At 37.6% G+C, this 144179-nt stretch overlaps 1 protein-coding gene across 2 annotated transcripts; it reads left to right on the forward strand.

Annotated features, from left to right (window-relative positions):
* The first annotated feature begins 19430 nt into the window (after positions 1 to 19430).
* Positions 19431 to 103758, forward strand: LOC131029910 (uncharacterized). Of its 2 annotated transcripts, none has more exons than XM_057960586.2 (5): positions 19431 to 19657; positions 19734 to 19785; positions 102943 to 103016; positions 103144 to 103236; positions 103423 to 103758. In XM_057960586.2, exons 1-5 carry the CDS (start codon positions 19527 to 19529, stop codon positions 103433 to 103435), a joined length of 363 nt encoding a protein of 120 aa, XP_057816569.1. In that variant the 5' UTR covers positions 19431 to 19526; the 3' UTR covers positions 103436 to 103758. The 2 variants fall into 2 exon arrangements, with proteins under 2 accessions (XP_057816569.1, XP_057816568.1); XM_057960585.2 differs by having other exon boundaries at positions 103428 to 103758.
* The last annotated feature ends 40421 nt before the right edge of the window (positions 103759 to 144179 follow it).

Below are 144179 nucleotides of genomic sequence, written 5' to 3' on the forward strand. Positions count from 1 at the left end.
TAGATTAAGAAGAGAGATCAGAGAGTTGATGAATCTATCTCTACACCAGTAGAACAGAGTAACCCTCCACCAGTAGGAGATTTTTCATCTAACTAAGGAATAATCCTTAAGGGGTATGGCAGCAAGTTGAAAATCATGCATTCTACCCTCGATTGATGGTAAGAAGACACATTTCTTCTTTACCGGCAGATGTGTTAAGATTTCACTTAACCGGCAAGCATTAAATGCGGTTTTTGAAGAAATTTTTGGTTATAAAGCATTAGAAAACCCTCATTTTTAATCCACCAAGCATTCAAGCATTCAAAGAGTGTGAAATTGAGCAAAGGCATTCTAAGGCGAAGCAACAAGGTGTTTTTCAAGCATTCAAGGATTTCAAGCAAGAGCTATTTATCTTTCAAAATGGCATCTTCATCTTCTACACCTGAGTTTATTGCAAACCCTACCGTGGTAGAAAACATTAAGCGCCCTAGGCCCGTGTTTAAGATCGTCTCTAAAATTGCCAAGCAAGATGATTCTATTGGAGCTTTTTCCAAAATTCTGAAGGGAGTCGCTTTTGCCGAAGACCCTAGAATCTACATTCACTGCAACATAGAAAATTTAGGGACTGGTGATTTGAAAAACATGTACAATGATGTTATTACTGATGAGCAAGGTTTGGTTAAACCGGAGCACAAGATTGTAGGAGACCTAGGATTTGTTGAAATACTAAATATACCTGAATTTCTGAAGGAGGTAGTTCATCTTGTACTGAGCAGAGTTCATGGAGAATTTATGTGGCTTGATTTGGTTTTTAAAATCTCAAAGGAAGCAATCAAGGTAGTTACTAGTTTACCCTCAACCAGTAGTAGGCCTGACAAAACTAAGAAGATACCTAACAAGGGTGTTATGGATTTAACCAGAGCTACATCTGACAACATATCTCTTAGGGTTAATGACATTACTGATGCAAATGAGAGATATGTGAGCATGGTACTTGGATATAGAGTAACTCATACAAATAGATTAAACTTTGTTTCCAGCTTATGTATTCATAGTGCATATGAGATGGTCAAAAACAATGCTAGGATTGATATATGTGAATGGCTTAAGGATGAACTGATTGATAACTCGAAGAAGATTAAGGGTGACAAGAAGGGGACATTTCGTTTTGGCAGCCTACTTGCGTGTTTGATGCTTTACTTCACCAAAGAGATACCCGACATTGGTCATAAGGACTTTGGTTATGACATCCCGGTAGGTAAGCAAATCATGGAAGCTATCACCGGTATGGGCTCTAACAGTGACAACATTATAGCAGACTACTTCAAAAAATTCCAAACTAAGATGAAAGCTAGAGAAAGGTTACCACATAGCATAGTAGATAAGTATGATAAGCAAATCTGCTTTGTAATCAAACGCAATGAAACATGGATGGAAGTTGTTACTCCTAGAACTATTTGGATAACATAAATGGGATATGAAGTTGACCTGAATATTCTTGAAGCATATGCCAAAACACTTCTCGATGCACCTAAAGAACCATCTGAATAAATTTTTGGTAATGTTGAGACCATTGAGAGTGTTGTTTCGATGCAGAAGCAGAGAAAAAGAAGAGAAAAGTTTATCAGAGATGCATCCAAGATGGATAAGGACATTAAGGAAAATGTAATGAACTTGAGTGGTATATCTGCTAATGAACTGGAAGAACTGAAACCGAAATCTCATGTTTCACCATTTGTCACTTCTTCGGATACAGACAATGGAAAAGTAGCTGAGTTCAAAAGAGTAGAGAGGAAGAAGAGAAAACCCTCACCGGTACCTTCTCCTTCACCTAAAAAGGCTAGAAATTTAAGGAAAAAGCAACAGGTTGTAAGGGAGCCCAAGAAGAAGTTAACACCAAAGAAGAAACAACAAACTAAGACACTAGATGCCCTTACAGCGGAGGAACTGGTAAATGAGATAACACAAGATGGTAATCTTTGCAATGTAAATAAATTGTATCATTCATTCAAATATTCTGACAAGGACATTATAGAGGCTAGTATAATTTTGCATTTAGACATCTATAAGAAGGTTTTGATTGAAGTTGTAGATGATCTGCCGAATGACTTGTATTTAAGGTTAGAAGCTAAAAGAATGTCATTAATGGAATTAGATAAAAAGTTAAAGGTTGAAGCATTATTGGCAGTACATCCTGTAAATTCTAAAGAGGAAATTTATGAACTAATTTCTGAAGCAAACCGGTTAGTTTTTGTAAGTGGACACCAGTAGGTTAGCCTGATGGCTGGGAGAGTGAAAAAGATTGCTGATGAAATTGTGAACAAATGGGACATATTTTTTGTTGAAAAAGAAAAGAAAGAGGAAAGGGAGAGACAAAAAATGGACAAATCTTTTGCTAAGGTATACCAAAAGGAAAAAGGTAAAAGAAAAATTGGCAGTATACCTGTTATAAAGGTCACAAATAACATTCCTCCACTAGCACAAGATACTCCACCATTAACTTTAGATACACCGGTACATACAAACAATCAAACGGATAAGGCAACTGAAGAAGTTACACATGATGACACTAACCCTGATTCTGAAATTCTTTTCACCATGAATGTAGATACACAAGATATTAACATTGTTGTGGATAAAGAGACTACAGAGGTTAAGGCAGATGATGATAAGATCAGTGAGATCTTTGAGTCACCGGCACACACTGTTGACTCTCAAAACACTGAGATGCCGACACAAGCTAAGCAACCGGAGACTGAGAAACCAACAGAGGATAAGGTAACTAACACTGAGAAACCGGAGTCAGAGAAACCGATAGTTGCAGAGGTACTTACACAGACTAAAAAACCAAAAGAAGCAAAGGTAATAACACAGACAGAGAAACCAGTTGAAAATGTAAATAAGGAGGAGGCAATTGATGGAAATAAGGAAGAAATAGTGAAGGTAATTGGGCAAGTATCTGTTGAAAGGAAATCTACTGGAGAATTCAGACCCACTAATGTAACAGATGTTCTATTGGATTCTATTAAGAGGATAACAGATTGCAATGCCTTAGCATTTAAGGCTATTGATGACACGTTACCTATCTTAAAGATGATTGCACCAACCTATAAGATAGATCATATTGAGGATTCATTGGGTAAATTGGACACATTGTCCAAATTTATTGTTGAGAACATTAGATAAGGTAAATGAGGATACTATAAAGGAAAGAGTAGATAAAGAGAAAGTTGAATTCTTTGAGAAAACTATCAAAGACTGTACTAAGCACATGGATTCACTATTACTGGTACTTAACTCAACAATTTTGGAATATAAGGAGGTGTATAGAGAAGCTTGCAAGCCTCACCACCTGATTGAAGATATTGATGAGGAAATTAAGAAGACACGAAAGGAGATAGATGACGTTATGGATAATATGATAGGTTCTTCGGGACTTATCTCAATTTTTGAGCAGGAAATGGCAGTTTTTGAGGAAAAGTTAGAAAAACTCGGGAAAGAGAAAGCAAGAATAAGGTTAAAGGCCTGGGAACTAAAAAGCAAACTTGGTCCAAGATTGGACAGTCTTATCACTCAGCGAGTTGAGCTATCAAAGGCAACAATTCAAGGAGAACAATCACCGGAGCAACAGATGCACTATCTGACCAACATGATCGAACAAATAGAAACCATTCTTTCTGACAATAACAAATTCATGCAGAGACTGAATCTAATTTTAGTAGACATTTTTCAACTTGTACATAACCGGTTATAGGCTATGAGGTAGCATTTTTGTATTCTTTGATTCTTTTTGACATAATTTGCCATTGATGTCAAAGGGGGAGTAGTATGGAGAAAAATAATGCACATAGGAGATCACTTGCTCAAGAGGAGCACACTCTTTTTGGGATCAGATTTTGGACTTCATTTTTGGATAACATTTTTGGATTTTTCTCATGAGTGTTGCCATCAATGCCAAAGGGGGAGATTGTTGGCATTATACACTCAATGAGAATATGGTTGATGTTGTCATTGATGGAAACCAACCGATAATAGGTTTCTACACAGGCACCGACAGGCACATTCACGACATCCAGATTACACTGGCAATGAAGTATACTGGCTCTCAGACCAACATGAGACAAAGTTTTGTTTATATGAATTGTATTGTAAATGTAATTATTTATTTGTAAGATGACATGATGTATTGTAAAGACTCATATATGTATGAGATCTTATAGATCATTTTGTAAAAATAGAAGGATAGGTGATGATTATTATTGGTATATGTAAAGACAAGGAAAGGGTTTTGGTTAAGGTATCTGACTGAGCTTAAACCGGTACTGAACCAAGCATTAGAGATGCTATTTTGAGCAGTACATTGTCTTGGATTTAATTATCAATTTTGTAATCAGTGAGACTCTTCTATTGAGCAGTGAGCTCTAGGTTGTTGGCCTTCCTGCATGTCCATGCCCATTTTGTAAGTAATATTTATTCATATTGGCCAGTGAGTAAATATTGTGGGTCACAAATCCCATTGATTTTTTTCCCACACCGGGTTTCCTCACCAATTTTTGTTGTGTTATGGTGTGCATTTATGTTGTCTCTATTATTTCTCTTTACTGCATTATTTCTCGTTTACCGGTACATTAATTTAAGTTGCAAAGTTGTAAATAAGTTCAAATATTCCATTAACCGGTTAGACACTAATTCACCCCCCCCCCCACTTCTCAGTGTCTTTGGGATTGTCATTGTATCTAACAAACTGATTGTTGAACACATTGAAAGCTTTAGCCTTACCGATGTTCCTGATGATTTGGAGGAAGACAGTGATATCTTGGATCCTATGTATGAGAAGAACAAAGTTTCTTCTACTCCTTTTCCTCTCATCCAATGGTCGCAAAAGGATGTACTTCTATTAAGGAATGATTTCAAATTAATCTTACAAATACTAATATTTGGTTATCTTTGCATGGTGTTCCCATGAAACCTTTCTCTTTTGGTATTGATGATGACACTACTGGTCCAATGGGAAGAAGATTAGAGATTAGAACTAAGAACAAGCAAGATCCTTCCACTCCAGCAAAGGCTCCTAAGTTGAATTTCATGGTTGGGTCTAATAAAGGAAAAGCTCAAGTAGAACCCTCAAGTTCTAATGTTCAAGAGATATCAGAGTTAGAAGTACCAAATGAACAAGAGGATGGTGAGCATCCTAATGAAGAGTTGATTTCTAGACAAGAAGGTGATCAAGAACAAAATGATTTTGATGAAGAATAAATGCCACAAGCAGATGAATCCTTACTTCAAGTATCTTCTCCTTCATTTATGTTACAAGTTCCTATTTCTACTTCTAAGCCCAAGCCTCCAATGGTCACATGTATTTCTCCTTAAAGTGTTATCCATGTATCTTCCACTAGTGCTAGTGAGTTCGCTTTAGACACGCTACATGACAATATTGCGAATGTATTTTTTGTTTTTCCCTCATTGTCTGAAGTGTATGCAACCATGATGGATGATTTTAAAGCAATCCCTAGATCCAATGAATCATCCCTTGAGAATCCTCCCAATGTCATTACTATGACCTCTCCTATAGTAACCACTACCATTCAGGATTCTATCAATCCCTCCCAGGATGTGGTAGCAGGTGAGACTGATGATTTTACTTTACCACCTTGGTCGATGTCTAATGCGCCAAAGAGAAAGAAGTATGTTGTCTCTCCTTAATATTTTGATTTCAGCCAACTTGATCCTATCGAACCCAAGACCGTTAAGAAAGCTAAAACTTTGTCAAGGGTAAAGGTTGACAAGAATAGGAATAAATATGTTGAGGTTGTTGTTCCTCCTCTAGATGTAGTTATTGGTCAAGTCCAAGATTTAGACTATGTCATTCAAAGGATTGAGTTGGGAAAACAAACTCATGATTCTGATTCAAGTGATGCCATATAAGCTTTGGAAGCTCTTTTTGCAAGGTACGATGAAGATAAGGTCAAGAAAGATCAACTTAAAGCACAAATTGAGCAACTCGCCTCAATTCTTATTAAAGTGACAAAGTATTCAAAAGTTGTTGAACCAGTGGCTTCATCCTTGGACGAACAGGTTGTTAAAAGGGATGAGAAAGAAGCATCATGAAGCAGAGCTATAGGAGAATGGATGGATCGAATGTTGATTCAAGTCACACGACTCATAAGTCCAACTTGTACTATTGTCAACAATCTTGATGCAGTGAAGACACAAGTAGATAGCACCATAAAGGTCTTCTCTCAGGAGCTTGAAATACAAGAAAAGGATTTTGAAGTTTGGCTGAAGTTTGAAGATTATTATCCTAATGACCTCATCCAAAATGATGTCATTCCTTCTCGTCGCATGTACATTGAGCAACAAGAGGCCTTGGAACACTGGATGAATATTCTTGAGCGCCTAGTCAAGGATATGAGGAAGGCTCTAAAAGAATGTGTGGCTAAGAAGAAAGAGATCGCAACAAAAATCTCAGAGATTCCATGTTCATTTGTTGATGGAAATGAGAAGGTACTCAAAGTAGACATAATCATCAAAGAATTCAACTTACTCGTGACTACTGAGGTTGATAGGGAGGATTTATCTTTATCCTCAATTGATAAATTGGTTGATCTCTAGTTCGTTTTGGATTTTTTGGATACTATTTTGAGGAAGCACAAGAAGTGTTGCACTGACTTGGAAGATTCCACCACTAAGGTCAAAGTCATCACAATTAATACCAAGGGACTTGATGGAATTCAAATAAAGAAAGCTTTTCAGAAGTTCGAGGAGTTCCAGAAGCGAGATTCAACTTAAGGTCATGTTTTTCTAATGGCTTTTCATTTTACCCATTGACACTCCAGGTGTCTTTTTGTATTTGCTCTTGTGCACCTGTTGAGTGCACAAGTCCTAAGTCAATTTGAACTCTACTTTTGACTTAGTCTTATAATTAGCTATAATTTCCTATTTTCATGTTGCACCCCTCTTCTATATATGCGAGGGTTATTATTGTAATGAGGATCTTTTTTCCATCTTTGTTTATGCAACAAAACTCTACCAAAGTAAAGAGCAAATTGAGACTTGGTGTTCATTTTGTAAATTTGCAATTTAATTAAGAAATAGAAGAGCTTGGCATTCAAACTTTGTTTTGAGTTCAATATTTTATGTGGTATGATTGTTCTTATGTCATTGATATCATATGATCTTGAATGATTAAAGTTGGTTATAGTTATTGGTGTTGAATATTGAAGAACTTTTGAGTGTTTACAAGTAATCTTTGAGTTACTTTGAAAATTCAGAAATTGGGAATTAGCTGAGAAGAAATTGCTTTAAGTCTTTGAGCTTATACAAGTCATCTCAAAAAGTTGTATTTGAAGGATAGAAAGTAGATTCTTTGTGCTATACAGACTATCTGGCTAGAGTATAATATCTTTTAATATATTTATGAGTCTTTGAACTGACAATATATTTGGGTTACAGTGGTTGATAGGAATCTTCGTATATAGAAAGAATCTTTGAGTTCTAAAGTGTGGAAATTCCCGTCTATAGGTCATTTTTAGAAAAAGAAAGTAACAAAAGACTTTGTTCTTTCATAGACTTTACTTTCCAAATTAGTTAGTATAATATCACTACAAGTTTTCAAAGTTATTTGAGTTAAGGGAAAGTTTATTCTTAAAAGAGAATTAGATATAACTAGTTTTGAAAGAAGAGAACCAAGATGTTATTGTAACCTGGATTAGTGTAAAGTTACCAGGTAGGAAAAATAGAAAATAGTTGTAGTAGCAAGGGGGATCCTTCCCTTATAATTAGGAGAAATTTTATCTTGCCTTCTGAGAGATATCATTCCATGTGCTATCGTAAAAAACACATTTTGTGAACCTTCATTAGTTTACAAAATTTTCACCCAATGGGTACTCACCATGTGCCGCTTGTGCCCTCTGGATGCTAATAGGACCTGACCTGCTTGGACAAGTGTCGTTGTGCTCCAATACTTGCCATCACGCTCAAATTTCTCACAATATGCTCTAAATTTTCTTTGGATGCTTAGAACTCAATGAATGCAAATGACATAATTGAACCTTGGATTTTCTATTTATAAGCAAAATTAGGGCTTTTCCCTCCAAAATGGTCAATAGTCCCTGTCAACATTGAAGCACTTGTAGGTCAGTCAAATGAGCTTGAAACTTCGCGAAACTAGAAACTAGCAATCATGATAATATTATCATTAAATTTATCTCAATTTCCAAAAAATTTGACCAATTTTCCGAGGGGGCATAATTACAACCTACCATCGCCAAGACATGCGGGGGCAAGAATTTTTTTCATATTCTTTGAAACAATATTGTTTCAACATTGTCTCAAAGAGGGGCAAAATGTAGACACTTAAAAATGTCTAATTACTAACACGCTAATTATTCATCTTAACTAATTAAATATTTTTTTAACTATTTAATTAATCTAATTTTTATTCTTCCAAACTAATTTAATCATCATATTTCATCATTTCTAATTATTCAATTTCTTTCTAAATTATTTAATCATGCAACTTCCCCTTCTTTAAATTAATTGAATGATTTATTATTTAATTAATTTTAAATTTATCAACTTTAATTAAATAATCTTTATTATTTAATTAAATTCAATTTCTAGTTTCCCACAATTAAATAATTTCTTTAAATTATTTAATTATCTAACTCATGCTTTTCTAATTTAAAAATTCAAAATTTGAATTCCCCAAATTCTAATTTCTATTAATTACAAATTAATGTGCATATCATTTATGATTTCAAAAATCAAAATTTAAATTAAATTCAAATTTCATGCTAATTTCCTATAGAACATGCTTAATTCTTAACTGGCATTGACTCTCAATTCAACTATCAATCATCTTTTTTGACTAGGCAATTAAATCAGTTAACTTACTAGTTAACTCGGTTAACTCTCCCAATCACTTTTTAAACTCCTCAATCAGCTTTTTCGAACAAACTCATCTAAGCAGTTATCTCCCCAAACAATTCAGTTTAACTCTCAATCAATTCTGTATCAATTAATCTCAACCGTTAATCAATTTAGTTTGCATATTAACTCGACCATTCAATTTTATCTCCAATATCTATAAATTTAGCATCAATTCATTCATTTTCAAGGATCACGATCTTCAAATTCTTATTGTCTTAATGCAGGCTAGCAGTGCAACTCTAAGAGCCAACATTATGCAGGATTGAGAAGGACAATGGAAGTGACATGCATGAGGGAGTTTTCATTTGATTAATTCATTGTTTTGCACACTTTCATTGATGCATGTTTGAATTAATTAATTAGGTAGAGCTTTCATGATTCCCCTTTTAATTCTAATTGACTTGATTCTATGATGATTTCGGGCATAATACAAGAAGTATGTATTGATGTGTGTCTAGGACAATGCTCTGCATTCCTCTTCATTTGTAGATATGGTCTTGCAGACTTGGATACAATATTAAGGCTATGTGGACATTGCATTCCTATCTTTTTAGGTCCTTGGTGTTGCAACTAATATGGTTAGTAATTGTTGTTGGTTGACAATATGGTTCTCTGTCAGAAGTGGTCCAGGAAATGCTCTGCATTTCTCCACAATGATGTTTTTGCTGTTGCGTCTTGGAGGACATGTTTACAAAATTTGTGGTATGTCTCAATTCAATCACTAGATGATGGTATGGTCTACAAGTAATGATATTATATTACGCAGTTGACTGATTCTCCAGAGTGAAGTTTTTAGTATTGGTTATATTGTGCCAATATGATCCTGATATGAAGGAGTGAAGGAAGAATTTGAGAATGTTTTTGGATGTTCATGGAACATCTTGGTGTGCTCTTAATAATGTTAGATGGTCTATTTGATGATTCATGGTGATTGGAATATGTGTTTGAGGGCAATTGCTTTGGTTTGGCCAATTAGAGTTGCTCCTTGGCTTGCAACGAATCCTTGGATGTCTCCGCTTTCTTAGATTTTTGTGTTGCAGTGATTTTACGTCCAACCTTGGTGTGTGGGGATCCACATTAGATTTTTCTATTTTTGAAAATATGTTTTGGGCTGACTTATGGCGTGTTGTTTAGTGTATCTACACATTGTTGACCTTTGGAGATGATTGACAACATGTAGATTAGTCGTACTTACTTGGAAAGAAGTGTTAAGATGTTTTAGGTCCTTTCTATTTCCTAGATTGGACCACTTTCACCACAATTATGTTTTGGTGGTTGACTTAATAGGACCTATGTTTTTTCTCTATTTTGGCTAACCTAATTGATGTTTGAAATGAAGAAGATGACATATATAGAAGATCAAATTGATGTTGAAGTGTGAGTGATTATAGATGTGTGTGTTGCATCTACATGATTATATCATTTGCAAAAGTCTGTTGTGACAAAGTTATTGTGTGGTGATTGTTGTGGAGTTGGCTGCTTGAGATAGATACTCAATGACAACTTTATGTTTGGAGATTATCGAAGGTAGTATAGTTGAAGGCCCACTTATTACTGATTTATTACATATCCCACTCTAGAGAAGCGATCTTCAAATTGAAAGCTTTGTATATTCCCTTAGGGCTATGCACTTTAGCTTGCAAGTCCTTCAAGGAGCAATGTGCTTCTTTGGTAGTGAGCCTAAAACTATATTGTAATCAAATCATATATTGTGAGTTGACTCTCACTGTGGTTTTTCCTTGTTTGGGCTTTGCAAATAAATTTGGCATTCTCTTGTGCATCGTGTTTCATTATTATTGCTATTGATAAGAATAAGGTTAAAGAGTTTGTGGATTAAGTAATATAGTTTAAGTATTAGGTCTGGATTGATTCACTCCCCACCCTCCCCCCTCTTAGTCCTAAGGTGTGTTCAACTTCATAATTTTGGTGGTGCTTTATAGTTGTAAATTGTTGGCTAGTAACACATAAAAAATTAAATGAAGACAAATAGAGAGGATTCAAAAGTGTCTGATCACAAGCAAATTCAAAATCTCTAATTCCTTATGAGGTTCTTCTAGCAAAATATGCACCTTCTTGATTGAGACAATTGCTAGGATTTGTCTTAAAGGATATTTAAAAAAAAAGAAAGTGAATAAAGAAAAATATATGGCTTAATATTATCACCGAAGAAGTCTTGAATGAGAGAAATAAGACTTGGATGAAACAAATCAATAAATTGATGGAAAAATGGAAATACATTTGTCATGAATAATTTTTGCAAGACAATGTGACAATAGATGTTAGGGAGAAAGGAAAAAGATTATCTTGATGAATTCCATTCAACACATGATCTTCAACAAAAATAATATTAAAGGGGCAAATATCACTTGGAAACCATAGATCTTCATAGTTTGATTAAGGAATAACTCACATAATATTTGATGTGAAACAACTAAATAGAAAATACCAAGAAAAAAATGAGAAGAAAGTGTATTTATTAGTTCCTGCCCATGGCAGGAATACTTATGCATTCATCTTGGTATTAAATAGTTATTAGTTATTGTCCTTGACAGCCAATGACTCTTTTAAATTTTTGAAATTAAAATAAATTTTTGCTTTTTCAAAAGTTAACATGCATATTTTTTAACAAAACATATTTGCAAACATGATTTATTTATCATCTAATTGGTCTACACTAATTTTAGTAGGCATAAAATTTAATTTTTATCAACAAAAATTTATAGAATTTCCCTATATAATTATTACTACTGACAAACATAATAAATGGTGTCTTGTCCACTTGGAAAATGTGCATGCCATTTTTAAAAAAAATTGCGGGCAACAAGTTTATAAATGGGGCCCACGCTGGCTCGCCAGCATTTTGGCGGGCGTAGGGGAAGGTGGAGGCACTTTCACTTTACGTGCCTTTTACTTAACTTTATAATAATAAAAACATGTATATTTAAAGGAATACTAAAATGATTCCCTCACAAAGTGGAATATAAATTATATTCTATATATTATTTATTTATTTATATTTGTTTTATATATAAAATATTTAATATAATAACATTTATTAATAAATTATTAGATATATTTCATAATAGAATATCTTAAAATTTAATTTTTTATTAGAATATTTATATATTGTTTATTAGTAATACATTTATTTTATATATAAAATATTGATTATAGTTATATTTATTATTTAATATAATATTTGTTTTATATATAAATATTTAATACAATAATATTTATTAATAAATTATTAGATATATTTAATAATAGAATATCATAAAATTTAATTTTTTATTAAATATTTATATATTGTTTGTTAGTTATATGTTTATTTTATATATAAAATATAGATTAAAGTTATATTTATTATTTTATATAATATAATATTTAATTAATCTATATAATTATGGCTTTTCTTACCTACTTGTATTGCAAGTGGTATTGAAAACCGTATTGATAATTTGAAAGATAGTGTTAAAGTGCAAATAAGAAATTGAATGATGAATAAAAGCGGCATGCTAAAAAATATCTACAAAATATATTTTGACGATATAGTTTTGTAAATTTAAAATAAAAAATTTAGTATAAAAATTTGATAAGTAAAATTCATTTATTTATTTTTATTTCTAGTAGTATAATTCTATTTATTTATATTTCTAGTAGTATAATTCTATTTATTTATGGTTAAAAAAAATAAATTAAACATATAATAACTAATTTTTGCTTTAATTACATTTATGGACCTATGATTTTGTTAAAAACAATAAAAATATTTTTTATTAGAGTAAAATTTGAATTTTAAACATGAAATTCAAATTCACCCACAAAATTTGAGTCAAGATTAAAAATATTAATCTAAGAGTTGCAAATTCTTTAATCATGAGATATGTTTTGTTTTTTAAATAAATTGAGAATTAAGATTACTACATGTATCAAACAAATCAAAATATTCAAAAAAAAAATTAATAATTAATATTTCTAAAACTAATTACTTATATATTGTAATATAATAATTACTAAAATAAATAAATAAATAAATAAATTTAAAATTTTTTAAATATATAATTTATTATTAATATATTATATTTATTATATATTCTTGTATATTAATGATTTGATTTTTTAAAAATATATATATACCAATTTTAAAATTTTGTCTCAATAAAAACTTAAATTTAATAATTATTTATACTTGAAATTTATTATTTTTATATATAATAAATAAAATAAATCTAAAAAATTCAATTTAAATGTTTTAACGTAAAAGGAATTTATTTTTAATATGAACTATTTGTTTTTGACGGTAAGGGTTGCGTGCCCATGTTATGTGCTCATGTTATCAGATTGGGCAAAGCATCTCGATATTTGCAAAATAAACTATGAAGTGAAAATGTGAAAAACATGGAGCCCTCAAGGAACATAGTGAATATTTTTCTTGTTTATACCCCTATCTCTAGTTGAGTCCCTTTCTCTATTTTTTATACCCCTATCTTCGTATCCTTCTATCATAGTGCCACATGTAGCTTTATTTCTCCATCTATATGTAGTTATCTCTTCCTCTTTATTTGTATCCATTACTCTCATTCTTCTAATGGCAGGAACTTGACGCTTTGCGTCCTTGTTTCTATGTAAAATTGAAAAACACTTTATCTTGAAATTTGAAGCTTATAGTGATTTTCAAACACATGCTGAAAAATATCAATTAAAAAAATCACCATCAAAATAAATAGCCAAAAGATAGATTTTAGAAGATCAAAATGCAAAAAGTAAATTGAATGAAGGAATGCATGTATGCTTTTTAATAACATCCATGAGGCCAAGCAACATATGGGACCTATTGCTAAGGTCTCTGATCAAACCTGCTCTCCAAAACCGGTTGTGGATCTTGACTTGGATGAAGAGACCATCCAGACTGGTAGCGGTGATGCTACTTCGGTGGGTGGCACTGCAAAGAGGACCAGGGCTAGTGTCAAGAAAGTTGTGGCTGCTACTGCAAAGGATCCCCCTAATCTCAGGGATAACATCAAAGAGCTACATGAAATTAGCAACACTTTGGCAAAAGCTCTGGAAAAAATCAACTAGTTTTTCTTCCAGACTCTGGATAGCCTGCTGGCTTTGGGGGGCTTTTTCTGGTTTTCTTTGGTTTTCTGCTGGTTTTTCGTTGGTCTGTTCTTTTTTGTTTCTCGTTGCTTATGTTGTTTAAGTTCTTCTTGTAAAGGGTTTCGGGGCCCCTTCAAAACCTTCTTTTACCTTAATCAAAAACATATGGGACCTATGTGTTGACATGTTTTTTTATGACAACCCCTAACACAAAATAAAGTTGCCTAATGATCACTTCACTCTCTCTTGATCAAAGTGAGATTGCATGCTAAGATTGCAGGAAGTTCAAACAATCAACTCCAAGGTTCCTTTATGCTACGAACGTGACTCGACTGATGTGATTGCTGGTAATCCAAGGGGTCTTACATTTGCATCGTTGTTTCACTTCTTTATTGTGGTGTGGAACTTCATCATCGGATATGAAAATTTTGGGATGTTTTTGCACTAAACTGGAACTAACTAAAAATAAAGGGGAAAGGGTTACTAGAATCTAAATCTACTCCTAAGGGCAATGATATCAATGAATAGTGCTTTGGTGGACAAATTCCAGATAAACCAAGCTCTGCTTCACCAAGATCAACTAGAACTCCGCAAGAACTAGTGCAATCTTCTGAGGATGTTAGAGGATTTTCAAATCGAGAAAGTGCATTTGAATACCCAAAACAACGCAATCCAAATGACTATCCACAATTGAACTTAGCACAAATTTAGGGGATCAGACTAACTTTACACCAAAACCTACAACCAGCAAGATGCAAAAAGTATGAACCATGGAAATTCATCGAACACCATCATATTATCCATTGAAATCAAAGCACTATACTACTTCTACTCTAAGTGGGGAAGGTGAAACCATGCAAGCTTTGAAAAATAACTTAAGTGGACACCATCAAAGAACAATGTTTCATTGTTATTATCTCAAAACTTATCGCAACAATTTCATGCAAGTCTCCCTCTTTTTACAAATGAGGGGGGTCACCCCTTTATATAGGCCTCGGGCCATGATTACATGCAAAACCCTAATTAGGGTTTTCCCTAAAATATTCCCCATACATGATGCAACAAGGCATGAATCAACAATTAATAACCCATCATGCTCTTATACAGTTAATTCAAAAGTACCCAAAATAGCATCCATTTGTGCATTAAATGCACCATCTTTACCAAATTTGCCCACATGCACTAAATATTCTACATGCAAAATTTCCATGTTGTCATAAGTGTCCACCTTTCTCACATGCAACGACAACATGCAAAAGATGCTCCACCACCTTGCCATGCATTGACTCAGTCGCCGCTTGGTCAAACATTTCAACAATGAATATGCCACCATGAAACCATAAATTCACCATCATCTCTCGGACGTGACGATCGCATGCAAAAGGAATATGTCATTAATTCAATATATGCTAACCTGGCTGCCACTTGGCGAGAAACCCTTGGAGAGAGAAAACTTTAGGAGAGAGAATCTTTGACTCTGGAAACATTTTCTTGAAGTTTTGAACTTTCCACACCTTAGAGGATATTTACAACACTTTTCCATCATTTCCTATTTTTAGGAATTTTCCTAAAATTTAGGACTCGAGTCCAAGAGAGAGAGAAATCTCTCACTATTCCAAATCTACAATTTTTTTTGAATTTTGATGAGATTTGGTGGCTAAAAATGGAAATTTAAATTTTTTTCCTGAGGGGATTTCTACTTTTCCTTTCCTTTCCTGACCTCCAAATTCCCCTTCGCCTTGGAAATTTCCATCTTGGACTTGGAATTCACAGTGTGAAGGAATTTCCTCATTTCCTTGATTTTCCTTGACTTAGTCATTTCAACATCTTTTCCTTGGCCAGGGCATTGATTCCTTCATGTCAAGGAATTTTGAGTTTCCTCAACCCTTCCATGCTACCCCCTGTTTGGCACCCTATGATTCCCTTGGGTGGAATTTTGCATTAGGCATGTAATTCAACTTCTTTTTTCTTAAATTTTCCTTGGATACTTCTATTTGGCGCCCTTCCTCCATGTTGGGTGCAATTTTCACTTGGAGAGGGAATTTACAATCTTTTCACTTTTCCAAGGTATGGTGGATTTGATGCCATAATCTCACCTTGGGCACTAATTTCCTCTAAGGAAGGAATTTGATGTTTGTTCATTTTCCAAGACCTTGCAATTTTAGCGCCCAACCTTCTCCCCAAGGCACCACTTTCCACGTGTGAAGGAATTTGGAATTCACTCCATTCTCCATGCTATGTCTACTTTGACACCTTAGTTCATTTTCCAGGACCCTTTGGATTTGACATCTTGATTCTTCCTTGGGTGTTGTTTGTGTGTGGTCAAGGAATTCATCATTTGTCTTGCCTTCCATGCCTTCTTCTATTTGGCACCCTTGTCAACCCTTAGGTGCTATTTTGCTCTTAGCAAGGAATTTTGACATTTCAGAGTTTTCCAAGACAACCTTACTTTAGCGCCCTCCTATGTTATTGGGCACATTTTTGATTGTGACATGGAATTTCAACATGCTCAACATTTTCCATGATGATGTGATTTTAGCGTCCTATCCTAGGTATGGGCACAATTTGCCTATGATGGAGGAATTTAACAAGTTCGAGGGTTTTCCATGGCCACCAAGGATTTGCGCCCTGACTTTCTCATGGAATTTTGTGCATTTCCTCCTTTGCACACTCCGTCAAATTGGATGCTTCTAGATTCAGGATGACATCTGTGGATTTGAAGTGATCTTCCAAACTTAGATAATTTTCAAGCTTTCCATTCCTGGACTGCTTCCCACACTTAGCTATTTTTGATTGATCTTGTCTGCTTTCTGACCTTTTAGGTTTAGACAGATTCTTCAGGAATGCTCAGTCTTCATCATCTGTCGTGGGGACCTATCACAAATGAGCTTTCCAAAATAGAGACTTTTCAAAATGTCGGAGTTAGAGCTCAAAACAGGATGCAGGATGACTTACTATAAATAGAAACTTACTAAAAATAGTAAGTTTGATTTTTGGAAAAATGAAGACATTCTGGGACACAGTAAAATCCCTAAAAAATAGGAACTTTCTAAAAATAGAAAGTCTCTCAGAATTGGCTAAAATTTTATTGGGAGGTACCTTGAAGGAAACCTGATTTGAGTTCTACACTCAGTTTTTCCAAAACCTTAAAAGAAACCCCTAAAATCTAGGACTAAAGGTAGAAACCCTAAAATTGACAAAGCGAGTCCTAGACATAACCAAATTCACTCAAACAAAAAGAAGACCTGATCAAACTGTCCCCCAAACACTTGCAAAGCAGAGAGACTGACGAGACTACTGCGAAAAGACCCAAAAAACAAAGCCAAAAAAAACAAAAGGGCCTAAAAAGTAGGGGTCCCCATTTGCAATGGGACGATGTGTGAAAACCTCAGAACACTATAAATAGCTAGTGATATGGATAAACATGAAAGCCCAAACACAAACAGACCACCAACATCATGCCTATTTGATCTTCTTTTCCTTTTGTATCCCGAATCTTTTGTTATGCATCTTGACCAAATATTTGCAACTTCTGTTATCCTTTATTCTTTAAAAAAAGTTACTCAAGGAGCTCATATTTAGAGGCTCAGTGTAATTGGTTTGAATATCCTTGAAAGATAGACATTCCATGATGTAATTCCATTCCATCTCCACCATTTCTAGAGTATAATAACACATTATATTCTCTCACTCTTCACCTTTCAATTTCACAAGTGCCATTAACATTTTTGTTTTCCATTTTATTGTCGCACCTATATAATTATTTTGTACAAAGTCATATGTAGGATTGAAATGCTTGATGTAATATTCTCTTTTCATTCCAAGTTGCCTTGTCCACATGTATTCTTTTACTTTTCCTTGCATGCACTTTTTGATTGCCCCATTGTTATTTATATACTCTTTAACACTAATACACCACTTAGTCATCCACTTATCATTTTATTTCATCCACACACTCTTCCTTCTATCTAAATTCTCTTTTGCTTCCATTTTGGGTCAATGAGGCAACTCCATGTTCTCTAGCCTCTTTAAATAACTTAGCATACAAGTCATAACCGACACCTCCACAAGAAAGGCACCAACATTAGCCAAGACAATCTCATAGGGAACAAACAATTTTATTTTGAGGCTACTTGTGTTTAGATGTTTTTGTAATCTCTTTAAATATCTCCACTTCATTGTTGATGTGTTGCTATTCCAAACTTCACTCTTGTATAGCACCATTGGCACCACTAGTAGCCCAAAGGAGTTTTCTTAATTTTCCAATCCCACAGTTCAACCCTTTGCATCTATTTTGTAATGAATATAAGGCTTTCCATCCTCCTCGTATCCTTTTTGCTCTACATGTCTCCCATTTGAGCTCATTGTAGAAATGAAGGCCATGATATTTATAATTATTATAATCATTAACCACTTGCAAGGGGCTTCCTTCGAGACAAATTTCATATGAACCTTCTTTGTCTTCAAGGTAAAGATCATGACCTTAGTTTTGTTTGTGTTCACTCGCATCTCCACCTCCTGGCAATATTATTCTAGAGTTTTCAAATGTTCTCTCAAATCATGTGTTATTTTGACCATTAAACTAAGAAGCAACTTTATTACATAACTGGTCAAATGAACCCCCACCAAACTTGTCCATCCACTCCTCTAGTTTGTTAATGTACAAACTCAAATAACATAGGAAATCATAGACAACCTTACTTGACCCCAATGCCACTCTCAAAATATTATGATAATCCTTGCTTAATTATAATTTTATCTTGAACTTACATACAACCTTAAACAACCCTATACATTAATGAAATTCCCCATTCTTCCATCTTGCTCCATAATTTGCTTCTACGAACCATGTCATTTACTTTTCTAAAATCAAGGAAACAAACAAAAGACCTTTCCTTCATATTGTATTCCAAACCTTCTCAATCGTCTAATTAAGTTGGATACACAAAAAACTATATAGGAATGGACATAAAATGGAAGGCAAAAATGTTAATTGCTCAAATAAGGACCAACTCACATCAGCTTAGATGCGAAAGGATGATACCCAAAGAGGAATGGGAAGATAGAAGATGTAGATATTGCACTCAAGGGGTTGTGGAGACAGAATGGCATTACATCATGAAGTGTCGAGCCTAAAATGACATTCAGACCAATTATGTTGAGACATTAAATGTAGACACCTTGAGTAATCTATTTGTCGAAGAAAAGATAACAAGAATTGTAGATCTCCTAATCAAGATACATAGAAAAGAACAAAATTGTAGAAGGAAAAAAAGACCTAAGAGTCTCAGTTTTCAATCTAGATTTGTTTTTGACTTCACATGCTTAGCTATCTGTGGTCCCATAGACTGTTCGGAAACATTCCTTCATTCATTGGCCTCGTCAACTTCAAAAATCTTATGGTGTTAATTTAAGTGAACAAATTGTGGCGACGTGGAGCAAAGGTGGCTTTGGAGTTTCGCCCTCTCATTTTGTTATAGTTGGTTTGGAAAAACTACGCAGAGTTGGAAGGGAAGAAAATGGAATCGTGGATATCCTCAGTTGTGGTGGCGAGAATGGCGTTTGTGACAATGGGCTTCATTATGCTCATCACCCTTGTCTACACAATTATCACAGACGGTTCTCCATTCCGTAAAGACCTCCTCACACCGTAAGAATTTTAAGTTTACCCGCAACGTTTTCTTATTTTTGTGGATTACAATCATCACAGCTTAAATCTTTTGCAGATGGATGAATGCAACATTGATTGACTTCTACCTGAATGTTGCCGCCATAGCGGTAAGTCATTTCCCTCAGCTACTCTTTGTTTACATTGTACTCAATCTCTTTAATTTTTGTTATGTTATTACTGCTAAGATATGCTGTTAGAGAAAACCTTAGAGAATTTAAATTTTATTCTTTGTGGCTGTCTATGAAATGACACCATATCTTCTTACAGTTTCATATATTGTAGCCACGTTTGTAAAATGATCCCCAAAATAGAAGGGGAAAAACGTTGGTGTTCTTTCTAACCAAACGTCCTGACTTATGCAGTACATCTACCATATACATTTCTATTTTATTTTTTGATTTAGAGTCAGCTAATGCATTCTCTAAAGTAAGAGGTTTTGATATCGATACCCAAAAAAACACAGATAAATTTTGGTACTATGACCTGTAAGGAAGAAAAAATTCAAAGAAAACTAGAATTTCTATCACCCATTTCTCGTTCACCTGATTAACTTTTAGAGGGGGTGGTAGCGACACAATTATCAGATTAGGTTTAGGCTTTGCTTTTACTTCAGGGTCTTGCCATGCTAGGAGGGAAGTTGCTTTCATAAGAGATGGGGTATCTGGGGAGAGGATCCGGTACGTGTGGAAACTTTTAAAGAGGTTTCAAGACATGTCAAGCGACTAGTAATCAATTTGTGACACCCTACAATCAAAAAAATTGACATGTGCGGAAGGTAAGAATTTTGTTTCACACCTTCAAGTGATTTGAATGTTGTGTATTGGAGCCATGAATTTTGTCTCTTTCAAGTCAGTAGAAACCTTGTTGTTTAGTCTGCATGTTGTTAAAAAGTTAACAATAGAGTGTAAGGTTATAACCGCAAGGTTTATGGATTAGTAAATTCATCAGTATCCCAGAAGGAATCACAAAGACAACAATCACAAGGCACATGAATTCATTAAACAATAACAAAATGGAGATTCTCACCCTGATGCTTGCTTCTGCCAATAAAGATTATAGTGTATGGCATTCCTGATGAAGAGACATGATGCACTGCACTTACGACCATGAGATCTACTGAAACCTTAGAATTGAAAACACAATTATCTTTTATGTTTCAAGAGGGAATGGATTGTTTTGTATGCATATTTTATTGGATCCCTATAGAGTCAGGGTATAATGTTTTGGGTCATTTATCAAGGGAATTCAAAGTAAACCAACATACAGGTGAGATGCTATGAGTTTTAGATCTACTGCAAACATCATGTAGAAGAAAAACATGCAGCCTAGAGAAGTCTCGCTATGTTATAATTGCATGTTTCGGGAGCCAAAATTTAGACAACATTTATATGTCAGTAGTCATTCTAATCCCTATCACTCTAAATATCCATACAAAAAAAAAATATGTTGTTTGATTGACGTAGGGCTTCTAGAAGTGTTCATTGCACTTTTTCCATATAGAGTTTATATGTTTTTGAACCAGTTGGGTATGTTATCAACGCTTTGTAGCCATTATTACAAGTTTACAACTATATTCCTAAATTACTAATCTTGATACTGGTTTGGGTTTGGGTTCGAGGGTTTGGTTCATGGATTTGGTCAAAAAAAAATTTGGGGTTTGGTTGGTCCATACAAAAACATGAAAAAATACAAAAAAGTTATACATATTTGCAGCAATAATTAAGTTCAGAATAACAACATAACATCATATGATAAACTATGTTACTAGTTTTGGGTTGGGGATGCGGCAAAATTGCTTTTTGGGGTTGGGTTTGTTTTTGGGTCTGCCTGTAGGTATATGTGCGTAATATAATATTATATTTCATTTCTCATTTTTCGTTATATCTTAGAATCATCTATTTTTAAATTAAAATAGTAAACCTATGTTACCCCGAGTTTCCGGGACAGGGAGACGGGGAAATGGGTTTCTGGGATGTTTTTTTTTCCCGGAGCAGGGGACGACAGGGGTATATATATTTGGGGAAATCTGAAATTTATATAACATTGTAATATAGTAAACATTCATCATAGCAACATAATAAATTATAACACTTATAAATCAGAATCTAGATTCTAAATCTAAAATCAATGAATCAATGATCATTTATCGAATATCATATGAAGTTTCATCATTCTGTTCAAGATCATATTCTGACTGTCATAATAGAATTAAAACCACAAAAATATAAGCTGCACTTATATTATGGCAGAAAAAAACAGAGAACAATAGTGAAAAGCTATTATGTGACTCATAATGATAATGGTGGAAGAGTCTTTCTCTAGCTATGATGCTGGAAACCTCACTTATATTATGGCAGAAAAAAGCAGATAACAATAGTGAAAAGATATTATGTGACCCATAACGATAATGATGGAACAGTCTTTCTCTAGCTATGATGCTGGAAACCTCAACACACATACATTTAAATTGATTACCTTCATATGTACTTTTGAGTATTGCAGAAGAATTCTAGGAAGAATAAAAGCTGCTACCATTAGAAAAAGTCTTATTGAAAGACTTTGAATATTGTGATGATTTGCTAATTGGTATGAATTTCAAAATCCGATAAATGGAGGAAATGTTTTAATACATAGCTTCATCAAATCTAAGTGTGGAAGAATAAAAGCTGTTACCATTAGAAAAAGTCTTATTGAAAGACTTTGAATATTGTGATGATTTGCTAATTGATATGAATTTCAAAATCCGATAATTGGAGGAAATGTTGTAATACATAGCTTCATCAAATCTAAGTGTCCACATGTTTGTTTAACTTTATTGTAATATCTCACACCACTGTTGCAGAATTCAGAGTAGATAAAAGAAAAAAAACAAATAACAGCTGATATTTCAGTTATTTGTTTGATCTTGTGTGAATAAATTCCATTTATGTTTTGTAATTTGTTGTAATGCAGATAATGAAGAGAACGCAACTAGTTTTTAATTATTGTTTACTCCATTGTGTATGACGCAGGCTGTAATGTTTCATCGCACCCTTCAAAATCAAATGACCCCAAAATGTAAAAACATGGTAAATTATATCCAGTTTCTGTAATAGGAAGAAAAAAAAACCCACCATCAATATTATAGACAATTAAGCCATAGGAAAAAATGATCAATTGCCTCACCATCCACACAAACATCAGATTTTATTGCTAAAACAGTGGTTTAAAATATTACAATGTCTTGCTGAACTTGTACCAGTTGAGTTGCTATCAGCAGAAAATGCCTTCCACTTACTTAAAATAAATATAGGTCCATGTGAAACAAGAAATGCATCAGATGCACACCGATTAGGAATCTTTTGTATTCAAATTGCTGTCTTCCCAAACATGTTCAAGGATTCCAGGAGCTAGCGATATGTTGATGGAAACCTAAACTAATAACTCCTTTGAAACCATGATCATGCTTATATCCTTGTGGTTTAATTCTATTATGACAGTCAGAGTATGATCTTGAAGAGGATGATGAAACTTCATATGATATTGCTATCGCTTTCGCTTAATGAAGTTTATGATCATATGAAGTTTCATTAAATTTTTAAAATAAAAAATTTGCAGATATCTTATATCTATTTCAACGATATTTATCATTAAATTTATCACTATGACTATTGCTTTCATTAAAATAAAAAATTTAATAATAAATATTGCTGCAATAAAAAATATATTATATAAAAAAAATTGTTTTTAAATGCCTCTACCGCTGGAAATGGCCGTCTGTCCCAAGGACAGTCAGGGGATGGCTTGGCTGTCCACAGCCGTCTTGGGATGGGCAACGGTTTCTGATAAAATCGTTGACCATTTCTGAGTTTCTGGGACGGTTTCTGAAAATTTTACTAGATTGGGGATGGCTTGGAAACGTTTTCGGCTGTCCCCCCGTCCCCGAAACTGTTTCCGTTTCTGGAATGTGTGCCTTTAGGGTGGAAACGCTTTTCTGGGTAACACTGATTAACATCATTCTAAGAGATTAGCTTCAATGTCATCTACACAATTATTGACATGAAATAGATGGTAAAGGCAACTCTATAATATCTTCATTTGACACCCTACTTGTAGTGTGGATATTAAGAACAAGGATAGATAAATATAGGAGTACTTATGTCAAAGTTGTTCTTCTAGTGTTTGATTCAAGAGTACCTCGTGACAATTAATGATGAACAACTCATTTAGACTTTAAGGTAGGGGACATAGATTAATGTATCATTTCAAGGGAAAACTCCAACGCCATGATTCATGATCTTGGTCATTATCATACATATTTGGATATTTTTGTCTTATTAAGTAGTTTTCTATTATTGACCACAAGGAGTTGAGAATAAATTAGTACATTATTTGCTGAAAAATAATAAGTGTGGCTAGAGTTAGGTTGGAAGTGATATAGAGGATACAATGAGCTAGGACCTTACTTTATTTAAATATTCATCATAATTCCATAAGTCAACATCTGGGATGAACCAATTGAACCTAATATGATACATGTGGCCATAGCTAATAATTTTTTCTTTAAAACCCACTTTAGGTCACATTGAGTTGATTCACCTTCTAGGAAGATAAAAAACCTAATGGCAAAGATAGAGGGATGACATTGGCTCTATTAAATGTACTTAAGCACTAGGGTTAAAATTTCATTGAAGCTTTTGATCCATTATTACTTCCATTGAATTGCAAGGATCTTGTCAAAGATGCATAATTAGAGATTTTTTAATTACTAATTAATAGGCATAGTTTCACTATTAAACATCATATAGGAAGAAAAACTTCTCAACTTAATCGATACATGTGTTGGTTAAAGGATTATTCATTACAAGTGTATGGTTTTTTAGAAAATCATTAATTGATATTATAGAAGGTGAATATAAATTTAAACATGGATATTTATATGTTCATATGTATAATTTAATGAAATAGTAGTGATCTAGGAGTTCCTTTGTCATGTTGAGAGCAATTGGGACAAATGAAAATGTGTGTAATGGAAATCAAATGTGATTGATCTCTTAGCATATGTTTACTAATTGAATCACTATGTGTTACATCCTCTTCCATATTATAGTTTTGGTAAATTAGTATCTTAGAATGTAGATACACTATGTCGCACTAAATTCCATCACCCTACCAGTTTCAAGTTGCTAGACGACCTCGTGCAGGGTCGGCGGTTCTTCGTATCATGAAGAACTCCGAGGAATCACAATTGTTTCGTGGTTGGGCGGAAAAACGCTTTGGCAATGTTCTCGCTCGTGGTGTGCTCGCGGGAGATAGATGTTGGAATCTCCTATTAGGATTATCATCAGCTATGTACATTATGTATTATTGACATCAACCTTATAAATGGAATAATTTCCTTATGTTTTATCTCTTGGCTCATTTACTTTGACAATATGTCAAAAAATAATATTTTGTCTCAATTCATAATATATATTTGAGCAAGTCGTGTTAATGTGTTCTTAATTATGTGTGAGATTGTGTAATTATGTAATTTAATATTTTAACTAAATGGAGGTTCTTACACTTGTCTTGGTTTATTAACAAGTACCGTTCTTTATAATGAATTTTCTGCCTTCATGATCGTTGGATATGTCTTGGGTTGCGTGTAATATTCTGCTGCTAATATTCATCAAGTGTTGTCATGGTTGTATGGGAGTCAAAATTAATAAGTTTAAATATTTAATTTAAACTTCAATGTCTCCAATCATATCTCTCTTGACTGTAGCATCCTTTGTTTCTTACATTTGAATGTCATTGCTTTCCTTATTCCCTTGTACATAGTGTGCAACATAGTTGATCAGTTCCAATCATAAAGTCATTGTCCATCTTTGGATGAATGTTGTCCATGTGTTGACCCTGTACTTGATCTTAATTACTTGTCCTTCGTTGTATTAGCTTTGAATGCTATTATTGTTTACAAAGATAATACATGGAGCTTTCTCCCCACAAAACTTGTTTGCTGCATGTTAAAATTACTTAAAACATCCCTTATTTTACTATTCTATCTATGTCTAATTATTGTTTTTGTTATTGACTACCATGGAGGTGTCGTAGGCTTGCCATGCCTGGACCTTAAAAAGTTTCTTTTTCTTCATTGGTTTCAGAGATTAGATGGGGATATTATATTTGATGATTGAGAGTGCCTACAAACATACTTTTTGGATTCCATGTTGTGTACATGTTTTGAAAGACATTGGCAAAATAGATTGAGTGAAGGCAGCAGTGGCAGAGGCTAGAGACATACAAATGTTTGTATGTAACCATCACACTTCACTTGCACTGTTCTAATCTTATTCAAAGAAAGAATTTCTCAAACTGGTTGAGACTAGATATGCTAGCTATTTTATTTCGTTGAAGAGGATGTTGGAGGTGCAGGATGCTCTACAATCCATGGTTGTTTGTCTAGATTGGAAAAGGTGGTCTTAATCAAAGACAAATGAAGGGAAGAAGTGAGAGAAAGAGTACTTGATGAGTCTTGGTGGGTCAATATCAAGTAAGAAATCTGAATTCTTTTTTTGTTGAATTTGTTACACTTTGTATTTGAAAAGTTTTAATTTTTAAATGTTGATTGTAGGTATATTTTCTCTATCATATCACTAGTTGTGGGGGTAATGTGCTATGCAGATATAGACTCTCCTAGCCTGGGAGAGATTCATGAGAGTTTTGATAACACGCTTTATCAAATGAAGCAAGTAGTTCGCCAAAAGGTTCTTGAATTGCAGTTCTATGAGGAGCATATTAGGCTTATTGTTACAAAGAGGTGGAACACAAATGATCACCCCTCTTCATATGCTTGCTTATGTTGTTATTCCGAAGTGGTATGTACCTAGACCTAGCCAAGTGCTTCCTTCAGAGGATGTGTTGTGTGTTGCACACGCTCCCTGTCGCTGATAGGGTCCCCCTTCCTTTTTGAGCCTTTCCGTCTTCGCCCCTTTGAGTTCCGCGCAGAGCCTCTCGCGTCCTTTCAAGCGAGCCTGCGTTCAGTCCGTAAGATGATGATGTTGAGCGAAAGAGCCGGCGATTCCATTAGGTCAGTCGAGCCCTCGTGCATGAATTCCAAAAGATTGTTCAAGCTTGTGAAATCGTCTTGAATAGGCGTAGGATGATGGAGACTGGCGAATTCCGCCAATTAAAAGAACAACGTGCCCAAAGGGTTGAACTTCGGACCCCTTAAGTGAAATGTCAAAAGTTAAAAAGCTGGCAAAAATGCCCAAAGGGCCAAATTTCGGACCCAGTGAAGTGTCAAAAGTCCGAAATTTGGCAAAATTGTCAAAGGGTCCAAAATTAGCAAAACCCTCTAGAATGCCGAAGATTGCCTTGCTAGGCATAAATACGAAAAGTTTAAAGTTTCAAACTCCTCCCAATCACCGAAAGTCGCAATTCGGAGGAAAGGCGTGGGGAAAGTAAAGATCGAAGTTGGCAAAACCCTTTAGAATGCCGAAATTGGCAAAGACTCATCATTCTCCGAAATTAGAGCAGTAAGGGATAAAACACGAAAGCACCAAAGTTCGCGATTTGGAGGATGAAAATGCGAAGTTTAAGAAATCTTCAAAAACCCTCATAGCGCCGAAAATCACATTTTAGGGTGAAAGTGCGAAGTGTTTAAATTGGCAAAATCCCCCATTCCTTCGAAGATCACGTTTAAGAGAAAGTGCAGAGATTGAAGTTTGCGAACCACATCAAGGCACCGAAGTTTGCGATTTGGAGGATGAAATGCGAAGTGTTTGAAGTTTTTAAAATTCCCTCATTCCGTCGAAGTTAGGGTAAAATCGCGTGAAAGAGGATCGCGTAAGGTTTGGAGGGTGGAGCCAGAGAGCACAATTTGCATCAAAGCCGCGAAAATTTGAATTAGAAAGTTGACCGTTGAAATTCAAAATTGCAGAGGCCTCCCATTCCAATTTGCAGATCGTGCAAATTCTCGCCATTCATTTTCGCTAGGTAAGTACGCTTTACCTCTCTCGATCTTTTGAAGTATTTACAAATTGGATAGATGTGTGTGCAGAAAATTGATTAAAATGCTTAAATCTTGAGAATCGCATCTTTCCGTTTATAAGGCGTCATGCAAAGCAATCGAAATCAGAATTTATTCCTAAGATTTAACCCAAAAATTGCATTTTCACATTTAGGAAAATTTCTCAAGCTTTGTCCATTTTGAAAATTGATCCTGAAAATGCTTAGTGTAAATCCACAATCGAAAGCTTCATAACTATTCAGGTTTAAATCAATCAAGCTTTTAACTAACAAGATCATGTTGTTCTTCCAATACAATTTTTGAATTAATCCTTGAATGCTGGCATATTCTTTATCTAATCCGCTTTGCTTCCTTTTATCGCCTCGTAATCCGCATCCGGCTATGCAAGATAAATGCCTAAATCAGCGGTAGAATCATCAAAGACGCCTGCTATAGTCGATACATCGCGAGCATCCAAATCAGATATCCCTCGCCAAGTCGAAAGGATGAAGTACCAGTATCAAAGAGGGGGATTAAGGGAGTCAAAAGTTCAGAGTGTCTGGGACAATGTTGGTGATACTGACTTGGGCCATATTGATATCCAAGATTTCAGGAATCGAGTCTTCTCCCCTAATGCCTATGGTAGACCTAGACAGATGATGGAAAGTGGCATCGCCCAAGCGGCGGGATTTCCTCCAGCAGTGCAAACCTATGAGTTAGTAGTAGAAGCCGCCCGACATTACCAGCCAGGTTCCAGATTGGTGCTCCTCGAGAACATGACCCTCGCTAACTTCACTCTTGAGGCCATTGGCGATGCATTTGACATTCCCTTCCCAAACAACCCTATAGCAACAACTATAGATGAGGCGCAGGGGGCGTATGATATGAATCCTGCCAGATGCAAAACATTGATCAATGAAGAGTGGTACAAGGAGAGAAGACCTCCAAGCGTTAGAATTGGGAAAAAGACCCCAAGAAGTGACTTTCACAATGAGCATGGGGACATGGTCACATTGCTTTGCAGGGTTATGGGACTTCCCAAATCCAACTACTTTGAAGAGTGGATGTTTTATTTCACAGAGCAAGTCTTCGCTGGGAAGTCCAAGTTTGACTGGGCCCAGATCATAAGTGACAACATCCACACCCAGCTAATCGAACTCGAGACAAAGAAGTACTTTACTATGACCGCTTATTTGGTCTACATGTTCGCCAGGAACCAACCACTGCCAGGTTTAATAATGAAACGTGAAATTGGGATTGGACCTGATCAGGTAAAGGTATACGATTGTTACCCACAGCTTCACTATCAGGATATAGCTCAGAGAGAAAAGAATAGTCCGGCTTATGCAGTTGGCCAGTATGAGTGCGTCAATGACGCCTTCACAATGTGCTTGGTGAGGCTTATGCAGGGAGGATTACACATAAGGCTCTCGGAGCAAGCTACTATTCTAGTACAGAGATATGGAGCCTGATTCATCCAGTTCCCAAGGTTCTCCTATATCCGGATAGCTGGCTTTGATGGTGCCCCTCTCCGGCTTCCACGGTACCCAACCAACAAGATAGTTCTTATGGAGGTCGCAAGGCAGCCACGTCCGACCGACATCTTACTCAGAGACAGCAAGCAGGCTGGATTCGCGTTCCCCATGATTATAGCAACCAGGATGTCCATCTAAAGACCCCCACCCAAGCAGAGGAATCCTTCACAGAGCTGGCCTCCTATGGCCTACAGGAGCATTTTCCAAGGAAATGCTTTGATCATGACAATCTGGCAAAGAGAGCCTATGGCAGGCGGTATAGAGCAAAGGAGTCAGTTGAAGATTATTGGAAAAACTGCTCTGATGACTATGAGGTCCGAAGGCGTGAATATTCTAGGTTGAGTGTGCAGCAAATGTGACTCTATGAATATCGTCGGGTCGCAGATCAACTCACAGATTCAGGAAATTGTCTGCAGGTCTGGGAATTTGAGGCAGTAAGGCATCTTCTGCCGGGTGTTGATTGGTCGCAGGACCCGATCACTGATTTTGAGGCAGTCATGGCAGCCCCAGCAAGATATACAGACCAATGGTTGCATCGGCAGATTGAGCGACTAATTCATGAAGGAGTCCGGTTCACTTGCCACTTAATGGGTAGCCTTGATTCTCAGTCCTCCGAAGATGAGGGAACTTCCAGTGCACCTAGGGAAGAAACTGAAAAGCCTGAGAAAAGGAAGAAGGCTAAAGCCAGCAGAGGAACTCGGACATCCAAGAGAACAAGAAGGTAGAAGATTCCCATTAGGAGGCCAGAGGTCACTTCATCGTCAAAGGACCCTAGTTCTTCCGACGATGTAGTAGAATTGGATTATATACCTGCTCCTCCTTCCTAGAGTGACATCGATGCATTTGGAGCTGATGATCCTCCCGCACCCGACATGCTAGATGTCGAGCTAAGAGTCATTGAATCAGTCGAGCCGGGTAACCAAATTGAGGAAGGAGAGATTCCATCCATTCAGGAGATCAAAGTACATGAACCCACCCAACATAGTCGCCATGAACTGCTGCTCCATAACACTGCCAAGGATGACTCTACCGTTGAAGGAGAGCAAAAGACAAAGGAGACCTGCGAGCTTGAAAAGATTGAAGAGCTACCATCACATGAAGGCACCAGACAATTGTTCAGTGAAGTAGGAGAAAACTTTGCTGCAAGCAAAGAGCTTGACACCTCCTCTACTCCTCCCGTAACCGAGCAGCTACAAATTTGTGGTGAGACGGCTGAAAACATCAAAGAACAGAGTGCAAATTTAACCATAGCATCGGCCCAGACTGTACCTCAGGAATGGTTAATTGCTCGAGCTCAGCGCAAAGCTGCCACAAAGCCACCCATTGATTTGGAGGACATCTTCTCACGTATAGATCAAGCTAAAGCCAAGGGGAAGAAAAAGCCCAAGGCATATTCCAGGATGACCAAAGATGAGCAAAGGAACCACACTCTTCACATCGCCACCCCCGCCTGTAGATAAGCTAGCAGATCAGATCACACTGGCAGATTATAGCATCACGACTGTCCCCATCAGATGAGCCACCAAGGAATAGGAAAAGGAGGAATTCAAGGATTCAGTACAGAACATGCTCAGGCAACTTGAAGAGATAACCGCTGAAAAGGACATGTATTGAGCTCGTGTCGAGCAGGCCGAGGGATACATCGATCAACTCCTGAGACCATTGCACAATGCTTCCGAATCCCACATTCCCTTGACGGCCTTGGCACAGAGGACCACAACTGAATTTGAAGGAGTATGGGATACTGCGAGGGCCGTCAGAGAATGGATACAAGGCATCAAAGGGAGGGGAGAACGAATCCTCGAAGAAGTCAAAGAGATGGCTCACCATCGAGAGGCCACCCTGGTCTGGCTATTAGAGGTAAAGAGGGAATCCCTAAGAATGCATGAAGTGGCTGCCACTACTCTTCCCCTCATGAGAGCTCTCTTCTGGACCCACGCACAGATTCCTGCATTGTCCACCATCTTAGATCCTTATAACATCAGCACTCTTAAGGAATGGTACTGGACTATCACCATGAAGAATGACACAAGAGAAATCATTGATAAAGAAAACGATGCATGCGAGACAATTCTAAACACCATGCAAGAACTCGGCAAAATGATCCTCCGATCAATGGTCTCGAGATGGCAAAATGCCCTGTCCGATGAAGTGATACAGCCGGACTGGGAGGAAAGACCAGGGATGGATAGGATCACCTATTCCGCTAAGGACCTAAGTTAAGATTGTTTCAAGTTTCCTTGTGGGTGCATGGTCTCCATCTTCATTAATTTAGAATTTTCAGTTATGTTTCTTTCCTTTATACAACAATTTCAAAGTAAACATCCGATAGAATCCTCGCTATTCATACCATTAGGGAATGGCTGATTGTCTTTCCTTCTGTATGGTTAATCTGAACCTCTCATATACTTAGTTCGGTTGTTGAATGCTCACTGAATGAATGTCAAAGTTCTGATGTTGTATTTAATAGCATGAAAATTCAATTTTCCCTTGAAGATCGCACTAGATTGATGCAAGTATTGTGCTTAAATGGCTGGTAATGCTTAATTTAGTTATTTGGAGGTGTCTGTCTGTCTGTTTACTAAATCTGCTATCTTAGTTAAAACTTATATTTTCTGTAGCTCTCTCTCTCTCTCTCTCTCTCTCTCTATCCCTCCTTTTCTCCTTTTTTTTTAACCAAGAAAATCTGCAGTCCTGCTGAAAACATCATCGACCCGACTTAAACCATTTGATAAGCAAGACCATTAAAGTTTCGGGGAACTCATTAAGCAATTGCCCATTTCACCGTAAGTCCCCCTTGTGTTTCCAGCAAAAACACATCAAACCACTGAGCAATCCCGCAGTCAAGACCTGACAAACGAAACCTTGAGGTTATCCCCTTTGATCAAACGTAGAAAATAGCACTAGGGATTTCCTTATCTCAAGAGAGGATAGGATACTCAGCAGGTTTATTCTATTCTGCGTTGGCCGTATGGAGTTTGCAGCAATGCGACTTTAGACTCGTCAAAAGGATGGAGAGGTGATAGAGGAGCTTACAATAGCCCTTGCTAAAATGTATAGCAACGACCAAGCAACCCTTCTTCAAGGGCAGTGGCTTAAGTTCGTTGATATTTAGTGTCGTACATTCAACAAATCAGAGGCTAGGATGGATAGGGCCACCATTGCACAACAAAACTCCATTGGATGGTGGAAGTTTCATGGGAGGGACACACCAAAATTGAAATAGCTTGCCATTCGTTTGTTTTATCAGATTGCTAGTTCCTCTGCTACAAAGAGGAATTGGTCCACCTATGGCTTCATCTACTCCATTAAGAGAAACAAGCTTACTTCAAAACGAGTTGAAAAACTAGTTGCAGTTCATAGTGTCTTGAGACTTCAGGAACAATAGACTTGTAATGTCCTTGCTAGTTAGAGATTAGTGTCCTGCAAAACAGATTGTTAGAATACAACATAAAAATATATATATAAACCAAGTGCCACATAATAGAAAAAATGGCTCTGCATGCGAAAAGCAGATACAAGGCATCGCCATTTCTTCGTGAGCATCCTTATCTACTGCGAGATATTCACAGAGGTTATGAAAATCGGTTCGCTGTTTTGGCTAATCTAACTGGGTCAGAGGAACTTAGCAGGGCAAAATCTCGAACCCTCGAGCAGGAAGCTTTCTTTGCAAAAACAAAATACTATCTGGTTGATTTGGCTAGGGCTCGCCCTCCTTCGTTCAATAATTGGGATCGAAACAGGTACGTGTGTAGAAACAATAAGGCAGTAGGGCTTTCTAATAGTCGCCCGCGAAATCCCAATCTCGGTTGGAAGGAGGGTTCTGTAAAACCTAACCGATCAAACAGCTTCGCGGCTCCCCTTCACTTTCCTCGAAAATCTAACAGGCTGGTCATTGAAATGGATACCGAAACTCTGGCTAGGTATCAAATGCATTTTAACAATAGAATGATTTTTGCACTATGGAAAGGATGGGGGTTCTCGCCTAAACAAATTGCTAACTGGATGGTGTCTTCTCTCAATAGCCAGGTAAAGATCGACATCCTTCCGGATCATTTCTTAGCTATTGAATGCGGTAATAAAAATATGAGAAACTCCTTGCTAAATGGGGGCCTACCAATGCTCAAGGGCATAGGGTTTGATTGCTGGGGATGGCAATCCCTCTTTCAACCATCTCAATTAAATTCATGTATGGTAAATAGAGCTATTTCTCTCGAAAAACTTCTTGTAGAATTACGAAACAATGATTTTTTAAGAATCATAGGTAACAAAATTGGGAAATTTGTAGAAGTTAAGAAATCAGCCCTTAACTTCTTTAACCAACTTTTGATTGTTAACATGGATATTAACATTGAAACTATAGAGCCCTTAATACTAAAATGCGATAATCTATGTCTAACCCTTGAACTACCCTTCTATAATGGCCCGTTCGAAGTTAATATGCCAAGGAAGATTCCCCTCAATAATTCTTTCCCTAAATCATTTTCTGAGTCTAGAATCGTTCCAATCAGTTTTGTGGAAGGAGGGGGTTTCATCCTTGAGGGTTTTAATAATATTAGCACTAATCCAACCACGGTACTGTGTCCTCAGAGATCCCCTCTAAAGACCTTATGCTCTCCTTCCCAACCACCGTCCTCTATTAACCCCCCTATAGTTGACTCCTCCTTCAAGGGCCGAGACTTGGAAGAAGGAGAAATCAGTGAGTGGCTCCCCCAGACAGAGCAGCCTGGTAAGACAAAGATGTTACCATCCTGCTCTCCTTCCCTACCAGAGAGAGAGAGTCCCTTGAGCCCTCCCCCCTCTCCAGGATCTTTCCTTCTCAGCGCAATCAAAAGAGATAGACAATCCTCTCCAGGATCCAGCAATGGCTTCTATGCAGGACCAACCCATCCCTCAAGTCTCAGGGATGAAGGCCTTGGTGAAGATAGGAGCGTGCCCTCCACCTCTGAGAAATGACCCTATTACAGTTGTAGAATCTGAGAGTGACCGCGTTACTAGGGAAGTTAACATCATTGCCAATTTTATAGGGGAAGAAGTAGTAAATGACCTTATGGATCAATTGATTGATGAAATTTGTGATGATGAGGAATTGGTAAGACAAAGGGATTTCCTTGTCAATAATTTAGTAAATATTACCAGAGTTGACTTAGAGACAGATGAACTCTTTATAGCATTAGACAACTTGGAAAATCATGATCCTAATACCCTAGGTATTCTTTGCTCAAACAAAAGCAAAGATTCTCCTGATTGTGCTAGAATGAGTAAAAGAAGGGGCAGAAGATCCCTCGCTGAACTGAGATTAAGGGATGGAGAAGCTAGGGGTCAGTCTAAAATATCTACTCTTTTTAATGCAGGGGAGGGGAAGTTCCTCCCCACAAAGCCATGAAAATCATAACTTGGAATGTTAGGGGATTTAATGCCCCTAACAAACAACGCATCTTAAAGCGTTGTATCTCTGACTCTAAACTAGACTTATTGCTAATTCAAGAAACAAAAATGAACTCCTATGAGATTTCCCTTTTCGAGCAAAAACTAGGTGCTAGACAACTTGTGTGGGAGAAAAAGTGACACTAAGCAAACATGCCCTAATCTCACTTTCAACCACACACTTGTGGAATACGAAAGAGCCTAGAGGTATCACACAATTGGCTACTTCTTCTTGTGGAAGAGAGAGCCACGGGCTACCTATTAGGATTTCTATTCCTTTGTTGTAATAGAAAGATGAAATGATGCAAGTTCAATTCCTAACCCCAAAGTGCAAGTATGAACTAATAACAAGATTGCAGAATTGAACTTAAACAATGAAAAGCTGTAAACACAAGGACAAGGCAAGAATGCAAATGCGTACCCGGTGTTAAAATATGAATGAAAATGTTCGGGACGGGGGCGCGGGCGCCACTGTCCTGATTCTGCCCGTGAAACTGCTCCGAAAACTGTTGTTTTGCACTCTGGAAAAGCTGTCAAAAATGCTGAAAATGCTGTCTGTCAGGAGGACCAGGGCGCCCAGCGCCCCTGTCCTGGCAGGACCAGGGCGCCCCACGCCCCTGTCCTGGTCTTTTGCTCTGAAATTTGGTGTGTTGTTTGGTCTCCGTCTGCTTCTTCCGGATCTATAACTTGCGGCGTCGTCCGAGTCCCGAAACCTGCACTTATATCTGAAAAGGTGTTTGGGCGGCTATATAGGGTTTTGCCTTAGTCAAACCCCCGCTTCGGTGATTTCCACCTCCACGAATAGCCAAGTTGTATTGTAAAATGTATTGTGTGTGCAGACCTAGTGTGTGTGCAAGGTCCTTAAATGCAAGAAAGCAAACTAGAGCAACCTAGAAAGTAAACCCTAATTGCTTGTAAATGATAATATAAAGGCTCTAAATCAAGATGCAAAGTGATCTAAAGCATGAATAAAGGATATATTGAAGCTTATGCAAAGACATGAAAACAACATGAAATCATACCCAACCCTCAAGGGAGGAGTACAAGCCAATCTTCAGTCGGTAATCTCCTATTGTTCTTCAATGTCTTCCAAGCCCTAAATGGATGAATGAAATTGATAAATGCTTGATAGAAGGATGTTGAATGTTGTTGAAGTCTTCAAAGATCTGCTCTTTCGCTGCATAGAAGGTCCCTCCAAACCAAAAATCGGATCCTTTCAAATGAAGAAAGAGAGCTCTTATGTATGAAACCCTAGGTCTTAATTTCAACTTTAGGCCGACTTAGAGATTGAATCTCCCGCCAATTTCTTGGGGTTAAGCTTTATTTTATGATTGGATCGCGCTCCTAAAATTTCGGGAAAAATGTCCGGGACCATGTTGCACTCCGGGCGCCATGGTCCCGACAACTTTTCACCAAATTTTCAGGGCCGTCGGATATGATGATTTTAGAGAGAATCCCAAAGTTACAGCTGATTTCGAGATGTTTTGACCCCCGAAATCAAGCCCCCAAGTTCAAAATAGGACCTAATTAGGGTTTTTGATTAAATGATGTATTGGAGGAATAAAATGAAAGGGGCACACTTTGATGAAAGGGCCCAACTTTATGATGTGGAAGATGATGAAATAAGACCTTAGACCTAATTAATTTGATTAATTAAGTGCTAAAGGGGAAAGGCAATGCAAAATGCAAAATGCGCCAAGGCGGGTGCTAAACTAGGTGTGAAATTGTACCACCCTAGCAAGTGCGTACAATTTACGACGCTACATTTAGCCCCCACTTTAGCGGTCATATGAACACTACGTGCATATGCAAGCTAAAGTACAGAAAAGTAAACATTATTTGAAAAAGGATATATCCATAAGTCTGTCGAACGAAGCCCCCAGCGGTATCTGCAGTACACAGTTAGGAACCGCACCCTACAAAACACACGTTAGATCACAAAATCACCTAATGCTTACTAAGGAAGGTGATGAAAATTCGAGGGTAGCTATATGCCCCCCCCTGTTTCGGCTTGCTAATTTTAGTGAGTTGAAACAGGGTATCATGTTTACCACTTCGAATTGTTAAAGAATATTGATGACAAATGCTCACAAGAAGATTTGATATGAGATCAAAAACTAATGGAGAATCATTTGGTAAGAAAGAGGACTAAATCTCAATTCCAACACAACAAAGAGTGTGAGGATTTGAGAGCTCTCTAACACAAGATGAAGGATGTAAATAGAAACAAAATGCAAAGAGAAGAAAAGAAAGGAAAAAGCATGAATACACACATTGGTGATCCATGAGAAGAGAGAGAAAAACATGGACTTCTTGCCCCTAGATCTTGTCTAGGTGATCCATGGGAAAAAGGACATGGAAAACTAGCCCCTAGAGTCTGTCTAGGTGATCCATGTAAGGGAGGAGAGTGAGAAAGTCTAGCCTTATGCCGCTAGTTCCACTCAACCTCGTGCATGTGTGTGTAAGTGAGGTTAGAAGCATCTCATAGGAGTCTATGCCCGAGTATGCTACAACCTGTATATGTATAGTACAAAAGCGTGACATCTCACTCTAAGAGTCTGTGCTCTGGTTCCGAGAATAATCACCTTGCATAAAAGAAAAATGGAGACATCTCGCTCTAAGAGTCTGTGCTCTGGTTCTGAGAATGACCCATTGCTCAAAAAGTGTAATGTTTATGTCATAAGCAAAGTAGAACAAGGATACCTACCTTCATCACAAAAGAAGATACCCCAAAAAATGCAACAATGTCATAGATCCAAGCAAGGGAGTTTTTGCACTCTTTAAGCAAGGATAAGATAGTTGAAAAGGGATATCTTGTAGTATGTGTAAAGGAGATCCTTAGAGGAGAAGAGACCTTTGTACAAAAGACACCTATCCCAAAGAGGAATTGTCTTAGACAAATATAACATCTTCTAGAATAAGACAAAGAAGAGAATAAGAATGCAATACTTCCTTCTTTTGCGAGGTGAAAGTGATTCTTAATGAAGGATGATGCTCTTTTTAACCCAATTGGGAGAGTGAATTCATTATGGATGTAGTTTACCAAGTGCAAAAGAGGTTGTAGTCAAGGACTTACACCTCTTGTAAGAGAGAATCCTTGAACAAACAACAACAAATGCATAGAAGGAATAACATCATGTAATAAATTTCACACCATCCACGAAATAGGAAAAAGTGGATCCTTAGATAAAAATAAGGAAAGATCATTGCCTCAATGAGGACTTACACAATCTTCTAGGAAGAGATTTGGACATAAGAAAAAGAAGAGATGTATGAAATCACTCTTGTCCCCATAGGAACAAGAAAATTAGGCTATTATGTTGCTTCAAAAATATGATTGCACTTGAAATTGTACCATCATGAATGACAATGAGCCCCCAGTAAATGAGCTACCAATGTCACATAATGATGAGCAACATAATAGCCATTAATGTTATTTAAAGACATGATGGATTGAATGAGGTATTTGAATATGACATGCTAAATGCTCAACTATAAGTGAGATCAAAAACATGTGTAAAATGATAAAAATTGAACAAGAAAAGTCACAAGAAATCTTAGGAGAGGGATGAGTGTAATTTATTAGAGCCTTATCCTTGGAGGAAAGGACTTTATGATGAATAGGAAATAAAGATTCATAAGTGGATTTAGAAATTTGAGGGGAGTCATAAAGAGATTTGTTCATCGCCAAGATTTCCTTATGAGGGGAATGAGAGTTGATAGAAGTAGAAGATGATTTAGTTGAAGTGAGATCACCATCACTACTAAATATAGCATTCACATTGAGAGATGGTCTTTTAGATGCTTTGGTGGGCTTAGAAAGATTATATCCAAGTCCACATGAATATTCATGCATGTTATGTTCTAAAGGAACTTTAATTCCTTGTTCATTTGCGCCACAACCATTTCCACTATAGCCACTCTTAGCCAAAATATGGAAACCACGACCATAACGATTAGCCATTTCAGAAAGAAAAGGTGGTTTTTCATAAGACAAGGAATCAAATCCTTCAGAATTAGAGGTGTGAGGAGAAGAAGTTTGAGAAGCGGCCACAAAATTATTGCTCATAGGTTCAAGTAAGACTGATTGATCTCTAGTTTCTTCCTTATTTTTAACTTTAAACTCTCTAGGAGGAACCCTATACTCACCTACAAAGGTGGGATTAAAATCAAGAGATCCCCAATCGTCTTCTGCGAGAACCTTCTCAGGATCAAAAGCCTTTTCATGTGTAGATTCAAGTTGAGAAGAATCTTCTTCAGGAACTTCAGACTCATCCAAAGAATTTTGATTATCAGAGGATGATGATTTGGCCATAGGTAAAGAGTCATCACTAGAAGAGGAAGATTTAGAAGAACTCCCTTTGGAAGTAGATGTTTGCAAACAAGCTTGAAAATTAGTATCACCTATCAAGGTATATGTCTTATTGTTATAAATGAATTTAACTTGTCTATGCAATGTAGAGGGGACAGCTTGCATACCGTGAATCCAAGGTCTCCCTAATAACAAGTTGTATGTTAGATTTCCCGACATAACATGGATAGGAGTAGGCAAAGTAATAGGTCCCACTGTGATGGGTAAGGTGATAATACCTAATGAAGACTTAGCCACATTATCAAAGCCTCGAATGGGACGAGAGTCAGGCTCAATAAGGGATGTATCCACATTCATCTTATGCAATAGATTAATGCTACACACATTAAGGCCAGAGCCATTATCCACCAGTGTTCGTCTTATAGCAGTGTCATTTATGATAACCACAATCATCAAGGGATCATATTGTTGTTGAATTTCACTAGTAGGCAACTCATCTTGGGTAAACACAATTTGAGCTTTAGGATTCATCACAGAGTTAACCAAAGACACTATATTACTAGATGTATTAGGTGGAGGAATATTCAAATCTTTCAAGGCATCTTGTAACATTCCATGATGAGCGGAAGAAGTTTGGATCAAATCCCAAAGGGATATCTTAGCAGGGGTAGCTTTAAGTTGTTCTATGAGATCATATTCCTTACCGAGAACTTGTGAAATACGTGGAGCTTGTGGAAGAATAGGTTGGGAAGGAGGAAGCGAAGTGGGGATAACTGGAGGAGGATTAGGTTGCCTATTGTTTCTTGTGTTATAGGTATGGGCAACCGCATGATAACTCTCTCTAGTCAGTTGCTTAGCATACTCATAAGGGCTCTTAGTAGAGTAACCTCCTTGCACAATAATAATAGGTTTCTTAGGAGTGCAAAAAGAATCATTAGCATAACCACCTTGAACCACTAAGATAGGCTTATTTAAAGGTTGAGAATTTTGAGAAGGACAAGCACCTTGGACAGTGAAGAGAGGTTTGTTAGGTGTCTCATTCACATGTATCAAATTGATTGAGGATGGTTTAGAGGAATGAACAAAAGTGTTGGAAGGATTATTGATAGTCTTCTCTTGCACTAAAATTTTATCAATTTTAGGAGAGAGACAAGGGATAGGCATTGATGTTCTAGTAGGAAGAGGAAAGGTCATATCATCCTCTATCATCAAATGACCTACATGGGGAATAAACTCTCTAGGAGAAGGATCAACATTACTCTCTAAAGTCTCACTTTTGAGAGGGAGATCTTTGAAAGAGATGTTAACCATCTTGCTTTGAACTAGGGTATCCTTATGAGTAGAACCAAGTTGAGGAGAGGGAGATGCTTTTTTAGAGGGAGAATAATTGATATTCAAGGAAGGTGAGAAACTATCAAGGGAGAGAGAATAATCTACACCTTCTTCTAATGGTTCATCCCAAATAGTGAGGTTGTTGAAAGGAATGTTTGAAGTATTGTCAATTTCGGGAGAGGAGATAACATTGTTTATTAATTCCTCATCCTTAAGAGGGAGAGCATCAATAGATGTGTTAAACTCATCCTCTTTCCTCAAAATATTTTCAATATGATCTTTATGGGAGAGAGATTTAAGGAAATTGCTTATTATTTCATCTTCCTTCTCTAAGGGATGCTTATGGGTAAGACAGACTTTAGGAGAAGGGTAAGCATTTATCATTAATTCATCATCTCTAGTGGGAATTTTGTTGGAAAAGGAAATGCCATCACTAGGAAATGTAGGGATCATGTCATCTTCTTGCACAAAAGGATCCTCATGAAGGGAGTGTTTTTTAGGAGGAACATGAACATATTTCTCCAAAGATTCATGCTTAGGAAGGAGATCTTTGAAAGAAGTGTTCATAACCTCTTGTTGAACTAACATGCCCCCATTGGAAGGACCAACTTTAGGAGAAAATAAGTCAATGTCCATAAATACCTTTTCACTTAGAGAGGCATCATGTAGGGAAGGTGAAGTAACATTAAGAAAGGCGTTTATGATATCATTCTCTTCCTCTAGGATAGCTAAATAGGAAGGGCACATTTTAGTAGAATTGTCAAGATCACTCTTAAAGTCTTCATCCTTAGAGCATGGGAGAGTCTCAAAGGGATTGGTAGAAACTCTTTTAGGCACTAAAATGTTGTTATAGATGAGGGGAGGTTCTTTAGGAGAAGGAAAAATTGAAACAAGGGAAGCTAACCCATTATCACATCTATGAAATGAATGCATCATGACAACAATTTTCCTCTTTCAAATGATAACACATGCAAAATAGAAGGAAATGTTTAATTTTAACCAATGCAAGCACTTAGAATGTAGATTTAGAAAATGAAATTTATGATTCAAATGAGTTCCTAAATCAGATTTGAAATTATTGATCCCAATTAAGCTATCCACAAGTTCAACTTTGAATTGAAAAAAAATTAGGGTTTTAGCAAAAATTTCCTCTAAATTTTTTGAATTTTGCAAGAAATTAAAACTTGTAAATAGCATAAACACTCAAATTTGAAAAATAAATCAGAATTAGAGAAGATTGGAGTTCACGTCGGGTTCACCAAAATGTGTGGGAGAAAAAGTGACACTAAGCAAACATGCCCTAATCTCACTTTCAACCACACACTTGTGGAATACGAAAGAGCCTAGAGGTATCACACAATTGGCTACTTCTTCTTGTGGAAGAGAGAGCCACGGGCTACCTATTAGGATTTCTATTCCTTTGTTGTAATAGAAAGATGAAATGATGCAAGTTCAATTCCTAACCCCAAAGTGCAAGTATGAACTAATAACAAGATTGCAGAATTGAACTTAAACAATGAAAAGCTGTAAACACAAGGACAAGGCAAGAATGCAAATGCGTACCCGGTGTTAAAATATGAATGAAAATGTTCGGGACGGGGGCGCGGGCGCCACTGTCCTGATTCTGCCCGTGAAACTGCTCCGAAAACTGTTGTTTTGCACTCTGGAAAAGCTGTCAAAAATGCTGAAAATGCTGTCTGTCAGGAGGACCAGGGCGCCCAGCGCCCCTGTCCTGGCAGGACCAGGGCGCCCCACGCCCCTGTCCTGGTCTTTTGCTCTGAAATTTGGTGTGTTGTTTGGTCTCCGTCTGCTTCTTCCGGATCTGTAACTTGCGGCGTTGTCCGAGTCCCGAAACCTGCACTTATATCTGAAAAGGTGTTTGGGCGGCTATATAGGGTTTTGCCTTAGTCAAACCCCCGCTTCGGTGATTTCCACCTCCACGAATAGCCAAGTTGTATTGTAAAATGTATTGTGTGTGCAGACCTAGTGTGTGTGCAAGGTCCTTAAATGCAAGAAAGCAAACTAGAGCAACCTAGAAAGTAAACCCTAATTGCTTGTAAATGATAATATAAAGGCTCTAAATCAAGATGCAAAGTGATCTAAAGCATGAATAAAGGATATATTGAAGCTTATGCAAAGACATGAAAACAACATGAAATCATACCCAACCCTCAAGGGAGGAGTACAAGCCAATCTTCAGTCGGTAATCTCCTATTGTTCTTTAATGTCTTCCAAGCCCTAAATGGATGAATGAAATTGATAAATGCTTGATAGAAGGATGTTGAATGTTGTTGAAGTCTTCAAAGATCTGCTCTTTCGCTGCATAGAAGGTCCCTCCAAACCAAAAATCGGATCCTTTCAAATGAAGAAAGAGAGCTCTTATGTATGAAACCCTAGGTCTTAATTTCAACTTTAGGCCGACTTAGAGATTGAATCTCCCGCCAATTTCTTGGGGTTAAGCTTTATTTTATGATTGGATCGCGCTCCTAAAATTTCGGGAAAAATGTCCGGGACCATGTTGCACTCCGGGCACCATGGTCCCGACAACTTTTCACCAAATTTTCAGGGCCGTCGGATATGATGATTTTAGAGAGAATCTCGAAGTTACAGCTGATTTCGAGATGTTTTGACCCCCGAAATCAAGCCCCCAAGTTCAAAATAGGACCTAATTAGGGTTTTTGATTAAATGATGTATTGGAGGAATAAAATGAAAGGGGCACACTTTGATGAAAGGGCCCAACTTTATGATGTGGAAGATGATGAAATAAGACCTTAGACCTAATTAATTTGATTAATTAAGTGCTAAAGGGGAAAGGCAATGCAAAATGCAAAATGCGCCAAGGCGGGTGCTAAACTAGGTGTGAAATTGTACCACCCTAGCAAGTGCGTACAATTTACGACGCTACACAATTAAAATACTCCCCGGCCACAGGTGCTTTAGGAGGTTTAGCTATCATCTGGGATTCTAGATCCCTTTCGTTTACACCTTTAGAGATTAAGCAAAATTGGATAGGAGGAGTAGTAAGTTATAAAAATAACCTTAGATTCAAACTGATTAACGTTTATGGCCCTATTCAGAATAGGGATAAGGTGAGGGTATGGATGGAACTGGAGTCCTTCCTAAGAAGTTTCCCGAATGAACTAAGCATCATTGGCGGAGATTTCAATGCCATCACCAAGGTTTCAGACAAGAGAGGAGGAAGAGGCAAGCTCCCTCCATCAGCTGTAGATTTCAATCTGTGGATCAACAGGAATTCCCTGTTGGAAATCCAGACGGTAGTGAATGCCTTCACTTGGAACAATAGAAGATTTGGTTTCTGTAACATTGCGGTGAAACTTGATAGGTTTTTTATCCATGGAGGGCTCTCGGAGTTGAATTACTCCCTTAAGGCAGAGCCTCTTCCTTTATCAGGATCTGACCATTTCCCACTCCAATTAAACTTAATATCTAATCACGACCCTAAAAAATGCCCCTTCAAATTTGGGAGCATGTGGTTTAGAGATGATAACTTTCTAAAATTAATTGATAATTGGTGGAACAGCCCTGTTTTCTCAGGCTCAAAGATGTTTATTGTTGTTAGTAAGTTAAATCTTATAAAAAGAAGCTCTTAGAGTGGAATAGGACCAATTTCGGCAACATTTTTGACAAAAAAACCCTAGTAGAGAAAGATCTTAATAAGGTTAACATTGAGGTACTTGAGAATGGGATGGATGAACAACTCTTCCTTAAGGAAAAGGACCTACTCTCTGAATATGAGAAGATACTATCTTATGAAGAGATCTTCTGGAAACAAAAATCTAGGGAAACTTGGCTGAGTGATGGGGACGGGAATACCAAGTTCTTCCACAACAGTACTAAGCAAAGGAGAGGGGTCAACCGAATTTCCAAGATCACGAACTGCCAAGGATCCATCCTATCTGAACCGGAGGAGGTTGCTTCTGAGGCAGTTAGTTTCTTTGAGAAAATCTTAAACAATCGTGAAGGATCCAACCTTAGGGGCCAACTCAATAATATTAAGAATATCCCAAAACTCATTACCGATGACCACAACCATGCCCTATTAAAGAAACTTTCAGAGGAGGAGGTCAAATCTGTCCTTTTCAAGATGAATCCGGATAAGGCTCCGGGTTTGGATGGCTTCCCCACCAGCTTTTTCCAAAAGTGTCGGGGTTTCATGGGGACAGAAATCACAGATGCCTTATAGGGTGTGAGGAATTCCGGTAAGATTCTCAAAGAGGTCAACAATACCTTCCTTGCCCTCATACCAAAAAAGGAGGACCCTGATAGCTTTAATGACTTCCGACCAATTGCTCTTTGCAATACTCTGTATAAACTCTTGACTAAAACCTTAGCAGTCAGACTTCAGAATTTCCTCCCTTTAATTATTAGCAAAGAACAGACTGGCTTCGTAGCTGACAGATCAATCTATGATGGGGTTATTATAGCCCAAGAGGCCATTCATTCGGTTCAGCTCAACAAAACCCCAAGCATGCTAATCAAATTGGACATAAGTAAAGCATATGACAAAGTTGATTGGCGCTTCCTATGTAAATGTATGGAGGCCTTTGGCTTTTCCAAAACTTGGATCAACCTCATCTACGAATGCATTTCTACCCCTAAATTCTCGGTTCTAGTTAATGGTTCTCCGGAAGGTTTCTTTAGTAGCTCGAGAGGACTCAGGCAAGGTGATCCTATGTCCCCCTTCCTCTTCATCATCATGACCGAAGCTCTAGGCAGATCCATCTCCAAGGCCAAAGAGGAGGGAAGGATCCAAGGAATTCCCATCACCAGTGGCCTCCCCCCCTTCACCCACCAGCAATTTGTTGACGACACAATGCTTTTTGGGCAAGGTTGTGTGGAGGAAGCTCGAGCCTTCAAAGGCATCCTCAACTCCTACATGGTAGCCTTAGGTCAAGTGGTAAATTTGACGAAATCTGGAGTTTTTTTGTTCAACATAGATCCCTATTTAGGAAAAGAAATTTGCAATGTCCTGGAAATTAGCCAAGGCACCCTTCCCTGCAAATATCTAGGCATTCCCCTTGACAGGGGTAGAAGATCTTCAAATTTATGGGACAATTTGGTGAACAAAATCAAGTCTAGGATTAGCACTTGGAAGGGGAAATGGCTCTCTTCAGCTGGCAGGGCAACTCTGGTTAGATCGGTCTTATCAGCTATGCCCATTTACCAGCTCTCCTGCCAACATCTGTCCTCCTCCAAACTAGCTGAGCTCAACAAGCATCTTAGGACCTTCTTTTGGCAAGGTGCTAATAGCAGCCACAAAATCTCACTTATCTCTTGGGACAAGATTTGCACACCTAAAGAAGATGGTGGTGTTGGCATCAAAAATCTATAGAATCAAGGTAAAGCTTTGGGTGCCAAGTTGGTGTGGAGATTGTTCAAAACTCCTCACCTCAAATGGGCGAGATTATTAAACCACAAATACCTTAATGGTGATGATCCAATCCAAATTTTCAGAGAGACCAACCCTCCCAGAGGATCTTGCCTGTGGAATTTTATGCTCGATTGCAGGAAGATCATCTCTAATAGGCTAACCTGGAACCTGGGGTAAAGCCCTTTTTTGGTCTGATACTTGGGGTGGGTATAAGGCCATTGAAAATCTCCATGACTTTGGGGCCACCCGGGCTCTTCTTGAATCACATAGAGGTCCCTTTTTAAATAATTATCTCTCCCCTTCAATGGAAGGGGCTGGATGGCAGTGGATCGAAAGGGATGATGAAGCCATCCTGGAGAAGGACAGACATAAACTTATGTCAATTCTCAACTCTAGGAAATTTGTCTTAAGTCATAACGAGGATGAGCTAGTATGGGAGGGCTCCTTAAAAGGGGAATATAATCCCAGGGATGGGTACTCCCATATTTCCAAAGCCCTCTTAAGACCCAAGTTAGAGCTCCCCTTAAATCTCTGTTGGGATAGAAATTGTCTGCCTAAGGCAGGTATCTTCTCCTGGCTGGCGATCCAAAACAAACTCCTAACTGCGGACAAATTCAGGCGTATGGGATATGAGGGCCCTAGCAGATGTCCTCTTTGCGAGGCAGATGAGGAGGACACCAATCATATACTCCTTAACTGTTCCTTTGCTCATCAATGTTGGATATGGTTCACCAATAAACTTGAATGGTCTGCGGCCTTCCCCCACACCATCTCAGGAATGCTCAAAGCTTGGCCTCTCCTGAGGCGTGGTTGTCTCTTTGAAGGTTTATGGATAGCTCTTCCATCATCCATAATATGGGAACTATGGAAGGAGAGAAATAGACGTCTCATTAAAAATGAAAATCTAGATGCCCTTAGAATCATTAATAAGATAGAGTCAGTGGTCATTGAGCTTGTGAACAATAGACTTACCTCAGGCTCATAAAAAAATGCCTTTATATCTTATTGGGATGAAAAGATGAAAAAACGATGGGTAGGCTTATCCTTCCCCCCCTTTGTGGGAGAGGGTCCTACTGCTAGCCTTCGAACAAGAGCGGCATGCAGATGGCAGCCCCCAGGTGAAGGATGGGTGAAGTTAAACTTTGACGGAGCAGCCCGGGGCAACCCTGGGCAAGCTGGGATAGGATGCGTGGTTCATAACTGGGAAGGCAAAGAAATAGCCACCCTGGCTTCTCCGGTCGGCATCAACACAAACAATTGGGCGGAGTTGATGGCCCTGGTGGAAGGTTTGTTCTTATGTAGGAAACTTGAAATTAAATCATTAGACATTGAAGGAGACTCCGCCATAATTGTCAATGCTCTAAGGAAAGGAAGCATGCCCAATTGGAAACTTAATACCTTGCTGTCAAAGGCTCTGGACTTATGCAAGGGTTTTGATAGGTATACAATTAATCATATCTATAGGGAAGGCAATAAAAGGGCGGATGAGTTGGCCAATATGGGAGCTAATGGCATCAAGCTCCTTTTTGTGCCATTCTAAGGCCAGGTCCTCTTCTTCGCCCCAGTATCCGTCTTCAAGTTTCCCCTTATGTTTTCTCACCTTCCCCCGAACCCTGTAGGTCATTGACATTCAGATATACTTTTCATTTAAAGTATTTCCATTTCCTTGTTCTCCCACACCTCAGCTTAGAAGCTAGGCTTAACCCCCTGATTTGTATTATCCTTTATTTTCACAGTCTTTCCCTTCTATCCTCTCCATTCAGCTAGCCCCCCTCCTTCAAGACCGCGAAGAGGCCCCTCGTACAACACCCCTATATTTGTATTGGGTAATTATCATCGATATCTACCTCGAGTTAGTCTTCCATCCTTTTACTCAAGTCATACTTCTGACATACATATGCACATTTATTTCTACATATACAATCAAATTCTCCTATTCTTGCAATCCAAAAATTAGGGCCCTCTTGGAAGGCCTTAATGTATGCATTACCAATAAAATGACCAAGAGCGTCACTGTAGGGGAGTCCTTAGCTATCATTCAGGGATTTGAGAGTAGGAACCTAAACAAATGGGTCCCATACATATCCCGACCCCTCATTGATATGAACTACTAAGAATTTAATCATACATAAAGAGAGGGCAATCGGGTGGCGAATTTTACCGCCATACTTGGAGTTGATGCCCCACTTGGTAATTCCACTTTTGATATACATTCAGTCACAGTACCAGTCCGTGAATCAATCAAAGCTGATCACGCTCAGAAAATTCTATGGTGGGTTTACGTTTTGACGGCGTGCTAGGACACTTTTGCTACGCAGGGTCTGTTGTTGATCAGTAATGACTGCGGATGTTACAGACAAGTGGACCGTGTGCATAGTAGATCTGTAATCTACATTGACACTTTCCGATCTCTCGGTTTACGAGAGATTTTACAATCCTCATTGTGGAAAGTGCTGTCTGGTGGAAGCTCCTAGAAAGGAATGTTTCCTGCTTTTAGGGGATTGTTCTTTGAATATTTCCATACCCGAAGTGTCTTCTCCTGAGTTAGGATTGTTGACAATGGCCTTCTTTGGAGATGTCTCATGTGTTAACTGTGAAGAGGACCTAAGAGGGCAACTACAGAACTTGTTCTTTACAGTGGACACGGCCTATGATGCCATGGAAGGGTTGGTGGGTGTGGTCCTCAATCTTCAAAGGTACTGGTGCGACTCAAAGGTCCTTGAAGCCACGCTTATCCCGATGGTGGATGTTCTGGAGTCAAAAGAAAAAATGGTTGAGTTTTTAGGCGGATTTGTTAAACCGCTCCTGGTGGACGCAGTGGCTAACTGCATTTTAAGTTTACCGTTAGATCAGAGACTAAGTATCCTGAAAGTTTATTTTCAGATGGAAAACTACTTGCCATCTGATAGCTCGGATGACGGCTTGTTTGCAGAGGATGGGGAGGAGTCGGACAACGAAAGGCACGATCGTGCTATGGAAAAATATTTGGCGAAGCTGGAAGAACGGGATAAAATGAGAATCTTCTGCGAAAATGCTTGGGAAGTGTTTCGCTGTGTTGTTATGAACAACAATATGGAACCCTTCAGGCGGATCACCCAAACTGAGGAGTGGTGGCTGTCAGATCAATCAACTAGCAATGTCATCCAGGTTGGAGAATGTGTTTCTGTTATTCTACAAGCCCTACGTGGCATTTAGATGATGTTAGGCCTTCATGGACGGGTTTACGGTTGTTTGATTTGAAACTTTATGTTATCTTTTCATAATTAATAGAGGGCGCTATCCCCATCCTTGATGGCACTTACCCAAAAATATATATACATTCATATATATACATATAAGTTATACATATATATATATATATATATCCTTAAATATAGATATATATATATATATATATATATATATTTATATATATATATATCTACTCATATTTACATATAGATATGTTTGCAGATATTGATATATATATATATACACATGCTCACATGTATATATATATTTGGGCAGGCTTCGTCATATTCACTTAGAAATACAGACTTATATATATATTAATAAATTCTTACATAAATTAATTCATTCCCTCAACTTGAAGCCAATAACAATTATTAGTATCCATTTTCATATTTAAAGCCTACACTGTCAAATCCATAAGCATACCTATAGTACATTTTACCTTAAACTGGAAATTAATTAAATCTTCATCAAGACTTGAGAAGCAGCTTGCCCTTAGGCTTATATGTCCTTCATCTCTCGAATCAGAGGACGATTCTAACTCAGCAGACGAGGGCACTCATATCTAAACACAACAACTCCATAATAATGAACCTCGGATGAGCACTTGAATATCAAAGCATATAGTATCCCCACGTGATCCTGATCATTATGACAAGTCAGGGTTGTGGTGTGTGGCGTACCCATTTGATCATCTGCCAAAATTAATCATGGCTCCTCAATGGGATTTCCTACAAACGGCCAATCATTAAAAGATATGCACCTTTCTTTGCCAATTAGATTTATCCAAAGTGGGTTAGGGCTCGTGTGTATCTTGAAAGAATAAGCAGACTCATTTCTTTCACATCAATAACCCATTCGGCTATTAACCAAGCTTCAGCTAATTCTAAGAAGTTCTGTAATCCATTAGAGAGCCAGAATTAAAGTAAACTGATGATGGACACTCCGATCAAACTACGCAGCACAAAGAGGCAAATGGCTTTTGAAGGGGCTATTACCAGAGATTGCCTAAAGCATATCATACGACTTCCCCATACCTTAGTGATTGATGCGGTTGAGAGCATCTTGGGACCGGACTTTCTCACAAACTCCGACAGAACTAGGGCAAACACGGATGTGGCCGCCATGTTTCTCGCTGTGACGGTTACTTCGTCCAAAAATCGCGAAGATACAAGTGCTCTATGCAAAGAGGTCTTTATTGCCTCTATATTGGGTGATCTGGAACGGGTCTTAGTCAACATTGAAAACGAATGGACTATCCCTCGGCCGCGGCACTATGACATTCTCATTCGAAACAACAGGCCGGTCCCCAGATTCCCTATCATCTCCACGGTTGGTGAGCCTTTCACCAAGGAAAGGATTGAGGCAATCAATAGAAACGTTAACTTTCTGCTCTACTTGTTTCATGTGCGACACCCTCCAATTGTCGCCTGGTTCGAGGACTTCCTCAAGGTTGAAGGCCTGGTTCTGGACGAGGAGAAAGCTTCTACCTCGCCTTCGGGGTCGGAGTGAGTAGGCTTGGCCCTTGTTGTATGCATGAGACCATTTTTGATAGGAAATCAGGGATATCTACAGGGGATAATCTTGTCACTTAATATTAGGATTATACTAGTATTTCAAGTAGATTACTATATCTAGTAAAATAGGGTGTTATCTTCAGTTAACAAAGATTAGGGTATAGATAGTAACTAGTATTAAGCGACCTAAGGGACACTATATTAGTCGGTTTTAACGGTCAATCTTAAAAAGTCACGAAGATTAAATAGGCATGATGGATTATATGTTTATATAGACAGATACTAGCTTTCTGTTTTGGATACCTAGCAATTTGAATATATACTTTAGATTACAAGCATCTGGATGCATGCATTTACTGGTATTTATTCATATTGAGGGTAATTATTTTAGGATGGGTAATACTGGCTTATTTTAGAATACTAATCATCGGCTGAAATACCCTAATGCCATTGGCTGAGTTCTTCTATATTTGATACTCGTATGTCATATCTGAAGACTTTGGATTAAATGTGGCTAACATGCAAAATTTCAGGGCCTGGACAGAGAATTTATCCAGCCTTGATTACTCATAGATTCCATCTTTCTTTTTATAAATCTACAGGGAAGGGAGGAGGAATGATTGAATTTCATTCACCTACTCTTGTTAGTGTAGCCTGGATAACATCCTACACTAAGGACTGCATCCAGGAGTATAAACAAGAGTTGGTAAACTGGAGATTTTTTGTTCTGATGGGTCATGGGTTGATCAAGTTTGGGCTTAAGATAAATGAATCGGGAAACCCAATTCAGTTTAAAGTTTCTAATCTCTATATTCATGATCTGCTAGGATAGGTTTCATAGGATATTTTATTATGGTTACTTTCGAGCTTTACTGATAAAATCTCATTGAGGATATTTTATGGACTGTTTGATACTAACAAATTTGCCAAGTGTTTGAGAAACTAACCATGCAGGCCAAACAGATATATCTCGGCCAATTAAGGGATACTATACACAACAAAGAACAACTTCAGAACTATGCCGCCGGGAGTTGAGGGACAAATGATTATTGAAATTTGTAAACAAGGGCTTGTAAGGGAGGGGTAAAACAGAAATACCCTACCCTCCCTCCTGATCACCCTGGCCCAGGGTGCTAATGTATTAAAAATCTGATACTATTGTATATTGAGATAAGACTAGCTGGACTATGGTCCCGGGCAAGGCCGGAGGTTTTCTCGCCTCCACTCTTTCCTACCGGCGCCCGCACGAGTGGAGTAATGTAAAATTTCAAAATAATTAATAAAATTCCTTGGCCTCGGCCTCTTACCGATCAAAAATATATATATATATATATATATATATATATATATATATATATATATATATTAACCATTTTTAATTGGCAATCTATTTTTAATACTTAATTAACATAATCATAATTCATAATTTTTATCTAATAAAAAGGATATGAATGCCATACGAAAGTATGTCCTTAGGCGGCCATGAAGCTCACCTTCTTGGAACCCCTTGGTCCCAAGCCCTCCAGGAAATCAAAGATGCGTTTGAATCCTGTCTTACCCGAGCCATCCAAGGAAGACCCTTGTCTATTCCTTGTCTTGGGTGATGCCTCCATCATCCAAGTCCTCAGAGGGGACCGGCCAGATCCGTCTCTTCTTGGTTGAGTTTAATCAACCAAGCCATACATATGCATATAGATATTCAGTATATATACTGCCCTAGGGATTATCATAATCCCTCCTTTAGACTAAGGGAGTTTCCCCCCTATAGCCTCCATCATGTAATCACATTTATAGTACATTTTACAATTTATTACTATTTTTCATTCCATAATCTATATTTACATATTCCTAATTTAACATGTATTCGTTAACATATATTCAGAAAATATCCATTAGCCCAAAATTCACATTTATTTATTAACGTATATTCCTAACTATCCATTGATATGTATTCATTAACATCTAAGAACCATTCATTAACATATGTATTAATATGTTCATTACTTATATTTATCAATATATGTATTAAAATATTCATTATTAATATTCATTAATATATGCATTAAAATATTCATTAATATATATATTAAAATATTCATTATTAATATTCGTTAATATATATATATTAAAATATTTATTAACTATATTCATTTAAATTACTAATTCTATATATATATAAATCAATTATATTTCCTATAATATAAATGACTAGCACTACCATTTACCAAAGCATTGATCCTTTATTCTACCTAATAGTTGTGATGGCAGACAAATTTGACATGCGTCAGATCTGGTCTGCCACATTATGTGAATGCCTTTATATTAGTATTACTATATTGTTGTAGACTTATGTTAATACTATAATTTTTAAATTCTGCCTACAACATTATCGGGCTACATATATTAAGCATACCAAATGTTATTGCTGGTTACTTAATAACAGTTCTGATCTGCTCTTATTGGTGCTGCAGATAATACCTTTTTTTTCCTTTCCCCCTCCTTTATGATTTCAATTCCCTTATGTATCCACTACCCTCAAATGGTTACGTCTTGAAAGTCATACCTTTCTCTCCTTTGTACCTCTTCACAAGAGATTGTGGCTCTTCACCATAATTATCGTTCCTAATCCTTATCATCGGTTTGTGCTTTAATATTATTGATGGCTTAACCGTTGCTACTTTACTTCAATCATGCCTCTTTATAAGTTTATTGTTGTACTAATTATATGTTAACTTGTTGGTATTAATGACTAATCCTTCGTAATTGTTAGTGCTTTCTATCAACTAATACTTCTGTGTGTTCCCACACTCGCTGATCATACATTATGTCATTATCGATTTATATTAGTGACAATATTGTTAATTGCTGTTTACTTAGCTTTCTTACTAATTGATAACGATCACCGTCATAGCTGATGACTAGTTGCAGAACTGGTATTCAGAACGTTGTTGATTTGGTAAGGAACAATATTTGATTTTGTTCTTGGAGTATCGATGTCTCCATACTCCCTTGATGACTTGTATGGTCGTCCATTATAAGTTTATCTCAAATTGATATCTTTCATACAATAAATGTCTCGTATTATTCCCCTCTATGCTAACGATATTGAAGATATTTGGATATGATACTTGCAGTAGATTTGTTGAGTGTATGTGGATTTCACTTGGATTACCTTTGTTGAGGCTTATACAATTTTTTGGAATATTATCAGTCATAATTATTAATTAAATGATAATATAAATAAATAAATTTCAAATAATCATTTCTTGATAATTATTATATTATACCATAATTGTTTCATTTAGGATATATGTAGATATAACGATCAAGGAGGGGACATGACAAGACTATTGAGTATCGAAGGACTCCAGCAGTGAGAGGGGATGTTGATCTTAAAGATGTTAGGCAGATTGATGAGGAGAAGGTGTCACTGGGACTAGTCGGGCTGCTGTTGAATAATCCACTTTTGCCAGAGGGTGATAGTGACTCAAATGGTTTTGAGTCTTTGGATATTGATAGCTTGAATGCGGCTTAGTTTCATTGATTGTTCTATTTTGATGCAGGATACTTCTGGATACATGTTTGTGACTTTTGGATATTGATAGACCATGGTATTTTGATGTTTGAGAGTTGAGACTGCTTTAATAATGCTTTATTGAAATCTACTATGCTGTTATACTAATGCTAGCATGATTTATTTACATTTTGATATTGTTGTTATCAATTATTGACATATCTCTCTCTTTTTCCCTCTCTATAATATATTAATATATTTTGAAAAATTTAATTCATATATATATATGTATATTTTAAAAATTTTGTATCCTATTGTCCCTTGCTATTCCCTAAAAATGTCCCTCTAGGAAATGTCCTAGAAACATGCCCCTTGCCGTCCCCTCGTCCTTGTCCTCAAAATGTGGAATGTAGCTTCTTGGTCATGTCAGATACCACTAGAAATTCACTTGGAATTTCATGCAAATTTTAGTGCATTTTAGGAATTCCTTATGCAAAGATGCATGCATTTAGTGGCCAAAATGACACCAAAAGGTATTTGAGGCATTAGCACAGGAATTTGTTTGTATGTGTTTTCACATAGACTATTTGGTAACACTTGTTGGGCAAAATTCAATAGGGTTGGTCCATGGTAGTCAACTTGTGCCACACTACACATGGTCGTTTTGCCATTAATTATTTTCTTTTTTGATAGTAGGGTCCTTTTGACCATTAGATTGTATTAGGTTTTTGATTATCACTTCTCTTTATTGTTTTGCTTCATTGAATATCATAAAGTATTATTAGTATTTAAGAAAAAATGAAAACGATATATGTCTATAATACTATGTGAATGAACCATAGATCCGAGACTTGGACTCAATGTGGACTTGGTGAGGGTGACTCGACTTGGGGCTTGGGACTCAACAAAAAAACGGGCACAAACTTGGCAAAGACTCGACAAAGTGAGTTTCACGCACCCTTTATTAAATAAACCTTAAAGACACAATAACATCATCAAATAGAAGCTAATTGATCAAATACACAAGTATACATTGATCACATAAGTATAAACACATTGTAGTTGAAGGAAATAACACACCTAGATATATAGATATTGTCAAATGTATACAAAACTCATAGAATATAAAATCCATGAGATCAAATGTTCCAAACAAATATCAAACTGATATTACAAGTCTATGGCTCGAAGGAGCTTGCATCCCTCTTACGAAGGTATCTAAGCTAGGTCTTGGATGATGCAACAGCGATAATGTCTGCCTGTGACTCCATGCCACCCTCACCAACATTAGTTGTGCTTGTGTCTTTTTGTGCTCTATCCTCCTCTGCCATGGCTACAACCTCTACCTCTATATCTGCTTAGACAACCCAATTAAGGCCCTTATCACTAAAGATAGGATCCGCAGCCTCAATGATCAACTCAGATTTTGGATAGGCCTCCTCTAGCATGATCGGGGTGGTGTCATGGTCATAAACTTGTCTATGTCTAAGATGAAGGTTATAATGAACATAGACTAGATCATTCATCCTCGCCACAGACAGTCTATTGCGCCTCTTGGTGTGTATGTGCTCAAACATACTCCAATTGCACTCATAACCTAAAGCACTGCATGGTTGGTTCAATATGTGAATGGCAATCCTCTTATGGTTTGGTGCTTTTAGCACCAAACAATGGCCACCATCTATCTAAGATGAGAAAAAGAAAAAAAAAACAATTTCATTTCCAACTTTAAGTTTCAAGTTTCAACATTTAATTATAATATAAAAAGAGGGAAATTATACCCTTAAAAATATTTTAACCTAGCTGCAATGTTGTCCTGCTATCTTTGCACATTTGACGAGAAAAGAGCTTTCCTTGTGCATTAGTAAAGGCCTCTATCTCGTGGATTATATGGCTAGTATCACCAAGCGACATCTGCTCTATCACTGAGTAGAGCCCATTAAGAACCTCCTCATCCACCTTGAAATCAAGGCGGAACTAGAATGCTGGATTGAGGAAGTAAGTGGCTGCTTGGAGGGGCTTGTGAAGTTGGAGGTGCCATCTCTTATCAATGATCTCCCACATGGGACGATACTTACCCTCAACTCCCTCATAAATGGATCTAATGGCCTTCTTGGCCCTATTCATGACCTCATATATGTAGCCCATTGCGGGCTTCTCCCCATTAGCAACTTTAGGTTAACTACCAAGGGCTCGTTGAATTGTAAATATCGTGAAACATCAACTTAACATAAGTGTGAATTGAAATAAGAAAATAAAAGAAAAATATGAATAAAAATTAAAACATATTGTAGAATTAAATTTTACCTTCACAATCTTTGCACAAGGTGTTAAAAAGCCCGGCTCATAAAAAATGCAATTTGCCACATCAATCCCTGTAGTGGTTGTAGCATAGGATGAGGAATTCCACTCCTCACCAACAAACATACACCTCAAAGTTGCCTTCGGCTGAAACAAGGATTGTAATGTGATGAAATTAGTAGCAAATCTAGTTATTCCAAGATGAGCCGACTCCTTCATCCCCATGTATTGCTTCATCCCCATGTATTACCTCATTAGGCTAAGGACCCATTTGTTATTGTATACAAATTTGCAAATGTTTTTGGCCTTATCCACACACGTTTTGATCCATCGAAGCTTGCCAAGATTCTCCAATATGAGGTCAAGGCAATGGGCAGCACATGGAGTCCAAAATATTGTTGGGTGCCTCTCCATCAAAAGTCTACTTGCAACAACATAATTTGCTGCATTACTGGTCACCACTTGAATCACATTCTCCTCGCCCACCTCAAGTAGGACTTCCTCTAAAGCCTCACAAAGGTATTGGGCATTTTTTGCATGCGATGAAGCGCCAATTGACTTAATGAAAATTTTGCCACTTGAAAAAGAAGCAAAATCAATGATTTAATAAATCATAAATTAAAAATATTAATCACTAAATCAAATTCAAATTATTCAAGGCATTGAGGGAAGTACAATGATCAATTACTTGTAGAAGAAACAAGAAAATTCCGTAGCATCCTATTTTTTCTATTGTTCCAACAACCAGTCATGATGGTGCAACCCTTCTTGGTCCATATCAAGTGTTGCTCCTCTAATGTGACTTTTACATTAGCCACTTTTTGTGTCAAAATTGGGCCACTTAAGTCATCTTCAGTAGGGGCTTTATACCCCTCCCAACAAATAGTTATGGTAGCAACCATATTTTGCCAAATAGGAGACCTAACACATGCCACAAATAAATTAAATAAGATAAGTATTATAAGATAGAGAGTTTAACTTTAAATTTGAATTAAATATAAAAATTCATGAGACAAGGAATCGAACTATAAATTTTAAAACAATCAAGCATAAAAGAAATACCTGGCTGCATGGAATGGAATGGTGCAATAGTACAAAAAATCTCTAATTGCATGTCTAGTTGCATCATGTGCCTCATTCCAACCCATGCTCTCAAGCAACGGTTAGGAACCAAGAGTAGTGCGTGGCATAAAAAATGAATCCATCCTAGATTTATGAATTCTAGGACCAAGGCTAACATTCCCACTATCACTAGTACTAGCACTAGCACCAACACCAGCACTAGGACAAAATGGAGGCATGGAAGAAGTCTTGCCAACACCACCAATGCATGCCATCTCCTCCCTTTGCCTCTTTTTCAATTCTTTTTGCATCTCAAATGTCTCTAAATGCACTTGGACGCCATGAGTAACCTCAATAGGTGCCTTATCACATCCCAAAGCATCATGGGCGGATATGTGTGCAAGATGGTGTGTCAATCTATTAACACCTCCATGATAAGCTGTGCAATATGTACATTTCACCTCTCCTCTTTTTTGACCAGGTTCAATATTAGCATGTTTCCAACATGGGTCCCTTCTAACTGGGGTTCTAGACATTGTGAAAAAAATTATTTGAAAAGTTCAAGGTTGCTGCAATAACACATTATTACAAAAAATTGAACATTTAGGAATTGTCATTTATAATTATTAAAGTAATTAATACACAAAAATGTAGGGTTTGTTGATTATTCCAAAACACAATGTAGGGTTTGTAACTTTGTTCCAAAAAAAATGTAGGGTTTGTTCTTTCTTTGAAAGGAAATGAATTGAAATGTTATAAAACAATGCAATATTTGTTTAAAAAACACAAAAAAACCCCCTCCAAAAAAGCTTACCTCTTATTAGATCAAACTTGATATGAAATGAAAGCGCCTTCCAATCATTGGTAGACAGCTCTTGATGTACCTAATGTGAGTATGAAGCTGCCTAAATGCGATTTGATGATGGATTTCTGGTCTACCTCCTTGTTGGTTGCCCTCTTGATGTACAATGCACTCTTATTTTTCCTCACAACACTCTTTTCTCCTCCTATTTTGCCAACAAAATGAAATGAAGTTGCTTTTAGGGTTGTAGAGAAAATATAAATAAAAAAAGCAAGTGAAATCATTTATAATGTTTTTCTTCACTTTTTGCGATTGTTTTTAATCTACGAAACCCGGGGAAGCGTCCCCTACCTGAAAACCCCCGTCCCAGTCCTGGGGACGTTTCGGGGACTTGGGGATGGCCAGGGGACGTCCCCTCCTCCCTGTCCCCAAATTGTCAGAATTTTGAGGGGACATCCCCGAAACGGGGGATGGCTTCCCTAGCTGTGGGGGACGTCCGTATGTCCCGGGGACGGCTGGGGACGGATTGGGGATGTCCCAGCCGTCCCGAGGACGGCTAGACGTCCCCCACATCTAGGGCTAGGGAAAAATATTAAAAAAAAAAGTCGTATTTTCAATTTTTTTAAAATTTTTCTAACATGGGCCCTCTATATTGAAAAAATTTAAAAAACGACTATCAATTTTTTTATTATTGAATTTGAATAGTTATGAAATCAAAATATGACTCTATATTTTATTATTTTTCTAACATTGGCCCTCTATCAAAAATTAAAAGGCAACATTAAATTTATTAATTCATATCAAATATTTATAATTTTAAATTAATTCATATTATAAATTTTAAAATTTATAAATAGAAAATAAATTAAATAATAAATATTATATTTTTCTTTTTAGTATTTACTTAGTACTATTTTGATTTCCATATCGCAATTAACAATGAAACAATATGGCAGCAGTGTGGCCTTTGGGCATTTTGTATGTTATTTCTTTAATATCTATTATGATATGCATATTGACAATGTGAATGAATTGAAATTCTGAATTATGAGTGCATATTGAGTATTGAGTCTATTGATAATGTTGTATGTTCGATGTTTGCATTCTAAAATGTTTTCATAGTATCATACACATGCTATATCCATGTTTTCATATGAACATTTAGAATTTTCCTGTATATTTTAAATTTTCCCTATATTTTATATAGCCATCCCCTTTGCCGTCCCCCTCGTCCCCAAATTTGGCAAAAAATTTGCTGTCCCGGAAACTTGTCCCCCTATCCCCTCGTCCCGGAAACTTGGGGTAACGTAGTTTTTAATAGATGCATCTACCCCACGAGACTCATCTAGACTAGTCTAGGAGCCTTGAGACTTGGTGAGTCTCACCTAGACTTGGCTAAGTCTAGTTCAGGCTCACCCGGCTTGCGACTCGCCGAGTCTGTGCTTGTCGCGAAACTTTGGTATGAACATGCAAGTTACTAATATGATAGTGCAATAAAAATATTGTACGTAAATTGTTGCATGATGTTGAGTCATATTAAAGGGATGGGCATGTTTGGTTATGTATACAAAGGACCATTGGGTCTGTACAATGTTTGTTAAGAGTTTGTATAAAAGAGATTATATTGATGTTTGTTTATGCATACAAAGGACCATAGGGTCGTGTTGGTGTACATTTTATCATATACCGAACATTAGAATAAAATATCCAAGGATACTCTCCTCTCTTGAACAAAATCATTACTTATGCCAAGATTGCGAGAAAGACCACAAGGCGACTCCAAGGTCTATATGTGCGAATGGGTGACTTTATGTGGATAGCTTCTTGGGTAGTGTGTGCTGAAATACAAGGGGGACTTACGCTTGACAACTAGTATCATTCACAAGCTGGACTTAGGTGAATTTATCAATGAATGCTCTTTGTTTTTGGATTTTCTGATTTGGGATTTCAAAAAAGATAAAAAGGATAAGGGTTTAGGAATTCTAACTACTGCTAAGAACTCAAGAGATGGTGTAGACTGGGTGAAACCAATAAACAACACTTTGTTTCGCCACACTTAGGACAACTACGCAAAGCATGTGCAATCTTCTAGGGTTGTGCTCAAGATTTTCACACTTGTGAATAATACCAACAATTGAACAATATTACTCAAAGTAGTAGCTAATCATCCACATCAAAAGCTCTGGCTAACTTTACACATTGAATGAAAATCATCCATCCAAAAAAAGTTTGAGCAAAATTTCACCAATCTAAACTATCAATCTTTCATTCATCTAACAACTTCAAAGCAAATTACTTAAAGCAAATCTATTCTAAGTGTTGAAGAAAATATGCAACCATGCAACCACTTGATAACATTAAGACTTCAAAACAATACTGATAATGAACTTTTTATTATTCAAGTAGCTCTATGTAACAATTTCATAAATCTCTCCACACTGAAATGAAATGAGAGAATGAGTTTATATAGAGTTTCTGAAAACAAATGAATGTCCGAGATCAATCTAAGATTTGTTGGCAATTGACACTCAGAAGGTGACTAAAATTGCATTTTGGGTTGTCTTTGATGGCAACTCATCTTCAAGTGTTGGTTTGTTTATTCTTGTTAATCGGATAGTCTTGGTACCGATAACTCATATTTAGGACATGTTAAGATATTATGGGACCTGGTAAAATCGTTTGTGGAATTGGAGGTATCGTGTAGGATGACATCAAATATGATCATTGGGATAATGCATAATACACTTCATGATCCGGGAGGAAGTCGACAAGTATATTTTCTTTATGAGGCTGACATGATGAACAAGCTACAAGGGTATATAAGGGAGACCATTTAGTGATGGATTTCATTATTATGGTGATGCGAATAAGGCAGAGATTGATGGTGTGCGAATTGGTGTGCGAGTATTAGCATTTGTGTGCAATTACACGCGCACAATCCTAACCGGTAGCAGAACAGAGTATCAGTAACACCGGTTCAGTGGGGTTTCCCAGAGCTTAAACCGGAACTTATCCAGCATGGTCAGATGCACTATTTAAGTTCATTTCTGTTTGAAATCATTATGTAATGTTGTGTAAGTCAGTGAGACTTCCATTTGAGCAGTGAGCTCTAGGCGGTGAGCATGTATGCATGTGCATACCCCTTTATGTAATATTTGTATACCTTGATCAAGTATACAGATATTGTGGGTATCAGCCCCACTGTGGTTTTTCCCTTAAAAATATTGGTGTTATGGTATTGCTTTGTGTGTTGATTTGGTTATGCACTTTAACTTTATATTTTGTCATCCAATTGATCAGTAATAAGTTTAGAAATTCATTTATTGGTAGAACACTGATTCATGCCCCCCCCACCCCCCCCTTCTCAGGGGGGGTTGAATCAGTGTTCTACTGGTTACTACCAGTCTACCGGGGGGGGGTTGAATCAGTGTTCTACCGGTTACTTTATATTTTGTCATCCGATTGATTAGTAATAAGTTTAGAAATTCATTTACCAGTAGAACACTGATTCACCCCCTCCTTCCCTCCCTCTCAGTGTTCTTGGATTCCAACAAGATCAACGGTCGAGATTAAGACAACCTAACCCTAATTAGGGTTTCCCAAAATAAAACTAATATCCAGTGCACGCAAGACAAATGGCACAAGGTGCCATCTTTTAGGATTACATCCCCTTCTCCTGATGAGAGGCAGAAAGTTCAATGAACTTGGACACAATCTGATCAACCTCTTCCATCGTGACATGTGGTAGTATATTGACCCTAATTCCAATCCTTCCAAATCATTTGCACATACAACAAAAGTGATTTCCCAATCTAATTCCAGTTTTTGGAAAGCATCTTTGATGGACAGGAGTTTCGATGCCTTAGCCAGATTTTGCTTCAGGACTGGTCCAGTGGTGAAGATCTCTTGTGTCTTGGTCTTTAGATTTTCCAACTTCATATCCTTCTCTCGGATAGTTTCCTTTTTCAAGTACCTCTGCAGCTACAAGGTAAACCTTGTCTTGAATTTCTTTTATCTGCTCCTCAGCTCTGTCAGCATCTGCCTTTACTTTCTCCAAGACTTCACTGCGTGCAACCAATGTCCAGTGCCAACTGTTGAAGTCATATGCAGCTCCTGCTTCAATTATATTTCCATCAATTAGTTCTTGCTTCGAAACTCCTTTCAATTCTCTAAGGCATGGGACAATTCTATCTTGAATATCTTGGAGATCAGCCCATGCTTTTGCAATGCTTGCAATCTTGGAGAGTAAAGAGGAGGTTTGTCCATATGTTAATGCTAACCTTTCCACAAATGTGGCTGCCTCTTTACTTGTACTTTCCATCCATTCTTTAGTTTCTTTGGCCATTAGTGCTTCTTCCTTAGAATTTCTGGCTGTTTCCTGTGAATTCAAGAGTGGAGGAGCTTTTGGATTTGCTTGATCAAGCGACTTAGTCAAATGCTGAATATAATCCCTTGGGCGCTCAATTTTTTTCTTATATCCCTTCTTCTTTTCTACTTCCTTGTCTAGTCTTTCCTTCATGGAAGTGTTGTGACCTAATCACACATCACCCCATTCAAAACGGGGACCCCTACTTTTTAGACCCTCTTGGTCTTTTGGTTTTCGTTTTTGGGTCTTTTGGTGGCAATCTCTTCGGTCTATCTGCTTTGCAAGTGTTTGGGGATAAATTGATCAAGTCTGCTTTTTGTTTGAGCAAGTTTGGTTGAGTCTAGGGCTCGTTTTTTCAATTTTAGGGTTTTTGCCTTCAACCCTAGATTTTAGGGGTTTCTTCTAGGGTTTTGGAAAACTGAACATAGAATTGGAATCGAGACCCTTCAAGGAACCTCCTAGTAAAATTTGAGCGAATTCTAAGCAACTTTCTAGTTTTAGAAAGTTCCTATTTTTAGGGATTTTACTGTCTCCTGGAATGTCTTCATTTTACCAAAAATCAAACTTACTATTTTTAGTAAGTTTCTTTTTATATTAAGTCATCCTGTGTCCTGTTTTGGGCTCTAACTCTGCCATTTTGAAAAGTTTATATTTTTGGAAAGTTCATTTGTGACAATTCCTCGCAGGTAGATGATGAAGATGGAACATTCACGATTATTTCTAAATCCTGAAGATTTGAAAAGTAGACAAAGTGGGCAAAATTTGGCTATGGGAATCAATCCAGGAATGGAAAGCTTAAAAAATCTCCTAAGTATGGAAAATCCACCTTCGTTCCTCAACGACATCCTGATCTTGAAGGCATCCAAAGATTGATCAAGTCTGAAAGAGGAAATTGTGCCAAAATCCATGGCATAGGGGATTTGGCACCCAAGAAAGAGATAGGGCACTAGAATAAGACACTCATGGAAAATCCAACAAACTCCAATTTCCCTCTCCTGGAGTAAATAGTGCCCTAGAAGAAGGTGGGGCGCTAAAGTTGAGTTGACAAGGAAAATGTAAAAAACCTCAAATTCCATGCCTAATGCAAAATTGCGCCCAAGGAAGTCATAGGGCACCAAATAGGGGGTAGAATGGAAAAATTGAAGATGTTTAAAATTCCTCCTCCATGTGGAATTTCCACCCAAAGAAGATGTAGGGTGCTAAACTGCTTGGGTCATGGAAAAAGTCAAAGGTATGTGAATTCCAAGCCAAATAAGAAGTAGCGCCCAAGGTGAGGCCAAGGCGCCAAACAAAGGAAGGCAAGGAAAATTCATAAAGTTGCAAATTCCTTGCCAACATGAAAATTGCGCCTAGGGAAGGTAGATGGGCACCAAATATACTTTGCCATGGAAACCTCAAGATCACTAAATTTCCTTCTCCAATGGGAAATTGCGCCCTAGACCAAGGCAGGGCGCCAAAGTAGGGGTATCATGGAAAAGCTGAAAATTTGTGAATTCCAAGTCAGGATGGAAATTGCCCTCAAACACTAGGTGGGGCACTAAAGTGGCCAAGTCAAGGAAAATCAAAGAAATGAGGAGATTCCACCACAAAGTGAATTCCACGCCCAAGTTGAAAAATTGAGGAAATTGTCTAAGGCATGAAAATCCAAGGGTCAAGGATGAATGAAAAAGCAAAAATCCCCTCAGTAAAAAATTTGAAAATCTATTTTTAGACACCAAATCTCGTTGGAATTCGAATTTTTTTTGTAGATTTGGACTCGAGATAGATTTCTCTCTCCTGGACTCGGGTCCTAAATTTTAGGAAAGTTCCTAAAAAATAGGAGATGGTGGAAAGCTTTGAAAATTCCTTCCAGAGCAAGAATAGTCAACCCATGTGGACAAATAAGGTGAATCTTGAAAGAATCTTCCAATTTCCCTCCGAAATTTGAAAAAATGGAAAGTAATGAGTTGGTGAGGGAATATTCTAAGAATGACACACAACTTAATGCAATAAAGGAAGGTTCCATTTGCATGGTGTGGTGAAAGGTGAAGTATGACGCGTAATTAATGCAATTGCCAAATTTAATTCCTCCTAATTAACTAGCAAGTTGGGGAAACTCTATATAAGCATGATGTGACAATTCATTTCTCACGTGCAAGTTTCAAGAAAGAAGAGTTGGAGAGGAAGTGAAGAAAGTCATACTTAGAAGTTTTTTCACACTTTTCAAGAAGCTTTTCCAGGATGGCAGAATCAAGCAAGGCGGCTACCATCACCAGACAAGCACATGTAAAAGAAGAGCTGAAGGGATTCCTTCCAGGATCCAAGATGGTGTCAAGATGGAAGGAAATCAATGATACGGATTTGGGAACATTTAACTTGGCAGCTTTCAGTATCAGGATGTTCAGAACAAAAGGGCATAGTCCATCACCCACAGCTGCCAAGATGGTCAGAAGTGGAATTGTTGCGGCAGCCGGTTTTCCTCCTTCAATCCATTGTCCAAACTTGATCATGGAATGTGCAAAACACTACAATCTGGAAAGGAGGACAATTTCAACATCAAGTGGCAAGCTGTTAGCCACTTTGACTTCGGAATCAATTGGTGAAGCCTTTGGAATTCCTTCACATCATTCGATGAATTACTAGACCATGAATGGAGCTAAGGCAATATATGATACAGATCCTGACAGATGTGCAAAGACTATCAACAAGCATTGGTTGCTGAGGCCTAAACCGCACATCTACAAAATGCCAAAGACACTCACTATCTTCGAATTCAAACAGGAATAGGACCTAATAATGATGTTGAGTAGGATAATGGGGTGTCCACATACCATTAATTTTGAGCCATGGATGTTTTTCTACATCGGCGAGGTTTTGAATTCCAATGGGTTAGTGGATTGGGCTAGGTTAGTCAACCACTACATCCGTGAACAACTGAAGGATTTGAAAGAAAAGAAGTCCCAATCCTTCCACATGAGCTCCTATGTAATTTATATGCTTGCGAGGAAGGGTGGCTTTGATTGTTTGCTGGGAAAAAGAGTCATGGGTTGTGGATCGACACAGCTGAAAGCTCATGAGAATTATCCTTAGCTGCACCTCTACAATACTAATTCTTTCAAGCTGGCGAACGACACTTTTGTCATGTACTTGACTAGACTTATGCAGAATGAACTTCATACAAGAGTGTTACCATAGGCCAAGGCTCTAGTGGAGCAATTTGGGGCCATGTTCCCGCAATTTCCAAAATTCACATATATTAGGACACAAGGTTTCGCTCTCCAGCCATATAAACTGCCACGGTATCCATCTGACAAACTGATACAGTTAGAACTTATGAGGCAGTTGACAACTTATGATCAAATTCAAAAGAAGAAAAAGAAGTTGTCTATTAAATTCCCAATCGTCTTTGGGGACTATGTGGAAGTGTCCGAATTTGGCAGCAACTGGGAAGGCAACTGAAGAATTGGCATTTTACCGCTTGGCATATTACACCACCAGGTCTCAATATGATCCATATTGTAAGATCAGAATGGTTGCTGGAGCGAAATTTTTACACAAATTTCACCTAGAAGACTACTGGGAAGATGCAAGGGACGATTTTGATGTCAAAAAGAAGATGTTCTCTAGGTTGCCCTTGCAAGCAATCATGATAGGTGAGGTAATGCACGTGCCGAATCAAGTGAAGGAAGATTTGGACTTGGTGCAAGCAGAATTTGAAAAGGTGAAAGATCAACCTATACAGCTCCCAAATTGGTTAGAACCAAAAGTTGATGATTTGGATGTTTTGGCCAAATCAGTTCTCAAATTTACTAAACATTGGGTTGATTGGCATATAAGAAGGTTGAAGGAAGGAAATGTCCGCTTGAGTTTTCAATTAATGGGAAATCTGGATTCCCATAGCGAGGCTACTGAAGGATCTTCACAGGCTTAGACTGAAGATGGAGAAGTTCGACAGGAAGGAGTTGAGTACAACAAATGGAAAAACGCTCCAAAGAGAAAAATGAGGACAAGGAAGAAGGATGTTTAACAGGAAATCCAGAAAGATGTCCATTAGGAGGTTCATCAGGAAGCTCAACAAGAAGTTCAACAAGAAGTTCAACAAGATGAACCACCACAGATTAGAGCAAGGGTGGAAAGGATGCAATCACCAACCGGCTCTTCTAGTGTGTAGGAGGTAGAAATGTTTATACATGAGAATCTAGTAAGTCTACCTCAAGGCAATCTGCCTAACAATGCTCCATTGCAAGACGTTCTCAGTGTCAGTGCTTCACATAGACCCAATCAGCCAGGAGATCAGAAACAGGAAATTCCTCCTCATCAGGAAGAAACCCGCCAAGATAGTTTCGTAGAAGCCATCCTTGGGGAGATGGATGAAGTATCGCAAGAGCATGAGCAAATGAAAATTCATAGTCACTCCATTCTCGCTCTTGATTGGCTGATGGATAAATTAAGAAGGGAGCTAGAAAAAGAAATTGATCCAACACAAGAGTTAGAAGAGCTACTTAAAAGAATGGATCAGTCGACAGAGAAGAAGGCTCCCCGGAAATTCTCCAAGGTTATGAGGGATGAATCTGGATCCCGAACCTTGCATATAGCTGAGCCTGCAGTAGATAAAGACAAGACTGAGATTAGGCCGAAAGATTATGTAATTAGATAAGTTGATCTAGGTCATGCTTCTACCGAGCAGGTAATAGAAGACTTTGAGGGGTCTTCCTTGGCCATGAGAGAAAAGATGCAAAAAACAAAGGCAAAATGTAAAAGGCTGAAGGAAGAAAACATGGCCTTATGTGAATACATTAGAAGTCTCAAGCGACTGCTTAGAGAAGCAGATCCCTCATTCATTCCTTCTTCCTCTCTCCCTAAAGAAGTTGTTGATGACACAAAAATAATTAGAGAAATGGCCCAAAGTTCTAGGGAATGGGTGGCAAACGTCTTTATTGCAGCTGGGAAGTTCATTGAAGACTTAGTTCGTCTTCATTCTAGATTTGTTGCCCTTCTAAACAGATTGGAGGTAGCGGAAGGTTTGTGGGAAGATGTTCACATCTATCAAGACTTAATCATTCCGCAGCTCAGGGCTCTAATGAAGATTCTGAAGCAAACACTGATTGATGGGAAAGTAATCTGGAGAACGAGGTGTATGACTTTTCCCGATGGTTCTGTGCTGTTTGCTCAAGAAAGAATTCCTTTGAAAAGTTTAGCGCGGAGTCTTTAGCTTTGAAAGTCTCAATTAGAAGGGTGCAAGAAGAAATTATCAGCAAGAGTGAAGCATTGTTCACAAAGAAGCTGAGTGAAGATGGAGTGACTGTGAACTCCCTGAATCCCAACTACACAAATTCTTCTTCGTAGGGTCAGTTTCTAAGGAACATCTTGCAAATGTTTCTTCATTCTCTAGCACGATGAAGAAAACATAGGAAATGATGGTGGAGTGGGAGAACTTTTCCAAGAGCGAAGAAGAAATCACCTTGATGGAGTTCGACATTGAAAGTGTGCCAAGTGTCTCCGTAGGAAAGCTGGAAACCGTCATCACTAAGTTCATCACGTATGCAATTAATGAGCGGGATAATGGTCGTCCATTCTTGGACAAGAATCTTTTGACTGAGTAGTTGTGGCGCATTTATTTGCTGGAATATTTTGACTTAGTGGTGGCCTGGTCAATGCATGTTGAATGCATGAAGAATCTTTTTGCATGCAGCCATCATATTAATGATTTTATGACAGATTCCTTTTGCATGTAGCCGTTGCATGTAGAATGATGGGCATTTATTTCTGCATGGGGAATATTCATTAATTTTGGGCAAATTTGATGTAATGGGGTGCATTTAATGCACAAATGGATGCCATTTTGGGATGATTTGAATTTATTGTATGTAGGCTTAATGGGTATTAATTGCTGATTCCCACCTTGTTGCATCTTGAGTGGAGAATATTTTAGGGTGAAACCCTAATTAGGGTTTGCATGTTTTCATGGCTCAAGGCCTATATAAAGGGGTGCCCCCCCTCATTTGTATGAGAGGAGATATTGTTTTCAGAGATTGTTGCTTAGAGTTTTGAAGCAAACACTTAATACATTGTTCGATTGTTGGTGTATTCTTGTGTTGTTTTGAAGTTTGCATGTTCTCACTCTCTTCATTAGATTAGATTTGCTTTAAGTTGTTAGATGAACGAGATTTGATAGGATTGCTTGTAGAATCTGAGCTCATACCTTTTGTGTGTAGCTGATTGTTGCATGCTTTGTAAGGTTAGTCTGAGCCTGTTTTATGTGTGGACTTAACTTCAATTATTGGATGAATGTTGCTCAAACTGATGGCATTCATTGGTGATTTGAAAACCTTTTACACAACCCCCGAAGATTGCACCACCTTCGTGTAGTTGTGCTATGCTGGCAAATCGAAGTTTGGTTTGATTCTGCTCAAGTGATCCCGTCTCTTTGTTCTTAGGACTAGATTAATCTTACCATAGCTCTCTCAACCCTTACCTCATTTTATTTTCAGTATATTCCAAATCGAAAAAGTCCCGCAAAAACATTGTTTTCAAAGCTAAATCATTTGTATCAAATCCTCGAACTTGCACAAATTTTCTTATCTTCTTCAAGTGAATGCGTAAGGCCCCTTGGGTTAACAACAAACTCATCAACTGATTGAGTCATGTCCAGGCTTAAAGGAACCTTGGAGTTAGCCGTCTGAACTTTTTGCAGTCTTAGCACACGGTATAACTTTGATCAAGAGAGAATAGAGTGACCGTTGGTAAACTTTATTCTGTGTTAGACGTAGTCCTAAAAAACACGTCAACAGGAAGCAACCGAATTATCCAAGTCTTCAACTTTGTTTCTTGGTAGTTGGTCCTAAACTGATTGTAGTGATTTCATATTCATGGGGATCAATATCTCCCTTTGCCTTGTCCACTTTTGGCACAACAATTTGCACTGTCCTGCAATCGACTTCATCTCTCTGGATGGTGGAAAACATTCTGGCTGGCTTCTTTGTGGCAACTTGTTCTAATTTGGCCAAGAAATCTGCCATATCATCCTCTTCTTGAACTTCTATTTCTTGTATTTTTACTTTCTATCTTTCCTTCAACCAATTAGGAACAGTGGGTTGCTCAATGCCTTACACTTCTTGATTGCCTTCTTCACATGTGATACCCCGAAGGGTGGAAATCATTCCTTCTTGAAATTCACCTTCCTCAACATCCATTTCATTGTCCGATTCCAATACTTCTGTGCCAGTATGAGACGAAGGCTGCTCATCTTCTTGATGGATTGACTCTATGTTTTCTTCATGAACTGGGGAAGGAATTTCCATCTTTGCTAATGGCTCATCAATGGCCAATATGTCATTTATGTTTGCTGATGCGATAGAACGCGATTGTTCTAGATTTTGTTTCTTCTGAGCAGGTCCTTCATTCACAACTGCCTTGTCTTTCTTTTTAGCATTTTCAATTGCCTTGGCACTTTGAGATGCCTTTGCATTTGAAGAACATTCTTCTGCTTCACCCATCAAGTCATAAGTCAAGGTTATTTTTATCTGTCTTAATCTATGACTTTGCTGATCCACCCACCACCTAGAATATTTTACAACTGGCCGCATCAAGGTGGTCAAGTCTGCATGTTCTGGTTCTGACCATTTGATAGGATAAAGCGGTGCATGCTCATCAAAGCTAGGCTGAGTATATTTTACATTATCTTCCAGCTGATCCAGCACAAGGAAAGGTTTAGTTGTTCTGATCAAGCTTATTGGTAGTCTGGACCATAGTCTTTTCCGATGTCTAATTCATCTGCAACATTTGCCCAAAAATCCTCTATATACACTCTATATTTGAATCTTTCTCCATTCACTAATCCAATATTGCTGTGAGGATCATAATTAGCTTTGGATCAGTAGAATGTAAAGGGATACAATTATGTTTTTAGCTTGGCACTTTCAGTTGCCTGTGCTGTCAGACAAGACTCCTCCATATTTCCAATAAAAAATGGAAAGGAAATTGCTACCTTTAGTCTTATTCTTTTGAAGCCTTGATATGTTTCTAGTTGTCTGAGAACTTCCATTAAGACCATCCTGTTGGTTGGATAGATCGGAAGTCGGTAAGGATGATTGTCAAACCTTGAACTCTTATGTATGTAAATTTTGAAAACTGGATAAACCAGGATCCATACTTGCTGATTAGACTTTTGGCTTCAGGAGATAACCTTTGGTGAGTTCCTCCTTGTAATGTCTTTGTGATGTACATCAAGAATGCATCATTGACTCGCTTGAAATGGCTCTTCTCCTTAAGCTGCAGCTGTGGGTAATAGTCATAAGACTTGAATTCATTTTCTCCATTGTCAACTACGTCTTTGCAGATCAGTCCAGAATATCTAAAATTTCTAGCCAATGAGTAGATAATGTAGGAGCTCATGTAGAATGATTTTGTTTTCTCCAAATTTATCAACTGTTCATTAAGATTGTTGCTGATTATGCGAGACCAATTGAATATCTTGACTTCCAAGGTAATTTCATCAATGAAATAGTACATCTATGTCTCCAATGGCGCTCCTTGAGGGCTGCCTATTACCCTATTCAGTAGTAGGATGATATCACCATATTCGTCTTTGAAGTATGGGCGCAACAGATTCTTTAGCACTTTCCCTTGGGGTCTTTTCTTTTCCAACCATGACTTGTTAATATTTGGCACACAGAGTTCAGACTGGTTATCATAGATCTTTTTGGTATCTTCTTTAGTCTTGTATGAGGTTTTATTGTAGTTTGGAATTCCAAACGTTTCTTGAATGACTAACTCTGAAAGATTAGCTAAAACCCTTCCATCTGGTGCAATGATCTCTCTTGATTGTGTGTTGTAGTGTAAAGCACACTCAACTATCAGCTCAGCACATTCTTTAGCCGAGTGAAATCCAGCTGCTTGAACGATGCCATTTCTCATCATCCGGCGAGCAATGGGTGTCAGCAAGTATCCATCATGCCCATACATTCTCTTTGTGAATTCTTCAAAATCCACATGTCCAAGGTTAGTGTCTGTGTCATTCTTCGATTTAGATTTGATCTTGGATTTTGGCTGCACTCCTTTACTGGCAAAGTTCATTGGTGCTTTTCTGGAAGGTGCTCCTTTGGTGGTCATTAACTTGCATAACACATGGAATATCAATATTATTTTCAAGACAACTTGCTGATTTTAATTCTGATTTTCAAAGCCTTTTACTTGAAAATTTCACCTTCAGCTTGTCAAAAAGCTAAATTTCTGCGGAAAAGAAGACTGAAAGTGAAATTTGTGCAAGAAATCGATAAATTTGATGAGAAATAAGACAGAAAGGTAGAAGAATTCAGTCAAATTCAGGTTTTGGGTATTCGAAATTGATCTTGTGATTGAAGTTCACCTTCAATTTTGATGATTCTGTCTTAAAATCAGAAAAAAGCATTTTGTTCTTGTGTTTCAACACTTAAAATTTTTTATTCCTTGAAAATTCCTCTTCAAAAAATCAATTTTCACAAAAATCTGAGAGAAAAAACTTCTTCTCAATTGCTCTCCAAATTTTCAACCTGAATAGTGATTTTTTTTTTCTATTAAATATAAGAGTTTCAAATACAAAGTGTCACATAGACCGAGAGTATCTCAAAAAACCCCTAGCAACCCATACATAAACCTCAAAAATATCGCCCAAGTCTCACATTAAAAAAGGTACATAATAATATAGCATGATGTCCAGCTGTACAAAGTATAGAAACTGAGAAATTGAATAGGATTCCTCTAGAAACTAATGTCTCCATGTGGGGAGGTGGAGTCTCCCACTGTCTCAATCCAGGCTGTCCAGCCTAGAGGTCCTTCTTTCCACTTCAACACTCTACCCCATAGGATAGGATCTGCATACGGGTTTACCACAGGTATTGCCACAGGAATGTCAGGAGCTTGCTTGTTTCTGTCCTTCTGGGCTTGCATCTCCCTCATGAAGTTCTCCAAGCCTTCTTCAAATACCGTTCTTTCCATCGAAGTCCTTGTCTAGGAAAAGCCATGTGAAATTTCCCGAGTGAAAACTCTAGCATGCCCATCTTGAAGAAAGTTATCAAACTTTCTTTGTGCTAGTCTCAGAGCCACTGTAACCTGCACACCAATGTCATACACAATGATTCTCCTCAGAGACTTAGTAAGGGATCTATCTCTTCCATTAAATAGATTATCATTCCTGAACTTCCAAATAAGCCATAAAACTTTTGAAGAAAAATTAGACCAAAACAAATTTGCTGCTTTTTTAAGACCCTGGACATTGTTGGTAATCACCTTAGAAATTAAAATATTATTACCAATGCCCAACCAAAAGTATTCCAAACCTCCCTGGCAGAAATACATTCAAAAAAGATATGTGAGGCTGTCTCAAGCAATTTACAACAAGAATAGATGGTAATATCGCCATCAGGCTTCCTAATGGGAAGTCTATTAATTAACAACAGCCAGCAGAAGGACATCTTCTTAGGTTCAATAGGTCTGCTCCAGAGGCTATCAAAGGCTTTTTGCTAGTAGTTATGGTCTTGATTCAAATTTCAACAAGATTCAGCATGAGAGAGAACATCAGGATCATCAGCAAGGACAACATCCACTGCTTTGGCTTTAACATCAGGCAAGGTTGAACCATTAGGCCACTGAAAGGAGAGGAAACTAGAACTTAGAATTGTCAGAATGGCAAGGCTTGGAGAGGTCAAGAGAGGAACAGGCATCTCTGAGTACTGAGTAAGTCTTACGGTGGGAGGGAGGGATGTGGAATTTGTCCATGAAATCACACCAACTGAGGAGTTGCCCATTGTAAATAATGTCCGCAATTGTATTTATACCTTTGGCAGCCCAGGTCTTAGCTGAGCATCCCTGCAGTAGGGCCAAAGGTTTGCCATTATACTGGAGGTTCCACCATTGACCATTCTTCACAAATCTCACCTCCCGAGCCCACAATGCCATTATTAGAGATGTGCCCCCTCACAACCTCCCAAGCCTTCCAAATAGATTTGAACACAATTGATCCTGAAGGCTTACAATCAAAGCTTCCTGCAAGAATGTCACATAGTGGCAAACCCTTCCAAGCTGTGCTTTTCTTAGGAACAACATTAGAAATGTTATGTTTGATTAACACCTTCCACGGTTCATCAACTCTCAGAGACTTGAAGATCCATTTTGTAGCTAGGGAAATACCATGCCATCTTAAATCTCTGAGCCCTAGACCCCCCAACCTCTTGTTCAAGGTGCACCATTGCCATTTGACAACATGCTTTTTCTTGCCCCCTCTGCCATCCGACCATAGAAAACTTCTGATTTGCTTTTGTATGTGACAAAACTGATACTTGCTAAAAAGCCAAGCGAAGCCATAGTATATATTGTAGGAAGATAAGATTTTCTGACAAATCTGAAGCCTCCCAGCCAGTGGAAGAAAATGTTTGTTCCATTTGCCCAACTTCTTCTCAATCTTGTCCCTAATCCAATCCCACATAGCTTTAAGGTCGGGCTCAATGGCAAATGGAATCCCTAGATACCTGACCAAATGCTTAAGGCCTCCCCAAGAAAAGGAGAACTTGTTACAACTTACACCATGGAGGTGGGTGTGATCCCCAACCTAGTAGGACAGACTTAGGCAAGGAAATCTTACTGCTTGAAGCTTTGCAAAAGAGATCAAGTTTGGTCATCAAGATGTCAAGATTGCTTTGATCAAGTTTAGTGAGAATCACTGTATCGTCAGCGAATTGTATGTTTGAGAGGTTTTCTCCATTAGGTAAGTATATACCCTTAAATACTTGAGCATCCGTGCAGTCTCTCATCAGATAGAATAGGGCATCAATGGCAATAGCAAAGATAGCTGGTGCTAGGGGGCACCCTTGCCTAATGGACTTGGATAGTTCAAAGTACTCAGATTTGCTACCATTGATCTCTACACACGCCTTGGCATCCTTCATCAAAATATTAACCATGTGACAAAAGTGCCCCGGAAACCCCAAGCTTTCCATCATCATCCACATGAAGCCCCACTCAATCCTGTCATATGCTTTTTCAAAGTCTAGGAGAAGAAGAGTAGTGTCTTGGTGAGATTCCTTGGCCCAGTACATAGCCTCCCATTAAGTTAGAAGATTCTCCAGTATATATCTGCCTTTCACAAAACCAGTTTGGGTAGGGCTAATAACTTTAGGAAGAATGCTTTCTAGTCTCCGTGCAATGACTTTAGCCAATATCTTATAGGAGACATTCAATAAAGTTATGGGCCTCCAATTTTTGGTTAAGGTCTTGTCACCATCTTTTGGAATCAGTTTGATTAGCCCTTTATTGATCTCCTCTCCTAGAGACCCTCTACAAATGGCCTCTTGGTATAACTGTAACAAGTCTGCTCCAATCCACTCAATGCACTCCTTGTAAAATTCAGCGGGCAACACATCAGGCCTTGGAGCCTTCCCATTACTTAGAGATTTAATAGCAGCATTAATCTCCTCTACAGACAACTCCTTGTTCAATATCTTAGCATCATCTTCATTCACTTTCTTTGGGATAATCTCCTTGATATAATTCCTAGCATTGGCCTTATTCAATTGATTATCTTCAGTTGAGAAGAGGTTTTGATAATATTGAATGAAGGCTCTCAGGATGGAGTCCTGATCTTTGATATTTGAGCCTTCAACCTTGATGCTCTCAATGCCAACCCTAGCTTCTTTGGCTCTGAGCATATGAAAAAAAATACTTGGAGCCTTTGTCCTTATTTTGTAGCCAGTTCACTCTAGCTCTAGTTCTATACCCTTGAATTTTCTTATTCTGAATCTTCCTCACAGAGTCCCTTGCAAGGCATACAATATCCTGGGCTCTTTCATCAAGAGGGTTAGTCTGCATACTAGCTTTAGCCTCTTGCAGATAGTAGTGGGCAAGGGTTTCTTCTCTCCTACTGTCCTTAGCCATCTTTTTCCCCACTATTTGAAACAGGCTATTCCAACTAATCACCTTTTGGGTCCATTCCTCAATAGGATTGTCATGTTTGTCAATAAACCTATTAAATTGTTTGATGATAAAGGCCACTTGCAATAGCTCTTCTTCTTCAAGCAAACAGATGTTGAGTGCAAAGTTCTCCTTCTGATTGCATTTTCTAGGGGGTAACTTGCAAAAGGAAAGATGAGCCTGTATGGGGTGGTGGTCTGAGAGAGTGTAGGGAGTAACTCTCACAAGGATCCTTCAGGGTTGCCGATGATTATGAGGAAATCTCTATTATAATAAAACCTATCAAGCCTGCAAAATATCCTCTTACTGCCTCTCTGAAAATTACACCATGTAAACCAGATTTTTTGCTTGTCTCTAACCTCTGTGGACAGCGGGTCAACTAAACCAAGTTTACCTTTCAACCTGTTCCAAAAGAACTGTTCTTCACCCTTCCATTCAACCCTACAGTCTCCTAATTTATCCTGTGGACTCTCTACCATATTGAAATCTCCACCTAGTAGCCAAGCAACATCTTCCAACTCAGTCAACCATTTCCACAACTCTGTGCACACTCCAAATTCCATATCATTAATCTTAAGAATAACCCACACCACTCTATTGCAAGGGGAGCATCCCCATCTAGAGACACATTTTTCCCACCTATGGTTGAGGAGGATAGAAACACCCCCTTTCACTCTACCGTGGTTGGTGGTGAAATAGACTTCCCTCCAAATGCACTTCATATTAATATCAAGCATGTTCTTATGCAACTTAAGGAATCTCTTAACCACATACTTCCTAATTGATATCTCCAAGCCTCTTACATTCCAAGATGCAACATTCAGATCCATAGAAACAATCTAAAGATTGGGATCCACTGGGGGTTTGAAGCTATTATAGCACTTGGGAAGCCGACCATGAGGGGCTTTCTGGGCTTTAGAGAGGGCAGTAGACCCATTAGGCCTCCCCCTCTTCTTCTTGAATTCAAAAGGTTGATCAGCACCTAAATGAGTATTATCCACTTGCTTTTTAGGGTTTTTATGTTTCTTAGTTTTCTTCTTATAGCCACATTCCTGAGACCAATTTCTTTTATGGCTTCCTCAATTAGGCCTGTCTTGGAGTCTCTGTTGAAGGGAACTATAGCCCACTGAATGGCTTTTTCCTCATCATTTAATTCTGCACTGCCCATGTCCACTTCCATATTCTCATTGAGGGTCTTCTCCATTGAAAGGAGGGGTGTGAGGAGCAATTTGAGGTGAGCCTTTATTGACATCTCCAATCTCATTGGGGATCTTTTGGTTTCCAGAGGTTAGAACAGCCTCAGAGTTAAGCTTGTCCTCAACCTTCTTATTATCCTCTACTACAGCCCCATCCTTCGCAACTCTGGAAGGGGAGTCACTGGGGATGGGAGATTGACCTCCAGGAGGATTGTGTGTAACAACAGGGGAGGGCCCTTGGGGGGCAGGGAACTTCTTTTTCTCTCTTGACACATCCGGGTTCACTATTTTCAGAATTTTATCTCGGGTTTCATTTAGTCTTTTGAATTTATTTAGAATGATTTGTTGTGCATTCAAAGTTCACACCCTAGGAGGGTCTTGTGAAGTTATCCAGAGTAGGACAGTTGGGTGGAGTTGAGCTTCGACTATTATTTACTTTTTAAATTTCTACACTCAGGGCATTGAGTTTCTCCATCAAGGTAGCCTCTTTAGCAGGAGAGGAAGAAGGGGTGGAAGATCTAGGAACAAAATTAGGTAAAGAAGCAACTGGGGGAGAGAGTGGGGTGGCCGAGGGAGGTAGAGTGCTCGGCAGGGAATTAGGGGAGGGTTGCATGAGAGTTGGAGGTTTAGACCCCAAAGATCTAGATTTTTCATTTTTGCTTAGAAGAGGGCAATTCTTCCTAATATGACCCTCCCTTCGACAGAGGAAACAAGCATTGATACCACCCAAGAATTCAGTAGGGCACGAGATGGAATCTGAAATAAGTTCAATTTTGAAATCACTCGGGAGGTCACGACCAGGGTTCAATGAGATTAACAGTCTGGCATTCATGTGAGGCAGCAAGGAGGACATCTCATCCATCCTTATCACCCTCCCCAGTGGATCCAGGATGTTAGGGATGACATTCCAGAGATATGGGGGGAATGTTCTAGACAGTTATCCACCTAGGGTTCGAGAGGGCCAATATTTTGTCTAAATTAGCATTAGGTTCCCAAGAAAGAGCACGAAAACATCCCGGTCCGATGGACCAATATTGTTTTTTTACAACTTCAAGTTGACTGCTCGGGCTATCAAAGAAAATAAGGAATACCTCCTCTGAATCATTTTGCAAAGGAAAAAGAAAACCCTAGCTTTTTTCCCCACACATTGTGCAACCAATCATTCAAATAATTCCTAGATGATAGTTTAGACAAGCCCAGGGCCGCTAGAAAAACAATGGACTTCCTTAATCTATTTTTCTCTGAAACAATAGTACCGGCCATTTGGGCATTAGGAAAGACAACCATGGAACCTACAGAGATACCCTTACCTCATCCTCCATCGCCATGATGCTCGTTGTTGGGGAGGTCCTTTCTCCGCAAAAATTTTGCTCCGTCTGGAAGTGAAAACCCTCCTTCGACAGCCTGTTTGAATGACTTAGTGGTTGAATCCTTCTCCGCGCTTGCACGATTAAGAGCTTCATTGTTGAGAGCCGAGCCCATAAACCACCATAGAGCCGGAGCATTCAATGCTCGACGACTGGACGACCATGGGCCTACGTGAGCTAAGCCTCACACAAGTGCTTCGCCCGCATCGTACCCCCTCGACAATCGAAACCCCAAGTTGCAGAGCGAATCCCTGAATAGTGAATTTTGAAAGTGACTGGTTGAAAATATATAGAGTTTAAGGATTTTAAACTTAGAAGCTTCATCTTTGTGTTTTTTTTGTTTTTTCTAATTTTTAATTTTTTTTTGTGTTTTAATGTTTTAAATTTTTCCAAAATGGAAAGTTTTATTTTCTCTCCAAAATTCCTTAGCAAAGAATCTTCTAGAACTTTCTTCCAAATTCCAAAATTCTTGAATTTTCGAAAATCTAAGTGTTGAAATTATTTTTCCCTTCAAAAATAATTCTAAGTGTTGGAAAAAATTTGATGTGTCAAGTTTATTTTCCAACCCGTTCGTTGAATTACCCTTGATTTCATGTGTTTCTTGGTCGAAATTGTTATTCGTCTAGCCATTTTTCTTCCTTCGCCATGGCAAGTTGGTCATCTTGTCATCTTCATGTCTAATCTTTAAATCACGGGCAAATTCTTCATCTTGTCTTAGGCATCTTCACATATTCCATTTATGCCTAGGTCAAATGTTGAAGGTCTAAGTCTTGCCATCTTGTGTTTGATCAAACTTTCAAGGTATTTGGACAATGGTTTGTCTTTATCATGTCATGTCATCTTCAACTAATCAAGGCGGACTTTGAAGTGTATTGGACATTTTTTTTATGCCTTGATTGTGGACATGTTTTGTGTTTGGCTCTCTTTCATATGCCAAGGTCGAACTTCCAAACCCTTTGGACATGTCTTTTGTGTATTTTAATACTCCTTGCCTTCTAATTTTCCTTCAACTTTCAATGGACTTGGCAAACTTTGCTTTAATTCATGTTTTTCCAAGCTAGGCGGACTTTGAAGTTTTGATGCCAACTTTCTTTATGTGCTTTGGCAAACCTTAAGTCTACTTGTTTTCTTGCTTTGCTTTTCTCCCATCATCTTGGCTTGCTTTCACATGGCAGACTTGGAATGAGTTTGGACATGTTGCCTTGGGCAACCTTGGAAGAAGCTTGGACATGTTGCCTTGGAAGAAGCTTGGACATGTTGCTTTGTGCTTATTCCTTTCCAAGTGCTTTATTTTCCATCCTAAACTCATGCTATCCTTTCTTTATTCCATGCGAACCTTGCTTATGTCTTGACAATGCTTTTCTTTTATATTTTATCTCACGCCATCTTTGCTTTATCAAGACTAAGCTTTATTGTGCCTTGGGCGGAGTTGAGATTGTGTTAGCCAAGGTAGGGCAAAGTTTGAGTGTCTAATGCCAGCTTTCATCTAGCATAGGCAGACTTTGCTTTCCTCTAGATAAGGCAGAGTTTGAGGTTGCTTGGACATTTTGTATGTCATGTCTTAGGCGGACTTTGAAGACACCTTGCCATGCTCCCTTGTGTGCTTGCTTTACTTGAAGTTGATCTTGCCATCCTTTCAACATGTTAGTATGGGTCAGCTTAACCTTTTCCATGAGTTAGTTAACTGAAGGTAGGAGTTTGATGATTGCTTGCCAACTTCTTTCCTTGGCTAGGTGAAGTTGGAAGATGCCTGGACATGAATGCTTGAGCGGAGCTCATCTTTTCTTTGCCATGCCAACTTGGAAGACCTTATACCAAGGCAAACTTTGAAGCTTGTTGGATATGTCCAAGGCGGAGTTTGAGAGTCTCATGCCAAGGCGAACTTGGCTTACTTCACGCCATTCTTGAATGTGCTTATGCTTGGACATGATTCCAATTTGATCAAACCTTCTTTTCTTGTTATGAGCGAATTTTAACCTTTATGCCACTTCTTTCCAAACACACTCATCCAAACTGCCATGTCCATTTTTGACTTGTTATGTTTATACCTAGACTATCTGGAACAAAACCCTAATTAGGGTTTTACCTCGCTTTTTGCACTTAAAGACATAATTTTTCAATTTTGAGGACATGGGTACTAATCATATGGCTTGAGGAATGATCTTCTGGAACAAAACCCTACTTATGGTTTCCACATGCTCTTTACACTTAGAGGCAAAACCTTCAATTTTGACAACATGGGCAATAATGATATGGCCTAAGGATCAAAATCCTAATTCCACAAAAAGTAGAAAAAAACATAACCTTACTTTTTGTACTTGAGGCAAAATTTTTCGAATTTGAAGACATGGGCATTGACCAAATGACTTGAGGAATGAAACCCAGGTTCTACTTTCAAAAAGTAGAAAAAAGCAAAAAGTGAAAAAAGCAAAAAGCAAGCCAAAAAAGCTGCTTCCCGGATTGTGCCCAAAGTGCCAAAAGCAAAACTTTCTAAATTTAGAAAAAAGCAAAAAGCAAAAATTCCTAAAAATAGAAAGTTGTCAGAAATGAACCAAAGCAATTGCGATCCTCATCCTTCAGACCTTCTAAGCACTTTGACAATGTTCAAATGCAATTTTGAGCAAGATTTCACTACTTGGCTCGGGATGATTTCAGAAACTCTGACTCAAAACTCTCAAAGAAAATAGATTTATGAAACCGCAGAGCTAGGACAAAACCCTAAAAAGCAAAAAACAGGGAGTCCCCATCTACGATGGGGCGATGTGTGAAATAGGTCACAAGTCCATGCAATGTTTGTTAAGAGTTTGTACAAAAGAGATTATATTGAACTAGAGCTACAAGATGCCGTAGAGTAATATGTAGGGTCATGATAGGAATGGTTATGCATACAAAGGACCATAGGGTCTATGCAATGTTTGTTAAGAGTTTGTACAGAAGAGATTATATTGGACTAGAGCTACAAGATGCCATAGAGGAATAGGTAGGGTCAAGATAGGAATGGTTCATCCTTTTTTGTAGTCCTTTAAAAATTTTGGAGTAAATATCAATGCTCCTTTGCATACACAGTTGAAGGAGTTGAGGATCATTTGTCTATGGTGAAATCCAACTCTAAAATCAGTTCCATTCGGTATGTATCAGATATAAACTATACATATAAGGATGAACACACAACAAGCATAGGCATCCAAGCTTTGAGTACAAGGGATTGTGATCAAATATTTGCCCCAAGAAGAGAAGGAAAGAAAAGAAAGGAGAAGAGAGAGAAGGAAACAATAGTGCGTGGCCCACCAAAAGTTCAATTGAATGTGTAGGAATAGAGTAAAGAAAGTGGTAAAAGAATCTATGTTGGAAATTGTATTGGACATGTGGTGTGCTCTCAGAATAATTGATTAGTGGAATTTTAAATAAGAATGATGACTTGGCAACGATTGGATGCATATCAGGTATAGCTGGTAGAGAAGTGATGGAAAAGTGACAAAGAGGTACTTTGGGAACTAGAAAAGCAAGATGATGGGACGACAATATCATTGAGAATTGGGTGAAAAGGGGCCTGAGGTAATGGCAAGGATTTCATTTGATATACTCACATGTGCCAAGGACGGGTATTAATAATTACAAGGTGCTATGAAAATCCATAACAGCAATCATTTTTCTTTAAAATCCATTGGATGCCAAAGCTTTTTGCAGAAGTGAAATCTTGCTTCAAATCTTATAGTGCATCTCAAAGCAAAATATTTCATGATAAATGACTTGCTTAAGACTGGTCACTGATGGTTCATAGACTCTGTAGAAGTTAATGCTGATATTTTGCAAACTCTCTTCTCAACACTTGAGCAATCACCTTATGGTGATTCCATGTTGCTTTAGTGCATGGTTTGCCTGTTACAATAAAGAATGTTTCTAGATTGTACTCTCACCTTGACATTGACATGAACAGCTTTAGTTGAAGCTAGAAGAGGTGAACTGAGTAAAAGAAGAATTGGCTAATGCTCAAATAGAACGCTAGGTCACTATGGATCAAACTAATGTTTGGTCATGACAAATAACTAGGAAGGATGCACATTCAGTTACACAAGTGTGCATGATAGAAGCATTGATGCAAATAAAGTAGGAAATCACATAGATAATGTTGTGTGCCATTCAATGCTCGTATAAGCTGCAAGGCAAAGTTATCTTTGTGCTCCTCAATGTGTTGAATGCCAGGAAAATAGTTGGGCCTGAGGAGAGCTTGAAAGGTCTTGTTGGTGCATTTGAAGCATTGGTTAATCCATTGTTGATCCCCATATTAACTCACCAAAATCTTGAAAAGCACCTTAAACACATGGATGAAGAAGATTGATGACTAAATGAGGAACAATTGTGAGTTGCAGAAGAAGCTGAAGCTGCAAAAGAGAGAAAGAAGAGAAGCTGAAGAAGAAATTGCACAATTGCAATAGGAAAGGGAATTGGAATAGGCTAGGAATGATTTTGAAGCAAACACTGAGGTTACTAGAGTTACCATCAATGCCCTTGAGAAGAGGATTTTCCATAGACACTTGTGGTCACATTCAAGTTGTTTCTTGCATCAGCTGATTGGTTTGATTGTTTAGCGATTAGAATTGTGCCTGCAAATGTTAAATTTAGTGCACTCAAAGATGAGCTGATTCATGAGAATCCATGTGTACAATATAGGTATGGTTCAGGACATGGCCTAAATAAATGAAAATTGATAGTGTTGTGCTTACACAAGTAAATGCCAAGTTGCACATAAATGTATAATTGATATCAAATGATTTAGCTACACACAGAAGCAATTAGTCTATTAAAGGTACACAACACTTGATAGCACTAGATTGTGATGGTCTACAAAATATTAGTGTGTTAGTGTTTGAGATTAAGGAGTGCTGGGCATTTATGCTGGCACATTGGCAAAATGAGTTTTTGAACAAAAATTTGACAAAATGGCCAGAGCTTATGCATATATAATATTTGTACTTTTGTGATATATTTTCTTATTTTTATAATTTGTCTCATTCTCTTGGTTTTGATGTTTTTGGTGTTTTGAGGACAGAATTCATGATTGTGTTGGGTGAATGTTGACACCATAATGTAACCATTTCTATTTGCACCACAAATAGTGCCTAGCTATAGATAGAGAGTGCATGGCTTTGTAAGTATGCATGCATATTGTTAAAGGTAATCATGTATAGAGTATATTTAGGGAGTGTAATGTCCCTACTAGTTAGAGATCACTTTCCTACAAAACAGACTGTTAGAATGCAACAAAATATATATTACTAATCTAATTTGCAATTAAACTTCAATTACTTAATTAAAACTAATCTCAATTCTTAGGTAATAAAAAGGATACGAATGAAGTATTGGGATATGTCCTTAGGCGGTTGTAATGCCCGCCTTCTTGGAACCCATCATGGTTCCAAGCCTTATCAGGGAAATCGATGGATAATTCGATTCCCGTCTTGGATGTAGCATCTTACATCCAAGCCTACCAAGGAAGATCGTCATATATATCAATTCCTTGCCTTGGATGATACATCTTATCATCCAAGTCTACCAGAGAGGACCGGCAAGATCCGTCTCTTCTTGGGTGAGCTTCCGACACCCAAGCCTTTAGCATATATGCATATGAGTACTCAGTATATACTGCCTACTAGGGATTATCATAATCCCGAATTAGGCTAAGGGGAATTTCTCCCAATAGCCTCCATCACATAGCCAAATTATTGTTATTCATATAAAGTTTTATATTTCATTATCATTTTAATCTACAATTTATGCTTGCCTCTACATATTTCTTAATTACTATTATTGCTCCTACAAACATACATATATCGTGCATACATACATATATACTACATACCTACATATATATATTGGTACATATACATGAGACAATATTATGCTAAGACTCTAACTCTGTCAAAGAGGTTCGAGATTTATCACATATGATAGATCATTATAAACATATATGTGTGTGTGTGGCACACACGTCCACACATATATATATTCCTAAGGCGTACAACTATTCTCTTACCTTTTCCGCAGTTTGCTGGCGCAGCCTCCCGTTTTCCCTTCCATTTCTTTTCCTTGTAATGTCCCCTACCCGATTAACATAATTAATCTATTTCAATATACTAAAATTGATTGAGAGTAATCATGAAGCCAGTCATTGATATTCTTCAAATTATTAGTTATTAACAAATGCTTATTTATTTTCCTCATTAGACAATTAATTTTGTTATCCCTCTTATTGACTATTTCCTAAGAGTTCTTTAGATTCTTTATTTTAATCTAATATTATTATTTTCCTGATTAAGACATCTTTATATATATATATATATACACCAATTGTTAATGTATCACCCATTATTAACATATTTGCTAATTACCTTTTTTATTAAACATTAATATTACCATTTCTTTTAAAAACAAACCAAAACATTAATTATCAATATATTTAATGGCTGGTAAAAGCAGACAGATCTGATACATGTCAGATCTGGTCTGCCACTATTTGCAGCCAATATTAATATGATTATTAAATTCTGCATTAAACATTCTCGGGCTTCATATATTAAGCATGCATATTAAGCACCAAGAACAAGCAATCCCAATTGGATAAGAAAAATAACAAACAAACTTCTACCTACAGAAATATTATAATGAATAAAGAAATCACTGTGTTAGTTGGCTGGCTCTGACTTGAATATAAATAAAGGAATTAAATTATATTATTAAATATTTATATATTTTCTAATTATCGAATATATATACAATTAACAATAGCACTACTGCCTACAAGCAATAATTATATTTACTGGGGTGTAAGGGCAGACAGATCTGACTCTTGCGTCAGATCTGGTCTGCCATTATATAAGAAATGAATAATTACTGTCATACGTGTTGCAGTCTATATTACTCTTACTATTAAATTCTGCATTCAAACCTTATTAGCCTTCATATGTTAAGCATACGTGTTCAGCCTATCTCCCCACGTAAAATGGAATCGATTCCCACCATACATATATCTTGCAAAATTGAATAGTTACATCTCTTGACCGCCTCTCTTCATCATTCAAACTAATCGGCTTATTATTCGGATCGCACATTTCCATAATTAATTTGTTATTTCTCTTAAATCGCATATGTATGTTAATCGCTGCCTTATAATCGCTGATTATCATTTATTTACTTTATTTGCTAATTAATTGATTTTGACTTCCCTTGGGCAGCGATAATGTATTCACCTATGTTTGATGCTATTTTCCTTTGATTGATATAATCATCTTTGGATAATCGATCCTTGTAATCTCTTCTTAATAATAAGTGATAATTATGGTGGTGGTCATGTGATAACATCAATGTGGTTACGGACTATTTACTTCATGGGTTAACATAGCAATTTATTGCAGATCAATTTGCTTATCAAGATGATGCTTGTTCATACCTTTTTCTCTGTTATTATTTGATGAATATGAAATTAATATTAATATTTAGTAAATATAAAATATATATTAAATCTTGTTTATTATTATTATTAAGAATTTATTCTATTCTTTTTATTTGGTTATATATATATAATCTATATTTTTAGTTGTATTATTATTTATCATTAAATTCTATCATGTCTAGATGGGGACATCACAGGGAGATAATGTATTTTAGCATACATGTGACTTGCAGATTCATTTTCAGCTAGTTTGTGCTATGATTGGATTATGCATGATTCTATATATTGTTTAGGTAGTGTTTGGGGGCAGGTGCCTATATATATCTTGTGATCGTAATACTTTAGTGTGTTCTTTCTAATAATATGGATAGAGATAGCTTTGATATAGATCAATCAACTGATGTTATCAAGAGGCTGATTAATCAGTATAGGCGTGTTTGTGCTTTTTAAGTAAATTTTTGTATGGGTTTATCTTTGAATTAACATTGTGGTGTGTAGGTCACAACAAAGGGTGAAGAGATTAGTGTGCTTTGGATGAGATAGGGAGATACACTAGTATGTTCAAGATCTTAAGTGCTTAGCCATCAACCATCACATGTAGGTAGGAAATATAGACAAGACCCTTGCTCCTTACCTTTGTAACTTATCACTAAGTTGAACATGTTTTCCAAGGTGATTAGGCTCTCAATAATTTTGTTGGAATTGAGTTGAATGATTTGATCATTAGAAACTTCTTCCATCATATTATGTCTTCATCATAGTTGAACATCTGTCAATGCATCATGCTGTAAGATACAGATGGGTGGACAACCAATTTGATATGGAAATGCTCAGCTAACTCCTTGCACTTACTATAAAGGTTCATTGTTTGGTCAAAGCTTGCTTCAATGACTACCATCTAGTCAGCCTTAGCATTTTGCTCTTTTGAAATGGTTTGAATATTGAGGGTATCAAAACACTCCAAAACATCTCACACGTGGTGCCTATAATCTCGAATTGCATTGTGCTTGGTGGAACAAATTGATCTTAGTTGATGCTCTATGTGTTATATATCCTCGAAATAGACAGGTTCTTGATTTTGTGCTTGTTAGCAATTTGGAGACTAAGAATAAGGGCTTTATCATCTATAGTGTTATTGGTATAATTGAATTGAAGTTGATAAGAGTTAAATGTCTTACTCCTCAAGGGAGAAATAAGCACAACTCCAACACCATCTCCCGTTCTACTCTTAGCATTGTTTAATTGAAGCTTGTAGACCTCTTTGGACGAATCTTCTTCTTCTTTAGCCATAACAGGGGGCACAACTTATTCCTCCCCATTAAAATAGGTTTTGAGATTGATTTCTTCAAGCTCATCGAGATCTTCAAATTGTTGTTTTAGCAATTCATCATTTATAACCCTTTTAGTCTTATCTTTATATTGGTCATAATCTTCTGTGACTAGGTCATCCTTAGAATGGAAAGTGTATGGTGCCTTGAGTTTTCAGCAAGAGCTATGGCCTTTGGGTCTTCTCTATCAAGCCTCCAGCATTGTTCAAGATGTTATGTTGTGATAGGTTCTTTATTGATCTGGATTTTGGTACCATACTTGGTGGTTCTGGTCAGGTGCATCCAATCTAGTGCTACATAGCCTTGGATCTTTGCTGTAAAGTCTTCGAAGAGATAGTGAAGAATGCAAAATGTCAAATATGTGCATATCCTGAACCTTGTGATGCACAGGAAGTCATGAAATGCTATTGGGAAAGCTAGTAATGCATGTGGTTTTTACTAGGTTGTTGTCCAATTGAGTGATCCCACAAATCATCAATTCACACACAATTTTGAGGGCATTTGCTATTGTCTCTGGGATCCACTATGTAGTTATGAATGAATTTATCATTTACGATCAAAGTGAGGTAAAAGGGTTTCACTTACCTTAACTTCTCCCGCACTCCCTACATGGAAAATGCAAGGAGATTCTTCCCTTGTGTTCTTTAGGTTGTTCTACTATTTTCTTTTCTATCACTTCGTGGTTTGTTGAAGCAAGTCAATCTTTCTAGTGAGCAACACAACTTTCCACATTAATAATTTTGTTGTTGCCTTCTTCATTAGGTCAACAATATTGAACTACCCGCTAGTCTGGACATGGTTTGGCTTGCTATGAGCTTCTTTTGGATTCTTGAGTTGAATGATGCAAATCCAAACTATCCTTTTTGGGAATCGGAGTAGGCTTAAACAATTTTAGTGGCACTTTTCTCATCATTGAGTGGCCTCAATTGACTCTAAAGGAATTGCAAAACAAATTGTCTTGGGGGATTTGGCAAGTTGGCAGCTATTCCTTAATTTGTATTAAGGGTGATTGTCTCACTGAGCACTAGTTACTTTGAATAGGCAAAATGGTCTTGGGATGGACCACTCAAAATCACCTTTTCTTTTGTGTGTTCTACTTTCAGTAGGAAATTTATTAGAGCCATGTTATCAACCCATGCTAGATAAGTTGTGCACGCCTAGGCAGCATTGGAGTCCTGTACAAACTATGAATAGAAAGATGCATAGAGAACTTGAAAACCCTACTATGCTCTTTGGCTAACATGCAAACCTTTGTGTGGTTGAATGCCTTCAAGAAATCTGCACACACTGAGCCAAAAAGATGTTTGGGGCTGTTTGGGGATTTGCCTCAGTCAAGTCCATGCTTTGGTGTTTCCATCTCCACAACCGCCAAATAGATAGATAGATCAAGAGATAAATAGACACAATGATAAAGGATTTATAGACAAGGGTTTGATAAATCCCAAGATGCTCAAAGACACAAGAGAGGTATTATCAGGAAGGGTTTAGGAAGGCAAGAAAGTTGCAAAGGTTGCTATTGTTGCCGGGAATAATCATTATGTTATGTTGTTATATTATGTTTATGTTGTCGTTGGTAATAATGAGTTATGGCGGTCAGTTAGTTAGCCGACGGGTAGGTAGTTGGAGTCACGACGGTTGTGTTGCACCCCTTCGGGTATTATATATTGTGTACCTTTTCTTCGAGTTGTGGTTTACCCTTGCGTTGACCAACCACACTCTCCCCAGGATGGCGTCATAGCCTTTCTTCTTCGAGGGAATAACCACGAAATCTAACAAGAATGGTTGCGTACCAATTGTCACTTGCTGGGCCATCAACAGGCCAAGTGGCTTAATGCCGTGTTGGTCTGCTCCCACCATGTTGAATGTGGGTGGCCACAGGGTGGGCTTCCCCAGCCGCTTCCATGTTTCTTCTGGTAGTACATTCACCCCAGATCCCCCGTCCATAATGGTGTCCTTCAGAATGGTCCCACGGATACCCATTTCTACCACAGCTGGGTGTCTACAGCTGCTCAAGGCTAGTAACATCGGGTCAGTCAAAGGGCTGACGGAAACCTCCACCTGTGGTGTACTCTTCGAAGCGGTTGCGGGAACCCCTACCTGTGGTGCACTCAACGATGTGGTGGCGGGAACCCGTATTTGTGGTGCACTCGACGATGCGGTGGCGGGAACCCGTACCTGTGGTGCACTCGATAATGCGGTGGCGGGAACCCCTACCTGTGGTGCACTCAACACTGCGGTGCTTTGCACATTGGTGAGGATGGCAGTCCTCAATTGTGGCATAGAGTCTAGAATCTTTTACCTTTATCGGCACCTCTATTTGCAAGATTTGCCCAATGATGTTATTTTCCGCTTCCGTACGGGATGATGTACTCGCCACCTCGTTGTCCCGTCGTTCGGCTCGTCATCTCGCGTTCAATATTGGCCTTTGCCTCCCGTAATCTCTCCTTCTCCGTACGGGGGTTAGGATAAGTGGCTTTTTTCGTCTGGGCGCGGGTGATCGCCAGTACTTCTTTCTCACCAGTCTTCTCAGCCTTCTCAATGTTGAGGAGATTAACCCCTGCCTGTGGGCAATTTGCATCCTCATGGTCACCTGGCCCACACCATCGGCAGAGGTGTTGAGGGGTGGCTTCCTTCGTGCAATCACGGGCGAAGTGCCCCCACTGATTATAGACCCTACATTGGATAATTGGCCGGCCCTTGGCGTCATACTGGATATGGCTTTCGTTATTGTTATTGTTGCTATTCCTTCCACCGCCGCGTCTGTTGTCCCGGTATCCTCCAGATGATGCCGTTGTGTTAGTATGTTGGCCGGTACCCGCTGGTGCGGATGTTGTGGCCTGCTCCGTGAACAACACTTGGTTTATTTGCGTACTTCGGGTTTTCATGTTGTATGGGCACTCCTTGGTGGAGTGTCCCATCACTTGGCAAATCTCGCAGGATGCCTTCTTTTGGCAAGTACCCTTTGTGTGCCCTTCCTCTTTGCACTCAGTGCACCATATGTCCCCTTCGTTCCAACCAGTGCTTCTCATTATTTTGAATTCCTTTCTCATTCGCTCCATGTCTTTCTGGAGCGCTTGCACTCGTTTGCCAGCCTCGTCGTTGCTGCTGCTTTCCTGTGAAGAGTCATCGTCCTCGGATGAGGATTTATTACTTTTCTTCTTCTTTGATGTTTTGTGTTCGCTCTCCAGGTCCATCGCCCTATTATAAGCGTCGTCATATGACGTCGGGGGTACAATTTTCATCTTCCTCCGTAGGGAGGATTTCAACCCTTCAACGAACCATCGTTTCTTCAATCCATCTGCGGGTTGGCTTTCCAGTTTACCCAAGAGTTCTTTCAGCCTCCGACTGTATGCCCGTACTGTCTCCCTGGTACCTTGTTTGGTGCCGTTGCCTAGACGAACTCGGGAACGGAAGACACGGATGGCGCACGGACACAACGGGCCTACCTGTTGGTGAAATTTACCCAGAGGCCGATGACGCGCAAAGGGAACAATCGTCGTGGGACGCAGAGCGTGATGGCAAGAAGCGAAGGGGAAATTGAACCTTGTAATAATCCCGACACACTGCTGATATAAATTGTGGACGAAAGGCAAAATAAAAAATAAAAATAATAAAAGTTTTTTTGTGTACATGGCGTGTGTTTGCTGTGTATGGAAGTGACTTATGCCCAATAGACTAAATAAGGACAAAAATAAAAAGATACAGAGTGACGAATGGGAAGTGGCACAAACCGCGTTGAATCTCAGACAACAGATAGAACGAAGGCGTAGGCTAAGGCAGCTTGCCGAAGGACGACCGGCTGAGGGGTTGCCCGAAGGGAACCCAGGAGGTGTCACGGAGGTTGCGGAGGCAGAGATAGACAGAGAGAACTACACTGTCTACACTGTTGTAGGGCTGCTAGAAGGAGTCATGGAGGGTGCCGAAGGAGAACTCTACAGTTCGCTAGAATACCACCATAGGGTAAGAAGCCGCGAAGAGTTGGTGGAACAAACAAGGCGAAGTCTAAACCTGATCGATGCTACCAGAGACTTGCTAAAGAATTTGTCCATTTCAGAGGACAACCGGAGGGAGACACCGGAAGGTGATGGTACGACCGAAGGTGTCGAGGGAGCACAAGGGTACCGTACGGGAGGCAATTTGTTTGGTTCGGTGTCAGCAACTTTTTCCGGAGGACCCACGAGTGGAGGTTCAGTTGCAGGAGGCGGAGGATCGCCAGGTACAAGCACACAAGGAATTAGAGGAGCGAGACCCAGCGGTGGGATGGCTAGTAAACAAAAATTGCCAAAGTTCACAGGGGAGGGCAAGGAAGACCCCTTACGGCATTGCCGTACATGTGAAACCATTTGGTCCGCCAACGGAGTAACAGACCAGGATGACTGGGTACAGCAGTTCCCAACCACGTTACGAGGAGTTGCCATAGATTGGTACTCCGATGTGGACAAGCAAAAAGTGGCCACGTGGGCCAATCTACAGAAGGAATTCACGGGGGAGTTTCGGTTGCTCCGTGATGACAATGAAATTGTAACGGAGATATACAGTACCAAACAAGGTACCAGGGAGACAGTACGGGCATATAGTCGGAGGCTGAAAGAACTCTTGGGTAAAATGGAAAGCCAACCTGCAAATGGATTGAAGAAACGATGGTTCGTTGAAGGGTTGAAATCCTCCCTACGGAGGAAGATGAAAATTGTACCCCTGACGTCATATGACGACGCTTATAATAGGGCGATGGACCTGGAGAGCGAACACAAAACATCAAAGAAGAAGAAAAGGTACACAATATATAATACCCGAAGGGGTGCGACACAACCGTCGCGACTCCAACTACCTACCCGTCGGCTAACTAACTGATCGCCGTAACTCATTATTACCGACGACAACATAAACATAATATAACAACATAACATAATGATTATTCCCGGCAACATCATCCCCCCCAAGAAAAGAAGTCGACTCCGACGACTTAATACAAAATAGAGATGAACGGCAGGAACTACTGACGCCAGTCGGGCCCGGATCTTATACACTTGCTGCGTCCTCGCCTGAAAACCCTTTTTTGCTACCATCCAATGCTCAAGTGCGGATTTCACCAATATTGTTTCCTTTGCCATCACAGTCCTCCTGTGCCTAACCCAAACTTGTCTGCAAAACACGTTTTTCAGTCTCAGCTTCCAGATGTTGCCGGGAATAATCATTATGTTATGTTGTTATATTATGTTTATGTTGTCGTCGGTAATAATGAGTTACGGCGGTCAGTTAGTTAGCCGACGGGTAGGTAGTTGGAGTCGCGACGGTTGTGTCGCACCCCTTCGGGTATTATATATTGTGTACCTTTTCTTCGAAGTAGGATCATGTTAGTCGTGTCAGATGTAATGTTATAAGCACTTATTGTACATGGACTGTGGAATTAATACGGAGGTTGGTTATTTAATATATTTCCATTATGTTTTGTGCATTTACTTTCTGCATTTAACCGTTTACCCGAGAGGGCAAACATTTGGCGCCGTTGCCTAGATGAACTTGGGAATGGAAGGCACGGGTGGCTATCGAGGACAAATTGGCTAGGGAGACAGTATCAATTGAGTAGCAGTTGGTGGAAGCTGAGACTGAAAAACGTGTTTTGCAGACAAGTTTGGGTTAGGCACAGGAGGACTGTGATGGCAAAGGAAGCAATATTGGTGAAATCCGCACTTGAGCATCGGATGGTAGCAGAAAAGGGTTTTCAAGCGAGGATGCAGCAAGTGTATAAGATCCGGGACCGACTGGCGTCAGTAGTTCCTGCCGTTCATCTCTATTTTGTATTTAGTCGTCGGAGTCGACTTCTTTTCTTGGGGGGGATGATGTTGCCGGGAATAATCATTATGTTATGTTGTTATATTATGTTTATGTTGTCGTCGGTAATAATGAGTTACGGCGGTCAGTTAGTTAGCTGACGGGTAGGTAGTTGGAGTCGCGACGGTTGTGTCGCACCCCTTCGGGTATTATATATTGTGTACCTTTTCTTCGAAGTAGGATCATGTTAGTCGTGTCAGATGTAATGTTATAAGCACTTATTGTACATGGACTGTGGAATTAATACAGAGGCTGGTTATTTAATATATTTCCATTATGTTTTGTGCATTTACTTTCTGCATTTAACCGTTTACCCGAGAGGGCAAACAGCTGTGAGAGATTGTTGTAGCAAGCTATAGAGAGCTATGCAAGCTAAAAAGAGAGAGTTGTGAGAGTCAAGAGAACACCCTAGAGGGACTACATGTAAATGAAAGATGTGTTTGAAAAGAGAGAAAAGGAGGGAAAGAAAAGGTTGTCGAGCTGTTACAAGTCATCTTGAAAGGATTCCATTGACTTGGGTAGGTGACAAGTGGCGAAACGCTCATAAATGACCTTTGAACGACAAAATGTTATGCGACGCTAGTGCATTGTGTGGATGTTCATGCTAGGAAACACTCATAAATGACCTTTGAATGGCATAATGTCATGGGATACTAGTGCGTCGTTTGGGCGTTCATGCTAGGCACTAGTGTCCAGACAAATCATGCTAAAAAATGATGGGAGATGAGAAAAACACATAGTTAACGCAAAACTAACACAAAAGGGGAGCTGTGGAAAAGTGACCTTGAGCATCCTGAGATGGGAAAAGGCTGATGCAAGGGATGAAATGAACCTACATAAATGCTAAGGGAATGGACTCACTAAAGTGGATACAAAAGTGTAGGTGAAATTGTAAGGGTATGCAATTTCTGACTCTACAACTTGATAGGTTTTAAAGGCTATTTTTCCCACATGAATCACACTATTCTTTGATTGTGCGGAACAAGAGAAACATTCACTAGAGTATGTCCACACAACTTGAATCATCATAACTAAGTTTGGTTCAAGGCTTGGAGATAATATAATAAAGTAGTGCCATTAGAGGGTCTAATCTTCATGACAATTTGTTGTCTTACTAAACTAGAAGTTTGAGTGAAATAATGTCTTTTGGGGGTGTGCTTGATGGTAGTGAGCTGCTCCAAGAGAGAGATGCTACCATTGTGTTCTTTGAAACATTATCAAAGTAGCTAGTGCCATTGATCTTGTTCATGAATACTTATAGTGAGAAGTGTTTTGAACCACTCCAAGGACTTACCCTTGAATAGGTTGAGGGTAATGGATAACCAAATAAACTCTTATAATTTGGTGAAGTGCACTTGCATTTGGCACATCATGAATTTTCTTTATTGGAGAGATTGATCCACTGACTAAGAACATGGGCAATGCATTGAGCTTGTAAGGTGGGAGAACCGCCCACCAATTCATATTTATAGGACCTTCGATATTCCAAAGGGCAAAAGGCAAAGTCCTCACCACAACCATTGTGGGAGTTGAAATAGAACTACGTTGAATTGGCACAAGGTGAGGTGACTAAGCTTTCTTGGATGAGTGATGTGGTGATTAGACAAAACTAATACTAAGTTGGTTCTTTGTGTTGATTGTATCTCATAAAAACAAGGACAATTTGTGTGATCTAGAGAGTTGGGAGTTAGCAGGAAAGAGCTTTGGGAAGCAAAACTTTAGGCTTCACAACTACATTAATTGAGTTAAAAGTTAAGACCAATACTATACGAGAATTGCTCATGAGTGATAAGTCTTTAAGAAGGTGAGTACAAATAGACAATGTAACCTCAACCTATTGTGTTAAGCATTTATTTGGTAATACAAAAATGATTGAAAGACTAAGTCGAGTCCCGACAAACACGCGAGACAACTTGTGGGCCACTTAAGTGTGTCAGCCCCCTTGCACATTCTAGGGAGGAGTTTTTGGCTTGTGCATTTGGGAGGAGTGGATAGTGGATGTGAATATGGCTAAGAAGTGGAAGGATTGGATGAGATCCTTGCAATACCAATCACTAGACCTAGTAGAGCCTAATAGTGATGTGTTTGTTCTGTAGCTTTATGTTGGTTTTAGGAATTCCAACAACTTGCCAACTCATCCCACCCAATTGTCTTTACCAAAATGTGGTAGGAATCTCTAAAGAAAGCCAACTCCTTATATAGGCAATGTTGGTTTCCTTTTCCAACTCTATTCTGTGAATGTAAGTGTCAATGACTTCTTTTTGGTGCTAATCTACTCTACTCTAAACATGGTGGGAAGAGAGTTAGGATGATAGGGTTCAGCAAAACAAAAGCAAATGAGGTGACACACTAGAAAATGGATCAATTTGGTTCTCCTTTAGAGTTCAACTTTCCATTTGTATTCATGTATGATATGCGGCTGAGACAGGTTCAACTTAATCCTGCAACTCAACTAATATACTCAAAAGTTAAATGTGTTTCATTAACGAAAATATACAAAATTATAGAGAAGACATTCACATTGCATTAATTAAATTACTTCCATTAGAGGACCTTGAGCTGGAACAAAACACAAAAACACTTGAGTTTGAGGACCCTCTTAGGATGAGATCTCAAGCAACACAAAGTACAGACAATAGATTACTTAATGAATCAAGAGATCTATACATAAGAGACTAGGCTTATATTTATACAACAAGGCAAGCCACAAGATCATGCTACCCATAGTGATTTAAGTTGCAGAAATTTGATACAATGGAAGAAAGAAGAAGGGATAAATGTTAAAGAGGAGGATATGCTAGATGATTAGTCATAGATGTTGATTGTAGTGTTGAAATGGTTGTTGAGGATAATTGGGTGGATTCCTTTTTTTGCAATTATAATAGTTCGATGATTTGGAGGTAATCTGCAAATTGTCTAGAGCGTACCCATGAAATTTGATGAATTGTGACCATTGGATGAGTGCATGAAGGGCCATTGGTGCGAAAGACTATAGCATCAATCGAGATATTGTTTGAGTGCACATGCTAGGCAGTTAGGATCTGAATACCCAATTAGAAGGTGACTTTTTATATGTGGTGGGACTAGTGTGGGCAAGTAGGATTTTGAAAAGTGCATCGAGTAAGAAACAAAATTGGGCAAGTTTGAGGGTACTTGCATGAAGGATGGCCTCTTGGGGTAATCCACTTGATTGGAAACGGAATTGGTGGAGGGTCCCATACAATGATGGGGTCTACTAAGGAACACAAGTCTGCACTATCCAATCAAAGATCAACAGAGAACGAGATTTTCTTTGACATAGGAGCTTGAAACTTCTCAAAAGACCTTGAGGCAACAATTTGCTTGCATGGATTCACCAAGGGCCAAAAAATAACTGTCAGGTATGCAACCTGCTGCTGCGGAACTTGGAACACTTGACTGAGGTGGGGAAGGCACTGTGAAGTTCTGCAGTTAATGATGGTGCTGAAATCACGTGTTAACCAAAGAAGTATGTTTTTTGTAGTGATGAGTATCAGCTTATATTCGTTGTACATTCTATCATGAAGTTCTGGAACTATCTTGTATTCAAGCTCATCTTCTATAGGATTTGAGTTCCTCAAGATCAAAAATATAAACCTTTTCCTTACATTGAAACAAAATTATGAACACTTCATAAATATTCCCTAGAGCTTACTTATGAGCATGTGAAACTTCAATGAAACTAAATTTGTTAAAGTTATGCAATACAATAATTAATTAGTGGTCATAATTGTAATTAGTAAAGGATCTTCAACAAGTTTGTCATCAACTTGTTGATCATCACCAATGAATATACACAGCAGTTTTGCCGTTTCAACTGCAGAGGTATTATATATGCTTTGTAGGTCACAAACATTTCCAAGTAAAACTTATGAGACTGTCACTTGCCAATTATTTTGATCTCAGATGCAGGCTCATCAATATTATAAGCCACCTTGCAGGCTGCAATGCTATGTTGAACCTTTTGAATTCCTCACATTGGCATTTTAGAAGTCTGATTTCTGTTATTTGTTTTGGGTTCTGTTGATGGTGTTTTCACGCACTATCGAACACATTTAAAGTATTGAATACTCTATCCTCTCTTGAACAAAGACTTCTCAAATGCTGAAGATGGCGAAGGATCACTTGAGATGACTCCAAGGTTTATGATGTCAGGTCTTGACGTGTTTAATGGCTTCAATGGTGTGATGTGTTTGCTGTACCTTCAAGGGGACTTACCGCAATTGTTCTTCATCAATTTCAAGCTCAATGAATGTTATTCTCAGAATGATGTTAGAATATCGTTCTTTCTTTCTACTAATGGTCTTTGATTAAAAAAAAATGAAAAAGGAGCAAGGTTTAGGAATGCTATGCTAATGCTAATGCTAAGAATGCAAGACAATGGACAATCTCAAGTGAGCTCAACTAAGCTTTGCTTTGACATGCTATGAACATCTCCACAACGCTACTGCAATCTTCTAAGGGTAGCTTGATGATTTTCAAATCACTACCACAAGCATAGATACTTTCAAGATGAAGCATATCAATGATGAAATAGTAATTGAACTTAAACTTTAGCTAAGATGAGTTTAGTCGACTATGCGAGATACTTCACTATCAATCATGCACATGCATCTTCATTCATCTAAAATACTTAAAGCACATTCTATTTTAATATTTTTTGTCTTTTCAAATATTAAGTTCTCTCATAAAAAAATGAAGAAACAAGCAAATGCTCCAAAACTCAATAAGTCACCAACATTGTAATGATTTTATTAACTTTGCAACATCGAGCAACAATCCTTCAAAACTCTTCTAATCGATCCTTTACAAATGAAATGAGTTGAGTTTATATAGTAATCTCAAATACAATGAATGTCCAAGATTAAATCTGAATCAAGGGCCAAGATTATGCCACGTAAACCTTAATTAGGGTTTGTTACAACAAAAACCTCATCTTAGTACAATTTTTTTAATATTAGCCAATTGGAATGTGACATCCACTTGGCACAAACATTGAGGAAAAATCCTCCAATAAGAAAAATGATGCCACATGGGATCATAACAAATTATCTTCTAGAATCTTATTTCCCTTATCCTTTTCTTTTGTTGCAAATTCAACGAATTTGGACGTCATGAATTCAATCTCAGTTATTCTTTAGCTGTTCTTCCAAGTAACTGACTTCTTCTAAAGTAGAGGCAAAGGTTGTCTCCCATCTTGGCCCATAATCTCTAGTCTTGCTGGCAAGTATTGTGAATGAGTATATCATCCAGCTGTTTCTCAGAAGGTGATCCGTCTGTTCCAAAGAATATAATCTTCACTCTTTTAGCTAGCTGATCGGCATCAATATGAATTCCTGCATTCATTTCCTTCTCAAGAATAATCTCAGCTACCTCCACAATCTTGTCATGTATCAAATTTATTGCTCCATCGACCTTGTTGCATCCACTGCTGATATCTTCGAAAATGACCTTCCTCATTTGGAGCAAGTTACACCATTGTTGGAAATTAGGCGATTGTTCATCTCTCAATACTCCACCATTGACCAAAGTTTGCTTAGATAGTTTCTTCATTGCTTGCAATCTTGTCATAGTATAGTCTCTGGTGAAAATGAAAGTATCATATGCTGCCATGAGGATCTGAGTTCTTTCAAGGACACTTACGGCCTTATCAAATATCTTCTCTAATTCCTTCACAAATGCATTTGCCTTTTTGAAAGTCTTATTTATCCAAGTATCCATCAAGTTTGCTGAAGTTCTCATCTTTTCCAAATTGTTAACTGAGTCTGGAGGAAGCAATGGTGGTGGTGTAGCTGAAGGATCATGCTGCCTCAGTGGTTGCTTGAACTACTGGAAGTAATTCTTCAATGCACTCATTTCTCTTTCCAATTTCTTGTTCTTTTCTACTTCTTGTTTCAACATGTCGTGGACCGTCTTCACTGTGTCATTCATGTCTTCCAATGCTTGCTTCGCGGTGGGAGGACCTAAATCAATAGTCTTCAAGTCATATTCTTCTGTTGTGATTTTGCCTTCAGGCTTATCTACTCTTGGAGTGGGAATTTGTATCTCTCGAGATCCTGTGCTATCCCTTGTCATCTTTGATATCTTAGTCGCTTTCTTCTTCTCAATAGTCTCTTGAGTTATGTTTAGGAAACTACCCAAATCAATAGGATCTTCCTCTGCTACTATTACTTCTTTTGTCAACCTTTCTCTGAGCCATGTTGGGATAGCTGATTTCTCTTCTCCTACTTGCACCTCATTGAGCTACTGATCTTCTCAGGGTGGAGATGTTACTTCTTCATCTTCATTTTCGATGTCTAAATACACATCTTTGCCTATTTTGTCATTGATCTGCTCAAGTGGAACTGAATTGTCCTGACTTGATGGTTGCTTACCTTTCTCTATCTTTTCACACCTGCTGTTCTGAACTGTAGATTCCATGGACTCATTCACTCCAGGATCAATGCTCTCTTTGGGTGGTTGATTTTCCTGGCTAGCTGCTTGATTCATCTCTACTTTGTGCACAAAAGAGGTACTAGTGGAAGGGTGGCGTGAACCCAATTTATGCTTCTTGTTTGGAGGCTCTTCCTTGTGACTTTCTTTTCTCTTCCATCCCTTGGAGTGAGCCGACTGGGTGGCACTTCCACTCATGCTTGCACTTTTTGTATCATCATCGGAAGACTCTATCTCTCCCATCAATTCAAAAGTCAACTAGGTATTCTGGCTCTTCAGTCTGGATTTGGATGTCTACCCATTGTTTTGTATATGCAAAAAATGGCTTCATGAGGTCTTCCAAATTGGTGATCTCCACATCAATCCAATTGACCTTCACCTCCTTGTTTTTCTCTTGCTCATATATCGGTTGGAGGCGTCTTCCACTATCTTGCGCTTGATCTGGAATGTCGAAGACTTTGCACGTCCTAATGATGTCAATAGGTAGCCTTGAGCACATTCTTCTTCTTACGTCTAGATCATCTTGAGCATTCATGAAATGGTCTTCCAATTGTAGCTTGTGTTTGTGCCTTCTTCCACTAGATCTTTTAATACTGTTGTAGGGATCAAAGCTATCTCTAGAAAAGTATGGAATAAGAAGTAGAGATTTCAATTATTCTTCCACTTTCTCTACCGCTTGTAGGGATGGACACACTTCTAACAACTACCCAACTGAAATGGGAAAAGGGGTTCTAGTCTAGTGTCTATTCTTCTATACTTTGTTATATGTTATCAACTGCCTCAGCAACTCAAGCAATACTATCTTTTCAGTAGGATATCTTGGTAGCATGCAGGGTGGACAAGAGCATCCTTGAATCCTTATGTAGGTGAACTTGGGAAATTGGATAAACCAAGCACTGGACTTCTTTATTAGCTCCTTTGCTTGTGGGGATAACCTTTGATGAATGACACCTTGCAAAGTTATTGTTATATGCATCATGAAGGCATTTTTCACTCTCCTGTAATGTGCTCTGCTAGGATAATGCAATTAGTGCATGATTTGCATGCTCTCAATTCTCTAGCTCCCATACCGACTGGACCTCTATAAATTAATCCTGCATATTCATGAGCTTTGGCAAGCGAATATATGAGATATGAACTCATGTAGAATGTTTTGGTTTGTGCAAGTCTCTTGAGTTGTATGTCAAGGTTATTGCTTATAATTCTTGCATAGTTGATCCTCTCCTTTCTAGTCGATATGATCTCCATGAAGTAGAACATCCAACTCTCGAACTGGGATGCTTGAGGAGCTCCCATGATTCGGTTGAGCAAAGTGATTAAGTCACTGAATTCCTCCTTGAAATCAATCCTGTGAAGCTTGGTAGGTAGCTTAGATATGCTAGGCCTGCTCTTTAATAACTAATACTTTTTGATTATGCCGAGGCATTTGTTGAGATGATCATCATAGAATGCCTGTGCTGCTTCCTTGCTTTTGTAAATCATGCCATTGAATTCGGGTATATGGAAAGCTTCATTGATAGCTGTCTCAGATAAGTAGTCAAGTTGTCTACCATCATGTGCTATTATTGTTCTTTTGCTCGTATCATAGTGTTTGGCACACTCAACGATCAATTCATTCCACTGTATAGTTGGAGGGAAGCCTGCTGCTTTCACTATCCTGCTTTTGATCATCTTTGAAATCCGGAAGGCTTGGTGGTATCTAAGGGGCCTTGGAATTTCTTCATGTTAATTTGCCCGAGGTTGGTGTCCCCTACACTGCCCCAAAATGATGTAATTCTGGATTCCAGTGCCTCTTTGAGTCTTCCTTGATGAGAGCCTGCCGTGCACCTGCCCTGGTCTTCGGGGCTGCTGTGCGCTACCTGTGAGAGTTGCCTAAGTTAGGGTTTTGATATGATTATAATGTCAGTTTTGCTAATATGTCTCAAGGTTAGTAATTCCTTCCAAAAAGCTCATAGAATCGTCAAAATCACTGATGAATTACAAAGCCCTAGATGAAGATAAAACCCTAGACTTGTTTTAAATCTAAAAATTACGATCTAAATCAATGAATTACGCTTCTGAAGCATGCTTAGATTATCAAAAAGTAATGAACAAAGCATCCCATAACTAACCGCATGAAAATAATGAACAAGAAGCTGAACCAGTGCTAAATTAGGGTCTGATTTCAATAAAGATGGTCAAATGATGGTCAATTCAGGCCTGCAAACAACTTCTAATGTGGCTGGTAACTTCAAATTGATCGTCTATTTGGCAAAACTGTCCTTATGCTGATGTGCTTTTTGCTATGACAAAGATGTCAAATGCTGATGTTTATCTGGTTATTGATACAAAATCGCTGATCTTGTGTTTGATTGCTGTTCTTTATGTTGAGAAGTCAAGGGTTGCAACAACAAAGTTCACTTTGTGTTTGAACAAGATTGTATTGATTTGAGAAGGAAGTCGCTGATGGCAAATTTGATGATGCTAAGTTTGAACTCGCTGATGTTTGAATGTCAATCACCAAGCAAAATCGTTAAAGTGCTGAAGCTTGATTGAAATCGCCTTGCCAAAATCGCCATCAATGGAGAGGGAATTCGCTGTCCTAACAATGAAGACCTTGGCAATATTTTGCTTGAAGTGGAATCACTGCTTGACTGAATGAATTTGCCTTACCAATTGTATCTTTATAGTGGCTGGAACGGGTGTGATTCCTCATCACAAGGCCGACTTGTGTTTTCATTTAATGGTTTCCAATTTTGATTTTCAAGGAACAAAGCCGACTTGCATCTATCAAATTCAAATTGAACAAAAAATGTTTCTCCTCATTGTGGGGTCCTTTCTCAAGGTGGCACAAAACTTAAATGCTTCTCCCTTCGCCTTGAATGCTAGATTGCACTTTTACTTGGGTGATGGAAGTGTGTGTGTGAGGTTGCACTTTTGGTGCTTGATTGGAAGTCTTAGGTCGCGCTTTGGAGGCCCGACTGGAAGTCTTAGGTCACGCTTTGGAGGCCTGACCGGAAGTCTTAGTTCGCGCTTTCAAGGGAACACTGGAAGTCTTAGAAATGACTCTAATTGACCCATTCAGCTATCTATTGTATCTGCATCTATTTTATCCTCACAAGAACGTCTAAATTCTCTTGAATGCCAGGGGGCACTTGGTCTCCAAATGCTTTACTTGATGATTGCAAGTCTATTGTGTTCCATATCCTTCATCATCATACCTCGTACATATCGTATCTTTTTAGTTATAGTGATGCAGTCTAAGACATATTTTTTCTGATTTTCTTGTGTTGATTTACCATTAATATTTCGTTGAGTATGATTATGAACTTCGAAATCCACATTAATGATTTCTGTAGAATGGTTTGAAAACATGTAGTTATAGGCTGTATAATTTGGGTTACAGCATAGGTGGCCTTGATATCACATTTGACTATGAAGTGCATAAAGACAGAGAAGAAATAAATTATGTTTATGTCCATGAATGATCAAAAACTGGTTAATGGGACTGGAATCTACAACTGTTATAATAGTGAATTATTAGGACAGAAAGGGCCCTAAACTCAAACAAAATAAAGCAAGGAAAAGCAAGAAAATAATGAAATGGACAAATGGAGGTAAACTTAACTCAGTAACCCTGAAGACAAGTACACATACAAATAGCTGTTTGAAGGGAGGACCCCTCAAATGTGGTTGACCAATAACATGGAGTTTACCCAAGTTGGATCAGGAAACTTCAGTTTGGGTTATGAATCATGATGCTCATCAAATTTTAACTTTAAGTTCTTTTGGTTTTCTTACAAATTCTTCGGGATAGATTACATGGTTTGTTTTTGGATTTATTTACTTTGCAGTCTTTTACTGGACTTTAAATGTTTTCTAAATTAATGCTGTTTCTTTAATAAATATAAGACGTCTTTAGAAAGATGAATGATAAATCAATGTATTGATTTTTGGTTATATGCCATTGTTCTCAGACCTGGGTAGTTTACAAGGAGCCCACATGGATAGGTGCATTCATTTGGACAATTTTGTTAATTTGCCTTGGCAGGTATATAAATTCTTTTCATTGTCTGATAGGATGCCCTCTGGAGTCCTAATTATGCAAGCATAACACCTTTCAGTCTGATTTGTAATTACAGATTTTAGACACATAAAGATTTTTATGCCTTGTGCAGCATGGTGACATGCTGGTATATTGCCATTCAGCTATTCAAAATTTCACCTCAAGACCCACTTTATCTAGTCTTATTGAGGGATCGCCATGCTAGGTAATGTAATCAATTGTGTTCTTGTCATTCAAGTCTAGTTTTTAATTTGGTAATTATTACAAGTTCATTTACACATTTATTATGTAAATTCATGAAATTATGTGATGACAATAATTTTAATTGGTTTAATAGTAATACCATTACTTGGATCTCTAAGATGAACCAGACATCTAATTTTTGTGGCAGGAAAGGTGGTTGAGCAGTGGAATCTCAAATGTCAGTGGAACCATATAATTTCACAATCAGGCACAAGTTACGAATCTTATAGCATGGCCGTGTTAATCTAATGCTTATATGATTTTATCCTGGTATATAAATTAACCTTTATGTAAATGCCATTGCTGTATATATATGCAATGCTAAAGGCTCCCATGTTCTAATGCTTGTCTCAAGCTCATGTTGGCAGTGCGAAGTGGTGTAAGTATAAATATGACGTTTTTGTGTGATTATCATAAATAGATACAACTCTATCTTTTGACAATTACTTCTATGTAATGGGCATCTATAATTTCTTTTGGGAAACTTTGCAATGTACATAGTCCAATTTGTTCCTTGTATTTTCGTGAAAATAAACCAATAAACTTGTGTTCAAGATAAGGATTAATTTGACTGGAATCAAAACTTGTGCTTCTATTTATATCAGATCATCTTTTGGTGCCTAAAATTCCCATATGAATAAATTTTGTATTTGTTGCCTGAAATCTTTCGGTGCAGTTCTGTCATGTCCCTTTCCTCTAGCCGACCTTAACACCCCAGTGAAGTGTTTTTCAACACTATATATAAGCCAATTTCAAATCTTGGCACAAATTTTGTCCCATAACCCATTATCTCTACAAGATGCCATCAAGAGAGCATAAAATTAGAAGGATTCGGTGAGTAAGAACAAGTTCTACTCCAAGAGCGCACCATTGGGTCAACATAATAAACCTTTTCATAAGGTTTTCCTTTAACCCAAGACACTGCCTCCTAAACCAAGCAAGATGGAAGAGTACAAAAAATGAACTCCGAAAGGGAAAAAGTTATGCTTTTCTTGTAGAAAGCCTTAGGAGCCAAGATACACTTGGGAAAGGGACAGATGTGCTACATAGAGGTGAATTTCCAATGAGGATTTAGATAATAGAGCCTAAACTTGAGGTTGTCGTTGAGGTAGAACATGAGGGTAAGGGAGAAGGGAAGTCATCAGGAGGTGCACTGACTGCACTTTCAGGGCCACTGAGGTATTATGCCTTTTGAGCAAGAGGAATCTTATTGTCATGCCCCCACCATGATGGCATTTTATATACAAAGGGAGTATTAAAAAATTACGAGCACCTGACGAGTGTATCCAGGCTAGCCAACCTGTTCATATTTAAAACAAATTAAATCTAATTTTGTACAGGGTTGACTCCCTTTGAATGAAGACTAAGGGTGCATATTTAAGAAGTGTGCGATTACCTAAGGGCATCATGAAAAAACAATAATAAGCTGCAGTTACAGAAAACTAGGGTACTGATCTCCTTATTTATAAACAATGCAGCGATTTGAATTAAGGGAAAGAACTGAGTAATTAATTAAGACAGCGATCCATGATGAGGTGCGGACTAATTATGATGACTAGTAATTAGCGATGGGACACCAATGAGGAGATCCGATCCCACCTGAAAGGACAGCCACTCCAAGGCTTGCACATCTGGAGGGAAATGATAGGGTTTAAAGCCATGAGGGGAAGAAGACAGCAAGGGCATCAAAGGAGATAAGACATTCGATCAAGAAGTAACTTTGAGTTTCTTAATTAATAAAACTAGACTGCGGACTTATAATTGTTCAAGTCATTATGATCTGGCTGATTTATCATCTTGTCTTCTATGCATAATAGAGTAGATATGTAAGATATTTAATACTTAAAACAACGAACTAGCCCATTATCGAGGTGAAAATTTACAAATGAGGGATGCAAGAAGCTAAGAATCCATTCAGGTAGAGATACCCAAAGTGGGGCTGGGAGGCCGAATGGCGAGTGTAATCCTAGCTCTTGGTCTTGATGGAACTGCTTGAGGCTCCTTGTATGATCTCCCAAGAGGCTTTATAATGTGGATGGATTGTTAGGGAAAGTATTATTGAATCCCACATGTAGTGATAATTAAGATAATGTTCCTAACCATAGTAGGAAAGATCAATTTTATATCTAACATGATTGTGGGGTCTCAATTAGGATCTAATTGATAAATGATATATCTTTTTTATATCTTACATTACTTGGGTTTGTGATTTTAGGGCAGAAACTAGGGCATTTGGAAAAGGGGACATTACAAATGGTATTAGAACTTTGATCCTGCCATCCTGTAGGGTAAACATGAATCAATGAATCATTCTTGTCATTGAGAAAGAATCTAACAATAACTATATTTGCGCGTGTGCTCTATGTTTGCATATATCCATGTGTATGCTTTGTGTTTGGTTCATATCTGATGTGTTCGTCTACTCCATGATTGTCTATGATATTATAGGCATATTCGTATTATCACAAGATTTATATTTTTGGCTGGTCTAGAATATGAGAATAACTAGAGTGAACCAAAAGAGATTTGAATTTATTTAGGAAAGAACATTGCATTTAAGGTCATAGATGTGTGCCATCTCTTTAATCCTCATCTTAATATATAAGTTCTTGCCTTAACATTAAAAGATATCTACAATATTGGGCAAACATTGGGATAACCTAACCATTTATGAAGTAATTCAAAACAAAGAGCAAGAGAAACTTACAAGTCTTGCCAACTCTAGATTGTATTGTTATGAAATTTGTTCAAAATTGCAACTAGGGTAATATTAGAGTTGTGCAACATAAGCTAATTACATCATAAACTCTAGGGGTTGATTTGGGTTCAATGAGCATTAACTTTTCTTGTGGACAAGCAAATTTCGGGAAGGGCAGAATGTCATGCCCCTGCCATGAGGGCATTTTTATATACAAGGAAGTATTAAAAAATTGCAAGATGCCGACAGAGTGTACCTAGGCTAGCCGACCTATTGATATTTAAAACAAATTAAATCTAATTTTGTATAAGGCCGTCTCCCTTTGAATGAAGACTAAGGGTGTGTATTTAAGAAGGGTGTGATTGCTTAAGGGCATCATGAAAAAAAGAAGAAGCTATGATTACAGAAAACTAGGGCATCAATCTTTTGATTTATAAACAATGCAATGATTTGAATTAAGGAAAAGAACTAAGTAATTAATTAACACAATAATCCATGATGAGGTGCAAACTAATTATGATTATTAGTAATTAGCAATGGGACACCAATGAGGAGATCCAACTCCTCATGAAAGGACAACCACTCCAAGGGTCGCACATCTTGAGGGAAATGTTAGGGTATAAAGCTATGATGGGTAGAAGACAACAAGAGCATCCAAGGAGACAAGACATTCAATCAAGAAGAAACTTTGAGTTTCATAATTAATAAAAGTAGACTGCAGACTTTAATTGTTTAAGTCATTGGTATGATGCATAGTGCATTCTAATCTGGTTGATTTAATATATTGTCTTCCATTTGATAGGAAGTAGGATTGTTATGCAGATATCATATTGCTATTGATATATATTTATGTTGCTATTCTTGCCATTATGATGTCTATGCATAATAGAGTAGATAAAGATTCTTTAATACTTAAAACAACGAACTATCCAGTTATGGAGGAGAGAATGTACATAAGAGGGATGCAAGTAGCTAGGGATCCATTCAAGTAGAGACACCCCAAGTGGGGCTCGAAGGTCGAATGGCAAGTGTCATTTCGTGCTTTTGGGCCTGATGGAACGACTTGAAGCGCCTTGCATGATCTCCCAAGAGGCTCCATAATCTAGATGAATTGTTAGGGAAAGTATTATTGAATCCCACATGCAATGATGATTAACATAATGTTCCTAACCCTAGTAGGAAAGATCTATTTTATATCTAACAAGATTAAGGGGTCTTAATTAGGGTCTAATTGGTTAATGATATTTGTATTTTATTTCTTGCTTTACTTGGGTTTGTGATTTTAGGGCAAAAACTAGGGCATTTGGAAAAGGTGACATTACACTGTTAGGAACACAATGAATTTTGATTGAAGTGGGGCTACTCACTATTTCATTGTTGAGGGTTTGGTGATTAGGATGGGATTGAGGGCATATGATTTTGAGGGATTCAATGTTATAGTGGTTGATGGGCTTAGTATTCTATGCAACAAAAAGATTTAGCATCCTGATTGACCTTAGGGAGACAAAGTGCTTTTTATGTAATTGGCAAATTGGCGAGATGTGGTTTTGGGTGTTGCATTCACTTGACAATTTTTCCCATAACTACTAGACTATAGAGTTGAGGTTCAAATTTAAAGGGGGTGAGGCGGTTCTTCAAAGTCCATCCAATGGGGCTTTGAGGATTTTATCAACTAAAAGAATGTAGAGGTTTTTTTGTAGGGACTAAGTGGTTTGGCAACACAATGTTTGATTACATTCACAAGGTCATCCAATGGTGGGAGATCTTAGCATGTTGACATCCAATCCATCTTGGATTAGCATAGCAAGGTGTTCAATGATATTCCTTCAAGGTTGCCATCAAATATAGGCTTTTAACATGTTATTGAACAAGAGGAAGGATTGAAATTGCTCATGACTAGAATTTATTATCATCTTAGGAGGCACAATGAAGAGATTGAGATGGTGATTAAGGAGTTGTTGGCTATGGGACACACGATTGAGCTCTAGCCCATTTTCCTCTTTCGTGGTATTTGTCAAGAAGGATGGTATCATGAGGATGCACATTGATTATAGAACCCTCAACAAGAAGACAATCAAGAACTCTCTACTCCATTCCCAAGATTGACAAGTTGATAGATCATCTTTATGATGTGATGTAGTCCAAGATTGATCTAAGATTAGGCCATCATCAAATAGGGGTAAGAGATGATGATGTGCACATAATAGCTTTTAGATGCCATTGTGGGTATTATGAATTCTTTGTAATGCCATTTGGGTTAACTAATGCATTAGCCATGTTTTAGTCTTGGATGAATTAATTATTTATTAAACAATTGTTGAAATTTGTGCTAGTTTTCTTTGATGATGCCTTGATTTATAGTAAGACATGGGAGGATCATTAGGTGAGGTGCTTGGTATTCTAGAGCAACAATCATGTGCCAAGGAATCAAAATGTGATTTTGGGTTGACAGATATTATATCTAGGGCATAAAATTAGTACCCAAGGGGTTAGCATGGGCAATGAGAAGATTGAGGCGATCTAATAGATTGGCCTCCACCTAAGAACACAACACATTGAGAAGAATTTTTTGGCCTTCGTAACTATTATAGGGGTTCGTCGAGTGATTTTTGTAGCTAGGCATCTCATTGATGGATTTGATGAAGGGAGATTTCACTTGGGGTGCTTCAACATATAGTGTTTTTGATAAGCTTAAAGAGGTAATGAGCTCATGTCCTTTTATGACTATTTTAGGATTTTCACTTCTTTTTGTTTTAGAGGGATGTTTTAAGAGGGGATTGGAGTGGTTTTGATACAAAAAAAACATCCCTTAGCATTTGAGAGTAGGAAGCTCAAGGAATTAGATGTTTTTTTCTATCTATGCCAAGAAGATGCTAGCCATTATGCATGCACTAGTGAAGTCCATATAGTATTTGGTTTGTGGAAGATTTCTGGTGAAAATATATAGTAATAGCTCAAATTTCTTCCTCAATCAAAAGGATTTGAATGATAGGCAGCAAAATTGGATAAGTTATAGACCTATGATTTTAGCTTATGTTAAGAAGAATAATATTGTGGTTGATGTGTTATATAGGAAGCCCTACTTGTGCTCCATGATTGTTATATTTGTTGATTGGAGAGTTTCTAGAATAGCTAAATATGCCAAGAACACATTTGTTATTGATATTTTAGATGACAAGATGCAACATGATAGGTACATGATGGTTGAGGGCATGTGATGACAATATTAGTGGGGCATCCAAGGTATTACAAAACATACAAGTAGGTGAAAGTTTTTTATGAAAGCGACTCAAAGGTAATGTTTTGAGACATGTGACTTGTTAACAAAACAAAATAGAGTATGCATTTCTAGTTGGGTTGTTGTAGCCTTTACTCATTTGACATAAAAATTGAGATATATCCATATACTTTATCACAAGTATTCCAAGAATACATTGTAAGGATTGTTTTTTTGTGATAGTGGATAAACTCACCAAGTATGCTAATTTTTATGCTATATCTTTGAAGCATAAGGATCCACAAGTGGCTAATTTGTTTTCTAGAGGTGTTTAGACTACATGGGCTGCCAAGAAATATTGTAAGTGATATAGACAATGAGTTCTTTAGCTTATGTTTGCATGAACTTTTTTAATTGATAAGTACATAGTGGACTCCAAGTGTAATGCCCTTCTCATTTGCAACTTTGAGATTTTTCGATCTCAACATTATTTTTTGACTATGTATTAGGTGGTGCTTGTGCTTGTTGCTTTGGGTATTTATTATTGTTTCAACTTCGCCATTTTTGTTGTTAGCCTTGGTTATAGCTTTTGTGTTGCACCTTATTGTGTGTTTGGATCACCTACATGCTTTGAGACGATGCTCCTCAACATGTTGGTTGTTGGTGTTTTGTATGCATTGAGATGCATGCATGGTAGTGTGCCAAGTTCCTTGTGAGGACTTGATATATTTTGTCGATGTGGTAGTTCTTAAGATGCATGTGTGATGCTTATATGCTTGGTTTATCATGACGTTTTATTTAATGAATATGCATATTATTACCCTTCTTGTGAATAAATGTATCCTAATTATATGGCATGTAGATGCATTGGTTTATATTTCATATGGTGTACCTTATTGGGCAATTATGTCGTGATTCAACTATTATATATTGAGCAAGTGTGCTTGACATGTCTGTTGAGTACGTAGAGCTAGATGATTTTTTTTTCACTTGATTATGCACTTTTAAGTTATTTCCTTATGATGTTTATTTCTAAGATGTCATACTAGGCTTTCTTTTCTTATTTCTCAATCACTGGAATCAAGTATGGGATGTGTCATGTTTGACTTGTGTTAACTCGGATTTGAATAATAGGAAATCCCAAAGTTTGTTTATGTTGTGAGTTATATGAATTAAATGATTGCATATGTTGTCTAATGAAATATTTATCTATTCGAAAAAAAATTATATGAAGTTAATTATTTTCAAAACAATTCCTTTAGATTGGAAATATATAAATATTTGATTTAATCTTTTGGTAAAATATAGTGTGTTGATGTGTTTTTCATGCATTATGCAACACATAATAAAATACTAAGTATTCTATCCTCTCTTGAACAAAATCTCCTCCCAAATGCTAAATTGCATGATCAAATGGGATGACTCCAAGGTTCCGAATGTCAGGTCTTGACTTGCTCTTGGATAGACTGAGTGTGTTTGATGTGATATTGTTGGAACCACAAGGTGGACTCACGTTGAATCTTGAATGCATGAATGTCGCTGGAATGTGAAAATTAACTTGATTTGAAAAAATAGAAAAAGGATAAAAGGTTGAGAAAGTTAATCTAATCCTAAGAATGCAAGAGACTATGAATGACTTGGCGAGATTCAACCATGATTTGGTTCACCATGCAATGAACAACTAGGTAAAGCTGGTGTGATCTTCTAATGAGATCGAAATGATGTTCAAATCACTACCAAGGACATAGACACCATCAAGATGATGCATATCAATGAGCAAGTAGTAATTGAAGTTAAGATTATAAAGAGTTCAGTCGACCATGCAAGATATTTCACAATCAATGAAATATTGGTGGTATGAACATAAGAATTCCACCATTGACCATTCACAATAGCTTCCATCCATCTAATTATCACCATCTAACATGAAGATCCAACAAGAAACCATGCAATTATGTAGAAGAAACAACACATTCCACCATATCTTCAATGACATTTTTTTACATGTTTGTTAACAATTTCTGCCTTCTCCCACTCTACTTTTAATTGGTAGTTTCTATCAACTATTAACTTGTCATTCTTGAGTAAAACTGTTGCCAAAGCCGAAGAGATCAGAGATTCCTTCAACCCTAGGTTTGAACAAATTGAGAAGGCCCCGACAGAGATAAAAACCAATGACAATGCTACAAACCAGAGAATGGCAAAAACTGACAACAAATTCAACAAAATTGAAAAATGCCTCAAAAGTATTGCTGAACAAAGCTATAGCATTCTGAAGGCCTCAACCGACAATACCAAAATTCTCATCAGCAAACTGGAGAATGAGAAGGATTCCTTGGAGCTGGAACCTGACATTGAAGGTATGGGAGATGTGCAAGGATCTAGAATGAGGACCAGAGGCAAAAAGAAGGAGAAGAAGCCAAACAAGGATATGGAAGAACTCAAAGTTGCTTCGGCAAACTATGACCAGCTGGTCAATAAGGCGGCTGATCTTCTTAAGTCTTTATAGTTGCTGTTTGTCTTTTTGTCTTTTCTCTGGTTTTTCCGCTTTGCTGTTCCTTTCTTTAGCTGTCCGTTCGGTTTACTGGCCTTTTTGCCAGTCTTTTTGTTAGTCGTTTCAAAGCTGGTTTGGATTCTTTTTGATGAACTATCTTATGTTCCTATGTTAAAGGTTTCGGGTCCTTAAAACCCGTTTTTCATATTAATCAAAACTATTAACCTTTACAAATGAAGTAGAGCCTTATATAGTGCTTTCATCACAATGAGTGCCATGATCAAATCCACATCATTGGCCAAGATTGAAACATGAAAACCCTAATTAGGGCTTGTTACACCCATTACAAAGCATTTAATGCTTGACCAATGACAAATTTACAAAATATAGCACACGTCCTCCATTGAACTATTAACCAATAGATGGCGAGGGTAGGTGCGTCGAACTTTGTGTCTTCATGTGTTAGTTATCCTCCTCGATAGATGAGCTAGGTGCATTGAATCTGAATGCCTTATCTTGAAGTGATGTGTGACGATGCATTGGTAATGACTAGGTGCCACCTTAGCTAGCTGATCCTTGTAACTCATCACAAAGGTAAGTGATTGAGGCATATCTCTTGATACTCAACATTTCCAAGTGCTTGCAGTGAAGAATGGGATGATGGTGGGAGATACTCCCAAATTGCAACATCTTCTCGAATTGATCACCTTTTCCTTGGAGCTTCCATCTTTTGTTATTCTTTCTATACTGGCAATGATTCTTGGATTTTCAGAGGAAATTCAAGATTGTCAAAATTTTCTTCCTTTGATGTTGATCTCTACACTTTCCTTGAAGATGTTGACATATTTTCCTTTATGATGACGAGTCTTTATCTCTCCTTTAAAATATTGATGAATGCTAGGGTGTTTGGGGAATCCTTCACCTCTTCGTGTGACTAGATATCACTTTCTCTTCCTTGTCTTGTCTTCTTGATTTGTACTTGTCATTGTAGATGCCTTCAATTCTTGTAGTTGATCCTCATCATGCATTGCTAAGCTCTTCCACACCTTGAATCTTTCTCTCTAGCTTCACCCTAAGTATGTTGAAGTGTGAATGTTGTTCATTTTCACCTTGTTGTTCTCTTTGTATCTTTGTTCCTTGGGCTTGGACACCATGAGTTGATCTTCTGCATATCCTATCTCCTTCAAGTGATGAAGTTCCTCCTTGCTTGCTTATATAACATGAAAAGAAAACACACCCTGATCAAGACATAGAAGAAAGCAACATTCTTAGAATTTGAAATGAATTCCTGTTTTTTGATTTTTGATTTTCACACTTCAAGGTGTGATCTTGATTTTGCAAGTTTGATTTTACTGACCTTAGGTTTAATACATGCCTTAGTTTTCATTAGTTTTAGGTCTGGGACGTACCCTTCCTCATTAGCTTTCCAAGCTGTAGATTAAAAGTAACTTCCCAAGAAGTTCAGACTTTTCATTGAGCATTGACCGAGAAAGCTCGAAGTTTCAATAGGGCATTGACTGAGGAATTAGGCAGGTGAGAGATCAAAGGGGTCACTGATTGTAATAGTTCAGACTTCTTGGGGAGCACTAACTGTACCTCCAAACTTCTTGATGATCATCCTTAATCTCTCCCATATCATACTTAACGCCTTGAATTGATCTTCCCTTCACTATTGACATGATCATGAACTTAAACATCTTCTTTTATCCTTGGGCGAAGATCTTACCTAGCATTGACAGTCACCCTATGAGGTCATGGATTTGATAGAGCATTGACTGAGAAAGGTTGAGGTTTTGATCCCTCACTGGCTGTGAGCAAAAGATGTTAGCTGTGCTTACTCAAATACCTCATTCTCATCAAACATCAAGCATTCACCTTTAGAAATGTCTATCTTGCTAAGCAAAAGGGTTCTTCATCTAGATCAAACTTTCAGGGGGTCACTGACTGTTCAAGGAGGAGGTTGGACTTTTCACACCCCACTGACTAAGGAGGTCATATTTTTGAGGGGACACTGACTAGAAAAGTTCAGACTTTTGCTACCTCATTGACTGTCAACTAAGGCAAGGCGAGGGTTTCAGGGGGTCACTGACTATGACTCAACCTTGTCAAATCTTGTGAGTAGTAGCACTTACCTTGCCAACTCAAGGAGTCCTTCTTTGTTATCAAAGCCTTCTCATGTAGTTTAAGCCTTCATCTTGCATTTATCATCATCTCAATCTATGATCTCAGAGGCATATGACGTTGATGATCAAATGAAATGATCATCTCGAATCGCTAATCTTTTAAGACCTAAGAGCTAATTGACCTCACTTCAACTCAAAGAGAGAGAGAGAGAGAGATGACTTGACCAACTCTTAACACCCTGAGAGCTACACTACCTAGCAATTTAAGATACTGCACTTCCTCAAGCAAAAGGTTAATATCAAAAGACTAAAACAACTAACCTAAAAAGAAGAAAAATTGGGGGTCCCCATTTGCAATGGTGTGATGTGTGAAATGGTCACAACAATTATATGAAATATTTATTTGTTTGAAAAAAAATTATATGAAGTGAATTATTTTCAAAATAATTCCTTTAGATTGGAAATGTATAAATATGTGATTTAATCTTTTGATAAAATATAGTGCAAATGAAAAAATGTTGTGTTTTATTTATGCTTCAATGAATTTTGGAAAAAAAAGAGAAAAATGAATAAAGTAATATAAAGAGAAGCGAAGAAATAGGAAAGTAAGTCAATGGGGTTGTAAGAAAGAAAACTAAGTCTCTTTGTTACTTTAAGTCCTTTTTGGACGAAAAAGGCTCTCCAAACCCACCTTTTGAAATTTGAATTTAGGGGAGATATTTGCTTATTTTGAATTGTAAAAGTTGGGAGTGGATTGGATTGGGATGGTAAAAGATTGATGTTTGTGGACACAATTTTATCCATTTTGATAAAAATGCAACAAAATCATGTTTTGTATATTTGAAAATGGAGGTAATTCTATCCCTTATCTTTGTTTTTGAATACTTTTTGCACATTGATTCTATGATTACCCTTAAGGGAGTAGGCATTGTATACACCTAAAAATGGTTTGAAGATAATTAATTAAATAAGCAATTATTTAATTAATCCCTCTTCCCAATTTAATTGAATTCACTAGCAATTTGATTAAATTCTCCCATTCACCTGCTTATTAATAAATCCAAGGATTTATTTAATAGGTTCATTTCAATAGTCCCCTTTGATTAATTAATCTGAATGAATTAATCCTCCCCCATTTAATTCATTTCTTCTAATCCCTTAATTAATTAAAACAAATCAACTTATGAGTTGTTGAAAGTTAAGCCTTTTCCTATTATTTGAATTTTTAAATTCAAATTACCCACATGCCTCCTAACTTCTAACCACCTAACCTAACCACCCCCTAACCTAACCCATTCCACCTAACCTTGAGTTTAACTAACCCTATTCTATCTTGCACATCCTAACCTCCTATGGAGTGAATATTCTCCCCTTGAGACACATGGCACTTATGCCACATGTCTCCTCCCTTGGACACTTTCCCTCTTATGAGAAAGGCTCCTTGACACTTGTCACCACAGAGATGACAAGTGTCACTCCCTCAAACCTCTTCTCCAATCTCCTCCAATTTAACCCTTGATATCTTCAGACTCAATCTTGACCGTTGATTCCTGCCACCTCACCCCTGGCCTTGGAAATCCTATAAATATCCCCCATTTTGGAGCGCAAAGGTTCCCATCTCATTTTCATCCTAATCATTGTTATTATAGGTGTATATGGTGAAAATGGATAACAATAATAACAATATTGAAAGGCTAAATGAATCCAACCACAAAAACCCTAGCCTAACAACAACAAAGATCCACCATAACATATGAAGATTACCTAAGACAATGCAAATCACATGAAATCACAAAGGTTATACCATCACATGTCCAATAGGGTTTTGATCTCCATTCTTCCTATCTCCATTGATCTTGCTTGATATATTTGCTCTTAGATTTTATATGCACAAGAGCTCAACAAAGAACAGAATGTGGTTGCAAGTAGGATCCTAGCGTAGTCAAGTCTTCAAGATTGTCCATTAGCCTGAGTCATTAGGGTTTGATAATGAAGAAGGCATCTCCTTAAATAGAAGACACAATATGAAATGGAGGGATAAGATTGAGAGGTGTAAAAGGAGGTCGGCTAAGATTAGAGGGTAGGTAGAAGAAATAATAAAATAATGAAAAAGGTAGGTAGTGTATGAATTAAGAGATGAATGACATGTGTCATGTGTAGAAAAGGCTAATGAATTAATTAAATAAATAAAGATTTATTTAATTAATAGAAGAAGTGAGATCAATTAAATAAATAAGATATTTATTTAATTTAGGAAAATGATAATTTAAATAAATAAATGTATTTATTTAAATGAGAAATAAGGCTAGAAGAGGATAAATGAATTAATTAAATAAATAAAGATTTATTTAATTAATAGAAGAATTAAGCTTAGATAATTAAATAAATAAAATATTTATTTAATTAGACATGACAATTTTAGGTGTCTACAATAGGCATATCATTTCTAGCATTCTAGGTTAGCATTGTTATCATGTTTTGCATCTTAGATCTAGCTTAATTTGATCATATTATAGCACAATCAATCTCTCATTTAGCTTAATCATGCATCTCATTAGATTAATTAGCTTCTTGGATCAATCTAGCATAATCATACACTCATCTAGCTTGCATATCATATCCTTTTAAATCCTCCATCTAGGTGTAGTCAAGTCACTGGGATCGCTCATCTAGCTCTGAGAGCAAAAAATCATACTCACATCTCTTATGAGGCGATAGGTCGCTTTGTCATGGTTTTATCTTTCATTTGATTTTAATTTGCTAACCATGCTTGTAATGTTCTATTAAGTGTTTGTGTTGTAGCTGCAGGTATCATACTTCACACACACGACATTTTGGCGCCCACCATGGGGTCAGAAATCTAATTTCTTGGCCTCTCTCATCATCAAATCTTCCATCTCTTGGGTTTTTGGCCGGGCCTATTTCAGAATCTCGTATGAGTACCTTTATAGTACTGTACAAGTTTCTTTGTGCACTCGTATAGGTATGTGAGAATACTCATATGATCAGGTGATAATACTTGTACGTATTTCTCCTTCTGTGTTTTCAAAACAGTTTGCATTTTAGGGTTTTTTGTGCTTGAAATTCGATATCCCTAATGCTAACCCTTGCCCAATTTTGAGTTTTCTAGCAACCTAACTATTTTTTGCAAGACGATTGTCGAAGATTACGCTTGCCAAAGATTCAATTTCTCAAAACAACATGATTACTAACGTATTTGTTTTGTAGGTTGCCTAAGCGAACTCAACCAAACTTTGTGTCTTCTTAAAGTTTTCTAGGCACACTTAAATTTGCTAATTGTTAATGAACATCTTGTTTTCTATATCTGAGAAGTTGTCTAAAAGGTAGGAGAGTATGCTCTTGTCCATTTGGACAATCAAAAATCCTAACCCTTGAAGCGCTTCTATATTTGAGATTTGAATACCTTTAGCGGCCCTGTCACAGTGGGAAAAAGTAATCACTCTGTGAGAACGACCCAAGTGAGTATAACTAGACCTAAGATTTTCGACTCACTCTAAAAAATAGGCCTCTCGGGATTAAAGTCTTGGAGGATGGGATTATTTGAGTCTTATCTTTTGAGATCTTTCATATCAAACATTTAGTAGGGCCTCGTGGTCTCAATCATACTTGCATGACTATTTCTTTTTTTGGTACCTTGTTGTGCTATAGGCCTCAATTGCGCTTGCACGACTACAAGGGGTAATTCCAAATGAAAATCCCTACTACGAACCCTAAGATAGATGCTACCCGATTCACCTCCGAAAGGTGGATAATCTTTGTGCAAGAGAGACAATAACTCTCCTAAGACACTTTCCATATCGTGCCCCCATTAGCGTTTGGAGTCGGATAATACGACGTTGAGAATCCATTGCGTGAGACTCAGCGACCGTATTCTTATTAGCTATTGGGTGTGTACCTAAATTTGCAATCAAAGGTTTTCTCTCTCAACCAACTTCCTTAGGATTTAGCGTGTTGTTTTCTTGAGGTCACTTATCATATCACATGTTTGTTGTGTTTTCATCCCTGAAACAAAAACTCAAACATCTAAAACTGGAAAATAAAATCAAAACATCAAACATTCTTGGTCAAAAATCTGTCAAAGTAAAATTTTTGTCTCTGTTCTGTCCTCAGTTGTACAAGCTTTCTAGTTTGTCGTACGAAAAAGCTAGTTTATCTTCTGGTTCTGTGGGAATTGTCGTATGAGTCAGATCAATAGAAGATTTTGTGTTATCAGTTGTCGTTTGGTTCTGTGGGAAGTGCCGTATGAGATTCCTAGTTTATCGTATGGGTCTATATGAATTGTCGTTTGGGACTGTATAAATTGTGGTACAAATTTTTGTCTCTGTCAGTCCAGAGCTGTCTTCTTGCATGTCTTTTTCAGATTTGTCATGTTTGCTTGTTCAATTCACAGTGAGCATAAACACCTGATATTTGTCATTTTTGTTCTTAGGTTGTCTTTTTGGTTCACTCGGTTAAGTAATCTTCTGTCAAATCGGATTCTAGAGCTAGACACCTCAGGATCTTCAAGTATTCACCTTAAACAAGTTCAAGATCTAACATCTCAAAGTGCATTATCACCCTCTTTGATAAAATGATCACTCAAAGACATAGTTTTTCATCAGGTTCTATCATCCTCTATCACTAAACTACAACGTTTGGTCAGGATAACCTTGTCCCATATCGTAGGATATATCGTTCCTACTGGACTTGGTTTTATCAAAATCATCATCATTGCACTCCATACTGAGATTAAAAAAACTTGCAAATCTACAAATACTTAAATTATATTTTCGTGTCATAACACTATCATATCTACATTAACAGTTGGTCACTTATTGAAACACCTTTTAGACAATCGAATCCTTGCACAATATTCAACACACGTTTATGCCCGTTTTAACTAGAGCGGTGAGGTGTAAGATCGAAGAAACAAAAATCGAACATTTGAAATAACTGAAGATCATAGAAACATGGAATACCAAAGCAAAATACAAGTAGAAGACATAACATGTCAACATATCAGAGAAATCAAACAAGTCCAAAATCAAAAGCCAACTATGTCAAAATATCGCAAGGATTCAAATACATCTCCAAAGAAAGGTGGCTCTTTTATGTAACTCTTAAAGAGATCCCTAAGGGATTTTGCTAAGGAAGATCAAAATCGTGCACCTATGTCTAGCAATGGCTCATCCCCCCATAAGCAAATTGAATCTCCAAAGACATCTATTCCTACACCTCTTGAAAGTTTGCAAGAACCTTCCATGGCATGCTCACCAAACAATACATCCAAGGATGAAGTTCCCCAAGGGATATCCATAATTGCCATCAAACCTATTTTAGAGGATCCTATTGAAAGCCCATCTCCTTCATGTCCAAGCATTGATTTCTTGCAACATCCCCATAATGCTTCCTTGCAAATTGAAGTCCTCATTCATAGAATGCTCGTTAAATGTGTCCTAATAGATGGGGGAGTTGGTTTAAACATTTTCTCATTGAGTCTTGTTCGTACTCTAGGTTATTCTGAAGATGGAGTGGATCCCCAGAAAAAGATCACATTCAAAGCATATGATGAAGAAGAGTTCTCCTCTAAAGGAATTGTGATATTACTCATCAAAGTGGGACCTTTATAGAAAGAGACAACATGCCAAGTGCTAGACTTGGACTTACCATACAACATACTCTTGGGAAGACTATGGATACATGACATACAGGATATTCCATCAACATACCATCAGTGCTTGAAGTTTCCATACAATGGGCAGGAAATCACGATCTCAGTAGACTCAAATCCATTGCAGTGCTGTAGTAATCTGAAACCAGCCCCAGAGGTTATTTTTCCACATAATAGAGAGGCATCATCTTCAAACACACAATCCAAAGAAAAATCATTTACCTCAATTTTGTCAAGCATGGAAAAACAAATGTAGCTAAGAGATCGAGGCAATGGAGAGAATATTCACTATCATGGAAAAACAAACAAGAGCAACTTGAAATTGAAAGGGAAGAAGAAGATGTAGATGTCAATGTAGTTCATGCATATGTGGGGCAAACGTTAGGAACTAGATCACTTGAATCAGGATCACATTCGGTTAACTTGGACTTAATCGAGGACGATCAGGAGCTACTTGTGAGAGGTCATTCTAATGAGAGTGTCATTTTAGACATTGAAATGCATATTGAAAGCTCTGACATCTCTATCATGACCCCTAATATCTTTGAAACAATTCAACCTGAGGATCCTTTACCCTTAATCCATCCTGAACCTATGGATTGGGAAAACGAAAGACATACCACCATTGATACCTTTCCTAATGACCATGCCATATCCTTATATCTTAATGCAATCAAAGCCACAACAACTTCCACCAGAAATTTCAACAACGCATCTTCTAATCAAGTGGGTGCCAAATCTCCTAGTCGCAAAAATGAAAATAAAGAAAACAATATCAGGTATAATGCTGAAAACCATTTATTGACAACATTAGACTGAGAAAAAGTAAAAAGAAAGGACACATCTAACAATGAAAACCTCCTCGAGGCATTGAAAGATGGGAGATTTGACACCTTACCTGAATACTATCAAGAGAGGTCATCTATCTTGATAGAACCAATCGAGGTAGTTACCATTGACACAATTGATCTACTTCCAACAATCTCTATATTAGAACAAGCAAGGCAAAAATATTTGCAACTCTTCAAAAGATGGCAAATCAATCTTGCTTGGTCATATGCAGACATTCCAGGGTTAGATCCATATCTTACAATACATCACCCAAATATCAGTCCAGGAGCAAGCATCAATAATGGAACACAACATGGATCAGGAGCAAGCATTCTATTCATCACACCACAAGGTCATACAATTCCAAAAGCGTACAAATTAAGCTCTCCATGCACCAACAACACATCAGAATATGAAGCTTTGGTCACAAGAGTCAAGATGGCTATAGAATGGAACATTATACAGCTATAGGTCTTTGAAGACTCTTAGCTTGTCATCAATTAAATCAATGATGATTATCAAACAAAGGATGAAAAGCTAATGCCTTATAAGAAGATGGTTGATGATGTCAAGAAATACTTTGTCGAAATAACTTTTGAGTAGATTCTGAGGAGTGACAACAAATCAACATATGACATGGCAACACTTGTTTCTCTACTTCAGACATAGGAAAATCAAGAGCATTACAAATTATTGGTGGAAGAGTTGTTTTACCTAGCTCATAATTGTCCTGATTCCCAAACTATTTGTCACATTATCGGGCATGATTCCTCCCGTTATGGCCAAATTTATACATACCTGAAAGATAACATCCTCCCTCCTGACTTGTCAAAGAACCAAAAAAGAAACTTTATTCGCCAATCTTCCCATTATACTCTTGTTGCGGATACCCTTTTTAAACGAGGTCTAGACGGTACTCTCTTAAGATGTCTCAAGCAAGAAGAATCTGAGAAGGCCTTAAATGAAGTCCATAATGACATTTGTGGCACTCATTCAAGTGGTCTTACCCTTTCGAAAAAAAACTCATACGCTTGGGCTATTATTGGCCAACTATGGAACAAGATTATTTTCAAATAGTTAAAACATGCAAACAATGTCAGATCCATGGAAATTTAATTCATGCACCAACACAAGAGCTTCATGATTTGGCAACATCTTGGCCATTTTGCCAATGGGGTCTTGATCTAGTAGGAAAGATAAATCCTCCTTTATCCAATGGTCACAAATTCATCCTTGTAGCTACAAAATATTTCACAAAATGGATTGAGGCAGTACCTCTCATGAATATTACAGGAAAAAAAATTGCTGCATTTATCTTGAACTACATCATATGTCGCTATGACATACCCATGACCATTATCATTGATAATGGCCAACCATTCAAGAATCAGGATCTACAAGAGCTATGTGAGAAATTCAAGATCCAACATAGATTTGCCACACCCTACTATCCACACGGGAATGGGCAAGCAGAAACATCAAACAAAACTATTCTGAAAATTCTCAAAAAGACAGTGAATGATGTTGACAGAGATTGGCATATTCAATTGAACCCTGCTCTATGGACCTACCATACCAGTATCCGCACACCAACATGTGCCACACCTTTCTCTCTTGTCTATGGATCAGAAGCAATATTGCCAATAGAAGTAGAGATACCTTCTCTACGAGTATCATTAAAAGGCCTTATCCCAGATGAAGACCAACGAGTATCTAGATTGCAAGAGTTAGAATTGATCCATGAATGAAGACAAAATGCCTTTGATCATTTAAAGGTGTATCAACAAAGAATGTGTCGAAGTTATAATCGCAAGGTCAAACCACGAGCCTTTCAATTTGGACAACTAGTACTAAAGGAAAATCCACGAAACTAGTCAGATCGAGAAAAGAAAGTAAAGTTCGAACCAAACTAGTTAGGTTCGATTGTGGTCACAATAGTGGTTGGGTTAGGAGCATATTAGCTATCAACGTAGGATGGGGATCAGCTCGAGGAACCCATCAAAAGCATGCATTAGAAGAATTTTTATGTCTAAAAAAATAGAAAATCCAAAAACAGTGGAAAAACAGAAAATCCAAAAAACAGTGGAAAACCGAAAAATTCAAAAACAGTGGAAAAATAGAAAAATAAAAATAGTGAAAAAATAGAGAAAATAAAAAAAAAGTGAAAAAGAAAAAAAAGAAAAAACAGTGAAAATAGAGAAAAAAATCAAATATGAGAAAAAGTGCAATAAAAAAAGATGGTGAAAACCTGGCAACAGGCGCTATCTGTCAGCTAGCTCTTCCACCTATTGGTTCATGCACCCTCCCGCTTGCATTCATTTCCAATCAGTGCTATTCATATCCACAAATAAGCCTTTGTACATATGCAGGCATTGCAGCTGATTTCTCACCATGGTTTGGATCATTGGGTATAAATTTGTTGCTAGGCTTGGGGCAAAATCCTGCACCTAGCTGGGGGCAAAATTTTTGATCATTTTTGAGCTTAATCAAACAGGTAGAACAATAGTTAGGCAACTCTTGTCAAGCGAGAACTAAGACACATCCAACGTTGAACACAAGATCAAATTATCAACCATCAAACTATCACAATATCAGTCTAAGCATGACATTTTCGCACTTTAATCAATTATTGTTCAACTTTTATATCTTGATTCTCACTATCATGATTTTTGAGTGACTCTAGGATGTCTTTGACTAGAGGAACAAGGAACATGATATTTTTCTTGTCTGTTGTCTATAAATTAATCATTAATATGTGCAAATTTGTCTCATGACATGATCATCAAAGCATCATCAATGACATTTCCAATTTGCATATAGAAATGGTTAATACTGTCTGTTTTACGCAAGCAACACTCAGGTCATCTTGGTTTGATTATACCTCGATGTTTGTGCTAACTTGCAGTATCAAAATCTAGTAAAGTAGTGCTCAAGTCATCATGGTTCAATTATACCATCGATGTTTGCACTCACTTCCCACATTTTAAAAAAATGATGACAAAAATGCAATAACCCAATGATTGGTCTGATCGCCGAATTACATTTCGTTTGCATTTCATTCTTGCATAGGATCACAAAAACTCATCTTCTCCAAGGCCAAATCTACCGCAAGAATCATCAATGTATCCTCACAGGTGTATACACAATCAGAATGATGACTCATCTCTCTCTAGATATTGTCGACCCAAAGCGAATCTTATGCTTATTCCCTCATATGTACCAACATCAGCATATCTGAATCTTCCTACAACAGGACATCAACAAAATGTAAGTTCTTTATCCAATCAATCTTATCAATTCTATCAATCTGAATCTTATCTGATATATCTTGTCTTATATAGGATGTATCTTTCCTGGAGCCAGTTGTTTTTATCAAGTCTTATATAGGATATATCGTTCCAGAAACCAGACGCTTTGATCATCTTTGTCTTATACAGGAGGTGTGATTCCTGAAACCAGACTAGATATCAATCTCATCAATCTTATCAATCTTATCAATTCAATCAAACTCTATCAATCATCACGTCAAGAAACACATCATGGTAGTTAAAGAACTCACACTTTCATCAATCAACATTGCAGAAATCAAATCATTTCTAATCGGGAAACCAATTTCGCACAGATCCAAACACACCAAAATTCAATTATCTCAATTGATCTCTCGAGGGGGCATCATTGTATCACAATTTATCAATTGATGTCTGGGGCATCCTATCGAACCAATATCACATCAACATCATCAAAATGAGATTATTATTTGAATCAACACATCATCACACCTCGCTTCAAAGAAGGGCAAAATGTATACACCTAAAAAATGGTCCGAAGATAATTAATTAATTAAATGATTATTTAATTAGTCCCCCTTCCCAATTTAATTGAATTCACTAGCAATTTGATTAAATTCTCCCATTCACCTGCTTATTAATAAATATAAGGATTTATTTAATAGGTTCATTTCAATAGTCCCCTTTGATTAATTAATCCTCCCCCATTTAATTCATTTCTTCTAATCCCCTAATTAATTAAAATAAATCAATTTATGAGTTGTTGAAAGTTAATTAGCCTTTTCCTATTATTTGAATTTTTAAATTCAAATTACCCACATGCCTCTTGACTTCTAACCACCTAACCTAACCCATTCCACCTAACCCTGGGTTTAACTAACACTAGTCTATCTTGCACATCCTAACCTCCTTATCCTAACCTCCTATGGGGTGGATATTCTCCCTTTGAGACACATGGCACTTATGCCACATGTCTCCTCCCTTGGACACTTGCCCTCTTATGAGCAAGGCTCCTTGACACTTGTCACCACAGAGATGACAAGTGTCCCTCCCTCCAACCTCCTCTAACTTGACCCTTGATATCTTCAGACTCAATCTTGACCGTTGATTCTTGCCACCTCACCCCTGGCCTTGGAAATCCTATAAATATGCCCCATTTTGGAGCACAAAGGATCCCATCTCATTTTCATCTTAAGCATTGTTATTATAGGCATATCATTTCTAGCATTCTAGTTTAGCATTGTTATCATGTTTTGCATCTTAGATCTAGCTTAATTTGATCATATTCTAGCATAATCAATCTCTCATTTAGCTTAATCATGCATCTCATTAGCTTAATTAGCTTCTTGGATCAATCTAGCATAATCATACACTCATCTAGCTTGCATATCATATCCTTTTAAATCCTCCATCTAGGTGTAGTCAAGTCACTGGGTTTGCTCATCTAGCTCTGAGAGAAAATTCATACTCACATCTCTTAGGAGGCGATAGGCCGCTTTGTCATGGTTTATCTTTCGTTTGATTTCAATTTGATAACCATGCTTGTAATGATCTATTGAGTGTTTGTGTTGCAGCTACATGTATCCTACTTCACACACACGACATGCATCTTCCCTTTTAGCGTGAAATTTGGAAGAATTAGAGTAGCTTAAATTGATGTTTAAATTTTTTTCAAAAATGTCATTTTATGTCTTCACCATGCCATTTTAAAAAAAAATGTTCGTAATTCAAATTTTATTGCATGAATTAGTTCTCCACTTTTGAACCAAAAGGGCATTTTTTATTATTTTAAATTGAGTTTTTGAAAAATGAGAAAAAATAAGCTCCATTAATGAAGTTTGCTTGAATTTGGTGGTTATTACATAAAAATTAATTACTAAAATTTGAATTTTTAAAGTGAAATTGGATGTTTTATAGTGGGTGATTTTGTGTCTACTTCATGGGTTTTTGAGAGGTTCAATTTGAAATTATGTTTAAAATTTTGAATGCCAAGTTTTGTGTATTGTCTTCCATGTGATGCTCAATTATGATGAGGTGTGATGAATTTGGGATGAAAGTACTTGAGAGTTGTAGGGAAATGGATTGTGACATCGACCAAGGCATAAAGGGGCTCAAGGATATGATGGGTGAAGATTTTTCTTAATAAGTGATAACTATGACATTGGGTAATAAAAAATAAACAAGATAATGATGCCAAGGCACTAGTATAGGCTCAACACAAGCATAGAAGGCATGCACACTTGGGGAGTGTTGATTGTGTTTGTTCCCAATGGGAGTATCTTGTCTTTTGCCATTGTTGTTTGTACTCAAAGAGTGTGTTCTCATCCATCATGTAATGTTGATTAAGTGACTCTCACACACTAACACATTTGGGGCCGTTTTGCGACAAACTATTGTCGTAATTCCGACATATTATTGTCATAGATTTGACGAAACGGCAAAAAGTTTTTCGTCGCTAAAATTTTGTTAGGTTATTCGACGAACATATGTTCGTTGGAATTTCGATGTCTTCTTTGTCAGAAGATGATACATAATGTGGCGGTCTAATTCGTTGGAATTCCAACGAAGTCGCCAATCTTTCGATGAACCATGCACTAGGATTTTCGTCAAAATTCCGACAAAAAAGGGAATTATGCTCCGACGAGAATGGTGCACTTGCAACAAAATTTTTCATCGCAGGTGCAACATTCTTGTTGGAGCATAGTGCCCTTTTTTGTCGGAATTCTGACAACAAATGCAAGGAAGCTCCGATGGGAATGGTGCATTTGTAATGAAATTTTTTGTCGCAGGTACAACATTCTTGTCAAAACATAGTGTCCTTTTTTGTCGGAATTCCAACAACAAATGCAAGGAAGCTCAGATGAGAGTGATGTGTCGTCGAGGCCTATGTTGGGCATGTTCGTCAGAATTCCGACGAACAAGCTATATTTAAAAAAAAGAAAAACAATTGCCATTAGGGAATATAGAGCATTGAAAATATGGAATATGATTTGATAAGCTTTCTCAAATATTGAACTAATCCTATATAACTCTTTACCTTAATGACTAACTAACTATGGTAAACTATATATTCTAACAATATACAAAATCAACAATCCCATATATTCTAACAATATACAAACACAACCAAGATGGACTATTTGGGTAATGAAGACCTTGATAAAGCATGGATATGAGAGTGAGGAAAATGATAGAAGTAACATGCAAATCCCTGATGAAGATAGGTAGCCATTATGCATTCGACTACAATACAATGACTAGTTATAGGTCAAAGATGACATACAAGGTCATGAAGGGTTAAAGGATGCATAGATTACAATCATAGCAAAACACTAAGATTATAAAGATCTCAAACCACAAAGTGACCTCTCATAGTCCATAAGAAAAGATGTTCATATACAAGGATTGGATCAAAAAAAAAATGTAGCAAGTTAATGATAGAGAGTAGAAGCAGTTAACAACTTTACCCAAGTAAGGATTTGATTCAATGCCAAAAGGGCCAAAGGTAGTTACAATGATTTAGGGTTAAAGGGGTATAAGGTTTATATGAATGAGAACATGATAGTATCGTAGCAACAATATAAATAAATCTTTGATAGTCCCAAACTCTGATAGACCTACAATACACAGTCAAAATAGTAACATCATTTAAACAAAAGGACAATTCATAGTTATATAGACTATCAAGAGTATCAGTCACAACAAAATGCATCCATTGTCACAAAATGTCAAAGATCAAGCTACATTGATGGTTTAAAGCCTCAATATAGAACCAAGATAAGCATTAAAGTAATTAAGAGGTGTATGAGCAACTATGGTAGTTAGGAAAGAAAAAACACAAGACAATGTATAGCATCACATAATCCAATCATATGATAAAGGCATTAGGGACAAATTTCAACGTCAATGAAGAAAATGCCTTATCAAGGGACAATGATATTCATAATATTGAAAGTAGTCACTAGGATGAAAAGTTGACCCGTGGAGTTACCAACTGAGTTGAACATCTAGTGAACGTGATGGAACTAGTTCCTAAATAAGATAGACTGAAACCTAAGATTGAACCTAATATCACCTTTACCCAAAGTGGTAACTCAAAGCATACACCTGATGGACCAATATACATTACCGCTATAACTAATGACAAACTCACATGTAGGGTGCTTATTGATCCACTACGTATGGTTAATATGAATACAAAAGAATATCTTTTCACATATGCATTATATCGAGACAATTATGATAAATTCAAAGTCTTGATTAAGGTGCATGATGGTTTCACTTGTCCCACCATTGGTTCCATCACCCTCGAGTTAAGGTTGAATTTAAAAGCTTAGATGTTCCTTTTACCGTTATTTCTACCTTAGACCAATTTCATGTGAAGTTAGCTCATTTTTTAAGGCAGTGCCCTATGTAGTCGATTAAAATGTTGAAGTTCTTAGTTCAAGGACAAGTGTAAACTATATTTCATAGTGGGTTCTAGCCCTTGTTTAGACAATTATTTGGTGACTCCTAATTGCTAATCTTTGATCTCAAACTTAGACAACTATTTGGTGACTACCCTTTAAAAAAAATGAATATTTGCCTATGTAATCAACAATATGAATATAAACAACAAAATCTATTTTCTGTAATCATCAATATAAATATAAAAAACAAAGTCTTAATCAAGGACCTTACCTTTGATGGTCTCCACTAAGTAACTTCTTGTGTTGTTGTTCGTGTTGACTTTGTTGGACCCTGCAATTAAGATTCAATACATTATTCTATAAGATTAATAGTGGAGCATAATTAAATATTGAAAAGTGTGTTACCTTATTGATCTTCTCTTTGTTTCAAGAATAGTTTAATATTCTCTACTTAACAGGGCCAACCACGTGAAGGTGGAAGCTCATTTGGCCCTCCCCCCCCTAACATCACTCTAAATTCCCCATTAACATTTAACATTCATTCATTCTTTCATACATTAATAAAATATAACATTGATTAACGCATAACATTCGTTAACATTCATTAACACGTAACATTCATCAACATTCATTAACACATATCACTCATTAACACTCATTAACACATAAAATTCATTGATTAACAAATAATACAATTACAATCATTTATTTATTTATTTTTGTTTTGAAGCTAAGTAAACACTAAGTGGAGCATCGTTTTCTTCATCATTTTTCCCCTCTTCAGTTGTTGTGCCCTTTTCTTGTGATCTTAATGTATGCCTAGTCCTGTACTCACGACGAGGACACTTAGGCAACGAGAGCTCTATTGCAATAAAAAAGAAATGGGTTAAATTCATAAGATTTTTTATTATTGTTACAAGTATTTCATTAATTAAAAGAACATTACAAGGGTGCCCTTTATCTGATGGGGCCACATCATCTTCTTGATCATTTTGTCTAGCCTCATCCTCAACATGCTGAACACCCTCTAAATCCTCTACAGTTGAAACACACACAAAATGTTACATTAATCAATACACCAATTGCAATTAAATTTGTTTAAAGGAATAATGGTGGTCCTCTTTACCTGATGGGGGAACATCATGTTCCTAATGTTGTCTACCTTGATCATGCTCCACTTGTTCACCACGTTCTAAAATAAAACCAAAAAAGGTTACATTAATTACTACACCAATTTCAATTAAATATGTTTAATTGTATTAATAATTACATAAAAATATTTGTATAGCACATGAATACCTCCAGTACCGGGATGCACACCACAACCTTCATCATGTGCAGGTTGTGTTCCACCCTTAGTAGGTTGCATTCCAATGCCATGTGCATTGTTATCATTGTTTGCTTATTTAAAACAAATATAATCACTTTATGTTGGAAATTAACATCAAATAGATTATTGCTCAAGCATTCAATTTTAAATAATTTTCATTTAGCTTATTTACCTGTGTGACAGATGCATTGGAATCTTGTGTTTGCCCACTCAATTCTCTTAGGCGTTCAACCATGACTCCATAGCCTTGCTGGAAGACAATTTTCATGTCATCTTCTGTAGGTGCTCTATTGAATTTAGAGCCCTGCATTTTTTCTTAATATCATGAATTTTGCTTCTATTGTTTGATTTTTTTTTTTTTGTAATTTATTATTTTGATGCAATATTTCATTTATTGATACTTACAATTCATGCGACAACTTTCATATAACCACCAAAGCTAAGTTTGTGTTGCCCGTGCTTTTCTAGTCTTTCCTTAGTTGCCTTCGATGTGTCGGAAAGCCTATGAAAAGTTTGAAATATGTTAGATTATGTAAATATAAAGAGTAATTAGTGCATAATTACATTATTAATAGTATCACATACCTTCCTTCGCCTAGTGGTGTATGTCATTTTCTCTTTTCAGCTTTCTCCTTTCCATCCGAAACCAGGTCCTTCCACTCCCTCTGTGGAATCATGGGGGGATGCTAGTACTTTCTGTTCTTCTCTAAATGTCTCCTATATTGGTCCCTCACATACTTTAGATATGTGCTTGCTTTCTGAAAAACCTTGATTTTGTTGAATGTGTCATTTCCGAACAACACAACCAAACAGTTTATGAGTTCATCTTTTAATTGTTGATTTTGGGCATTCCACCATGTACGTATGGTGGGCCGGAAGATGTCCAATGTAATATCATTTAGATGTTTATTAAAAACATCATTGCCTGCAAAAAAATCATGGGATCATTAGTCCAAAATGAGTGATCAATAAGTAAATTACAATTGGACTATATATAATAATTATTTTAAAGTACCTGGAACCTTCTCTATCTTTATGGTAACAAGATAACCGGTCACCACAAATGTGACCGGAAACGTTCCCGTACTAGTAATACAGGAAGATCCAAGAAATGCTGCTAAAATATCACCACTAGTGGCCTCTGCATCCCCAGGTGCATGTCCTGTTGCATAGGTCAGTGCAATACTCAATGACTGCATGTTGCATGTTGCCGACATTGCAGTCAACAATATAGGTGCCAATGATGAGGTCGGATGAGGTGGTGAATGCACATGAACATGGACAACACCTAAAGATTAATACATTAAATATATAATACATTAAATATATAATACATTAAATATAAAAGCAATAACACATTAACAGAAGGACAAGAACATGTAAAAATATGAATTGGTGTATGCACACAACATGATCATCACCTGAACTACCCAGAGTACCCTGATCATGGCCACTGACTTCATGAGGATGCAAAAATCTTGTAAAAACAACACGTACATATTTTAGTTCATGACATAAAAGAGTATAAAATATAAACCATGAATGAACTTATGATATAACTAAAGATTTCATAACTGCTTACTTGTAAGTTTTTTTCTCTCTTTGTCAATTGTTTCACCCTCTCTTGTATCTCATAAGTTTGAGGGACTATGAATAACAATTTAAGAATTTCTTTATTAATTTTTTTTTGTGTCTTTCTTATCATTTCAGCAGGGTTTGTGGAATATGTGATGTCATTATCTCATAATAGTGAGTCCACCTCTATATCGATGTTCTCAGCTACTACATGTGCCTTTCCTTGAACATCTGTCTGTGAGAAGAATATTAGTAACATTATCAAAATTAATCCAAAACCCTAAAGAAAAGAACTTAATAATATAACATTTTGCTTGTATCTAATTTGTACAATTACAATGAGGTTTTCCTTCTTGGTAGCAGTGCCCAGAGATACATCCCGATCTGTGCTATGTGTTAGATCAATGTTGCGCTGTGACAAAAACTAAATATAAAAAAACATTACCGAAATGAAACCAATAGACTTACAAAAAAAACTTAATAATAAAATGGTATATTGGATTCATTAATTTAAGGTTGGCTTAAATGCTATTTTGGGTAGGGACATGCACTGGTGTGATGGTTTTGTCTATGAGGTGATTCTGTGCCCAATGGTTGACATCCATGATTCCAAGGAAGCATGCATACATATGATCGATGACTTTGTAAGATCGGTCGATGGGCAGGCGGTAGCAAGTGCTATTATGGACATGCATTTGGGCGGGTGGACTAATGTTTTGGGCGTGACTTCAATTTGGAACATTACATACTGGATCCACTAGAGGAAGAGTCTGAGTCGGAGGAAGAGACTGAGTCGGAGGACGAGGATGGTTGGGAGGCTAGGGCTGTGCGAGAAAGGAAGAAGGATTTCATGGAAGAGGCTTGGGAGGTGTCAGAAACTGTGTATGTGGTGGACATTGGCGAAAGGTTCGCTGCAATTTTCCATTATTCAGAATAGTTTTTTTTTTTTTTTCTATTATTGCTACTATGTAGCCTACATATGGGATGTAAGGGAGCTATCCCCTTTTGATAACACTTAATAATAATAAATTTTTTTATGTAAGTGCAATACATGTCTGAGTTCTGATCTTCCACCATGCTTAAGGTTCCTAGTGACAAGACACGTTGGTCGCCTCACACATCACATACAATGTCTTCCCCTAACATTCAATTTACTGTCCATATACAAAAGAAGTACTCGACACAATCCCAACATTCAAAGAAAATACTTCAAAGCCCTCATAAAGTATACAAACCCTTGCAATACCTAGAACAAATCCCTAAAAAACCTTAGAAGATCATTGAAAAGGGAAACGAATAATTCTGATTATGTTTGAAATGCACATAAGATGAAGCTATGTGATTTCTCACCTGTAAATTAATTTCCTTCACCTGCGAATCTCCTCTCTTGCGTGCGAATGAACTCTACATTCACCACCGTCTGCGAATATGATCCTCTCCTGCTTTGCCTTGCGGGAGTGAAGTTTTTTGAAGTCTTTTGCTTAGCCTCGCGGGAATGAAGTTTTTCGAAGTCTTTTTCTTTGTAGAGTAATTTAAAATTCAAATTGACTATGAGATATTATAATTATATGTGAATGAGATATTTCAATTACATAATTAAATGGGATATTATATGCGTAATTATAATTAAATGGGATATTATAATTATATATAAAACTTAAAATTGATCACCTAAGTGTCGACCCCAAGTGACTTGGTCGCACGGAATAATATTTACAAAGAAAGTACCCCTTGTCCCTTATCTTGTTGGGTGTTTCAATGTGATTTTCAATCTCCCGGGATAAGGAAATGATAGTTTCCAAAGAGTGCATCTTATCCCACGACACATTTGCATCAATGATTTGGCACCACGGGATAAGAAGAAAATAATTACAAAGGAATCCTTATCCCACGACAACTGCAAGGTGAGCAAAGATGCAACGCTGGATGAGGAGCAACTAAAAGAAACAAGCAGTAAGGCCTATCCTGCAATGATCCCGGAGCACTGTGAGAGGCCTGTGGGATAAGGGTTGTCTTAGGCACAAAGGGGAAATCTTATCCTACACGCTCTTCAAGTTAGCATAATAGCATTATAGGGCAACACAAGACAAGTCAACAAAGAAGGATACTATGCTTTTCTTATCTCGCGCGTTCCCACGGGGATAAGTAAAGAGTCATGGGATAAGAAAATAACTAAGAAAAGGGTAAAAGGGCTTATCCCACAGGGAGAAGAGCTCCACAACAAAGGTGAATGAAAGATCAATGAGTAAGACTCAAAGGTGCACTCAAAGGTGCACTGCGGGATAATAGTGTTAAAGGAAAGAAGAGGAAGTCTTATCCCGCGATGTGTTCCTCTTGTTCAGAGATGGCCGCGGGATAAGAGTTATAAAGATAGAAATAAGGGAAATCCTATCCCCCGTGTTCCCACGGGGATTATAGGAGTACTGTGGGATAAGACAAAGCTAGTTCAAAGGCTTATCCTATAGACAGTAGGAACAAAAAGGAAAAGGGCTTGCAGGCGGAAGGCTAGGAGCAACACGGGATAAGGCTTCCAAGGTAAAACACATAAAAGGTTATCTCGCAAGGATAGAAGAAGGGGTAAATGACATCGCGGGATAAATAAAACAAGGGAAATCTACAATAGAGGATTATCTCACGGAGATAGCTGAGATGGCCAAAGGAGCTTCAGAGAATATGAATTTCTAAAGTGACAAAGGGGACTTAAGTATTGCTGAAAAAAACCCTGGTCTTAAGTCCTTTATTTCCTAGGAAGACCCCGCGCATAACCACTTAGCCCATGAAGTTTTCCATGTGTTCTAAATGATCACTTAAGTGCTGACCCCAAGTAACTTGGTCGCGCAGGATAAGATTTCAAAAGGAAGCACCCCTGTTCCTTATCCCACAAGTTGTTTCAATGTGAATTTCAACCCCCCGGGATAAGAAGAAAGAAATAATTATAAAGGGGTCCTTATCTCGTGACAACTACAAAGCGAGCAAGGAGAAATGTGGGATAAGGAGCGGTTGAAGAAAACAAGCTGTAAAAGCTTATCCCGCAATGAACCAGGAACACTATGAAATGGCCGCGGGATAAGGGTTGACTTAAATATAAAGGGAGTCTTATCTCGCAGGATTTCCATGCCACTAGAATAGAATTACAAGGTAACATGGAATAAGTCAACAATGAAGGATGTAATGCTTTTCTTATCCCACACGTCTTCATGGGGATAAGAAAATAGTCCTGGGATAACAAAATACTTAAGCAAAAGGTAAAAGGGCTTATCCTGCGGGGCACCAAATATCCATAACAACAATGAAACTCAAAGGTGTGTCGCAGGATAAGAATTATGAAGGGGAAATAAGAGAGAGCCTTATCCCGCACTTCCCCGCAGGGATAAGAAAGATTCTTTGGGATAAGAAAAGGCTAGTTCAAAAGCTTATCCCATGGATGATAAAAAACCCAAAGAAAGGGGATTGCAGGCAAAAGGCAAAAGGAAGGGTTAAGATCAACGCGGGATAAGATCTCCAAAGAAAGCAAATAGAAGCTTATCCTGTGAAGATAGAAGGAATGGCTAGTGACACCATGGGATAAGTAAAACAAAGGAAAATTACAACATAAGCTTATCCCGTAAAGAAAATTAAGATGGTCGAAGAGGCTCCATGGAGTATGAAATCCTAATTTGATATGAGGAACTTTAAGAGAATGCCACGTCATTATTCAGGGAAGGCCAACGAGCAATCCTAATCATCAACTACTAGATCGACAGATGAAATTCAAAATTGGCACCAACGATTACCTCTGTCCAACACGAATGAATTAATAGCGTTGCAATAAATTAAAAATTTAGTGGCATTCTTTCTTACCTTGCATCTAGAGAGATTTCAGAGCAACATAGAGCGAGAAAAAGGCAAATTTCAACATTCTAGCATGCTTCCCAATATTTTCAGTTCAAGAGCAAACTAGTAAGTGCTTTTTTCCCGCTTGTGTGCATTATAAGACAATTACAATAATATCTTGAGCCCATTTGTGTGCCCTAGAAGTCGGTAGATTTTACTCTTGCGTTTGCTTTCCAAGTTTATAATCAGTCTAAATTGTTAAGATGGCATCCCGTGTTGAGCAATCTGCTACCCCTGCTGCCAAGAAAGCCCACATAACTGAGGCAAGCTCCTCAATTCGTATCACTCAGGCTACACCTCTAGATAAGGCTCCCCTCGTGAAAGAAATTGCAGGTGCCCCTTTTGTGCAACCAAGCCCTAGAGCCGCCCCACAAGTATCAGAGGAGACCGAAGCTAGCTTCCCTTCGAAAGAGAAGGCCACAAAGAGAAAAAGAAAAACCGTCTGGAAGACTGTCACTATCATTTCTGATAGTGAATCTTTAGATGAGCCCTCTCCCGCTCCTAAAACAAGGAATCCCACTCCAAAAAAGAGGAAGAGTGCCAAGAAGGATTCAACCGAAGCCACCTCTACTGAAACCCCATCCTCTGCACATGATGCTCCTGCTCGAGTTAATTCATCTGCTAAGGAAGCCTCAATTCCTCAAAAGCCAATCCCACAAGGAGAAATACCTTAGGAGCCAGCCAAAGAGGCTACTCAAACAAAAGAAAAGACCTCCAAGCCTACAAAGCGCTCTAGGAAGCTGTCCAAAGGGGAGTCATGAGCTCAAGTGGAGCAGCTACCAACACAACCTACTGGTCCTCTTTCTCCTACCACAACCCCTGCAGAGTTGCAACAAGAGGTTGAACATAGATTGGAAGAAATCACACTGAGGGCAACCAGACAAACGAGGAGACTATCCCAAGACTTGCTGGAATTATTTGAGGGATCCACAAGGAATGATCATCTGAGGATTGTCTTCAATGACAAAGAGGCAAGGTGCAGGGATGCCTTCACCAAGGAAAGGGGCTGGAACATTTTTCATGCATTCTATGGAAACAACGACAAGGCCATCTCAGTGTGCAACCCCTGGATACTGAACCTTGGCAAATTGGTGGTACCCAATGTTTTTGTAGAGCCTATTCTCGTAAGGGAGCTAGCAAAGGCATATGATGTTCCAAGTTGGACAATTAGGACTACTGAAGGATATGTCCTACTAGACATCTCTCCTGTGGCTATCATTCAATGCTTTGATTTAGATAAGTTAGCCCTCACAATTATAAGTAGGGATAATTTGAAGAGGACCTATGAGAACAAAAAGGACAGGTACATGAAGGATCTTGTTCCTCATTTCATGAGGAAAATTTGCAAAGATTCATGAAATTATATCTTGCCATTTGAAAGGGAGCCCTTCAAGCTTGACTGTTTTGAGGCCTATTTTGTTAAAACCTACTATGCACTAGGGAAGGTCCTTGGAGTTGATTGTGAGATCACCAAATTTTCTATTGATTTTATGATGATGGCCATCAACATTCAACACCTCTCAATAAATGAATTGTATGATTTTGCAAGTGCTATTCATGACAAGATTCATGAGGGATTGGTGAGAGCTGAAAATAAGGATGAAAAATTGGTATTCCTGCACTATTCTTTGGTGTACCACTTAATTCTTTATCAAAACAGAGCATATTGGGGCCCAAAGTTGAGAATAAAGACAAATGATCCCTACACAGGGCTCCCTTGGCTGGTGCAAAGATGGATCTAGGTTTGGGACAAGGGATCTAAGTTTGGTGATTTTTGTGAATTCTTTGACCATTTTGTGATGAACATTTTGACAAGACTTGGGGTAGTAGTGCCGAGGCTGCCTAAAGAGATAATCAAAATATTGAGAATAAGGAGTTGTAGGGCTGATGGACATGTCTACCCTGAGGGTGCATTCACCCACAATTTTGGGGATTTCTTCTTTTATGGAAATTTTACAATAATAATAATTTATGGATGTGAGCAGGGACCCCAATGTATTGCCTATTGTTGTCTCTCCACGGTTAGCATTCCTCAAATTCATCTAGAAAATGATGTGGATGGAGAGGTAGCAAATCAAATTTGATAGAAAGGGGAAATTTCTCCCCAGGGTAACAGTTTTTGATGAATTCAGTGTAGGTTGTGAGAACTTGGAGAAGGTACATAATTTTTTGGTGAATAATTATAGGCTGAGGGTTGCCCAAGCCAGACATTTTGACCTTGAATGCTGTTTAAATGACATTAGAGTAGATAAATTTAAGGAAAAGGGGTATTTTTATTATTTTGTGGAAATAGAATATCTGATTAGGAATGCTCATCCACGTGAGACAGAGCAAAGGAGGAAGAAGTGGGACCTCATGAATAAATTTGAAAGGGAAAGGAAACAAGAGGATTCCAATTTTGTAGGTTCTTTCCGACACTTCAAGGATGATTTTGCTAGAATGTCTTTCATGTTAAGAAAGGAAGATGATATAATAAAGGAGAAGATGCAGAGAAGAGAGGCCAAGGAAAAGGGAGTAGAATACAAAGGAAAACCAATTGATCCATCTCCCAAGGCTCAGATTGAGGAAGCACCTACAGAGTCCTCCAAATGGGGTGTACAAAATGATGCGGGGGTAACAACAGAGCAGGTTAGGAAGATTGAAAGGGGAAAGGCTAAAATATATGACTTTGCAGATATCCAAGAGGTTTTTGATGCCGCCACCTTCTCCTTCAAGGGAAACATTTCAAGATGATGCAAATGCCGAATTTTTCAATAATCTAGGCATGGCTCTCATCCCAAGCACAATCCCTATAGAAGAAGCAGATGATGAGGGGATTATTTCTTCAAAGAACTTTATGGCAGATGACAATTTTGTTAATATTCTTGAGTTTAGATCATTTTGGCTAAGGGAGAAATTGAAGAACATGTTTGATGAAGAAATCAATAATTTTGATAGGAACAATTTTGATTGCACTCCTCAAGAGGGTAGAGAAATGGTAGGGAAAAGCGGAGTACTCCTTGTCTTGGGGTGGAATTTTGAGAGAATTTTCTTGTCAGATTATATCATGCGACAGTAGGACCCCAATTTTTCTAGAGAGTTTGGAGATCATGGATCCGGTGTAAATATAAATTCAAAAGCTTTTGCTTTATGGTCAAAGACCCCTAGCACTAAAAAGCCCATAGTTTTGCAAGTGGTGCAACACAAAACAAGGGATGTTGTTGTAAGGACCTTAGAGGGCACTAGTGCCTCAGAGGCTGTAGCAATTTCCAAGCATGTAGTCCAATTTGCTTAGTTGGTAGTAGAGGATTTAGAGAAAAATCATATACAACTAAAGGATATGCACGTTGTTTTGAATACCAAGTACAATGAATTATTTGTTGAGAACATTTCATTGAAAGAGCAAATAAAGAAGATAGCAGCTGACTCTTCTGGAGGAATTAGACCCAAGGAGCTTGAGAAGATAAACAAAGAAATGCAAAGGGTCAAAGATGAAGCTGTAAGCAATTATTTTAAAATTAGGAAAGATTCAAATTTGAGAATTTCAAATAAAATCATTGATAAATTGGATGAAGTCCACACTTCATATTCTTTGACATCCAAGCTCCCGAGTCAGCTTGATGAATTCATTGCATTATTTCAACCAATCAGAGCTATGTGTATACCAAAGGGTCAAACCTTGAAGGAGGTTATGTTAGCAGTGAAAAATGTGGCTCAACCACCTCAGATTGTATGGGTAACTTGAAAAAATTATAATTTATTGAATAAAGAGTTACCCAACATAGAGGAGGAAAGGAAAGCATTGATGGGAATGATTGAATCTTTACAGGGACTCAAAAAGTGGCATGTCCCTACAATTTTGACAGATGATGGGAAAATTAAGAGCTTATAAGAATGGAAACAGGGTTTTCAGGAAGCAATAAATGTCACCTTGACATCCTTGGAAGGTGATCCAAACCAAGGAGATACATTTCTTAATATTGTTGATAAAATTATGGAAGTAGAGCAAATGAATCATACCTTTTCCCTAGGAGTAGCAGTTGTGCCTACCCACAAAACAAAGGAAGTTATGAATAAATTGCATAGCCTAAAGGGTTTTTCTCGGCCAACTGATGACATTGAGGCGCTACATAAAAAATACCGCTACTTGGAAGAAGAGCAACCCAAAGAGGAGGACTAGTCACATTCTTTCCATTTTTTCTACTCCTAAAAGTTTTGTGCAGGATGTTCATTTTGGGAAAATGATTAGAACATTCAATCGACAAGGAGTAGTCTCCAAGACACCTACCACCGTATGACAAATTGCATTTTTTGATCCTGATAGAAGCATATATGAAGTACAGATGTGAGAACATCTGTTGTAGACCCACAACTCGAGCTTCCAGGATGATGCCTTTTCGGCTGCCATCATTCAATGTAGGTTGCACACAAAGATCAAGGTATTAGTCTTTAGGTCTTTTTTGTAGTGCAATTAGATTTTGACATGTGTCTTATTTGGCTTGAGGTTTGTTTTGCTCCCTTGTGTTACAAAAGGAAATTCACGGCCAAGAAGAAGGATTCCAGACTCTTGATTTGTATGCATTAGAGAAACCTTAATATAAAAACAAAGAGTCTTCTAGCAGTTTTGGTGACTCGTTGTAATATTTTCATGAATATATCAATTTTCTATTGAAAATCAATAAAGAAAACATTCATTTTTGGCTCATATCTTTTGTGCTATGTTGTATGAATTGTTGTGTTAATGACATATGCAATTTGTCTTCTCTGAGGGGGAATGTGTATTTTTGGATGGGTTTCATTTTAAGCTAAATGAACTAAAATTTTTCTTGAATACTGCAACAAATTCTGAGAGAGTGTGAGGAGGTTGTGAATGCATTCTCAATTTGAACATTTTAAGAAAGTCTTAACTGTTTAGTATTGGACTTTAATGTTGATAATGTTACTCTGTTTGTTACTAGGATTGTGATGTGACTATGTTTTCCCTTCGAACAGGCACTGATCATACTTTCTTGAAGTCTGCGGGTCATATTTTCATTCTTATTTCACCTTTTATATTCAGTTTTCTAGTTTTTCTTTATTAGGAGTAGAAGTAGATTACAACCATTTTCAATGCAAGCAAAAGTGATAAGAAACTGAAGTTCAAGCCATAATTCATAGTATGTTATGCTTTTACTTGGTATATTTTCATTGAAAGCATTTGTTGCATAATGCACTGTCAGTTAACATTTAACCAATATATAGATAATAGTGCAATAGGTAAACTCACCTAGGTCTTGCAGAGCTTGAAGAGTCAAAGATTGCAGATTCCATGATGAATCTTGTTCATTGGCCAAGTCCAACCCTAAGTCTGTTCATGAGTTAGTGGCTATTTCTCTAGGATTTAGGATTTGTTGATAACCTATTTATGTATTAAAATTTTGAGCTTTGGGTTCTTTTGGGGGTCAGTAATGGAGTAGAAGAACTAGGAAAGTATATGTGTCGTGCGTGTGAAGTAGGGTACCTGCAGCTGCAACACAAACACTCAATAGATCATTACAAGAATGGTTAGCAAATTAAAATCAAATGAAAGATGAACCATGACAAAGCGACCTATCACCTCCTACAAGATGCGAGTATGGATTTTCTCTCAGATCTAGATAAGCAATCCTAGTGAGTTGACTACACCTAGATGTAGGATTTGAAATGATGATGACATGCAAGCTAGATGAGATTGATTATGCTAGATTGATCCAAGAGTTTAATTAAGATAATGATATGCATGATTAAACTATGATGATGATGCAATTAAGCTAGAAAATGATTGATTAAGCTACATGATTCAACAATTATGCTAGAAAATGATCAAATTAAGCTAGTTCTAAGATGCAATTATCTATAATAACAATGGTCAAACGATATTCTAAAATGGATATGCCTATAGTAACAATGCCTAAATTGATATGAGATGGGATCCTTTGTGCTCCAAAATAGGGGATATTTATAGGATTTTCAAGGTCAGGGGTGAGGTGGCAGGAACCAACGGTCAAGATTGAGTCTGAAGATGTCAAGGGTGAAATTGGAGGAGGTTGGAGAAAAGGTTGGGGGGAGGGACACTTGTCATCTCTGTGGTGACAAGTGCCAAGGAGCCTTTCTCATGAGAGGGAAAGTCTCCAAGGGAGAAGACATGTGGCATAAGTGCCATGTGTCTCAAGGGGAGAATATCCACACCATAGGAGGTTAGGATGTGCAAGGTAGGATAGGGTTAGTTAAACCTAAGCCTAAGTGGAATGGTTTAGGTTAGGGGATGGTTAGGTTAGGTGGTTAGAAGTTAGGAGGCATGTGGGTAATTTGAATTTAAAAATTCAAATAATAGAAAAAGGCTAATTAACTTTCAACAACTCATAAATTGATTTGTTTTTATTAATTAGGGGATTAGAAGAAATGAATTAAATGGGGGGAGGGATTAATTAATCAAAGGGAACTATTGAGATGAACCTATTAAATAAATCCTTAGATTTATTAATAAGTAGATGAATGGGAGAACTTAATGAAATTGCTAATGAATTCAATTAAAATGGGAAGGGGGATTAATTAAATAATTGCTTATTCAATTAATTATCTTCAGACCATTTTTAGGTGTATACATTTTGCCCCTCTTTGAAGCGAGGTGTGATGATGCGTTGATTCAAAGAATAATCTCATTTTGATGATGATATTGGTTTGATAGGATGCCCTAGATGTTGATTGATAAATTGCGGTACGATGATGCCCCCTCAGGAGATCAATTGAGATAATTGACTTTTGGAGTGTTTGAATTGGTGTGAAATTGATTTCCTGATTAGAATTGATTTGATTTCTACAACTGTGGTTGATGAAAGTGTGAGATATTCGATCACTATGACGTGATTCTGGATGTGATGATTGATAAAACTTGGTTGATTAGATTGATAAGATTGAGATTTAGTCTGGTTTCAGGAATGACACTTCCTGTATAAGACACAAATGATCAAAGCATTTGGTTTCAGGAATGATATATCCTGTATAAGAGTTGATTAGAAATGGATGGTTCTAGGAAAGATACATCTTGTATAAGACATGATAGAATAAATCATATGTGATCGATTGATAGAATTGATAAGATTGATTGGATTAAGAACTAACAGTTTGTTGATATGATGTTGAAGGAAGATTCAAATATTCTGATGTTGGCTTATTTGAGCGGTAGCATAAGATTTGTGCTGGGTCGATAATATCTGGAGAGAGAGGAGTTATTGGTCTAATTGTGTATACACCTATGATGATACATTGATGATTCGTGTGATAGATTTGGCCTTGGATAAGATGAGCTTTTGGGATCCCATGTGAGAATGAAATGCAAGCTAAATGCAAATGCAAATGAAATGTAAAGCTACGATCGGACCAGTATCTGGGTTATTGCATTTTGTCATCATTGAGATTTTTAAAATGTGGGAAGCGAGTGCAAACATCGATGGTATAATTAAACCATGATGACTTGAGCACTACTTTCCTGGATTTTGATATAGCAAGTTAGCACAAGTATCGAGGTATAATTGAACCAAGGTAAGCTGAGTGTTGCTTGCATAAAATAGGTAGTATTAACCATTGCTATATGCAAATCGGAAATGTCTTCGATGATACTCTGATGATCATGTATTGAGATAAATTTGCACATATTAATGATTAATTTAAAGACAACAGAAAATAAAAATATCATGTTCCTTCCTTGTTCCTCTAGCCAGAGACATCATGGAGTTAATCATAAATCATGATAGCGAAAATCAAGATAGATAAGTTGAACCAAAGTGTGAAAAGCGTTATCCAAAAGATATCATCCATTAAAAAGTGTGTGATGTGTTTAGACTGACATGTGATAGTTAGATGGTGGACAATTTGATCTCGTGTTCAATGTTGGATGTGCCTCAGTTTTTGCTTACCAAGCATTGCCTAGCTGTTGTTCTACCTGTTTGATTAAGCTCAAAATGATCAAAATTTTTTGCCCCCAACCAAGTGCAGGATTTTGCCCCAAGCCTAGGAATAAAGTCATTATGATATACCCAATGATCCAAACCATGGTGGGAAACCAGCTAGGATGCCTGTGTATGTACAAGGCTTATTATGGATATGAACAACGTTGATGAAAAATGAAGAATGCGAGCGAAAGGATGCATGAACCAATAGATGGAAGAGCTAGCCGACAAATAGCGCCTGTTTGCCAAGTTTTCACCATCTGTTTTTATCGCACTTTTTCTCATATTTGTTTTTTTTTTGTTTATTTTTCACTACTTTTGTGTTGTTTTTGTATTTTCTGATTTTCCCTTATTTTTGAATGTTTCTTCTTTTTCACTATTTTTGGATTTTTATGCTTTTTCATTGTTTTTTGGATTTTATGCTTTTTCAGACATAAAACTTTTTCAGATGTATGCTATTGATGGGTTCCTCGAGCTGATCCCTATCCTCTCTTGACAGTTGATATGCTCTTGACCCAAATAATTCCATGAACAGAAACAGACCTAACCAGTTTGGTTAAAATTTCCCTTTCTTTTCTCTATCTGACTGGTTTCGTGGATTTTCCTTTAGTACTAGTTCTCCAACTTGAAATGCTCTCGGTTTGACCTTGTGATTATAACTACGACACATTCTTTGCTGATATACCTTTAAATGATCAAAGGCATTTTGTCTTTGTTCATGGAGCAATTCTAACTCTTGCAATCTAGATACTCGTTCTTCTTCATTTGGGATAAGGCCTTTTAATGATTCTCGTAGAGAAGGTATCTCCACTTCTATTAGCAGTATTGCTTCTAATCCATAGACAAGAGAGAAAGGTGTGGCACTTGTTGGTGTGCGGATACTGGTATGGTAGGCCCATAAAGCAGGGTTCAATAGAATATGCCAATCTTTGCCAACATCATTTACTTTATTTTTGAGGATTTTAAAAATAGTTTTGTTTGATGCTTCTGCTTGCCCATTTCCTTGTGGATAGTAGGGTGTATACAATTTGTGCTGGATCTTGAATTTCTCACACAGCTCTTGTACATCCTGATTCTTGAACGGTCACCCATTATCCTTGATAATGGTAAGGGGCATGCTATAGAGACATATGATGTAGTTCAAGATAAATGCAACAATTTATTTTCTTGTGATATTGATGAGACATACTGCCTCAATCCATTTTGTAAAATATTTTGTAGCTACAAGGAGGAATTTGTGACCATTGGATGAAGAAGGATTTATCTTTCCTACTAGATCAAGTCCCCAATGGTAGTAAGGCTAGGATGTTGCCAAAGCATGAAGTTCTTGTGCTGGTGCATGAATCAAGTTCCCATGAATCTGGCATTGTTTGCATGTTTTAGCTATCTGAAAAGAATCTTGTTCCATAGTTGGCCAATAATAGCCCAAGCATATGAGTTTTTTCAAAAGG

The sequence above is a fragment of the Cryptomeria japonica genome, chromosome 3 (genome assembly GCF_030272615.1).
Source record: "Cryptomeria japonica chromosome 3, Sugi_1.0, whole genome shotgun sequence".
NCBI classification, from domain to species: Eukaryota; Viridiplantae; Streptophyta; class Pinopsida; order Cupressales; family Cupressaceae; genus Cryptomeria; species Cryptomeria japonica.

Bases quoted from the DNA above. Each gene is read 5' to 3' on its own strand.
- LOC131029910 (XM_057960585.2), top strand. From the start codon at position 19,527: ATGGAATCGTGGATATCCTCAGTTGTGGTGGCGAGAATGGCGTTTGTG. The intron at 103,017-103,143 runs GTATATAAATTC...TGCCTTGTGCAG, and splicing joins TTGTTAATTTGCCTTGGCAG to CATGGTGACATGCTGGTATA. The intron at 103,237-103,427 runs GTAATGTAATCA...GTGGCAGGAAAG, and splicing joins TTGAGGGATCGCCATGCTAG to GTGGTTGAGCAGTGGAATCT.